At 53.3% G+C, this 124,424-nt stretch overlaps 7 protein-coding genes across 19 annotated transcripts; 6 read left to right on the top strand and 1 right to left on the bottom strand.

The window, feature by feature from the left end:
• The first annotated feature begins 2,140 nt into the window (after positions 1 to 2,140).
• On the top strand, positions 2,141 to 14,786 carry LMBR1L (limb development membrane protein 1 like). Of its 5 annotated transcripts, none has more exons than XM_041736378.1 (17): positions 2,141 to 2,524; positions 5,393 to 5,477; positions 6,419 to 6,593; positions 7,814 to 7,953; positions 8,144 to 8,247; positions 9,112 to 9,238; positions 10,009 to 10,077; positions 10,217 to 10,281; positions 10,612 to 10,684; positions 10,776 to 10,859; positions 10,955 to 11,031; positions 11,804 to 11,881; positions 12,027 to 12,100; positions 12,340 to 12,430; positions 12,531 to 12,597; positions 13,849 to 14,010; positions 14,208 to 14,786. In XM_041736378.1, the coding sequence occupies exons 1-17, from the start codon at positions 2,453 to 2,455 to the stop codon at positions 14,273 to 14,275; spliced, it is 1,611 nt and encodes a 536-aa protein (XP_041592312.1). In that variant the 5' UTR covers positions 2,141 to 2,452; the 3' UTR covers positions 14,276 to 14,786. The 5 variants fall into 5 exon arrangements, with proteins under 5 accessions (XP_041592312.1, XP_041592313.1, XP_041592315.1 ...); XM_041736379.1 differs by having other exon boundaries at positions 2,142 to 2,524; positions 6,560 to 6,593; XM_041736381.1 differs by lacking the exon at positions 6,419 to 6,593 and having other exon boundaries at positions 2,143 to 2,524; positions 5,376 to 5,477.
• Positions 14,787 to 14,929: 143 nt separating this feature from the next.
• On the top strand, positions 14,930 to 24,316 carry DHH (desert hedgehog signaling molecule). Of its 3 annotated transcripts, XR_005984893.1 has the most exons (4): positions 14,930 to 17,102; positions 19,720 to 20,038; positions 20,302 to 22,469; positions 24,285 to 24,316. XR_005984893.1 is itself a non-coding variant. In XM_041736384.1 (3 exons), exons 1-3 carry the CDS (start codon positions 16,800 to 16,802, stop codon positions 20,925 to 20,927), a joined length of 1,191 nt encoding a protein of 396 aa, XP_041592318.1. In that variant the 5' UTR covers positions 14,930 to 16,799; the 3' UTR covers positions 20,928 to 24,264. The 3 variants fall into 3 exon arrangements, 2 of the variants coding, with proteins under 2 accessions (XP_041592318.1, XP_041592317.1); XM_041736384.1 differs by lacking the exon at positions 24,285 to 24,316 and having other exon boundaries at positions 19,777 to 20,038; positions 20,302 to 24,264; XM_041736383.1 differs by lacking the exon at positions 24,285 to 24,316 and having other exon boundaries at positions 20,302 to 24,264.
• An 11,629-nt stretch (positions 24,317 to 35,945) lies between these two features.
• RHEBL1 (RHEB like 1) lies at positions 35,946 to 39,063 on the top strand. Its single transcript, XM_041736684.1, has 8 exons — positions 35,946 to 36,124; positions 36,743 to 36,814; positions 37,160 to 37,227; positions 37,523 to 37,605; positions 37,692 to 37,748; positions 37,938 to 37,985; positions 38,332 to 38,413; positions 38,572 to 39,063. Exons 1-8 carry the CDS (start codon positions 36,073 to 36,075, stop codon positions 38,659 to 38,661), a joined length of 552 nt encoding a protein of 183 aa, XP_041592618.1. The 5' UTR covers positions 35,946 to 36,072; the 3' UTR covers positions 38,662 to 39,063.
• Positions 39,064 to 43,602: 4,539 nt separating this feature from the next.
• Positions 43,603 to 82,925, top strand: KMT2D (lysine methyltransferase 2D). The gene is made up of 55 exons (XM_041736336.1): positions 43,603 to 43,738; positions 48,022 to 48,107; positions 48,359 to 48,485; positions 48,655 to 48,878; positions 49,001 to 49,110; positions 49,279 to 49,441; positions 49,733 to 49,898; positions 49,998 to 50,112; positions 50,251 to 50,408; positions 50,615 to 50,760; positions 50,898 to 52,679; positions 52,773 to 53,881; positions 54,343 to 54,456; positions 54,814 to 54,924; positions 55,551 to 55,655; positions 56,664 to 56,845; positions 57,025 to 57,189; positions 57,281 to 57,390; positions 57,487 to 57,534; positions 58,402 to 58,623; positions 58,854 to 58,973; positions 59,063 to 59,167; positions 59,398 to 59,528; positions 59,610 to 59,757; positions 59,955 to 60,020; positions 60,197 to 60,307; positions 60,485 to 60,622; positions 60,728 to 60,812; positions 61,026 to 61,267; positions 61,367 to 61,440; positions 61,647 to 61,697; positions 61,824 to 63,635; positions 63,753 to 63,935; positions 64,011 to 64,147; positions 64,369 to 66,278; positions 67,682 to 67,805; positions 67,960 to 68,044; positions 68,148 to 68,214; positions 68,328 to 68,560; positions 68,660 to 71,527; positions 71,662 to 71,802; positions 71,926 to 72,093; positions 72,250 to 72,409; positions 73,028 to 73,103; positions 73,274 to 73,449; positions 73,547 to 73,677; positions 74,331 to 74,463; positions 74,542 to 74,669; positions 74,805 to 75,945; positions 77,026 to 77,162; positions 77,257 to 77,387; positions 79,027 to 79,312; positions 79,551 to 79,624; positions 79,751 to 79,859; positions 80,012 to 82,925. Exons 2-55 carry the CDS (start codon positions 48,059 to 48,061, stop codon positions 80,102 to 80,104), a joined length of 16,980 nt encoding a protein of 5,659 aa, XP_041592270.1. The 5' UTR covers positions 43,603 to 43,738; positions 48,022 to 48,058; the 3' UTR covers positions 80,105 to 82,925.
• Positions 82,926 to 83,096: 171 nt separating this feature from the next.
• PRKAG1 (protein kinase AMP-activated non-catalytic subunit gamma 1) lies at positions 83,097 to 97,737 on the top strand. 2 transcript variants are annotated; one of them, XM_041736337.1, is made up of 12 exons: positions 83,097 to 83,206; positions 88,175 to 88,223; positions 94,562 to 94,671; positions 94,872 to 94,953; positions 95,051 to 95,109; positions 95,249 to 95,294; positions 95,401 to 95,455; positions 95,732 to 95,858; positions 96,165 to 96,330; positions 96,488 to 96,525; positions 96,751 to 96,897; positions 97,038 to 97,737. In XM_041736337.1, exons 1-12 carry the CDS (start codon positions 83,198 to 83,200, stop codon positions 97,140 to 97,142), a joined length of 993 nt encoding a protein of 330 aa, XP_041592271.1. In that variant the 5' UTR covers positions 83,097 to 83,197; the 3' UTR covers positions 97,143 to 97,737. The 2 variants fall into 2 exon arrangements, with proteins under 2 accessions (XP_041592271.1, XP_041592272.1); XM_041736338.1 differs by having other exon boundaries at positions 83,108 to 83,206; positions 94,519 to 94,671.
• Positions 97,738 to 98,809: 1,072 nt separating this feature from the next.
• On the top strand, positions 98,810 to 104,821 carry DDN (dendrin). Of its 5 annotated transcripts, none has more exons than XM_041736934.1 (3): positions 98,811 to 98,976; positions 100,823 to 100,894; positions 101,307 to 104,821. In XM_041736934.1, the coding sequence occupies exons 2-3, from the start codon at positions 100,848 to 100,850 to the stop codon at positions 103,210 to 103,212; spliced, it is 1,953 nt and encodes a 650-aa protein (XP_041592868.1). In that variant the 5' UTR covers positions 98,811 to 98,976; positions 100,823 to 100,847; the 3' UTR covers positions 103,213 to 104,821. The 5 variants fall into 5 exon arrangements, with proteins under 5 accessions (XP_041592865.1, XP_041592866.1, XP_041592868.1 ...); XM_041736935.1 differs by lacking the exon at positions 98,811 to 98,976 and adding an exon at positions 98,990 to 99,986; XM_041736931.1 differs by having other exon boundaries at positions 98,810 to 98,976; positions 100,823 to 104,821.
• A 10,384-nt stretch (positions 104,822 to 115,205) lies between these two features.
• On the bottom strand, positions 115,206 to 119,135 carry WNT1 (Wnt family member 1). 2 transcript variants are annotated; one of them, XM_041736521.1, is made up of 4 exons: positions 119,032 to 119,135; positions 118,080 to 118,333; positions 117,142 to 117,407; positions 115,206 to 116,663 (listed from the first exon to the last, which is right to left on the bottom strand). In XM_041736521.1, the coding sequence occupies exons 1-4, from the start codon at positions 119,133 to 119,135 to the stop codon at positions 116,175 to 116,177; spliced, it is 1,113 nt and encodes a 370-aa protein (XP_041592455.1). In that variant the 3' UTR covers positions 115,206 to 116,174. The 2 variants fall into 2 exon arrangements, with proteins under 2 accessions (XP_041592455.1, XP_041592456.1); XM_041736522.1 differs by lacking the exon at positions 119,032 to 119,135 and adding an exon at positions 118,571 to 118,855.
• Between the last annotated feature and the right edge of the window lie 5,289 nt (positions 119,136 to 124,424).

Here is a 124,424-nt window from a genome sequence, read left to right as displayed (position 1 = left end):
AAACAGGCTCCTGACAAGGGGCCCAATATGGGACTGGATCCTGGGTCTCCAGGATCACATCCCGGGCTGAAGGCGGCGCTAAACTGCTGAGCCACCCAGGCTACCCTGGAACTTGTTTAAAAAAAAAAAAAAAAAGGACAAATATGATTCTTTCCCTTTACAAGTCTATGTGGAGGAGGCCAACAAACAGATGCAAGCATATTAAGTTATGGCAACTTGCTATAAATAATACAAAAATTGGTTGCTTTAGATAAGGTAGTGGGGGAAGACTCTGAACAGGTATCATTTAAGCTTAAACCTGAGATTGAAATCAGCCAAAACTGAATTGGGAAGGGAGAGGGGAAGAGTAAATATCAAGTACAGAGCCTTAAGGAAGTAAAGAGATTGGTAGGGTCCACCAGGAACTGACCAAAGGCTGGGGTGAAGATGGTATGAAGTTGAAGCAGTAAGAGGGGTTAGCTCATAGGTCACAACCTCAAATGGACACCTGGGCTGACAATGTCAACAGGAAAACTGGTGGAATCTAAGTGCTTACCCAAGTGATAGAGACTATGGAAGATTGAAACGCATCCTGCCCCATCTACTGGGCCATGAGGACACATGGCTGGATCTTCTATTTAAGAGATGGAAATCTGAATTTTTAAGGTATCCTGTGTTTTAAATGTTTGTTCAGATTTGTTAAAAACACTGTGAGCCGGGCAGCCCCGGTGGCCCAGCGGTTTAGCACCGCCTTTGGCTGGGGGCGTCATCCTGGAGACCCAGGATCGAGTCCTGTGTCGGGCCCCTTGTGGGGAGCCTGCTTCTCCCTCTGCCTGTGTCCCTGCCTCTCTCTCTCTCTCTCTGTATCTGTCATGAATAAATAAAATCTTAAAAAAAAAAAAAAACAAAACACTGTGAGCCAAACAAAACACAATGTGTTTATTCCTAAAACACAATAGGTCCAAGCCACCTCCCTGTGCTCTCCTTTTCTCCCAAGAAGCAGCAGATCCCAGGACCCAGCCTATTAGCTTCTTCTCTTTGTTAACTGCCCACTCTTCCCACTGGAGTTCTGTGCACCCCAAGCTTGGTTGCTAAGGGGGTGGAAATCAGCCCTTTAGCTCCTCTTGTCTTGCGATCACCAAAGACAAATGTGTGTATAGACACATATATATGTGTGTACATATACATATATATAAGTATATGCTTTTTATTTCCCAAGGTTCTGTTGCAAATCAAAAAAAGGGACAAAAATAACTTGCCTGGAAAAAGTTACCAGGGTACAGAATTTAGCAGTTAATTCTGGCCTCTGATTCTTGCTTAGATAATAGCTGGATGCATAGGCCCTTACAATTGGGCTCTTATTCTTCAGTGGGGAAGCTTTGCAAAATTCAGCCTTTCTTTTGAGTCTCCTTTACTTCTCCAATTTAGAGAAAGGATTCAAGTCCACGGAGGGGAGGTGGAACTTCCCAAACAGTACATATTGCAAGGTCGCAGGAAGCATTCCTTAATTGTGTGACCTTGGCATGTGACAACTTGTCACCCATTTTCTAATCTCTAAAATGCTAATCATACCTTCCTCTGTAGGGCTGTCCTGATGTAAAAAGGAGATAAAAGTCTATAAAGTGAGGGGCACAGAGTAATGATCCCCGTGGGTATTTCCTTACAAAGTGTCAGAGAGGTATTTCTGTGGTTGTCTATCCACTTCTCTCCAGTATTTGCTCCCCCACACACTAGGCCTCCCACAAGAGTGACTGAATGAAAACTCCTAGCACTGGAGCACGCCCCCCTCCACCCCCACCCCCCCCCCATAGAAACACACTTTCAGGAAATGCTGCTACAGGCCTTGGATTACTGGGCAGCGGTACCTTCCAGAACCCCCTTGGTGCCCTCACATCCTGCTTGGCTGCCCTGGTCCAGATGGTTCATTTAACCACGGTCAAATTAAAATCTCAGTTGCTGGGAAAACGCAGGAACCGTCCTCTCTCAACCGCAGGAGCTGAAGCGAGCGAGCACCCTCAGGCCCCAGAGATCCCGCCTCCTTCCACGGAGCGAGCCTATCAGCGTCCCTGTAGCGATGAGCGGCAGCTCCCTGGGAGCCAATGAACTCCGCTCGTTGGCAGAAGCCCGCCCATCCCTCGTGTCGTCAGTTGGTCTCCCGTAGATAGAACCCGCACCTGCGCTTCCTCGTCGCCAGCTTGTTGGAGGGTGTTTGCGTTAAAGTTGCCTGAGACCGGACCTTAAAGGGGAGGGAGCAGGACGCGGGGCCGGGGCCCTTTAAATCGAGGCGCGTGGTGCCTGCCCCTTTAAGGCGTCCGGACGGCTGAATCTGAGCTCCCGATTACCCCGAGTTTCCGTCGCAGGCAGCGAGGAGAGGCTCCTCGGCTGGGTCCGGGTGCTTGGCGGCGGCGGCTTCCTCCGCGCTCGTCCTCCCCGGGCCCGGAGACACCCCCGCCCCAGTCATGCTGAGCAGAGTATGGAAGCAGCTGACTACGAAGTGCTATCCGTGCGGGAGCAGCTATTCCACGAGAGGGTTCGCGAGTGCATTGTGAGTACGGCCCCGGGCAGCAAGGGTGATACAGGGGCGAGCGGGGCCGAAGCCCGGGGGTCGCGGGCGGGGGGGGGGTCGGAGTGCGGGGGGCCGGGGCTCCGGGCCTGCGGGGGCCGGGGGCGAGCGGCGGAGGACGGCGCCCGGATCGGTTGGGCAGCTGCGCGGTAAACAAAGCCGCGGGTCGGTTTCCGTTCCTCCCGGCCCCGCCGCCCCGCCCCGCCCCTCCCCTCCCCCCCAGGCCCCCACCCCTCGCGGGGGGTTCGCCGCGCGGCTCCGCGAGTCCGCGGATTTCGACCGTCCTCCGAGAGCCTGAGACGGATGGGTCTGGTTGGGGAGAGACCCCGCAAACTCCGCCGATGTTTGACGAAAGGGAGATTCCAGGAAAGACCTGGGAGGTGTAGGGGTGGCGTGCCAGAGGTACGGGGCACGCTGGTGGGCCTCCCACTTTGGAAGAAAGGACTCTTGTGGGATGGATTCTACTGCGTAGAGATGGAGAGCAACTAAGTTGCCCCCCTTCTTTTCCCCTCATTGGTGCTTGTCGGACGCCCCCCCCCGCCCCCCTCCCCCTCAAGCCGAGGTTCTAGCTCCCCAGCCATTCAGGGATTTCCCCTGTGAGTGGTCCCCCCACCCCGCTCCCCCCCCCCAGTGCTCCAAAGGCAGCAGGCTGTGCCTTAGGCCCTCACTGCCACCCAGGGCAACAGCTGAACCTGCCACACAGAGATGGACTCCTCTCTTCTGGGCCCCTGGGGAACCTTGGGGAACTTAGCTGCATCTGCCTCAGGGCTGCTTCCAATTCTCATCTCCCCCCCTCTGTCTTTCCTCCGAGTTCATCCCCCCCCCCCTCCCCAGAGTAGCCCTCATCCCCAAATGCTAAACGGAAGGCAAAAAAAGGAAAAGTTTGAAAGAATAGAAGTATTAATGAGTAGGGGGACCCACTGATGGAGTCATCCTTTGTTTTTCTCAGTCTGCCCTGGGCCGCTTCCAGGCTGGAGGGAGGGATAAAGTGAGCCATGACATAACTAGGTCTGCTCTTCTGTGTGAGGACTGAAAAGCAGGCACCGTATCAGTCCACGTGTGGAACTCCAGACCAGCTTTCCTTGTGTGAATCTTAGTGGATAGTCGCACATGGTGAGGCTGGGTGTGTTGTGGAGAACACGCCCAGGCCTTGAGACGGTGTAGGGACAGAGCCCACATTCCTAGAGAACAGGGAGGGATGAGACCTTGGACAGAGAAGCAGCCTCCTTGATGTCTCCCCCACTCTTTACTCCTATTAGCTGAGGACACCAGTGCCGGCCAAGGGCAGCCTGAAGCCTTCTGCTGCCTCCCCCACCTGGCTCTAGAGAATGACCTAGCCTCTGCTGGAACTGCGTGGAACTCCAGCCTGACCTTTTGAGCCCTCCCACCTTCCTGGCTATTACGCAAGCCCAAGGACAGAGGGAGCATTAGGCAATTAGAAATCTTCAGTACAATCTGAGTAACTCATTCTACTCGGTTTCCCTAGTGTTAAAAGCTAAAACTTTGTTCTGGACCCATCACTCTTCTTGGGTCTCTTTGACTTCTTCCTTCCATGTATAGATAACTGTGTGCAGATTCCCTATGGGGTCAGCTTCTTTCGGGGACTGGAGGACCCATGAGACTGATCCTGCTCTCTTAGCTTACTTATTTAAATGCAATAACATCTTGGGCTGTCTGGCTGGCTCAGTCGGAAGAGTGTACAACTCTTAATCTCGTAGTTGTGAGTTTGAGCCCCACGTTGGGTGTAGAGATTACTTAAATAATTTAAAAAATAATAAATGCAATAGCATCTCCTCAAGAACCTTTGGCTCTGATTGTAGAGCCAGGCCCACCAGTGTCTCCTCTCTTGGGCAACAGCAGCTTACTTGGGGTAGCGTAGGGATACCTACATATGCAGAGTGACTTGGCCAAGTCCTGCCACAACTATGGAGTGGAGGGCTAGTTGCCCAGAGGGCATGGGACAGCCTGACTCTGGAGTTGGAAGTAGCTTGAATAGGGACATGGAGTTGGTAGCCTTTAAAGAGGCTGATGTGGCTCTAGAAACATTGTGGATTTTATTTATTTATTTTTAAAGATTTTATTTATTTATTCATGAGAGACACCGAGAGAGGCAGAGACACAGGCAGAGGGAGAAGCAGGCTCCATGCAGGGAACCCGACATGGGACTCGATCCTGGGACTCCAGGATCACTCTCTGGGCTGAAGGCAGGGGCTAAACTGCTGAGCCACCTAGGGATCCCAGCATTGTGGATTTTAGATGGGCCCCAACTAAGGTCTACTCTCAGGGCAGGGGATTAAATGAGACTCTGCTTTGGCCAAGAACAGACCTGATCTTTCAGGCCCCTGAATAAACATAGAGTAGACATTCTAACTTAGTCTAAGAACATGATTCCTACTTATTCTCTCCTGGAGCTTGGGTTAAAGTGGCAGCAGGGGCAAGGGGGGAAGGGAGGAGACGAGTGTCAGGACAATGTAAACATCCCCTTCTTCCTGGAACCTGCTTCCCTTTTCAATAACACTAGGAGTAAAGTCCCTTTGGTTCTATGGCCTGTTTCAGGTATGTGTGTATATGTGTCTCTAGTTTTCTCGGCCTCTTTACCAATCAGGGGTCAGCTGAAGCTATTTTCTCCCAGAAAAACCTTCATAGGGCTGGACATATTGCTGTCTGGTCCTTCTTAAGGGGCCCTTGAGGCCCTGACTAGAAGAAAATCCTGGGGAAAAACATGGAACTCCTGGAAGTATGGAGCCTTGTTTTGGGACAGTGACCCCATAGAATTAATAGAGAGGCCACTGGGGCTGTGGAATGTGCTGGTTATTAGAGCTTCTCATCCTAGCTCACACTCTGCCACAGATCTCAACACTTCTGTTTGCGACACTCTACATCCTCTGCCACATTGCCCTGACGCACTTCAAGAAGCCTGCTGAGTTCACCACAGGTACCTGTGACTTCCCTCCCTTTTCCCTGCCCTCTGCCAGTGTTCCTGTTGCCATGGGGCCAGCCTCAGGGGAGTGGGCCCTTGGCGCCTGCTGGGAAAGGAAAAACTGGAGTCTTTGCCTCTTCTGCTTCCCTTTTTCCACAGGCAGGGGCAGGTGGTATAGTGGAAAGCCTAGACAGAAGGGTCTACAACTAATAAAGCCACTGAGAAAGTCATATAACTTTCCTGAGCCTCAGTTCCATCCTCTGGAAAATGGGCCTAAGGGTCTCTATCCAGTTCGTTGACATTGTGTGGACCAAAGGAGATGGTTCATGTGAAAGCCCTCTGTGAATCTAAAATGGACAGCTACAGGGTGAATGTTACCATGGGCACAAGCTCTGTCCTCTCCTCAACAAGGACACTCACACCGACCTGACCTAGGAACAGAGGAACAGAAGACTTGCCTGACCACTGGGCCCCCCAGCACCCGGTGATGGTGGCCTTTCTCTTTATAAAGACCTAAGTGTCCTCAGATTGGAACTTTCCTTCCTGTAGGCATTGTGTGATCTGGGGGGAAACATTTTCCCCAATTCCTAGCCCCAGCCTGTCCATATCATCCTGTCCTGGTCCTAGCCTTTACTCCCCTCCAGAAGGTTTCATGAACCCAAGAAGGGGTATAATTCTCCCAAGGACTTTCTCTGTGAGTCTCCTCACCACCCCACCCCCTCGCTTCATTTCCCTTTGCTGCACCCAGCCACTGATGTAACCAACCTCCCAGACCAGCTGTTTTTTTTATATTTTCAGCTTGCAAAGAGGAACCTGCAATGAGAGAGATGGGGGGGGGGGGGGGAGGAGTAGGAGAATTTCTGGCTCGTACTCTTTCCACCTGGGACCACAGATCTTTAAGCTGCCACCTCAGCCAGAGAATAGGTTTTGGGACTCATAGCATTTAACTCTCCCAGGGCCTCCTTTCCAGCTCTGCTTCTGTGGCCTAGGCCCTTCTTTCACGGGGCAAGAAAGGGGAAGTAGGGCACACTGCAGCACAGATGGCTCCCAGAGCTGCCCACTGATCTCTTGCCTCTTCCCGTGCCTCTCTCTCGTAGTGGATGATGAAGATGCTACAGTCAACAAGATTGCGTAAGTGTTGCCGTCCCAGCTCCTGGCACTAGAACCCTTTAGAAGCTGGGATCTAGTGAGACTCCTAGAGCTCAGGGGAGAGTGGAGTGTCATGCAGTGAAGAGAGGGTTTCTGCTTCCACCCCATTTCTGGCTTGTTCCGGCTTCACCTCACTCTGGGGACGCTTGGAAAAGTTGTTGTTCCTGTATCCCTGGTTAGGCCAGGAGTTTCTGGGAGCCTCTTGGCCAGGAACTGTGTGTGAGCTGGGGCCTGAGTCACCGGAAATGATTCCAGCTTGGCTTCACCTCCCAGTGGTCATCAGGGAAGGAGTGGGGCAGCAATGTAGACCGATGGAATAGAGCAGGGGATGTGGAAAGTGGAACCCTTAAGGGCAGGGTGTGCTTGGTTTTTTTGTTTTTTTGTCTTTTTTTATGATAGTCACACAGAGAGAGAGAGAGAGAGAGAGGCAGAAACACAGGCAGAGGGAGAAGCAGGCTCCATGCACCGGGAGCCTGACATGGGATTCGATCCCAGGTCTCCAGGATCGCGCCCTGGGCCAAAGGCAGGCGCTAAACCGCTGCGCCACCCAGGGATCCCGGGTGTGCTTGGTTTTGAGAAGGCTTTGCTCCAGGCTGTTATTATGCATTAGTACATATAGGGAAAATATAGAGATGGCCCCTCTGATCAACAGATTAAAAGAAGGCAACCTTACCCCCCTTGGTGGACCAACTAGCTAAAAATGTCTCTTCTTTTCACCTGAGGCAGCTCTGGACACAGGCCTCAGCTATGAAGCTGGGTTTCAGGTCCTCCTTTTCCCCCTTTGCCTAGTGCCTTCATGCAGGGCCTAGCTATATGGGGTGACTTTCCTCTTATTTGGGCTAGAGAAGGCAAGCTCAGAAATCCATATCTCTGAGCAGAGAAGACAAGTCTCTTAGCTTGGCATGCCTGCTATACCTGGCAGGCATGTGTAGGAGGACCACATTCCTGGGGATAGTCTGGGCAAGTGTCACGGCCTATGACATGAATGCCTAAGGTGTGTCCATCCCTTGTGCCAAGGCTTCCCTGGAGGGGGAGTTTAGGGGACAGTGGGTAGAGCCCTGGCTGGATGGCTCCTCCCCTGGGTCTGTCACTGCTACAAGTAGTTCTAGGAGAAGCCATCAGTGCCCAGGGAATGAGGAGGGCTTCTTGGGCCGAGGGAAGTGAGTGTCTAAGCAAGGGCACTACCCATTCTCTCTGCCCAGGCTTGAGCTCTGTACCTTTACCCTGGCTGTCGCCCTGGGTGCTGTCCTGCTCCTGCCCTTCTCCATTATCAGCAATGAGGTGCTGCTCTCACTGCCCCGGAACTACTATATCCAGTGGCTCAATGGCTCTCTCATCCATGGTACGTGGCTTCTGGTTCCAACCTGGGGTGGTGAGAGGGAATAGACTAGGTTCAGGCAGACATAGACAGCCTCGGCTAATTAGTTGTGTATCACCCCATCCTTGCCCCTCTCTGCCACCACATGGTCAGTCCCCAGTAGCTTGTTCCCTGCCTCCCGCCAATCACCTCTGCTTTTCCTTTTTTGCTCTAGGCCTCTGGAACCTTGTGTTTCTCTTCTCCAACCTGTCCCTCATCTTCCTCATGCCCTTTGCATACTTCTTCACTGAGTCCGAGGGCTTTGCTGGCTCCAGAAAGGTGAGTAGGGGATATATCAATCATCTAGGCAGGAAACAGAATTCCACTCAGGTGGTTCAGCTGAAGAGATTTCATTTTACTTTATTGTGTTTTTATTTATTTAATTTTAATTTAATTTAGTTTTAATTTAATTTAATTTTTTTTGGAGAAGGGAAGGGCAGAGGGAGAGAGACAATCTTAAGCAGCCTCCATGCCCACATGCAGTCTCACAACACTGAGGTCATGACCTGAGCCGAAATCCAGTTGGCTGCTTAACTGACTGAGACATCCAGGTGCCCCACTGGAAAGATTTTAACAAAGACTATTTGCAGAGGTTTAGTCAGAGTTAAGAGGATCAACAAAGAATTTGAGGTGCTACTGTCAGCAGGAAGTCATTACCATCCCTAGGCCCGTGGGAGCAAAAGGAAGAAATAGTTTCTGGAACCCATTGGTAGTTGAAGCTGGGAGGTGCTTCACAGCTACTGCTAAAACCATAGTGCCAAAGGTTGAAGGAAACTGAAGAAATACCCTGATCCCTCTCTCTTCCTGTCTTCCACCCTCTTGCCTGTCCTTCCCCTTGGGCAAACCGAACCAGAGGGCAAAGAACTTGTGTGATGAAGCCCTTGGGGACCAGCCTCCCATGGCAGGGCAGGATGGGGAAGGGAACTGGGGAGGGGATTTGCAAATGAAAACTATTGGTATGGTATAAGAAATGGCCGTAGATGTAGAGTGGGAGGACAGGGTGATTTAGTGGAATAAGAGGGAGACGCCCTTCCCTGTCTCCTGAATCCAGTCCTTTCTGCTTTCCCAGCCAGGCTGCCATCCCATGTCTCCTTCCTTCCCCTGATGTTGATCCTGCCCCTTTCCTGTTGCCTCCTCCTATAGGGTGTCCTGGGCCGGGTCTACGAGACAGTGGTGATGTTGATGCTGCTCACCCTGCTGGTGCTGGGCATGGTATGGGTGGCATCAGCCATTGTGGACAACAACAAGGCCAGCCGGGAGTCACTCTATGGTGAGAAGGCCAACTTCCTCCCTCCCCCTCCACCCAGGCTGAATGGCTCTGCAGTTGGCTGATATTCTCCTGCATGGAACAACTGTATCCCTCTAAGGTGGAGAAGATTGGGACCATGTTTCTTAGACTGAAATTTCAAACTGATGGATGTCAAGCCAAGTCCAACTTGCAGAAATGATCCATTGGGCCCATGCAATGATTAAAAATATAAATGAGTCAGTTGCTGACATGCAAAAGTTGAGAGATGTCACATTAATATCCAGATTTGTGGCTTTGCCTGACAAGATTGAGGATCCAACCACATCAGATTACAGGGACTAGGCCTAATAACAGTTGTATTCTTTTTTTTGTCCATTTTATTTTTTAAAGATTTTGTTTATTTGTTTGAGAGAGAGAACGAGAGAGAGCATGAGCCTGGAGGGAGGAGCAAAAGGAGAGGGACAAGCAGGCTCCCCGCTGAATAGGTAGCCCAATGTGGTCCTCGATCCCAGGCCTCCAGGGTCATGACCTGAGCTGAAGGCAGACACTTAACCAACTGGGTCATCCAAGCACCCGAGCAGTTGTGTTCTTTAGATACAGCATAGGGCCTCCAGTTTGCTGTAGCCCCCCACTGCTCCCTCTTCTGCTGACACTGGGCCAGCTTTCCTTATTTGCATTACTTGCCTAACCCCTGTAGGCTTATGTGTGGTGTCCTTGCTAGTCTCTGAGGCCCATCAACCCCCGGGAAGCTGGACGAGAGACCAGCTGACATACGTCTTTTTTACCCTTAGACTTCTGGGAGTACTACCTCCCCTACCTCTACTCCTGTATCTCCTTTCTTGGGGTCCTGCTGCTCCTGGGTGAGTGTTGAGGGTCTTGGAGGGAATGGGCGAGGTCTGTGGATCAAAGTAACCAGGGTGGAAGGAGAGGGGATGGAAGGACGGGTAAGGGAAGTGGTAGAGAAAAGGGCTGGCAGGTAACTGGCTCCTGTCCCTACAGTGTGTACTCCACTAGGTCTGGCCCGCATGTTCTCAGTCACCGGGAAGCTACTGGTCAAGCCTCGGGTACGTAGTGCTCCTTGCCCTTTGACTCCTGCAAAGCTGGAGCCAAACAGTGAAGCAACCCTATAGTTGTGCAGCACACGCCTTGCAAAAAGCCACAGCCTTTGTTGGCTCCTGTATCCTTCAACCTCATCATTTGGAGCTGGTCACCAGACATGCAAGGCAGAACAAAGGGCAATTGGGAGGGACTAGACAAAGCTTCTGGCCACAGGGTGGTGAATGAGAGTTGGGGGAAAGAATGAGACTGGAGACTGGGATGAGCAGGGGTCTCCGACAGGGCCCTTGGGATCAGGGAGCCTCTGACAGTCAGTCCTTCCCTTTCCCCTGTCCCAGTTGCTAGAAGACCTGGAGGAGCAGCTGTATTGCTCAGCCTTTGAGGAAGCAGCTATAACCCGCAGGATTTGCAGTAAGTCATGGTTCTCCTCAGCTGGGATGGTGGGTGTGGCTTGGGCAGGGGCCACAGGACTGAGAGGCAGCACCATCTTCTCTGCCCTCAGATCCCACCTCTTGCTGGCTGCATTTGGATATGGAGCTGCTGCACAGACAGGTCCTGGCTCTGCAGACACAGAGAGTCCTGCTGGGTATGTAGGTTGGTAGGGAATGGGATATCTGTGTTTCCCCAAGGAGAGTAGCCCATCATTCTAGGCCCTTGCTAACAGCTTCCATTCCATTCCAGAGAAACGACGGAAGGCTTCAGCCTGGCAGCGGAACCTGGGCTACCCCCTGGCCATGTTGTGCTTGCTGGTACTGACGGTAGGTGTTCCGTTCCTGGTGGGTGTGAGGAATAGCAGGTTCTTGACTGCTTTAGGTCTTCTCAGGGAAGAGAGAAGAGATGCAGGGACCCGATTATCATCAATAACCGTAGTTGCCCCTCACTGATTGCCTGCTCTATGTCCTGCCCTGTACTGAGTATATCGATCCCCATTTTGTAGATGAAGAAACTGAGGAGTGAAGGAGTTTGCCTAAGGTCATACATGGCCGCTGAGTAGTTAACAGGCTTGCTCTGTGGTGAAAATAAGGCTTGAAATCAGTCCCTCCCTGCAACTTGCCATGCTCTAGACTTGGAAATAAGTTGTATTGGTCTAGGGCAAGAGGCACATTTTTTTTTCCTTTTTTTTTTTAAAGATTTTATGTGTTTATTCATGAGAGTCACAGAGAGAAAGGCAGAGACATAGGCAGAGGGAGAAGCAGACTCCCTGCGGGGAGCCCGATATGGAACTCGACCCCGGGACCCTGGGATCACAGGATCACACCCTGAGCCAAAGGCAGACGCTCAACCACTGATCCACCCAGGCACCCCAAGGCACATTTTCTAGTCAAACTTTTTACAATCCTTCCACCCTAAAAGGGTGTGTTTTATAGTACCCTCAAAGGTGCTCTGTTGCTAGCAGTGGCCTTGAACAGGTCCCACACAGCTAATGGAAAACTGAAAATGTTGGACCAGAGTATCTGTTCTTAACATTCAACTCCAAATACAACTGTGGGTTGGGGCAGGAATGGGAGTCCATGATCTTGCTTCACACAGGGCCTCTCTGTGCTCATTGTGGCCATCCACATCCTGGAGCTGCTCATCGATGAGGCTGCCATGCCGCGGGGCATGCAGGTACCAGGCTGCGTATTCCTGGGGGAGGGCTTAAGAAGGCCTGGGGTGAGAGACCGAAGCTGAGGCCAGAGGGAAGGCTGGGTGTGGGTGCTGGGTGGTGCTCCTGGTAGGAAGTACTCCAGAGCGACACTACTCTTTCTCTCAGGATGCCTCCCTGGGCCAAGTCTCCTTCTCCAAGCTGGGTTCCTTTGGTGCCGTCATTCAGGTTGTACTCATCTTGTATCCTTCTGGACACTCACCATTGCCTCACTGGACACCCACCAGTTCGCTGACCCTGTCTCCTGGGACTGTGGTGGGGACGATGGGGAAGGGGGCAAGACTTTACCAACAACCTAGGATTCAGAAAGAAGGAAATTACTTTATTTGAAAGGAGGGTCAAGGGAGAGGTCCATTCCCTTTGAGATGAGGCATTAATCCTTCCTTGGGGGCTAGCCAGTTCTTCCTTAACCCAGTGGCAGTTACCTGATGATATCCTCAGTTGTGGGATTCTACAGCTCTCCATTCTTCCGGAGCCTGCGGCCCAGATGGCATGACACAGCCATGACACAGGTAGCTGGGCAGGAATAGAGGAAGCCTCTGGGGGCATGCATGGGCTCTAGGTGCTGGCAGCTTTGCTACCCTCACCTTTCCTTTCCTTACTTCCACCTAGATAATTGGGAACTGTGTCTGTCTCCTGGTCCTAAGCTCAGCACTTCCGGTCTTTTCTCGAACCCTGGGTAAGTAGCAAAAGGAGGTAAGGGAATTGGCTTTTTCTGAGTACCTACTGGTGCTAAGCATGTACTTTATATATGTGCTATCTCTAATTCCCACAGCAAACCTACAAGGAGGTATTACCCCCATTATACAGATGGAGAAATTGAGGCTCTGTAAAATGCCTGTGCTGAGCTTCAAAATAGTGTTACTTCAAAGCTCACACTTTTCCATTAGCTACATCCCACGGCTTCCCTTTTTACTTCCATTTTTTTGGTGGAGAAGCACCACTTTCCCCCAAATCTTCCAATGCACTGGATCCTCTAATACATATTCTCATTTTATAAAGACAAGAAGCAAAGAAGCTAATTGATTTATGTAGTTATATAACTAGCTTGAAGCAAGGCCAAGTTAGACTAGAACACCTTGTCTCTTAAACCCCAGTCCAGTGCTTTTTCCACACACTGGGACATCAAATAATACACTCCGTCCTTCTCCCATCGTTAGAGCTCTCATCTAGAATTGCCTGGTAAAAGCATGCAAAAGTGTAATAGTTCCCCCCAGGGTAGTATGGGAGTTGCAGAGGTCATCACCCCTCCACCACATCATCAACCATATATCCTAAATGATTTAGTATTCACATCAGTTCTGTTTGGTTCTTTACTTCATATTGTCTCCACTATAGCATTGTACTTATGCCAGGGATTCAGTAGAAAACTAGGCTTGTGGGTCTACTGGTTGGTTCCTTTAGGTTGTATGTAGGTAAGAATATTATTTTAAGTGGGAGATAGCCCTAAAATTTGGACTTGGGATGACATTATGATGATTAAGGGTTCAGGCACTGTTAGAATAGTGCCTGACGCATATAGTACTTTATGTGTGTTGTCTCATTTAATTCTCACAGTCCCATTATTTTCTCTATAGTTAAGGAAACTGAGGCACAGAAATTTAAGGAATCTGCTGCAGATCACAGTTAGGGGTGGGGTTTGGATCTGAACCCAGGCAGCCTCATTAGAGTCGGAGTCTTAGCCTCCACACTGGAGGAGTAGATGCCAAACTCTGGAAGGGAAGGTGGAGCAAGCCTCGCTGCTGACACTTTCTTCAACAGCCATAACTCCCTCTGAGACAGTTGGGAAGAAGGAATAATTAACGCATAGGAAGAGGCCAACCTATCGATTGCAGTGTTGAGATATGGCCACTAGGAGGCAGCAGAAAGCTGGGCTCTGAGCCAGGGAGGAGCTGGGGAGCCCACTCCCACCCTGGCCTCTGTACTTCAGGGCTCACTGACTTTGACCTGCTGGGTGACTTTGGACGCTTCAACTGGCTGGGCAATTTCTACATCGTGTTCCTCTACAACGCAGCCTTCGCGGGCCTCACCACTCTCTGTCTGGTGAAGACCTTTACCGCGGCTGTGCGGGCAGAGCTGATCCGGGCCTTTGGTGAGAGGAGTGGGGGTGTGGGCTAATGGGGTGGCTGTGAGGTGGGGCCCTCTGGAACCATGGTCATCCAGGCAGGAGGGATGGTATGCTCTTTTCTTTGTTTGTAAGGCATCTCATATACCCATTCTATGGCTTGGTTGCCTTATCCCCAAGACTAGACCTGTACCCTGCTTTTGACTGCCCTCCGTCTTCTCCAGGGCTGGACAGATTGCCGTTGCCTGTCTCCGGTTTTCCCCGGGCATCTCGGAAGACCCAGCACCAGTGACTTCCAGCTGGGAGTGGGAGGGAGAAAACTGGACACTGCCATCTGCTGCCCAGGCCTGGAGGGGCGCCCGGGGGTGGGTGGACCTCAGGACCTGGAATCTGAGAGGGTGGTAGAGGGGAGCTGAGCTGTCTGCACTGTTGCATAATCTGAGCCAGAGTTTGGGACCAGGCTCCCCCGCTTTTCCAGATTTAACTGTGGGCCTCAGTATGGGGCAGGGCTGAGTGACTGGGTCTGGCTCCTGGTCCCAAATCTGTTTACACATCAATCTGCCTCACTGCTGTTCAGGGCCATGCCCGTAGCCATGTTTACATGATTTGATGTGCAATAGGGTGGGGTGGGGACAGGGGAGAGACTGAGTTGGGAGCAGACTTGGGAGGCGGATTGTCTCCCTTGCCTCTGGCCCAGCAGAACCTAAGCACTGTGCTATCCTGGAGGGGCTTTGGACCATCAGAGGGACAAGGGCATAGGGAAGAAGCGACCACAACCATGAGCAATAAAGTTGATCCCAGGGTTTGTTTTGGTTTTTTAAAGGGCCTGTCTTTGTGTCTGTTGAACAATTCCCACCAATTCTGAGTCTACCAACTGAGAAAAACGAGAGATCCTACCTACCATCCTTTCCCTTCTCCATCTGCATTCTTAGTATCTTTTAGGAACTTGGGTCTAGTGTTAGTTAGGTCATACAATTAGACAGTAAAAGCTCCTCCTCCCTTAGCCTTGCTTAAAGCTGACTGGTCTCATGATTCTTCCTTATACTCCTGCCTTGTTTTTGTGCCTTGGTTATTGGGGGTAGGTGGGCATGGGTGTAGGGGTAGGATAACTTCCCCCTCTATGCACACAACATCCTCAGCCCTGTCCTCCCTGACGTGGCTTGCATGTAAAATGAAAGAAGACTGACTGACAAGGGTTTGTGGTTTGCAAAGAAGAAGGTAACTGTCTTCCCAGAGGCTATCAGTGCCTAGAACACTAGGCAAGCCCCCCTGCTGTGTGTGGGGGAGGTGGGGACAAAGTCTGCTCCAGGTGACGCAGATTGTGCACTGTGCAATTTCAAGGGGCCACCATTCACCTCATGGTCTTACATATGGTTACTATGACTATTTTCTTGCAAATGGCACGTATCTTAAGGAAGGACCACTTTTTTCTAGTATACACGAAGTTGCTATAAGTGCTAGCCATGGAGCTGAGAGAGCAGTAGTATAGATTACCAAAAAAGTTTAGTTGCCACAAATACTTGCTGGGCGGCCTACTGTAGGCCAGGCACTTAGCCATGGAGATTCATGGTAAACAGTTTTGTATTTAAGAATTGCTTTGTCTAGCAGGGTGACACAATTCTAATACTACAATGGTTGGCAGTTAATTACTGGTTCTCAGGCAAACAGGTGGGCAGTGTCAGGACATCAGGGAGGCCTTCTTAGAGAAAGTGATTTCTAAATGATAATAGATTGGTGGGTGAAGTGTTGCAGGCTCAAAGCCTCTCAGATGAGACTTGAGTGGTCCGAAGTAGAGCCAGTCCCAGGGGGTCCAGAGAGGGAGCAAGCTAAAGAGGTGCCTAGATGGAAGGTAAAGGGAAAAGACCATTAGTCGGTTAGAGACTATGACTTGAAGTACCAACTGCCCTCCAGCAGCTTCTAATTGACAAGTTATGCATTTGAAAAGAAGCAGCCCTTGGGTGTCTGGCAAGGACAAGATGGGACAGAAGTTTGAAGTCCAGAACCAGATTATAACTGATTCTGGGGGAAGCTCTCAGCAGAAAGCTGCAAAGTCACCCTAGAAAATGGTCCCCTGGCACCCACCCCTTCCAGTCCTGGTTAGTACTGCCACAAGGAGGAGAGATGAAAGTGGAGGCGGTTTGGGGAGGACCACGGAGAAGAACGTCTCTGGTTGTATGCCCAAAGAGCTTGGCTGGCCTTGGGCAGAAACTGGAGCCCATACTTCCTGGATGATAGCAGAGGACAATGGGCTGCCAGGATAGGCTTTGGGAGAGTAAAGATCCGATTCAAGTACCAGAGGAGGGTGTTCTGGTGCCAAGCTTAGGCTTGGGAGTAGGATGCTTATCCAGGCAGCTAAGGACTGAAAAGCTACTAGGATTTCTTAAACAGGTGCCTGCCTGGTTTCCAGGATGGGACACGCTTCAGTCGTGAAATGGACCAGCGGTGACCGGCTAGAGCCCCCGCCCCGGTGGGAGGGGGCGGGACGGTCCTGGGAGAAGGGCGGGGGGCGGGGCCAGGGGCCACTTAAGGCGGAGCAGGGCGTTCTGGCAGCGCCGGAGCCGGGCAGCGGAGCCAGGCTGGGCTGGCACTCACCCACGACCCCCCTTCCCTGCTATGATGGCCCGTCAGTAGCAGGTTCCAGACACCCCGGGGGCATGCGGGCAGCGCCGGCGGCGGCCAGGTGCGCAGAGCCACAAGAGCTCTAGGGCACTCGGGGCAGCTCTGCCTGCTGCGCTCTCTGGTGCCGGGGGAGATGCCCAACTGAGGGGCGAGCTGTAGGACAAGAACGTTCCCTCTGGCCCGAGTCCTCTGCATCCATGGCGCTGCCGGCCAGGCTGGTGCCCCTGTGCTGCTTGGCACTCCTGGCGCTGCCCGCCCAGAGCTGCGGGCCGGGCCGGGGGCCGGTGGGCCGGCGCCGCTACGTGCGCAAGCAGCTCGTGCCGCTGCTCTACAAGCAATTTGTGCCCAGCGTGCCCGAGCGGACCCTGGGCGCCAGTGGGCCTGCCGAGGGGAGAGTGGCAAGGGGCTCTGAGCGCTTCCGGGACCTGGTGCCCAACTACAACCCGGACATCATCTTCAAGGATGAGGAGAACAGTGGTGCAGACCGCCTGATGACCGAGGTAAGGTGGACCTCGCCCCACCTGTGCCAGGGCACTGCCAGCTCTGCGGCAGCCCGGGAGGGTGGTGAGCTGGGCTTCATCCACGGGGACCTTAACCTCAAAGGTTGCCTCTCCCTGCCCTTCCACCGCTCCCCTCCCCCTCCCCCCCAAACCCCCTAGCCGTGCTTACTGGGTTCAGTGATCAGGAGGGATCCCAACGGGGGAAGCTGGAATGGGGAGGGGAGGAGGGACTAGTGAGAGTGAAGCCCGGAGAGACAGCGAGGGCGGGGAAAAGAGGATGGCGGCCGGCGAGACGGGAAATGGCTGAGGCGTGGACCGGGGGTCAGCTACCGAGCCAGGCAGGAAGGGCTGGGGTGAGCTGGGGGCCAGGAGCTGGCGAGGCCGCAGCAGAAAGCTCTACCCTTAGCCTGGCTCCTGACCTGATTGTGGAAAAGCTCTGTGGGCTACAGAGACTGAAAGGGGTGGCCAAGGGTTAGGTCACCAGGCCATCTACCTGAGAAGGGACTGGGTGGGAATCATCTTCAGCACCGGGGAGGGCATCCTAGAACCAAGGCAAGACTCTTCTAGAGCCTAAAAGACTGTCTTGGGTGAAGATAGTCCTCAATGGGAAGAACAGATGGGCCCACCTGAGAATCAAGGTGCTCCGGCATCCGTCAAGCTCAGGGGGGTTTACCTCCTGGGGGGTTTACCTCAGGGGGTTTCCTTGGGATTAGAGAATTAAATTCAACTAGCATGTATGGAGCCTCTGCTGCAGGTTGGAACCTAAGCGACCTAGGATGGGAGGTGAGCGATGCCCTGCGAGTGAAGGGCCACCCTCTGGCCAATGATCTCAAATGTCAGACCTGGAAGGAAACTTGGAAGTCATTCTTCCACCTCCTCGCTTCAATTTTGCAGCTGAGAGCTGGGCCCCAAGAGGAAAAGCGATTTAATCAAAGTCTTAAAACTAATTAGTGGCATGGCTGGGACTAGAATTCAGCACTCCTGATTCTAAGTCTATACACTTTCCATTACACCACCTAATTGTGTATGGAGTGGGGAGCTGGAGGGAGAGGGAGTGGCGCGGATTTCCTCCGATTAATTGCCATAGTTTTCCAGGTTACTTTGTTAGGAAAACCTGTCCAGGGGAGAAAGAATTCCTTCTACTACTACTCGGAGATTAGGAAAGGGACACTCCTTCCCTCCTTGGTCATGGAATAGTGTGGCCCTGTCGCCTGGCTGCCACCTGCAGCAGAGGGGCCAGAACAAGGGACAGGCCCAGGAGGGGCTCTGACGAGGCCTGGGAACCCCTCGGTCCTGCTTATCTCCCACACCCTGGCTGCAAAAGGCCTCCATTGAGTTGGCTTTGCACTGGGCTGCTGCCCCCGCAGGTCAAGGCCCCAGGGCCTCCTTGGGGGACAAAACGACAAAAAGTTGGAAGGAGTTACCACTTTTCCTGTCTTCCCCTCCCCTGCTCTCCAACCCTGCGGAGGTGTAGAAAACTCGGGAAGAAGGGAAGGAGGAAAGTGCCCCTTTGGCACTTAGGAGAAAACCAAGTCTGAGGTGAGAGGTCGGAGCGGGGAGAAGAAAAGGAAACTGTCCTCTCTGCGCCTCCTCCCGCCGTCGGTGCCGTGGTGCGCGCCAAGGTCTCCGGCTCCCAGACGAGAGCCGCCCAGATAACGGCGGTCTCACTCCCCCGGGCGCAGGCTTCCAGCCACCGCTGCTCTGCCTCCTCTCCACTCCCACCCTGCAGGGGGCCCCCCAGTTCCGCGCAAGGGCAGCTCCCGCTAATCTCAGGTGCTGCTCCCACGCCTTTCGCGGCTGCATCTGGAGCAGGGATGGAGAGCCGGGGGCTCGCGGCTGGCAGGGCCGGAGCTGGAATTGGGAGGGCCGGTCGCGCTGGGGGAGGGGGCCCGGCGGGCGGGAGCAGGGATGGGGGGCGCGGCTTTCTGCCCTTTCCTCTCCCGGAGCCGGGGCGGCTCAAAAGCGCCTTTGTGGATGGAGCTGCTGAGTCCGCTTCTCCCGGCGCGTCCCCGGCCTCGGCCCGGGATTCTCGCTCGGTTAAGTCATCCGGGAGAATGGCCATTGTACTTCGCGCGGCCCCCGCCACCCAAACCCTTTTTCCAGCAGCCTTGGTCCCGCACGGCTCGGCTCGGGCACCTCTGTGGGGGGCACTCGCACCACGAAGGGGTTAATGCTGGGGGCCGAAAGGAGGAGGAGGAAGGAAGGAAGGAAGCGATGCCCGGTGCCAGGGAAGGCAACGAAACAAAAGATGAATCAGGCGGAGGGAGGGCAGCCGGGGCTTGGGGCGGGGGCCAGCCTCAAACAGGGGCTCCTCTCGGGGCGCCGGGCTGCCCAGCCCCTCCCTGCCCGAGCTGCCACCCGCCCTCTCAGCTCCTGCCCTCTCCCAGGTTGAGCCGAGGTCCCATAATGAGTGAGCAGCGGGCGTCGAAAGTGGGCATGGATAGGCACCCCCTCTCGATCCCGGGGGCGACCCCACCGTCCTCCCACAAACGCTCCGGGAAGGAAGTGCATATTGGCCACTACACCTCTTCGGGTTCTCACTTCCCCAGGACACTCAGAAGCTGGGAGGAAGTGGTGTGGGGCCAGGAAAACAAGGAACCGACCCCCTTCCGTCCAGGTCCCTTCTTGCCCCGGCGGTGGCAGCGAGGAGACTGACTCCTTTATTCCCCGCCAGCGCTGTAAGGAGCGCGTGAACGCCTTGGCCATTGCGGTGATGAACATGTGGCCCGGAGTGCGCCTCCGGGTGACCGAGGGCTGGGACGAGGACGGCCACCACGCGCAGGACTCGCTCCACTACGAGGGTCGTGCCTTGGACATCACCACGTCGGATCGCGACCGCAATAAGTATGGGCTGCTGGCGCGCCTGGCGGTGGAGGCCGGCTTCGACTGGGTCTACTACGAGTCCCGCAACCACGTCCACGTGTCGGTCAAAGCCGGTACAGTAGGGGGTGGGTGGTGAGGTCCGCCCAAAGACCGCTCCTTTCGGGAAACTGAGGCTGCGCAGCTCTGGGGCGATGCTAGGGGAGACCAAGCGGGCGTTAGTGCTGTAAACCCTCCCCCCCCCCGCAAGGTTGGGGCCAGATCCGTGGGAAATTACACGTCCCGGGACTGGCGAGGTCTGCCCCGGGCTTGACCCGCATCTCTCAGAATCTGGAACCGCTGGTCTCGATTCAGTCCTCGCTGTGCTTGTTCCCTGCAGATAACTCGCTGGCGGTCAGGGCCGGCGGCTGCTTTCCGGGAAATGCCACCGTGCGCCTGCGGAGCGGCGAGCGGAAGGGGCTGCGGGAACTGCATCGCGGAGACTGGGTGTTGGCGGCCGACGCGGCCGGCCGGGTGGTGCCCACGCCCGTTCTGCTCTTCCTGGACCGGGACTTGCAGCGCCGGGCCTCCTTCGTGGCCGTGGAGACCGAGCGGCCCCCGCGCAAGCTGTTGCTCACGCCCTGGCACCTGGTGTTCGCGGCTCGGGGGCCGGCGCCCGCGCCCGGCGACTTTGCCCCGGTGTTCGCGCGCCGGCTCCGCGCGGGGGACTCGGTGCTGGCGCCCGGCGGGGACGCGCTGCGGCCGGCGCGCGTGGCCCGGGTGGCAAGGGAGGAAGCCGTGGGCGTGTTCGCGCCGCTCACGGCCCACGGGACGCTGCTGGTCAACGACGTGCTGGCCTCGTGTTACGCGGTTCTGGAGAGTCACCAGTGGGCGCACCGCGCCTTCGCCCCGTTGCGCCTGCTGCACGCGCTCGGGGCGCTGCTTCCGGGCGGGGCGGTGCAGCCCACGGGCATGCACTGGTACTCACGGTTCCTCTACCGCTTGGCGGAGGAGCTACTGGGCTGAGCGCGACGGACACGGAAGCCTCGAGGCGCCTGCTCAAACCCCGGGCGTGCGGGCGGAGATCTGGGGGTGTGGGCAGCAGAGGATGCTGACTCGGGGGTGGGGGAGGAGGGGAGGCGGAGAACCAGAGGCAAGCCTGGACCGCTTGGTGTGGGGGCAGCCTCCACCCGAGAGGAGATCCTGGGTCCTAGGTAGATGGTGGGTACTCCTTGACGAGGACTGTTTCGCCTCTTCCTCCTCAGTGCCTCAGCCCCACCCGATTATTTTATTTTATTTTCTATTTATAAATTGTAATATAATGACCTGCTTGCCCCGCCTGGCAAGGTGAGGGGCCAGGGCACGGCGTTAACCCTGTTTGACACAGCCAGCCAATCTGATGTCTGACATTTTCCTACAGGTGAGCTAATAAAGGGAAGGCTTGCAGGAGCTTATTGGAAAAATCTCTGTCTTCAGGGGGTGATTCACCTCCGGAGGAGGGGAGAAGGGGACCAACCCTGAGTCACTATCCTACATCTGACTCCTCCTTCCTTGCCCAGCAGGTCTTCCTGCCTGCTTCCTCCCCTCAGAGGGGGCATCCCAGTCCATCAGCAACTGGAGACCAGAAGAAGAATCCTCCTCTTTTCTAGGCTGTTGGCCCCTTCTCCCACCCAGGGAGGACCAGAATTCTACCTGCATGACTGCATACTGAACGGAGGGGCCAGGGATGTTGAAGGAGCAAGAGGGTCCACGCATGTCCTTTCTGGTTCATAGTGGCTCCAGCGAGGTCTCAGGCCATTACATTACTGCTACTCAGAGAATTCTGGTCCCTGATTGTTAGGCTGCAGTCCTAGTCCCTCCCTGAAAGCCTAGCTCCCATCCGACCCTGGTGTCAGAGTCTGGATGGGGATGATGTTTTATTCTGGGATGTCACTGGACTAACTGATGGTCCTTGGGAATCCCTAGCTAATTTATAACTGATAGTCCCCATACACTCTTGGTCAAGAGAAAGAATGAGAACAGAGGGCTGGAACCTATCTCTCCTGAAGGAGAGAGAACAGCTTCAAGCCCTGGCGTATGTGTTTAGGGGGAGGAGGGAAGGCTCTCCATGCAAGGGCTTATAGGTATTACAACCTGAGTGCTCTTCTTGATCGCCTCTCCTAGTTGTTTCTCTTGGCTTCCTCCACCATCCCCCTCTTCCTCCTCCCCTTCTCCAGGCTCTGCTTCCCCCACCTGAGTGTTCCTGGAACCTGCAGGTTCCAAGGCAGCCAGAGAGGCAGGAGCTCAGACAGGTGCCCGGACTTAGGAATGGAAGCTCAGAGGAAGATGGACTTCAGTGGAAGGGGAATGAATGTCTGTGCTGGAGGGAATGGAGGGGTTTGGTCACACCACCGGGGAGCCAGCCCTTGCCTGTAGGGAGCAGTGCAACTTCAGTCCACAGGGTCCCTGCTATCCACCGCCCTCTGGTGGCTGTCGGGATCAGTCCTCTTCCAGACCAAAGGAAAGAGATACCTACTTACTGCGGGGATGGGTAGACTGGACCTGTGCGGAGGAGCCTTATCTCAGGAGGTGAGAGACGGTGGGTGGGGCTGGGTAAGATGCCAGGGCTGAGCCACAGGTATCACGCCTCTCCTTGTGAAAACCCTTCCAAGTCTGGCATTTTTGCATCCCCCGTGCCTGGTTTAGCTCTGTGGCTCCCAGAAGCTGGAGGTATAGTTGTAGCCAGATTCCGTGCATGTTCAAGTTGCCACCTCATCTCTCTTACCCTGTGACCCTTGAATTCAATGTCTGGAGGTAAAAAGCATACTTAGGGTTCCAGGAAGTGATCTATAAAGGCAACCTTTGGAAGCAGAATAATTTTTACCTTTAGTGTCCTTCCCCGCACCATTTCCTTCAATCCATACCTGTTACCTGTTAATCAGGTACCTGTTACCACTCCCTCTCCCTTTCCGGATTTCACAATCCAAGCTGTGGATCTTGCCCAGAGCATGGCCTGGAAGTCAGGCAGACCTGCAGATACTCATACCACCCCAAGAAGATTGTTGAGAAGATCAGTGTGTGTGCCCAATGTGGAATAGACACTCTATTTTCTATGCTCTGCTCCGATTTCTCACTGCCTTTGCTGCCTTCTGCTGTTTGTCTGCTTTTCTCCTCACCACTCCACTAGAAGCAGGATTTATCCATGGGTCCCAAATATTTTGGGGGGTCGTGTTGCCCCCATAATTGTTTGACTTCACTACACTCCTTCAGAAGGTGCTGTGTGAAAGATTTGGTCTTGCTTTAGAACTAAGGTATATATATATAAAAAAAAAAGAACTAAGGTATAATTAAAAGTGATCTTGTTTTGAGAATATACAGAGTATTTTGTAATAATCTTGCTTGCCAAGACCTCTCTGCATGCTGGGAAACCAGAGTTGAGAACCACTGCTTCGAGTTTCAGTTGACCTTTTTAAACTCCCCTAGTCCAGACTTTTTTCCCCCTTCCTTTCTTCAGGTGGGGTTTACCGAACATCTACAGTGTAGCACTGTATTAGGCATGAAAAATATATAAAATATTAAGAAGCAGCTTCCTCTATGGAGGAGTAGACTTAAAGGTATAAGATGGTTACCTGCCAAAACAACATTGTTACTTAATCAGGATGAGTTGAATGGGTGAAAAATGTCATATTGGTGCAGAGAGCCTTGTGAAGAAAGTAGGGCCTGAATAGGGTTTGGAAGCATGTAGATGCAGGAGACCAGATAGGGCATTCCAGGCAGAGGTAGCAAGATGAGCAGGGACTTGAAATCTGGAATGAAAATGTGCAGACTGGATAGAGTGGGAGATGGAGGACTGTAACTATATGTAGCTAATGTTTCTTGAGAACTTGCTATATGTCAGGCCCTCTTCTAGCTCTTTACATGCATTCTCATTTCATGCATATGACAACCCTGTGGGATTGTATTACTTTTTTTTTTTTTTATTGGGATTGTATTACTGATGAGGAAACCAAGGCAAGGACAGGTTTAAGTCACTGGGTCAAGTTTTCGCAGCTAGTAAATGGTAGACCTGGAGCAGAAACAACAAGAAGACTACCTTGATGGACGGGGCTATGTCCTTAAAGGCCTTAAGAAGTTTTTGACTCAGTGCCCCTGGGTGGCTCAATCAGTTAAGCATCGGACACTTGGTTTGGAGGCTCAGGTCAGGATCTCACGGTTGTGGGATTGGGCCCTGTGTCAGGATCCGAGCTCAGCTGGTTGTCTGCTGGAGATTCTCTCTTTTCCTCTCCCTCTGCCTCTTACTTTCAAATAAATAAACAAACAAACAAACAAAAAGTTTTTGCTTCTCCTTCACTGAGTCACTAGCAAGTCCTAACTTTTTGATAGTCATTTCTCTTTCCTTTTCAGTGGCTCTTCTTTCCCCTGCCTGGATTGCTGGCTTCCTTAACTAACGTTACCCATCCAGTAAAGGACCATAGATATATATATATTCACACACAGAGTAGAGGTGAGTCTGAGCTTTATCATAGACTGAATATATGTGTCCCCACTCCAAATTAATAGGCTCAAACCCTAAGACCTGTGTGGCTGTTTTCGGAGGTGGGGCCTCTAAGGCTGTAATGAAGGTCAAAGGAAATCATAGGAGTAGGGCTCTGATCTGATAGGATTTCTGCTTTCTAAGAAAAGGTGCCAGAAAGTTGCTTTCTCTCTCTTTGCATGTACCAAGGAAAGGCCATATAAAGACATAGCAAGAAGGCAGCCATCTGCAGGCCAGGAAGAGAATTCTCTCCAGGAACCAAATTGGCCAGAACCTTGATCTTGAACTTCCCCAACCTCCCAAGTAGTGAGAACATAAATGTTTGATGTCTAAGCCACCCAGTCTATGGTATTTTGTTATGGCAGCCCTAGCAGACTAATATGATCTTCCAGAAACACATGAAGTAAGAAGAAGCCAGTGCTAAGATGGAGTGTTTACTTAGTGAAAAGAATGAATTCTGGAGAGTGAGAATTTCTGACCTAGAGCTTTCACATGTTTATCCCAGACAGAGCCTCTAGGTCTCTACTATATTGGAGGAAGTGTTCTTCTCTGGCTGGAAGACAGAAGAAGCTGTCTATGGGAAGAAGGGTATAGCTGGTCAGGCTATTTCCCTGTGGGGGTTGTATGGCCATTTAGCACATTCACACCCCTCTCGCTATATATGAATTGGTTGATGTACACACGTGAACATCTCCCATGGGGGAGGGATATCTTCAGGTTTTACTGAGTGTCTCCCTTGTGCCAAATACCATGCTGTGCCATGGGGAGAGGACAATAAGTCAGGGCTGGCTCTTACAGCTCACTTGGTCAGAGAGCTGGGGAGGAAGAGTAAATTGAGCCCAAGGAGCATTAGTAAGTTCAGTTTAGTCAAAGGGAGGTGTGATAGACTTTAAAGATCGTAAATTTTATCCTGGAGGTGAAAAACAACTATAGGATTTGAGGCAGATGAAAGGAGAAATCAAACCTGTATTTTAAAAAAGGAATTGGGGGATGCCTGGGTGGCTCAGCGGTTAGGCTCCTGCCTTCAATGCAGGGTGTGATCCTGGAATCCCAGGATCAAGTCCCACATTGGGCTCCCTGCTTGGAGCCTGCTTCTCTCTCTGCCTGTGTCTCTGCCTCTCTCTCTCTGTGTGTGTGTGTGTGTGTCTCTCATGAATAAATAAATAAAATCTTAAAAAAATAAAAATGGAATTGGCAATTGGATGGGCTTTTTGGGTCATCTTTAATCTCTAAGTAGGTTGGTCCTCCTCTGCCTGTGTGAGCGTTGCTAGTTTTGATTGCAAGGAGCAAATGCTCCTGTCCACACACAGAGTGTGTTATGGGAGCAGATGGTGGGGGGTTGTGTATGGATATTGGAGCAGGGTAGGATAGGATAGGGACAGACCTGAAGGTGATACCTCCAGCCCTGGCTTTCCTTCTCTCTGAAACCGAAGTCCAAACTGTCTCTCAACCTCTCTCCTTGGGACTACAGAACCTAAGAACACAGTTATTTGACTCCAAACCACATGATGTTCAAACAGGAGTCCTTGGAACTGGCAATTCCTATTCTCTTTTGCTGTCCAGCCATTCTTTCAGCAGAGACAGAGTTTGGCTTAGTGAGTTGCTGATGGCCCTAAACTGAGACAGAGCTGCCACCCGGAGAGCTAGGTCTGGGCTGAACGTTGCAGCTGCCCAGGGAACAGCTGGCTAAGCCCTCAGCAGCTGCAGCAGCTGGGATTCCACCCAACATTTGAGCTGGGATTAATCCCATTTCCTCCATGCACGTCCCTTCCCAGTTCTAGTCCCTGACTAGTCTATAGTACCTCCTAGAATTTTTGAGACTAAATGTCACAAGTCTCGCCCTGAACTAAGCTGGAGCCAAAGTCATCCACCTTCCTCTTAGAGGCAGTGGACCCAAAGCACCTTAGGGCGATCACAAGAAGGAGGGTGTGGGTCTTTCTCCTACACAACCTCCTTTCTCTCATTGTCTCTATCCTTTGATAAACTGGCTAGGATGGATTATTCTTTGAAATGTCCGACTTTCCATAACTGTTAGAATTGTCTCAAGAAGGGGCTTCTTGGGTGGGATGAGGAGGTAAATTTCCTTTATCTTTGAAAAATTGTATACCAAGTCCTGGAAACTTGGTGGGAGTGTTACAGAAGGATCAAGCATCATATGGGTGCTTGTCAGTTTTCAGCCATGATTGCTTCCCACTTAACTGTGATTCTATGGTTGTGAACAATAGGGCAGTATATTCTATTTGGTGCTTAGGCACCAGCTGTGTGACCTTGAGAAAATCGCCTTGTAAAAGGTGCCAGAGGCTATAAGGAGGTGCTTCCAAGAAGCTGGAAAGAAGGAGGTACCCTGAGATTTGAACAAGGCAAATTAACACACAAAAGGACAAGACCCTTCCTCCCAGGCTCAGAGATTTGACTCCCTTCCTTCAACAAATGTTTATTAGGCCCCGGCAAGTACTAATAGGCATTTTGCTCTGCTACGGATTTTTAATATTTTTCTAGAGAAACAGGCAGTCATTGGAATAGATTAGATTAATTTTAATTAGGTTTTAGCTTGGGAGAGTGGCCTGATCAAATTTGGATTTTAAAAAGATCATTCTAGTTGCTGAGTGGGGAATGGGTTAGAAGGGAATTAGTGAGTCTAGGGAGAAGAGCACAAGAAAAAATAGGGTAGTGCCTGGTGCAGATGAGAGATGATGCTGTTGAGATAAAGAGGTGGCAATGGAGACGGAAGAGAAAGGACAGCTGCAGGCAGTATTTATATTTGTGGGATTGATAGGACTTAGTGGTTGATAAGATGAAGTAGGGAGTGAAGAGTAAGTAGGAGGAGAAAAGGATCTCCTTTGGGGCTGCCTGGGTGGCTCAGCGGTTGAGCATCTGGCTTTGGCTCAGGGCATGATCCTGGAGTCCCAGGATCTAGTCCTATAACAGGTTCCCCACAGGGAGCCTGCTTCTCCCTCTGCCTGTGTCTCTGCTCCTCTCTTTGTCTCTCATAAATAAATGAAACCTCTTTTTAAAAAAATTTCTCTCAATTTCAGCTGCAGGATATAATGTATCTAAAATGAAAGAGAAAGGAGTGCCTGGGTGGCTCAGTTGGCTGAATGTCTAACTCTTGATTTTGGCTCAGGTCATGATCTTAGAGTCATGAGAGTGAGCCTCGTCTGTGATTCTACGCATAGCATGAAGCCTGCTTGAGATTCTCTTCCTCTGCCCCTCCTCCTCTTCTCTCTCTCTCTCTCATTCTCTCTCAAAATAAATAACTCTTAAAAATAAAATGAACTGGGATCCCTGGGTGGTGCAGTGGTTTAGCGCCTGTCTTTGGCCCAGGGCACGATCCTGGAGACCCGGGATCGAATCCCACGTCGGGCTTCCGGTGCTTGGAGCCTGCTTCTCCCTCTGCCTGTGTCTCTGCCTCTCTCTCTCTCTCTCTCTCTCTCTCTCTCTCTGTGTGTGTGACTATCATAAATAAATAAAATTTTTAAAAAATAAAAAAATAAAATGAACTGAAAGAGAAAGAATAAGCCAATATCATCCTATTCTTTAAAAGATTTTACTTATTTGAGAGACAGCACAAGCAGAGAGGAAGGGCAGAGGGAGAGAGAGGGAGGAGCAGACTCCCTGCTGAGCAGAGAGTCCCGTTGCAGAACTTGATCCCAAGACCCTGGGATCATGACCTGAGCTAAAGGCAGACTCTCAACTGATTGAGCCACCCAGGCTCCCCCAATATCTATTAATCCAAAATGGAATGTGGCAAAAGGGACAACTAGGTCAATAAGAATTGTTACTTATGCCGAGATTGATCTTGGTGAGAGAGGTGCCCAGTGTTATTAGTGGAGCAGGAAGGGTTCTTTAGGCCTTCAGATGACTGGCTGAAATACCCCATAGAGAGAGTCCTAATGTTCTGCTCATCAGGCAGCAATCGGGTACCTCCCTGGAAAGGGGAGTTCCCTAGATAGAGGATACAGGCATCCTGGGCAGTGGAAAGGGAGTGTGCTGGATACATTAGCATGCATGGTAGGACCCAGACCAGGCACTGAGGAATTACTGCAAGGCTTCCCTAGCATTTAAATATTTGGAGGTGTCCTAAGCAAGTCCAGTTCCCAAATTGGCTAGACTGAGTGTTCTTCCCAGGATCATCTTTCTCAGTGGTGTCCGGGGAGGAAGCCAGACCATCTGCCTTCCTCTGGGCATACCTCTAGCCAAACTGTGAATTCACTCTCAAACTAATGATGATAATGATTACGATGGCTTTAATTCAGTGAGTACCAGCTCTTTCCTAATAGAGTACTCTATTAAGAAATGTATGTCACATTCATTATCGCATTTACTTCTCACAACAGTTTGCAAAAATAAGTATTTGATTCCAGAAGGATTTAAGGAGGTCATAGGGACCACTGGAGACTTGGGTTCTGAGGCTATGCAGCCAGAAACAATGCCTCAGAATCACAGATCCAAGCCAGTGGGGGCACTGTGGCAACTGCCAGTAAACACTCTAAACACTAGACGCTGCAATTTGCAGACCAATGCTGACACTGACATGGATGCTGGAAGGTACTGCTGACCCCACTGCCACGGGCCATCCTGGAACTCGATCTTTCTGCCAGCAACCAGAAAGAATGTCAGACATCTGCTACCATGCTGTTCCAACCATTTTATAGAGGAGAAACTGAGGCTCAGAGCAGTGAAGTAAACTGCTTAGATCACATAGGGAGTAAACTAGGATTTGACACCAGGTCTGGTTGACTGCAAAGTCTATGTTCTTTCCACTATGTTTAGCCACTGTGACTCATTTTACTTCTCCAGGCTGCTGCTTCTCAGCCAATAGTCTGGAGACATTGTGATACCAGGTGATCACCAAGGTCCTCTAGCTCTCATAGGTTATAATTAAATTATTTTGCATATTGCTGGTTATGGTCTCTGGATTGAGAGACCATTTTTTAAAAAATGCATTAATTCAGTACTCTCCCCTTACCCTCACTAGAAAATTTCTGTTCTTCCTCCCTTGTCCTTTTTTTTTTTTTTTTAAAGATTTTATTTACTTACTCATGAGAGACACAGAGAGAGGCAGAGACACAGGCAGAGGGAGAAGCAGGCTTCCTGTGGGGAGCCTGACATGGGACTCAATCCCAGGATCCCAGGATCATGACCTGAGCCAAAGGCAAACACTCAACCACTGAGCTACCCAGGTGCTCCCCTCCCATGTCTTCTAATCCTATTCATGGAATTGCCATCTTCCTTCCCTTTCCTTTATTAAGGCCATCAACTTCACAACTTCTACCTGGAGTGCCCTCTCTTTGAGTTTCGCTATCCTTTGCCTTGTTACCTGGTCCTGGCCATCATCTCCCTTCTGGGTATTGGCCTCCTAATATGACTTCCACCTCCAGCCCCAAACTATCTTGGTACTATGTCCTCTACGGGGCTGCCAGTGTGACCTCATAAAGCAGAGCTCTCCTTGTGGTACTGCCTCTCCCCATCACCCCACCAAATTAACGGCAAAGACTCCATTGCTTACTGCAGCGCTACCTAAGCCTTGTACTGTTTTCATGACAATGTCCATAGTGTCTTTCCACCCATATAAATGTTTAACATTCTTCTCAAATTCTATTGGCTTTTCTTACTACCTACTTTAGCTTCTGTGCAAGAATATTTGTGAAGTCATAGTTTTAGCATTATAGCTATTGTTTTTCCCAGCACACATTAAAAATTACGTAACAAAACAAAATTTTAAAGTGTGTGTGCTATCTGAATCATCTAACATACCACTAGTGGTATATTTTGAGAACCTTGGATACTGAATAAAGGTCAAATTCTTTTTGGTAAACTCTACCCACAACGTGGGGCTTGAGCTCATGATTCCAAGATCAAGAGTTGCACACTCTACCGACTGAGCCAGCCAAGCAACCCAAATCAAATTCTTTTTTTTTTTTTTGAGGGGGGGAAGGGTAGACGGAGAGGGAGAGAGAGCACTTTATTTATTTATTTATTTATTTATTTATTCATTTATTTATTTGAGACACAGACTGAGAGAGAGAGAAGCAGAGACACAGACAGAGGGAGAAGCAGGCTCCTCCCAGGGAGCCCAATGCGGGACTCGATCCTGGATCTCGGGATCACAACACGAGCCGAAGGCAGGTGCCCAACCACTGAACCACCCAGCGTCCCGAGACACAGCATTTTAAGCAGACTCCATGCCCAGCACAGAGCCCCATGTGGGGCTCAATCTCACAACCCTGAGATCACAACCTGAGCAGAAATCAGGAGTCAGGTGCTTAACCAACTGAGCCACCCAGGTACCCGCCAAATCAAATTCTTAACACTGGCATTCAAAACCCTCCCTGATTTGATTGCAGTCTAATTTCCAGCTTTGATTTCCCGACAGCCCACATGCATAGAATGCTGCAGATATAGGGTCCATTCTATATTTCCAGAAATACCGTCTTCCCTGAATTTTTTGCCTTTTTGCCTTTTTCCCTAGGGCCTTTTTGAGATTTAAGTCTGGGCTCAATTATCAAGTACCATGTGAAATCTCTGATCCTTTCAGACAGAATCAACCCCCTCCCTTCCTTCTTTCTTCCTTCCTTCCTTCCGTCCTTCCTTCCTTCCTTCCTTCCCTACTTCCTTTTCTTCCTTCCTTCTTCTCTTCCTTATTTTCTTTTTCTTTAGAATGGTTTCTTCCTCTATGCTTCTAGCTATTCATACTGTGATGTGAGACTTAATATAATTTTGCCTCTAATCTTTTACTTGATAATCTTCCCTCTATAGCATTCAGAGGTATATCATTCAGAGTCCTTGGGGAAAACAGATTGCATCTTTAAATATAATGCAATATAACATTAAGAAATGTAACGAAAGAGCTGTTCATACTTCCATAGAGTGTGGATAGGGTTAAAGAATATCAGCAAGAGAGGTGAAACATTGAGTCTGGCCTCAGTGAGGAACACTAGAAGTAGTAACCCCTAGGCCTGAAGGGGCCAGGGAAGGAAGGGTTACAAGAACCCAGAGAGATCTGTAAGTTGCTGTCATTTAAGGAAAGGGCCACCCAACAGGGTCTGTGGCCTCTGACAACCACATGAGTGAGTCCAGGAGACACAACAGAAGAGTTGCCAGTTCAACCCACGGAGTCAGGAGAAATAATATATATATATATAGATTTAAACCATCAAGGTTTTGTCATCGTTGTTGTTGTTTTTAAGTAACCTCTATGCCCAGCATGGGGCTTAAACTCATGATCCTGAGGTCCAAAGTTGCATGCTCTACAGATTGAGCCAGCCAAGTGTCCCTGGAAGCCATACTTTAAAAAATATATAAATAAATAAATACACAAATACATAATTTGAGGGAGAGAGTGAGAGAGAAACAGAGAGAGAGAGACAGAGAGAGAGAGAGAGAGCATGCATGATAAGAGGGAGGGGCAGAGGGAGACAAAAAGAGAGAAAGAATCTCCAGCAGACTCCTCACTGAGTATGGAGCCTGACATGGGGCTTGATCCCAGGACCTTAAGATCACGACCTGAGGTGATCGTGGGTCCCTTTCTGAGGCCAGAGTAAGTGGCTCTTTGAAACAACTTTTGTAGATCTGGACTTTTTAAAGTATTAGATAGTTCCACAGTATACAAGAGTTGGTCACTTAACTGACTGAGCCACGCAGGCGCCCCAGAACCCATACCTTTGATACAAACATAGTAAAAATGTTTTCACTTCTCAAGGAGATACTTAAAACAGTTTTCTGGGAGTATTTATTTATTTTTTTATTTATGATAGGCACACAGTGAGAGAGAGAGGCAGAGACATAAGCAGGCTCCATGCAGCGGGAGCCCAACGTGGGATTCGATCCCGAGTCTCCAGGATCGCGCCCTGGGCCAAAGGCAGGCGCCAAACCGCTGCGCCACCCAGGGATCCCTTCTGGGAGTATTTAATCTTTATTTTGTCTCAGTTGTTTGAGACATAGCAAAATATATGATGCCATCCCTAGAAATTTTATTCCAAGCCCATGTACCTGCCATTAGGATAGTTTACTTTCCTTAGTTGATTCTATATTCGTGACCTGTGTATATCTGTGATCTTTACAAAGTAACCAATGATGCATTACTCTTTAAGGTGATTGATATTTAATAAACACATATCTTGGTCCTGAGGTGTGCAGGTCTGGTAGATTGGCTCCCTGAACATTTATTCCTAATCACCTTCTCTTAACCTTCCCTTATTATAGAGGGTAGAAAAGAAAACGTTAAAATTTCCAGGCTCTCAGGGATCCCTGGGTGGCTCAGCGGTTAAGCGCCTGCCTTCAGCCCGGGGCATGATCCTGGGGACCCAGGATCGAGTCCCATGTCGGGCTCCCTGTGTGGAGCCTGCTTCTCCCTCTGCCTCTCTCTCTCCATGTTTATCATGAATGAATAAATAAATAAAATCTTAAAAAAAATTTTTTTCCAGGCTCTCTTGCAGCTTGAGATGGCCATATAATAGTTCGGTTTAAGGAAATGTAGGTGAAAATCTGCTGTGAGATCTTCTCTCCTGTATAAAAAGAAAAAGCCACGAGAGGAGGAAGCCCTTTGTCTTAGCCCTTCTTTTTCCTTTCTTCCTGATTGAAAGCAAGAGAATTTGAGGATGATTTAATAAAGAGAATATTTACAAAGGTGTGAACAGGGTGTAGGAAAACCACAGGGGTAAAGTAATACCCTAGGGTGAGTATCAGAGCAGCTGTTACCCATGTAGGCCTGAAGGGGAGGGAGCAACCAGAAAACAGAACAAGAGGGAGTGTGTATGGGTGTGTGTGTATGGGGGGTGATGTGAGGGTGCTAGGACCTTCAGTGGGGGTTACAGATACTCTCCCCACTCCATCTGAGCTTCTGTGAGGGTTTCCCTTAGACTGAATTCTGCTGGGATGCAGGCAGCAAGGTCTGCCTCCTGGAAACCAATCTGGGTGGAAAAGAATAGAGAGTTAATCTGGAAAGACAAACAGCATAAAAGGCATCTCATTTATCTTTATACCCATACTGTGCTAACACGTGGTGAGAGTATCTGGTACAAAGTAGGAGATGAACAAATTTTTGTTGAGTTTATTAAATCCAGTTCTTTGTTCTACCCTGTAGTGCTTAAGACTCAATCTGAAATCTCCACCAAGCTCACTCAAGCCAAATAATTCAACATAAAATTGCTAATCTGCAAGGAACTTCCTTTACCCAGTTGAAAAGGCATTTGGGTCCCTTTCAGAGGCTAGAGTAAGTGGCTCTTTGAAACAATTTTTGTAGATTTGACTTTTTAAAACATTAGATAGTTCCACAGTTATACAAAGCCTGTTCTCTTGGGACGCCTGGGTGGCTCAGTGGTTGAGCGTCTGCCTTCGGCTGATGGCCTGATCCCAGGATCCAGGATCCAGTCCCACATTGGGCTCCCTGCATGGAGCCTGCTTCTCCTTCTGCTTATGTCTCGGCCTCACTCTCTCTGTGTCTCTCATGAATAAATAAATAAATCTTAAAAAAAAAAAAAGCCTCTCCTCTAGTACCATCTAACTTACCTGAGACTTCAACAGCCTCTTTCAGAAGAAATAACTTCTGTGTGCTATCTATATGGCTAAGCCTCAGCTTCCACATCTGTAAAATTAGGGTAGTAATAGCTACCCATCATCAAGTCTCAGGTACAAATGTCACCTCCTCAAGATATCATATAAAAGGAGTACCATACCCCATCACTCTCTAGCCCATTAATACCTTGTTATTCCCCCCTTGCAGTGATTACTTTTCTTTTTTATTATAGCTTATTTATTGTTTATTTGTAGATTATTGGTCTTCTCCCAAAAGAATATTTGCTCCTTATGAGCAAAGACCTTGTCTGTGTTGTTTATTGCTCTATTCCCAGCATCTAGAATGGACATGATTGTTGTTTGATAAATATTTGTTGATGAATGGATAAATAATACCAGTTATCGACTTTAGGGCTGTTATGAATATTAAATGACATAATAATGAAATGCACCTGGCACAAAGTAGAACACCATAAATCTAGCTGTTGTTTTCTTTCTTCTTTTTCGCTCCCTCACCTCCTATATTCAGTCCTTTAGCAAGTCATTTTGACCTCAGCCTCAAAACATACCTGGAATTCTCTATCTACTTCATTCATCTCTACCAGCCTACTCCAGCCCCCTTTCCCTCTCACCTGGACTACAAGTAAGGCTCCTAGCTGATCTCCCAGCTTTTCCTCTTGCTCCCGTCTGCTTCATTCTTCACAGAGAGGTTTTTTTTGTTTTTTTTTTTAACCAGGGAAATCCTTTATTTTTTAAAAGATTTTATTTATTTATTCATGAGAGACACACAGAGAGGGCAGAGACATAGGCCAATGGAGAAGCAGGCTCCCCACGAGAAGCCGGATGTGGGACTTGATCCCCAGACCTGGGATACCACTGAACCACCCAGGAGCTCATAAACCGGGGAAACCTTTCGGAAACACAATTCAGATACTCAAATCATCCGCTGCTTTTTGGATACCCAAACTTTGCATGGCCTGGCCCTCTGCCATCATCTTAGACTTGATCTGCTTTAGGCTGACATAAACTCTTCTCTCCTTCTCTTTCTCCTAGAATTTAACAAATTTATTTTCATCGCAGCACGCATAGCCCTGATGGATTCTTCTGCCAGCTTTTAGTTCTAGCTAGCTCCTTTCTGTCTTTCAGACCTCAGTTTAAATAGGGATTCCTTTGAGAGGAAGTATTACTCAATCTAATGCGGTCATTTCTTATTTTACCACATTTTATAGCGCTCAATACTATCTAATATTTCCTTGTTTATAGGTTTGTCTCTTCTAACTACGTTTTAAGCTTTGTGAGCACAGAGACCTTGTCTGTCGCGTTCGTTGCTCTATCCCCTAAGCTGGAACAATGCCTGCGGCATACAGCACCTGCATGATAAATATTTGTTGAATAAATGAATGCATTGATTATGATGATGGTAACCAAACTTCAGACGACCTGGCCAAACATTCCGACGACTTCCTCACGAATAACAATCGCATTTCCGAAGATCCTGGTAGACTGTGGAAATTGACAATAAAAAAGATCTGGGACCGAAATCTGGGGGAAGCAGAGGTAATAGAGCGGAACTTGGGCCTTTTCCTCCCTCTCCAAGGACTGCAGAGACCTCGCAAAAGGGCAGCCTAGAATCTTCTGACCAGAAATTCCCGCCCCGCCACAACGGGTATTTTTCCATCCATGATTCTTCGCAGCCACTTCTGCGAGGTTGAAAATGCGCAAACACCTCTAGGACCCCGAGTTCCTTTCTGTTTCTTTATGAATGAACCGGCTCTAGTCTGCGCAGGCGCAGCTCCCGGTTCTCCGGCTCCACGTGAGGCCCACCCTTCCCTCCCGCGGGCGGCCCCGCCCTCGTCCTTTCTAACGAGCCAATGGCGAGCGGCCTGGGGGGCGGAGCCCGGAGCGCGCGGCACTGTAGATCCCCCGGCGCCCGGCTCCCTCGCGTTAGTCTTGCTGTGTTGTGATCACGTGGCCAGCTCCGGGCGCGGCGCTTGTTTTGGTTTCCCTCTAGCAGGTCCCTGGCAGCTCCGGAGTGAGCGACTTTCCTGGGCCGGTTGCTGCGCCTGCCTCACCCCCTGATCTCCTCCTCCTGGGGCTCCTTCAGCCCGCAGCTCGGCAAGCCCCTCGGGGCCGGCTCCTGCCATGCCGCTAGTTCGCTACAGGAAGGTGGTCATCCTCGGGTACCGCTCCGTAGGTGAGTCTCCGCCTCGGGGAGAGCGCGGACGCACCGCGGCTTTGTGGCCAGAGGAGGCGCGCTGTCGCGGGAACGCGACCCAGAGAGGAATGGTGGCATCGTTAGAACGGGGTTGTAGGGCGAGGACTGAAAGGATGGAGGAGGAAAGGCTGGGGTGGTGGCGGCGTGTGGAGGGCTGAAGGAAGTAGGAGCGTGCAAGGGTTAACGCGGGCTTGGTTGCAGGAACACAGAGTGACCCCCAGCGTTACCCTGGGAGGGGTGGGGATGGGGTCAGGATTTGATGCGGGGGCGGGGGGGGGCGCGGTCTGTGTGGGGCCCGTCTCAGGTGTCCGGCTGCGGGGCAGACTTGATCCTAGGGGAATCCCGGATCTTCCCGGGGGTGGGGTGGGGAAAGGCGGCAGGAAAGGCTTCCTGCGGCGCTGCTGAATGCATCCGGTGGCTAGGGTGCAGAGACCCAAGGCGAGGAGAGAGTGAGGGTGGGCTAAGGAAAAACATTGCACGGCACCCGCAGGCTGGGGTGCTCCTGTGGACCTCTTTAGTCCTGGGCCACAGCCCGAAAGGGCAGAGGATGTGAATGTGGTTGGATGATTTGGCTACAACTACCGCTGCTTCCCACAGGGAAGACATCTTTGGCACATCAGTTTGTGGAGGGCGAGTTCCTGGAAGGCTATGATCCTACAGTGGAGAACAGTGAGTAGATTTCTCCCCTAGGGGTGGGGCAGGGAGGTCTTTGTTGCCCCACCCAATTCCATAATTTGGGATTTTTCTGGTGCCAAGGGGCTGATTTAATTAGCCATTAGATCTAATCTCTTCTGTAGCAATCCTATTAGTGGAGCTAGAGTATGGATTTTGCAGGATACTGCGTCCAGGATGGTGTAGACTAGACAAAAAGAACCTTAACGTTGTCTCTCCAGCTGCCTGGAGAGCCCCCTGGAGCTGGTCCATCAGTGTCACCCCTAGGGTTCAGAACATATCGGGGCACACATTGCTAGCCCTACAAGGCAACTCACAGTCAAGTTTTCTTTTTCTTTTCAGCTTACAGCAAGATAGTGACTCTTGGCAAAGATGAGTTTCACCTACACCTGGTGGATACAGCAGGGCAGGTACCAGTTTGGGGTAGGGTATCTAAACTTGGGGTAGAGTATCTAAACGGGGCAGTCCAGTTGGGGGAGAGGAAGTCTGGTTGCCTCTGTGGCTCATCTATAAAGTAGTATTAAAAGGAAAGCATCTTAGCAGCTGGTAACGTGCCGTGCACATGGGAGCTACTCTGTTCGTACTTGTCAAACGGAAATGACTGCAGGAGGAAGTGCCCCAGGGAGGGTCCCCAGGACGCAGCCCACCAGCCTTTTGGCATCTGAGCGCTGCGTGGTTAGTGTTGATGTTTGTGTTTCTCGTCAGGACGAATACAGCATCCTGCCCTATTCCTTCATCATTGGGGTCCACGGTTATGTGCTTGTGTACTCTGTTACCTCTCTGCACAGGTAAGTGACCAACATTGAGGGGGGACTTGGGAGGATCTGAGGGCTGTCCCAGAATAAATTTATGGTTCTATTCCTTGTGTTTAAAGCTTCCAAGTCATCGCGAGCCTGTACCAAAAGCTACACGAAGGCCATGGGAAAACGCGGTAAGTGGCCCTGGGAAGCAGACACACAGTGTGGACATGACGGGACGGAAGAGAGTGGAGGGTCCAAGTTACAGAGGCCAGCTCAGAGCCTATCCGGCCTGCTGGGGGAATTGTCCAGCCCTGATGCGAGGGGAGTTGGGTTCCATGTGGAGCGGAGGGTATCCTGTAGTAACCGGTATTTCTTCACAGGCTGCCGGTGGTGCTAGTGGGGAACAAGGCCGATCTCTCTCCAGACAGGTAAGGAGATCTCTATGGCTCAAGGCAAAGGGAAGTGAGATGGACTAGCAGTCAGTCGGGTTCTAGTCCTGGCTCTGCTGCGGACTTGAACAAATTGTCTCACCTCCTTTCGCTTCTAACTTGAAGGTTAAGACAAGATAACCCTTCTATTGCAAAAGCTATACTTTTATATTTAGCCTCAGTCTGAGACTTCTGGGTTCTCTTTTATTTTCTCCTTCCCCAACCCACCTCCCAAACCTTGGAAGTGGGTTGGGTCAGAAGAAGTCTATAGATTCTATATAACGATTTTGTAGAGAACATGGGGACATTGCTATCCTCCATCTTCATATCCCCAATTTGCTTCTAGGGAGGTGCAGGCAGTTGAAGGGAAGAAGCTGGCAGAGTCCTGGGGTGCAACGTTTATGGAGTCATCTGCTCGAGAGAATCAGGTGCTTGGGCTGAAGATTAGGGGCAAGATCAGGGTAGCAGTGTTTTTCTTATGGCACTGCTTGGTGGTGGGGATGGTGGGGGAGTGGGGTTTACACCTCTGAGCTGGGTCGTATTGGCAACAAACTGACTTTTTTGCTCTGAATCTTTGTCCTTGCAGCTTACCCGAGGCATCTTCACCAAAGTCATACAGGAGATTGCCCGGGTAGAGAATTCCTATGGGCAAGAGCGCCGCTGCCGGCTCATGTGAGCCCTCAGGCTTTGGGTAGCTGCCTTGATTCTGCCCCTGGCACTTGCCAGGCTCCAGCGGGTGTAGGCCCTTAGGACTTCACGGGTATGGTTGCCAGCTGTGTCCCCAGTCCTCTGGTCGCACAGTGTGGTACCCTCATGTTTGCACACTTTTCCAGGCTCCAGTGGCCTGGTTGTCAATGTTTACAATGGGGCAAGGATGTCTCATGGGCACTGGCCTCTAGTCCTCTGTTTTTGCTAAATGAATTGTTATAACCTGCAAGATTGGCATATGAGTCCTAAGCATTGTTTATTTAGGACTCAGTCTTCTGTGCAGGTTTTGGGTGTTGGCTGGGTGAAGGGAGCTGGGGACTCCTGAAGTGGAGCTGGCTCCCTAGTGTGACAATGTATATATGCAAATAAACTGAGAAATCTTTTTGTCGTTGACTTCTGTATGTGGGGAATGCTTGGGGCCAGTATCAATTTTTCCAAGGAGTGGTGACTATGACTTTTGGTGGGGAATCAGGGCTCTTGCATTCTACCTCATTCCTATTCCTTACTCCTCATTCATTCAGGAGGACCATTAACCGAAGACTTACTACTTATTTTTTCCCACCTTTTTGCTAGGCTCTCCTATGCAGGTACCAGTTGGCTGCCACTCCCATCCAAGATTGCACACTCAAGATCCCCTTAAGTACAGAAACACCACCCTCTAGTGGCCAGTTTCCACATGCTGACCTAGCTTCCCTCCTGGGGCTTTGGCATTCGCTGGCTGGCACTCAGAGAGGCTAAGGTTTGGGGAGGAAGGAAACTCCTCATCATAGGGATGTAATAACTGAGAAGGAGTGTAGAGGCAGGGACTAAAGTGTTGGTGAGGATTTTGGCTTTCGAAGAGAGTTGAGTAAAATAAGAAATAATGCCCCTGGTGTATATCAATCCTGCTCCCCATGTCCTCAGAGCCTTTCATTAAATGGATATTTGGTCTTTTCCTACCATTGGTGACCTCTTCATACCCTTTACATCTTTGGAATTGTGCCACTTTTTTAGGTGTCAAAGGGTATTGCTTCTCTTTTTTTAAAAGATTTATATTAGAGAGGATGAGAGTATGCCTGAGCCCAGGGAAGGGAGGGGCAGAGAAAGAGAGAAACTCAAGCAGATTCTGGGAGCTCTATCTTATGACCTTGAGGTCATGGCTAAAGCCAAAATTAAGAGCCGGCTGCTCAACTGACTGAGCCACCCAGGCACCCCTACTTCTATTCTTTCTTATTGACCAGCCATCCCAGTAGGAGGATAGACATTTCAGCTAGGAAGGATTGGTCCTATCTGCCTCGCCTTTTCCTGCTCACCCTCCACCCCCACCAGACCTAGGGCCTAACTGGCCTAATACCTCTTCTAAGGACCTATAAGGGTTGCTGGAATAGTGTATCCTTCATAGGGAGACACAGACTTCTCTTGCTACCTGAGGGAGCCTGAGGTGGGAGGATGGGGAGGATGGGCAAAGTCTTAGCTGTGACCTTGCCAGTGCCTGACTCTAGGCTAGTTGGGCTTACAGTTGGGGAGATTGTCATGCCAGTCTTCAAAAGTGCTGCCAGCTGCTTTTCCATATCTAACTAGAATGTAAAAAATAAGAGCTGTTGGAAGGGGCATTATCCAAACAGCAATCTCAGTAGTTTGGGATTCTCTTTAGGGTTGTCACCACCCTCTTTTTTATTATGTTAAAATCGGGTCCTTTTCTACATCTTACCTGAAATACTCATCATAGGCTATCTATTGCCCTGCTGCCATTTCCATGAGGTCTAAGACAGACTTGTTTGAAATTTTCTAAAAGTGTATCAAGCAATCTTAAAGGCCTGATAGAAGAATGAATATTAGTTAATGGCTAGGTTGGAATACTTTTCCACTTAGCTGTGTGACCTTGTATAGTCCCTTACCCTCTCTAAGCCTCAGTTTCTTATTTATGAAGTATAGTTCAACCTTCAGAGTTGAGGTGAGAATTAAATTGAGGTGATATATGAAATGCTTAGAACAGTCAAACATAATAAACCCTAAATGGTGGCTATAGTGCTATTGGAGGTCTTTTTGGTGAAGGTCAGCCTCCTTGTTTCTGGATGTAGAAGGTAGGGAGAGACCTAACATTATCCAACTTTGTAAAAAGGTTTATTTTTGAAGATTTTATTTTAAAGTAATACCTATACCCAACTTGGGACCCAAACTTAACAATCCTGAGATAAACAATCACATGCTCTGACTGAGCCAAGCCAGGTATCCCTATTTTCCAACTCTTGTCTTGGTTAATTAATTAAAATATTTATTCATTCATGAGACACACACAGAGGCAGGGACACAGGCAGCGGGAGAAGCAGGCTCCTCGCAGGGAGCCTGATGCGGGACTTGATCCCAGATCCTGGGATCACGCCCTGAGCTGAAGGCAGATGCTCAACCGCTGAGCCACCCAGGTGTCCCTTGTCTTGGTTATTCAGTATAGCTGAGACAGGTGTGGGGTCACTGCTGGACTTTTTGTTGAAATAAACCTGAATGGTCAGTGCAGGAAGGGTACGTGATGCTAGCATGGGCTAGCATGGGCTATTGCCTATTTCTGATCCCTCCTATGAACCTGGCTGGTAGGGATTTAGGTTTTCTGCACTGTCCAATATGGAGGCCACATATGGCTACTTAAGTTTTAGTATTAACGTTAAAAAGTTCCTCAGTTGCACCATCTACATTTCAAAGTGTTCAACAGCTACATGCAGCTAAGCCAAATTAGACAGTGTAGCTGTAGTGCATTTCCATTATTGCAGAAAATTCTATCGGACAACATTGTAAACCCTTTCCCACAAAGCCAGCCCCCGTCCCTGATTTGCCTGTTTCTCCACATCCTCCTTAAAATAATTTTATTACATATATATATATATATATAAAATCTTAGGAAAAACATGGCCATTGGTTTGAATCATGGATGTCACTCAATGTGGTTCACTGGGAAATTTTACCTATTTCATTTTGCCTCGATCTCACCATCACAGACTTAATTCCACATAGTTCATAAAGAGGGTGAGGAATAACTAAGAATGTATAAAGTATCTAGCACATAGTTAATTTGTCTCCTCCTGTTCGTCCGCGGTTACAGCTGATGCAGAAAAGGCATTCCAGTCCCTTCTCACCCAGACTTTATGGGGGTCGATGGGGGAATGCCTGTAAGTAAGTAGTGTTTTGGGATGTTGGCTAGAGTAACAGCACTCCGGCCAGGTAGCAGGAGGGCTCCAAGGTACGTCCTCTCTGTTTACTAAAAAAGGGGACACAGGCCCTGGAGGTCCCGAGAGAAAGACTGAGGGTGGGGGTGGGGGGAGCGGGAGCACCCGGGAAAGGAAGGAAACTCCACATTTATGTTTTGATGGGGGAGGTGCGTGTGGCGACTGTGGGGGCACTGACTCTCTTCTTTCCCCACGAGGGGGTTGCAGAGCCAGAAGGAACGGCTGGGGACTCGTCCCGCTCTCCTCTGGGCCCCCGAACGTGGCAAGAACCCACCCATTGCAGCGCCAGGCGCCGTGCCTCACTTTCTCCATTTGCGGACTCCAGTTCCCAGGATGCAGAGCAGCGGCCAATCTCCTGGCTCTTCTTCCATCCCCCTCCCGCGAAAGGCTGCCCCTGGCCAAGGCAAGGGGGCAGGTGGCTCCAGGGGCCGAGAACCGCGAGGGAACGGCACTAGAAAGTGGCCGGAGTCCTAGTTCCCGCAGCCGCGCGGAGAGGGAGGCAGGTCCAGGGCCGGGGCGCGGAGGAGGGGGGCTTCGTTCCCACGTGTCTGCCCCGCGGCCGGCCCGGCGCAGTCGGGGTTAACCCGGGGCGGAGGGATCCCGCAGCGTGTGCGTAGAACTGCAGAGTCACAACCTTTCCTCCGAGAGGGCCGTATCCCTCCGCCGCTCCGCTCCAACACAAAATAGGGCCGCGTCTTCTCCTTTCTCCGCTTCTCGAGTGGGGTTCCCCAGGCAAAAGGGCCCCCCGGATCTGGCGCCGGAGGCTTCCTGAATCTCCACGACCGCTGCCGAGATCTTGGGCCAGGAAATAGCCCCTTCGCAGGAACCACCCTACCGGCCGAACAGGAGGCGGAGGGGGGGAGGCGGAGCGGCGCCGCGCTGCACTACTTTCCTCTCCGGTTGCAAATGGCTGCCTCGTTCCCCACTTTCCGCTCAGTTTCCTGACCCCCCGGTGCCGGGAGCCGGGGTTGGGCCATGCACCTCTAGGCCCCCCGCGATCACAGCCAGCCGGGGGTCGAGAGGGTGCCGCCGATCAGAGCCGGCCAGGCCGGGGGCGGGGCAGCTCCCGAGGCCAGAGGGGAAGGGAGGCGAGCGCAGGGCCTGGAGCGGCCGGAGGGGAGCGGGCAGAGGGCTCGCACCGCCCGCCCCTTCCTCTTCCTCGCCCACCTACCCTCCTCCCTTCCCCCGGGGGGAGCAGAAGGTGGGGGGCTCGAAGCCTCAGAGGGCGAGCGCTCGGGGCCGAGGAGCCCGGCGTTGGGTGTGTGTCAGGTTCAGCCCCGCGGCCCCGCCGGCTCCGCGTCGCCGTAGCTCGCGCGGCCCCGGGGCGCCGGCCCGGGCGGGGAGAGGGGCTCGGCGCTCCAGCGAGGGTCTCACGTTCCATCCGGGCCCGGCGCGGGGCGGCGCGGCATTCCTTCCGGGCTGCTGGGGAGGCGCCTCGACGTTCCATCTGGAGAGCCTCGACGTTCCGCCCGAGCCCAGCGCGGGCGGCCGGGGCGCTGGCCCGGCCCTAGGACTGAGAGGCCGCCGGGCGACGCGGATGCGGAGCCTGCTCGCCCAAGATCAAAGCCACCGGTGCTCTCTTTGTGTCCGCTCGGGATTCGCCGCCCTCGGGCTGTCCATGGAAACCTAAACTGCTGGAACCCGAGGCAGAGAACCCTTCTTTGGCTTCTTGCTTTTTTGGGGGGGGGGAGGAGGGTGGCCACTCCGACCTGGATTTACCGTTCTTGGCCCCCTTAAGCCCCCCCGTGCGGGGGGCGGCTGTGATCGCTCTGGCGGTTGGAGGTCGGGGAGCGGCCCGGGCTCTGGCCATGTTCTCGGATGAGGATTTCTGGATCGCCCTGTGAAGAGGTGAGTGAAGTCTGCCCGGCCAGGGCCCAGAAAGGGTTGGACTGGGGGCATAGCCAGATGGACTATCTTGGCCGGAGCTGGCCTTTAGGTTGGAGAAAGGGGTGCCAGAGCTGAGGAGGGTTCCTTTGGCAGGGTCTGTCAAGGGAACCTGAGCCAGTCGCCGGGGCAGAACTGAGGCCTGGTGTCTGGGGTGTGCCTCTTTAAAGACTAGGGGTTCAGGGAACCACGGGAGTTTGGGAACCTGGCCAGATCGCCTTTCTGCCTGTTTATTTTTGTGTTGGGGGGAAGCTCTGCTAAACTAGGACCCAGGCCCCGATGCCAGCACCAATCCCAGTTGGCTGCTTCTCCCTCAGGGTTCCTTGTGGGCCTTGGGAACAGAACAACTTTGGGAGGGACGGTAGAGTGCCACTGCCAGGTCAGACTTACTGCCAGGTTGGACTTTAAGGTTGTTCTGGCCCATCCGGGCACCCAGAGCAGTCACTGGGAGACTCCAGGAACCCTGGATCTTTCACCAGGCCTTGTTTCACTGTGCAAAGGGGGAGAGTGTGTGGAAATTGCCTAGTGTGATGAACTGGGTGGCTGGGGCAAGAAGGAGGCGGGGCTGGGGGCAGCTCTGGCCTTGCTGTTCAACTTTAAACTGCCCCTGCCTGGCAAAGTGACCCCAGCGAGGCCTAGTGCTGTCTTAGCCTGCTTTGCCTCCCCTCCTCTGGGGATGGACATAATCTCTAGAGGATTATAGAGGAGGCCGTTGAGATTTGCTCCCTGCGAATGTGGGCTGCAAAAAATGGCTTTTGTCTCCCGCTTTCTCTGGGCCTAGTGTGGAGAGCTGGTTGCCCATAAGTCCCCGGCCAATCCCACAGGCTCCTCCCAGGCCTCTCCAACCCTTTTCAATCAGGGAATGTTAACTGGTCCTCTGATCCTGCCCCAAGCCTGCAGAATAGGGTGGCCTGTTCCTCTTTGGAGGAGAAATGACCTGATGAGAGCTGTTTCTCCTGAAGCCTGTGTTTCCAACCCTGGCAGGAGGTGTTAGGGAGAAGGGGTGTGTGTGTGAGTGCATGAAGGGTGCAGCATGAGCCTCATGCCTCTGGGCCTTGGGCTGGGACAGCCCCTCTCAACAGCTGTCATGCTGCCCAGCAGGGATTTGGCTGGTGTGTTTCGCTCCCTCACTCCACCCCCTCCAACATACATAGGCTAGATCTCTTCGAGCCTGGTCTTGGAAAGGAAAAAATGGGGATTTTGCTCTTGAACGATTTCTGGGTGGTAACCCTGAGGTGAGAGGTGCTACAGGGGTGGTGGAGTGAGGCTAGCTGTCACCCCCCACTCTCTGCCCCTGCTTCTTCAGGAGGATGCCTCCTGTTGTGTGTCCCCGAAGAACTTCCTTAGGAGAAACCTCTCCTTGTTAGCTGTGGCTAACCCCAGGATGACCCAGAGACAGTCCACAGGGTCGAGAGGCCAGTGTTACCATTTGGATTCTTCCTGGAGGGCCGGCCCAAAATGGGGGTGGGGAGAGGTGTGGTTTGATTCTCAGGCTGGGAACCAGGAAGTCCTGAGTCCTGAAGAAGAGCTGTTCACTCAAGGGCCTGTTTCAGCCTTTCACCTCTCCAAGCCTCCATTTCCCCTTTGGCTGGGAAAATGGAGTTAAACTATTGGTCTGGGATGGAGGCAGCAGGGAGATTGGGTTGAGATGAATCCATGACTTCTTACTTGCTGTTTTGGGCCTGTTAGGCCCAGGACTAAGGGAAGCCAGTGCAGTTTTACTCTCTAGATCTATACTTCTCTGGGATCTCTAGTTCCCCAGAGGAAGCCTGGCTAGGCATTAACCCAGTTTAGATCTAGGGAAAAAGCCCTTGGCGTGTGTGTGTGTGTGTGTGTGTGTGTGTGTGTGTGGTTTCTGGCTGTGAAAGATGGGACAGGGGAACCTATGGTCTTTATTTGTTTAGATCTGTTCAGGGACCTGGGAACTGGGACTCAGCATTAGGGTGCAGTTGCTAGACTGCAGGGCTAGAGAAGAGCCCAGGCTTCTTGGAGGTACCCCTAGATTCTTTCTGGTACAGCTTGGAGGATACTACTCTTTGCTTCTTGGGTCTGTCTTCCATGGCCCCATGAATGAGGCTCTGGCTTTGGAGGATGTTGGTACTCTGTCTTCCAAGGCTGGACGAAGGTGGTTTCTGTACCTCCCTGAGCACTGCCAGCCCTACCAGCTTGAGAGGGCTGCGCTCGGGGGAGGGCAGAGGAATTTGTCCCTCTGGCCTTGTGTGAGGCAGTCCTCCTCCCACCTACTGTATTATCACTGTTGCTTTTTATTTCTTACTGTTTGTGACTCTTTTGGCCTTAACTCTGAGAGCACAGCTGTGGAGGACCTTTGGGGGCATGTAGTGGTAAGATACAGTAGGATGTACACATTTAGGCAACTTTGAAGTCTCTGGGTGTGGTCAGGCCTTGAATGACTGACTAGGAAGAGGGGCCTGCCTGGTGCCCTGACTTCTAACCCCTCTAATTCCCAACTGTGGCTGCTAAGGGCCCCTTGAAGTTCCAGAGCAACTTTTCTGTGGGCTGGCCAGATGACCACCCTGCTTTCCTTTCAGGTGTGATTGTGTGGCAGGTTTGGGAAAGAGATGACCTGGGAATGGAGGTAACATTGTGTCTTTCCCAGTCTAGTGGATTCTGATAACTTGAGGGGGAGAAAAAGTAAAACAAATTTTCTTTTCCTGTGATATGTCACAGAGAGCGCATTGCCCGTCTCTGGAGATGGGAGTGTGAATGCATGGAAAGAGGACTGATAATTGTGGTTCTTAGCTAATTGATTCGCCAATCCTGGACCTTTGAGTTCCCCATCTCATCTGCCCCAGTCACTCAACCCCAGTGGCCAACCACTGGGGTATTCGGTTTGGCAAGAGATAGTTGTCTAAGGTTGGTGTGGTCCCTGTGGTTAAATGAGAGGAGTGGAAAAGGTGGGAGAGATAAATATCTCAAACTTTTATTTAGAGTTCTGTTTTAGGGATTCCCTCCTTCCCATGTATACCTTCCCCCCATCCTTACCAACACTATACTTCTTTTCTCTACTTAAGTCCTTACCCTTTCCCATTAAGAGCTGCTGGCACCTCTTTCTCCCTTCTCCTGTAAGATGTCTTTCTTCTTCCTCACCTCTGTAACTCTTCACTTCTCTCTTTTTTTTTGTACTGTGCTTAGTTCCCTCTAAGGTTTAGGAAAATATGCCCAAAGAGTGGGTCTAAACCCTCTTAGGTATAACTTTAGTGTGTTTCTTTTGGCTGTGGTATAGGCAGGCAGATTGTAGAAGAGGGGACCGTTACCCCCTACCCCCCACCCCCATAGTGTGTGTGGAAACCCTGCTTGACAGAAGAGGAAGGAAGCTACTCTGCTCTGCTGTGTCCTCCTTGGTTTAGAACTCCTCCAAGTGGCAGTGTGCTTCCTGAGACTACAACTCCCAGCATGCCTAGCTTCAAGCCTGGCTACACATGCTCAGTAACTCTTAAGGCCCACTTCTGTTAACTACTAGGGACATCTGAGGAGGAAGGGCAGTTGGCGTTGCTAAGGGCAACGACCTGAGGCCTTCAGGCTGGGTGAGATCCTGAGCTCAGTCTCAGCAGGGGCCTGAGCTGGATTTGGATGGGCAATGGGGGGAAATTGGGAAATTGGGGAGTTTCTTCTGTTATGATTGGGATCTCCTGGTTGAAACCAGTGGAAGTAGGAGCGAGATCCATCCATCACTGGGCTTTAGTTTCAGTAATGTATTCTCTATCCTGCAAGACCTCAGACTCTGACTCTGGGAGAGGGATTTTGACTGTACTCAGACTTCTTGAGTTTTAACTACCCTTGGGTTGGCACTGACATACCTCTAGGATGGTAGCTGACTTGAAATCTGAAGAAAAAGGCCTGGGAATAGGGCCCACCAAGAACCAAGAACTCAGCCATGGGGCAAAGGGTGGTACTAGATATAGATTGGATGTGCTTCTAGTTGGATGCTATTGCCTTGGGAACTCTTACGCAGGAGGTAGGAAGGGGGAAAGAGGAGTGGATCCCCTGGGAATCCAGAGTGGGACAATAGGGTATGTGTTTATCTGGGGAGGGAGTAGGCAGTGGGATAAGGGTTAGGGAGAAAGACTTTCCTTGTCATTAGAACAGGAGTTTGTAGGTATGGCTTTGCTTGGCTTTCTGTAAAGTCTAGTTAGCAATAGCTATTTTATACCTCCTAGGATTCTGGGAAAAGTGTTTAGTTGGGGAGACTTACTAGACATATAGATCTTTCTTTTTGGTCCTGACAGGTCTCCCCGAGAGGGCCCTGCCCAGTCGGAGAGAGGGATGGACAGCCAGAAGCCGCCTGGTGAGGATAAAGATTCAGAACCGGCAGGTGAGTAGGGCAAATTCTGGGTTTGCTGGCAGCCTTCTGCCCTTCCCAGGCAACCTTACATTTCTGGCGCTGGCACAAGGACTGGAGCTAAGTCTGTCTGATAGACAGGTAATTGAAGGACTTTGTTCTTTGGAACAAAAGTCAAATTGCCATCACTCTGAGGGTTTTGGTTAATCTCATGGGTCTGATGAGTGGATTAGTGTTATATAGAGGATGATGGCTGATACATGCTTCTCTGTCTGTTCATTCAGCTGATGGACCTGCAGCCTCTGAGGAGTCAGGCACCACTGAGCCAGACCTTCCCAACCCACATGTGGGGGAGGTCTCTGTGCCCAGTTCTGGAGGTCCTAGGCTTCAGGAGCCTCCCCGGGACTGCAGGTAACTAGTTTGGGGAAAATGAGGATATAAAGGGACACAAAGATTTGATTTGAGAGTCTGGGCTTTCGAGAGGAAGATGAGTGTTTGGGAATCATAGGCATATTATGGGGATGTTAGGCTTGTCTTTGGGCAGGGGCCTGGCATGGTGCTGATGCTTGTATGTCCACAGTGGGGGTCCAGTGCGGCGTTGTGCTCTCTGTAACTGCGGGGAGCCTAGTCTACATGGGCAGCGGGAACTACGGCGCTTTGAGTTGCCATTTGACTGGCCCCAGTGTCCAGTGGTGTCCCCTGGGGGGAACCCAGGGCCCAACGAGGCAGTGCTGCCCAGTGAGGACCTGTCACAGATTGGTTTCCCTGAGGGCCTAACACCTGCCCACCTAGGAGAACCTGGAGGTAAGTGAGGGGAGGTGGGGTAGGTGACTTGGGCCGGAAATGGGGTAAGGGCTGTGTAGTCCTGAGACAGTAGTTACCTTTTTGCTAACTCTGCATTCTGTTTATCCCTCTCCATTTTAAAGGGTCCTGCTGGGCTCACCATTGGTGTGCTGCGTGGTCGGCAGGTGTATGGGGGCAGGAGGGCCCAGAACTATGTGGTGTGGACAAGGCCATCTTCTCAGGGATCTCACAGGTGGGGCTGGGGCCAAGGGATTGCATAGGTAAAGGGCAGAGCGAGCAGAGCTGGGGGCTTCTGAGGGGTAGAATGGAAGGGCAGTGGGTAGACAGAGGCGGAGCTAGTACCTGATCTATTGCTCTGGAGAGAGTGGCTGGTACTGACGCTTTGTCTCTACCCTGGCAGCGCTGCTCCCACTGCACCAGGCTCGGTGCCTCCATCCCTTGCCGCTCACCCGGATGTCCACGGCTTTACCACTTCCCTTGTGCGACTGCCAGCGGTTCCTTCTTATCCATGAAAACACTGCAGCTGCTATGCCCGGAGCACAGTGAGGGGGCTGCACATCTGGGTAAGAAGTCCTCTGGCCAAGTGTGCCCAGGGGGTTTTGTGCTCTGCAGAGCAGTGTGTGTATGCGCCACTAAAATAGACGTGAACTTTGTGAGCACAGGGACTTTGCCTGTGTTGTTTACCATGGTATCTGCAGTGCCTAGAAGAGTGCCTGGCTTATATTAGGCAGATTCTCAGTAACTATTGTTTGTTCATTCTGTGTCTATGGAATGCCTGTTATGTAGAGAGCACTGTGCTGAGTCCTGCGAGGAATCCGTAGCTGACCCGCGTTCTCTGTCTCTTCCCACCATAGAGGAGGCTCGTTGTGCAGTATGCGAGGGGCCAGGGGAGTTGTGTGACCTGTTCTTCTGTACCAGTTGTGGGCATCACTATCACGGGGCCTGCCTGGACACTGCTCTTACCGCCCGCAAGCGTGCTGGCTGGCAGTGCCCTGAATGCAAAGTGTGCCAAGCCTGCAGGTAAGAATAAGGGGCAGGAGAGAAGCCTTAGGTGAAGTGCAGGTTCGGGTTGAAAATGAGGGGAGGAATGACCCTGTTCTGTGCCCTGTGTCCCTGCAGGAAACCTGGGAATGACTCTAAGATGTTGGTCTGTGAGACATGTGACAAAGGATACCATACCTTCTGCCTCAAGCCACCAATGGAGGAATTGCCAGCTCACTCTTGGAAGTGCAAGGTGAACATCCTCCGGGTCTGCCTTCTTCTCCCTCATTCTGCCTCCTATAACATCTTGTTTCTCAGTTGTGGGGAGTCTTTTGCGCTCCTCTGGTCTGTTCTCTGACCAGTGCCTCTTTTGCCCACTTACTTCCCCTAGGCATGCCGGGTATGCCGGGCCTGTGGGGCAGGCTCAGCAGAGCTGAATCCCAACTCTGAGTGGTTTGAAAACTACTCACTCTGTCACCGCTGTCACAAGGCACAGGGAGGACAGCTTATCGGTTCTGTGGCTGAGCAGCATCCCCCTGTCTGTAGCAGGTAAGTAGCATGGCCCGGGAGAGAGAGGGATGGGGGTTTGGAAGTACTGAGACTGGCAGGAGACATGTTAAAGCAAGTTGACTTTGAGAGGAGAGCCCCAAGGTGGGCAGTAGGATCCATAGTATTCATGCCTCGCCCCAGGGTGCTCTCTGGGGGGTTGATAGTTGACGAGAGCCACGGTGCCTGCTTCCCTCTACCCTCTGCAGGTTCTCACCCCTAGAGCCTGGCGATACCCCCACTGACGAGCCCGAAGCTCTGTATGTTGCATGCCAAGGGCAGCCAAAGGGTGGGCACGTGACCTCCATGCAACCCAAGGAACCGGGGCCCCTGCAATGTGAAGCCAAACCACTAGGTGAGTGGGGTTTGAGGGTCCCTGAAAGTAATTCCTGCCGGTTTGCGGCAAGAGACAGTTTCCGCTTTGCCCCAGGCCCTGTACTTTGTATGGAGTAGAGCTGGGCTAGGTGGGAGCCTAGTGTGTTATGTCTGCAGGGAGAGCAGGGGCCCAACTTGAGCCCCGGTTGGAGGTCCCCCTAAACGAGGAGATGCCACTGCTGCCCCCACCTGAGGAGTCGCCCCTCTCCCCACCACCTGAGGAATCGCCCACATCCCCACCACCTGAGGCATCGCGTCTGTCCCCACCACCGGAGGAATCACCCCTCTCTCCGCCGCCTGAGGAGTCTCCTCTGTCTCCTCCACCTGAATCATCACCTTTTTCTCCACTGGAGGAGTCGCCGTTCTCTCCACCAGAGGAGTCACCCCCATCTCCCCCACTTGAGACGCCCCTGTCTCCACCGCCTGAAGCATCACCCCTCTCCCCACCATTTGAAGAGTCTCCCTTATCCCCCCCACCTGAGGAGTTGCCCACTTCCCCGCCGCCTGAAGCATCTCGCCTGTCTCCACCACCTGAGGAGTCACCCATGTCCCCGCCACCTGAAGAGTCACCCATGTCTCCGCCACCTGAAGCATCTCGTCTGTTCCCACCATTTGAAGAATCGCCCCTGTCCCCTCCACCAGAGGAGTCTCCCCTCTCCCCACCACCTGAGGCATCCCGTCTGTCCCCACCTCCTGAGGACTCGCCTATGTCCCCACCACCTGAAGACTCGCCTATGTCCCCCCCACCTGAGGTATCCTGCCTGTCCTCCCTGCCTGAGGTGTCACGCCTGTCCCCACCACCCGAGGAATCTCCCCTGTCCCCACCACCCGAAGAGTCCCCCACATCCCCTCCACCTGAGGCTTCCCGCCTGTTCCCACCGCCTGAGGACTCCCCGACTTCCCCGCCGCCTGAAGACTCACCTGCTTCTCCGCCACCGGAGGACTTACTCGTGACCCTACCGCTAGAGGAGTCATCCCTGTTGCCACTGCCTGAGGAGCCACGACTCTGCCCCCGGCCCGAGGAGCTGCGCCTGTCCCCTCAGCCCGAGGAGCCGCGCCTGTCCCCTCGGCCCGAGGAGCCGCGCCTGTCCCCTCGGCCCGAGGAGCCGCGCCTGTCCCCTCGGCCCGAGGAGCCGCGCCTGTCCCCTCGGCCTGAGGAGCCGCGCCTGTCTCCCTCACTTGAGGAACCGCGCCTGTCCCCCGCGCCTGAGGAGCTGCGCCTGCCCCTTTGGCTTGAGGAGCCACGTCTGTCCCCCCGGCCTGAGAAGCCATGCCTGTCCCCTGCCCCTGAGGAGCTGCACCTGTCCCCCCGGCCTGAGGAGCCCTGTCTGTCCCCCCGGCCTGAGGAGCCGCGCCTGTCCCCCCGGCCTGAGGAGCCGTGCCTGTCCCCCCGGTCTGAGGAGCCGTGCCTGTCCCCACGGCCTGAGGAGCCACGCCTGTCCCCCATGCCTGAGGAGCCGCAGTTGTCCCCCCGGCCTGAGGAGCTGCCCCTGTCCCCCATGCCTGAGGAGCCGCCCCTGTCCCCCGGTCCTGAGGAGCCGCGCCTGTCCCCCCGGCCTGAGGAGCCACGCCCGTCCCCTCAACCTGAGGAACCGCGCCTGTCCCTTGGACCTGAGGAACCGCGCCTGTCCCCTCGACCTGAGGAGCCGCGCCTGTCCCCTCGACCTGAGGAACCGCGCCTGTCCCCTCGACCTGAAGAGCCCCCTGAGGAGCCAGGCCTATGCCCTGCACCTGAGGAATTGCCCTTGTTCCTCCCACCTGGGGAGCCATCTTTATCCCCCTTGCTTGGAGAGCCGGCCCTGTCTGAGCCTGGGGAACCACCTCTGTCCCCTCTACCAGAGGAGTTGCCGTTGTCCCCCTCCGGGGAGCCATCCTTGTCACCTCAGCTGATGCCACCAGGTAAGGGGATATTAATACCCTCTTACCTGGGACAGTCTTAATTCTTTATGGCACGTCTAATCTAAGAGCCTCCCTTTTTCTCTTTCTCTCCAGATCCTCTTCCTCCTCCACTCTCACCCATTATCACAGCTGTGGCCCCACCGGCTCTGTCTCCTTTGGGGGAGTTAGAGTACCCCTTTGGTGCCAAAGGGGACAGTGACCCTGAGTCGCCATTGGCTGCCCCCATCCTTGAGACGCCCATCAGCCCTCCACCAGAAGCTAACTGCACTGACCCTGAGCCTGTGCCCCCTATGATCCTCCCCCCATCTCCAGGCTCCCCAATGGGACCAGCCTCTCCCATCCTGATGGAGCCCCTTCCCTCTCGCTGTTCTCCACTCCTGCAGCCTTCCCTTCCTCCCCAAAACTCCCCTCCTTCCCAATGTTCTCTTCCTGCTCTGCCATTGTCCATTCCCTCCCCACTGAGTCCCATGGAGAAGGCAGTGGAGGTCTCAGATGAGGCTGAGCCGCATGAGATGGAGACTGAGAAAGTCCCAGAACCTGAGTGTCCAGCCTTGGAACCCAGCCCCACTAGTCCTCTCCCCTCGCCCATGGGGAACCTTTCCTGCCCCGCACCCAGCCCTGCCCCAGCTCTGGATGACTTCTCTGGTCTGGGGGAAGACACAGCCCCTCTGGATGGGACTGACACTCCTGGTTCACAGCCAGAGGCTGGACAGACCCCTGGCAGTTTGGCTAGTGAACTTAAGGGTTCCCCTGTGCTCCTGGACCCCGAGGAGCTGGCCCCCGTGACCCCTATGGAGGTCTATGGCCCAGAAGGCAAGCAGGCAGGGCAGGGTTCACCCTGTGAAGAGCAAGAGGAGCCACGTGTACCGGTGGCCCCTACCCCACCCACTCTCATCAAATCCGACATCGTTAATGAGATCTCTAATCTGAGCCAGGGTGATGCCAGTGCCAGTTTTCCTGGCTCAGAGCCCCTGCTAGGCTCTCCCGACCCCGAGGGGGGCGGCTCCTTGTCCATGGAGCTGGGGGTATCTACAGACGTTAGTCCAGCCCGGGATGAGGGCTCCCTGCGGCTCTGTACTGACTCGCTGCCAGAGACTGACGACTCGCTACTATGTGATGCTGGGACAGCAATTGGCGGAGGCAAAGCCGAGGGGGACAAGGGGAGGCGGCGCAGCTCCCCGGCTCGTTCCCGCATCAAACAGGTGAGAAACTATCCAGCCACTGGTTGTGGTCATGATGCCACCCTTGAGGATATTGACCTGTGTCACTGTCTACCTGGCTTTATTGAATCCTAGACTCTCAGAGATTCTTCAGTTCGTCCTCTTACTTCATTAAGGGGAATACTGATACATTAGAGGGGGAAGTGAATTGCACGGGTTCGTGGTTACTCAGTAAGAGTACAGACTGGAAATTCAAGTCTTTCTGGCCAGTGTTTTTCTCATTGTGCCATGTTGGTCACTCTTTCTCCTTGGGACAGGGGAATGGTTTGAACCGGAGCTACCTGCCTGTTGCTGTCCGAGAGCTTGGCTTTTCCCCTGTCCTGGCCGAGACTCCTGGGCCTTAGCACCTATCATGCTCTGTCCGTTTGTTTCTTCTCTCCCCCTACGCTGTAGGATCGCAAGCTCCCGACTTGCTCCTGTAACCATCCTCTTCCCTCACTCAGGGTCGCAGCAGTAGTTTCCCAGGAAGACGCCGGCCACGTGGAGGAGCCCATGGAGGACGTGGGAGAGGACGGGCCCGGCTAAAATCAACTACTTCTTCCATTGAGACTCTGGTAGTAAGGAGAGGCTTCCCATTTCCCAAACATGCTTCAGCTGGTCCCTTCAAGATTAAACACCCTTTAAATCCTGCCAGTCCCCTGCACGCTCACCTACCTACCTACCTGCCTGCTAGCCTAGGGCCTGTCCAGCTATGTCTGTGCTCCTTCTGTCCACCTGGCCCCCAGGCTTCTCTGAAATCTCTGCTGTCGGGCTGAGGCCCAGTTTGGGAGCTGGGGTGTTCTTCTGCTTCTTAGTCCTGGCTCCTGGCCTTCATCTTAGCCAGGGGTTCACTCCTTCCCCCAACACCAAAGAGGAGAGCAGCTTAGTGGGGGCAGATTTAGCTGCCTCACTTGCCACAACTCTCTGCCTGTAAGGTTGCTGATATCGATAGCTCTCCCAGCAAAGAGGAAGAAGACGACGATGACGACACCATGCAAAATACTGTGGTTCTCTTCTCCAACACAGACAAGTTTGTCCTAATGCAGGTACCGTACTTGACTGGTGTAGTCCCATCCTCAGCACTGAGACCTGCCAAACCCAGCATTGGGTGTGCGTATTTTGGTGGGACGGTAAATGGGGAAAACCAGGGACCTACTTCTGGGGATATTCGGCTAATGAGAAAACAGACAGTGAACCAGGATCACGTTTCATTCGTTTGTCCATCTGTCAAATTTCTGTTTAGACTCAGAGGAGTCTGAGCTTGGCACTGAGCTAGAAGCAAGGGGTATAGCAATGAAAAAGGCAAGAAATGCCCTCCACCGCATTGGAGCTTATGGCCTAGGGAAATTAATGTACATTCTCACCCGAATAATCTCAAAGCTGATAGAATTTTGTCAGATACGTTCCTCTCTCATCCTGACCAGTCTTTAACTTTCTTCCCTTTCTTTGACTTCTCTTTCTTTTACCCAGTCGGGATGTACCAGTTCAGTTCCCTGGTCAGATGAGCAAGGCACGCTAGGAAGGACCAGGCCTGTGATGGCTAAGTGTCCTGATGATGGGGGGTGGTTTTTGGTTCCCTGACTCCCTCCTTTCAGATTAGTGTTAGTTGGTCGCTGGGACTGAGTGAGATGAAGAGACCAGGTTGGATATTTAGGTTTCTGTATTTCTCTAGGACATGTGCGTGGTTTGTGGCAGCTTTGGCCGGGGGGCAGAGGGCCACCTCCTTGCCTGTTCCCAGTGTTCCCAGTGCTATCACCCTTACTGTGTCAACAGCAAGGTGAGTTCAAGGGCCAGGAGGCTTGGGCTATGGAATGGGGTCAGTTATTTCTTATCTTAGGCCCTTGTTCTGGTCACTTTTTTTTTTTTAATTTTTAAATTCGAGTATAGTTGACACCTGGTCACACTAGTTAAAATGGCTGTTGGTCATAGAAGTTATTTATTAGTCACTAGTGGTTATCAAACTCATCTTGGAACAAAGTACTCTGGAAATTATGGTGGTCTTTATTAAGTTTCTTTGTGGTAGACAGTGATTTGTTGGTATAACTTAATCTATCATATATGCTGGGAAAACCTGACTAATAGAAAACATGATATGGCTTGGAGATAAAGTATGAAATCAAAATTACAAGCACATGGCTACAAAGAGAAGGCGCTGGTTTTGATCCCCATGTGATCACTTGCTTTGGGGTTTTCATTAATGTTGATTGAACTTTTTTTTTTTTTTTTTTGAACTTTTTTTTTTTAAAGATTTTATTTATTTATTCATGATAGGCATAGAGGAAGAGAGAGGCAGAGACACAGGCAGAAGGAGAAGCAGGCTCCACGCAGGGAGCCTGATGTGGGACTTGATCCCGGGACTCCAGGATTGCGCCCTGGGCCAAAGGCAGGCGCTAAACCGCTGCGCCACCCAGGGATCCCCATGAACTTGTTCACTGCTAACATTCGTGAACTTTAAGCAGTAGCGGTTTCTAAACATTCAAGAAAAGTTGGGGAAAATGCAACCTAATTCTTCCCATAGTCTTTTTGGGGATTTGGCTAGTGAAAGGTTGTAGTGAGGCAATGGCTGGGTGAGGCTGTTCTCTGACCAGTGGAGATCCCTGAGAGCCTTAGTTTTAGAACCACTGCTTTTGGGGGTGAGGGTGCTCTGTATAGCCTTCCTCTGCTCAGATGGAGGTCTGGTCTGGGCACCGAGGTCCTCCAGCTCTGCGCATTGTAAGGCCCACCCTCCCCTAAGAGATCTTTTCCTGTACGTCACACCCTGAGAAGTTGGCATCTCCCACACCAGATCACCAAGGTGATGCTGCTAAAGGGCTGGCGTTGCGTGGAGTGCATCGTGTGTGAGGTGTGTGGCCAAGCCTCGGACCCCTCACGCCTGCTGCTCTGTGATGACTGTGACATTAGCTACCACACATACTGCCTGGACCCGCCACTGCTCACTGTGCCCAAGGGCGGCTGGAAGTGCAAGTGGTAAGGAGACCAGGATCTTGGGGGGCCTGGGCCAGAGATGTTGGAGGGATGTGATGTTGCTAACATGGAAGAGGCTGGATTTAGGAGGCAGGACTGGTTGCTCGCTTCTCAGTGTGAAGGTGCCTCCAGGTGCCTCTGGAAGGTTAGGTACCAAGGGTCTGTCTTTCTGCTTCCACCAGGTGTGTGTCTTGTATGCAGTGTGGGGCCGCCTCCCCTGGCTTCCACTGTGAATGGCAAAATAGTTACACACACTGCGGCCCCTGCGCCAGCCTGGTGACCTGCCCTATCTGTCACGCCCCATACGTGGAAGAGGACCTGCTAATCCAGTGCCGCCACTGTGAACGGTGAGGATGGCCCTTTCCCCTATATAGGCCTTTACCCTGTTCTTCTCCTTGCACTATCTGGGTTTATTTCTTGTGGTCTCTCTTCTTCCAGGTGGATGCATGCTGGCTGCGAGAGCCTCTTCACGGAGGATGATGTGGAGCAGGCGGCCGATGAGGGCTTTGACTGTGTCTCCTGCCAGCCCTATGTAGTAAAGCCTGCTGGTGAGTGCCAAGTGCTGGGGAGAGTGGTGAGGGGTCAGGGCAGGGGGGTCTTGCTTTGGGACTCAAGCTGCCTTGGTTTGTCTGTCTCTTCCATAGCGCCTGTCGCACCTCCAGAGTTGGTGCCTATGAAGGTGAAAGAGCCAGGTGAGTCACAGAAATCCCCAATGCCAAGGCCAGAGGAGACCTAGACACCGTCTAGTCCAGCTCCAGGGGATCCCTGGGTGGCGCAGCGGTTTGGCGCCTGCCTTTGGCCCAGGGCGCCATCCTGGAGACCCGGGATCGACTCCCACATCGGGCTCCCGGTGCATGGAGCCTGCTTCTCCGTCTGCCTATGTCTCTGCCTCTCTCTCTTTCTCTCTCTGTGTGACTATCATAAATAAATAAAAATTAAAAAAAATTTAGTCCAGCTCCAGCCCCTGCCACCCCCCCCAACTTCCTCTACCCATTTTCAGAGGAGGAAACTAAGATCCTTGGAGGTTGAGTGGTCTGCTCAAGGTCATGCCAGTAGGTTAGTGGTAAACCTATGATGAGAACAAAAGCCTACATCTTCCCAGGTAGAGTTCATTTCGCTAGGCAAGCATGACCTTCGCACTTCCAGATTCTCACCTCAGAGAGCACAGAATAGAACTTTTTCTCCTCAGTGAAGGAGGCTGTGGCCATTGCCTCCTCCAGCAGCATGTGGGCCCTGCTCCTGGCATCTGGGACACTGTTTGGTGGCGTTCGGCAGGCCCAGGCAGCTAGAGAGTATATTTGGTGAGCTAGTGTTAGTCATGAGCAAAGTCAGGCTTCTGTAGTAGCGGTCTCCATGAACCCCTCCGGGTCACTGAAAGAGAACTCAGGCCTCAGATAGCACCTGTCAGTGGCCTGTCCTTTCCAACCCTCATGCGCCAGTGTTCACTTTGATCTGTCTTTTGCTGGTTTTGTCCCAGCTGGGGACTTAGGCTGAAACTTAGAGTTCTGGTTTCTCTGGGGCCTCCATCCAGGGGTTACATGCTCTTCCCCTTTGTGCAGAGCCTCAGTACTTTCGCTTCGAGGGCGTGTGGCTGACAGAAACGGGCATGGCCGTGCTGCGTAACCTTACCATGTCACCCCTGCACAAGCGGCGCCAGCGGCGAGGACGGCTTGGCCTCCCAGGCGAGGCAGGGCTGGAGGGTTCTGAGCCCTCAGATGCCCTTGGTCCTGATGACAAGAAGGATGGGGACCTGGACGCTGATGAGCTGCTCAAGGGTGAAGGTCAGGCGGGGGAATCTCAGGAAGTGCCCATGTAGTGGGAGGGTGTCAGTGAGAGTAGGGCATTGGTTGGGGCAGCATTGCCTCTCCCAGTCCCCCTGGAGCCACTGTTGGTCTTGCCACATGGCTTTGTAGCAAGGCACTGGGCACTCTGTTCTTGGGTGGCAGGATGACAAGGTTAAAAGGGCCCATGTCTCTGATCTTTCTCCCTCTCTCTCTGTGCCCGTACACAGGTGGCGTGGAGCACATGGAATGTGAAATGAAACTGGAGGGCCCCGTCAGCCCTGACGTGGAGCCTGGCAGAGAAGAGACTGAGGAAAGCAAGAAACGCAAACGCAAACCCTATCGGCCTGGTGAGGCCCTGGGATGGGGAGGTGCGTGGCAGGGGATAGCTTACCAGGTCCCCCAGCGGCTTCTCAGTCTCGGCTCTGCCTCCTCGTAGGCATCGGTGGTTTCATGGTGCGACAGCGGAAATCCCACACACGTGTGAAAAAGGGGCCTGCTGCACAGGCGGAGGTGTTGAGTGGGGATGGGCAGCCCGACGAGGGTGAGACGGGTGAGGGCTCCAGTGGGGCCTGGGAGAAGGTGGGGAATCACAGGAACTATGGGGCACTGCCAGGGAGGCCTGGGAGGTGAGGGCTCACTTGTAGGGCCAAGAGGGTGGTGGACCCAACTGACATTGGGGAGAAAGCAGCCCAAAAGCCTCCCTCAGGTGCGTTGGGAGCAGCATGCCTGGTGTTCCCTGAGAGGGGCTGACATCTTCCCTTCTGTCCCCAGTGATGCCTGTGGACCTGCCTGTTGAGGGCCCTGTGGACCAGAGCTTAGCTGATGGGGATGAGAAAAAGAAGCAACAGAGGCGAGGGCGCAAGAAGAGCAAACTGGAAGACATGTTTCCTGCTTATTTGCAGGTGGGTCTGAGGCTCTGTGGGGTGAGGGAAGGCCTGCTCTGCAGAGCATGAAGAAGCCCAGTTCTCCTCCTCCTCCCTCAGGAAGCCTTCTTTGGGAAGGAGCTGCTGGACCTGAGCCGGAAGGCCCTTTTTGCAGTTGGGATGGGCCGGCCAACTTTTGGCCTAGGAACCCCAAAAGCCAAAGGGGATGGAGGCTCAGATAGGAAGGAGCTCCCCACCTCACAGAAAGGTCAGTCATGTCGGGGTGAGGTGATCTGAAGGGATCCAACCTCCCTGTGCTTAGGAGCTGGTGAGGGGATTTGGTAGGGAACAGGCTCGTTTCCTGGAATTGAGGGTGGGCCAAGTCCCTGGCCTGTGGAGCTGGGGACCCATTCTGGGCATGAAGCGTAGGGCATCTCTGACTGGAGCGGGGACTGTTGCTCATAGGAGATGATGGTCCGGATGTTGCAGATGAAGAATCCCGTGGCCCTGAGGGCAAGGCTGATACACCAGGTGAGGGCTGCTGGGAAGAATGTGTCCTGTCTTGGTTTTGCCTGTCAACATATTTTGCCCCTGAGCACGATCTGGGTTGGGGGCTGGAAACTGTTTCATGCTCTCTGTGGTTCAGGGTGGCCAGTGTGGTGCCTCTACGCTGTCTGTGGCTGACAGGTGTCTCCTTGCAATTGCAGGACCTGAAGATGGAGGTGTGAAGGCATCCCCAGTGCCCAGTGACCCCGAGAAGCCAGGCACTCCGGGTGAAGGGATGCTTAGCTCTGACTTAGATAGGATTCCCACAGAAGGTGAGGCTATGGCCCACACTCCTTCGGATATAAGCATCCTCTGTGGGAGAAGAAGGTCCTACTTGTGGGACTACCATCTGCACAGCTGCTTTAATGGGGAGTCCCGGGCAACTTTCCTGGGGTGTCCCCTCAAATTCCCAGTCTTCCTCAGCAGCATCCTTCATCAACCCCCCACAGAACTGCCAAAGATGGAATCCAAGGACCTGCAGCAGCTCTTCAAGGATGTTCTGGGTTCTGAACGAGAGCAGCACCTGGGTTGCGGAACCCCTGGCCCAGATGGTAGCCGTACACCGCTGCAGAGGCCCTTTCTCCAAGGTGATGTGGCTGGGAGTGGTGTGAAGACTGGGTGGCCAGGTTTGTCCAGGCTTGCCCCCAGGACGGGTGTCTTGCCCCCTTTCTCTGATCCTCTGCCTCTTGTAGGTGGACTCCCTTTGGGCAATCTCCCCTCCAGCAGCCCAATGGACTCCTACCCAGGCCTCTGCCAGTCCCCATTTCTGGATTCTAGGTTGGTATCTATGCCTAACTTCTGTGGGCAGTCCCTATTGTCCCTTCCCTCCCACTGGGGCCGTGCCAAGGGAGGGGACCTTGGACTCCTGGGTGCTGCTGTAGCAACACTTCCCCCCTGCTCCTTAGTTAGTGACCTGGGGGCTCCAGGCAGTCTGTCTGGGGTGGGGCTTGGCATCCCTGCCCTCTGTGACTCTCTGCCCCTGCGCCCCAGGGAGCGCGGGGGCTTCTTTAGCCCGGAACCCGGTGAGCCAGACAGCCCCTGGACAGGCTCGGGGGGCACCACGCCCTCCACCCCCACCACCCCCACCACGGAGGGTGAGGGCGACGGGCTCTCCTATAACCAGCGGAGCCTTCAGCGCTGGGAGAAGGATGAGGAGTTGGGCCAGCTCTCCACCATCTCGCCTGTGCTCTATGCCAACATTAACTTTCCCAATCTCAAGCAGGATTACCCAGGTACCCATGGGATGGGGGCAAGGGCAACAGCCTGGTAATGCGGTGGCACAGGGTTCGCATGCCAGGTCTCCTCTAACGACATGCAATTTTGCCCTCCAGACTGGTCTAGCCGTTGCAAACAAATCATGAAGCTCTGGAGAAAAGTTCCAGCTGCTGACAAAGCCCCCTACCTGGTGAGATGGCAGGGAGCCTGTGTCTGGGTGGAAACTGGGGCTTGAGGATGTCTTTGGGAAATTCACCTCAGTTCTTTCCATTTCCCACTCCTAAAGCGACTGGGCCAGAAGGGATCTGCTCCTGGGTAGGGAGTGAGTGACATGAGGGATGGGGGCTGGGCACGAAACTGAGTCGTAGGCCTAAGGCTGTGTCCTGTATTCCTCAGCAAAAGGCCAAAGATAACCGGGCGGCTCACCGCATCAACAAGGTGCAAAAGGTGAGTGTAGGCCAGACCGGGCCATGCCATCCAAATCCTGTAGCCGGGGGGCCTCTCTGAGGGTATGGGGGACATAGGGCCTGCCACAGCAGCCTGACTGCTCTGTGCCTGGTCTCCCCCCTATAGCAGGCTGAGAGCCAGATCAACAAGCAGACCAAGGTGGGCGACATGGCCCGTAAGACTGACCGACCAGCCCTACATCTCCGCATTCCCCCCCAGCCAGGGGCACTGGGCAGTCCGCCCCCTGCTGCTGCCCCCACCATTTTCATTGGCAGCCCCACAACCCCCGCCGGCTTGTCTACCTCTGCGGACGGGTTCCTGAAGCCGCCAGTGGGCACAGTGCCCGGCCCCGACTCGCCCGGTGAGCTCTTCCTCAAGCTCCCACCCCAGGTGCCCGCCCAAGTGCCTTCGCAGGACCCCTTTGGACTGGCCCCCGCCTACGCTCTGGAGCCTCGCTTCCCCACGGCACCACCTACCTATCCTCCCTATCCTAGTCCGACTGGGGCCCCCGCGCCGCCTCTGACGCTGGGCGCCTCATCTCGTCCTGGGACTGGCCAGCCAGGGGAATTCCACACTACCCCACCTGGCACCCCCCGACACCAGCCCTCCACACCTGACCCCTTTCTCAAACCCCGCTGCCCCTCACTGGACAACCTGGCTGTGCCTGAGAGCCCAGGGATAGGGGGAGGCAAGGCTGCCGAACCCCTGCTGTCGCCCCCACCTTTTGGCGAGTCTCGGAAGGCCCTAGAGGTGAAGAAGGAAGAGCTTGGGGCATCCTCTCCGAGCTACGGGCCCCCAAACCTAGGCTTTGTTGACTCACCTTCCTCAGGCCCCCACCTGGGCAGCCTGGAGTTAAAGGCACCCGATGTCTTCAAAGCCCCCCTGACCCCTCGGGCATCTCAGGTAGAGCCCCAGAGCCCGGGCTTGGGCCTAAGGCCCCAGGAGCCACCCCCTGCCCAGGCTTTGGCCCCTTCTTCCCCCAGCCACTCGGACATCTTTCGCCCTGGCCCTTACCCTGATCCCTATGCCCAGCCGCCATTGACCCCTCGGCCCCAACCCCCACCTCCCGAGAGCTGCTGTGCCCTGCCTCCTCGCTCATTGCCCTCAGACCCTTTCTCCCGAGTGCCCGCCAGTCCCCAGTCCCAGTCCAGCTCCCAGTCTCCGTTAACACCCCGTCCTTTGTCTGCCGAGGCTTTTTGCCCATCCCCTGTTACCCCTCGCTTCCAGTCCCCTGACCCCTATTCCCGTCCTCCCTCACGCCCTCAGTCCCGTGACCCATTTGCCCCCTTGCATAAGCCACCCCGACCCCAGCCCCCTGAAGTTGCCTTCAAGGCTGGGCCTCTAGCCCACACTCCACTGGGGGCTGGCGGCTTCCCAGCAGCCCTGCCCTCAGGGCCGACAGGTGAGCTCCATGCTAAGGTCCCAAGTGGACAGCCCCCAAATTTCGCCCGGTCCCCTGGGACGGGTGCTTTTGTGGGCACCTCCTCTCCCATGCGTTTCACTTTCCCTCAGGCGGTAGGGGAGCCTTCCCTAAAGCCCCCTGTCCCTCAGCCTGGTCTCCCTCCACCCCATGGGATCAACAGCCATTTTGGGCCTGGCCCTACCTTGGGCAAGCCTCAAAGCACAAACTACGCAGTAGCCACAGGGAATTTCCACCCATCGGGCAGCCCCCTGGGATCCAGCAGCGGGTCCACAGGAGAGGGCTTTGGGCTGTCCCCGCTACGCCCCCCATCAGTCTTACCCACACCTGCACCCGATGGATCCCTCCCCTACCTGTCCCATGGAGCCTCACAGCGGGCAGGCATCACCTCTCCGGTCGATAAGCGAGAAGACCCAGGGGCTGGAATGGGCGGCTCTTTGGTGGCACCTGAACTTCCAGGTACCCAGGACCCAGGCCTGTCCAGCCTCAGCCAAACAGAACTGGAGAAGCAGCGCCAGGTAGGTAGACATCCTGGAGCAAACCTCCCCCACCCCCCACAATACCTTTGCTGTCTCTGTGCCAGCCCTGTGGTTAGAGTAGAATGGACTTACCCCACTTTTCTGTTCTCTGCTCAGCGCCAGCGACTCCGGGAGCTGCTGATTCGGCAGCAGATCCAGCGCAACACCCTGCGGCAGGAGAAGGAGACAGCTGCGGCAGCTGCAGGAGCTGTGGGGCCCCCGGGCAGCTGGGGTGCTGAGCCCAGCAGCCCTGCCTTTGAGCAGCTGAGTCGAGGCCAGACCCCCTTCGCTGGGACCCAGGTAGGTAGAGTGGCAAGGGGTGAGGGGCTCAGGGTCCTGAAGATGGCCCCCCTCATCTATCTCTGTCTCTCCTAGGACAAGAGCAGCCTTGTGGGGCTGCCCCCAAGCAAGTTGGGGGGCCCCATCCTGGGGCCAGGGGCTTTTCCTGGTGATGACCGACTCTCCCGGCCACCTCCACCAGCCACCCCTTCTTCTCTGGATGTGAATAGCCGGTGAGGCTCCAAGGGGTTCCCTTGAAGTAAAGCAAAGGAACAGACCTCCCCACCTGTGTGTGCTCCCCCTGGTTTTCCCATGGCTGATCCTTGTCCCCGTGTCACTTAACTCTTCCCCATTCCCTCTGACTGCAGCAACTCCATCCTTCCCTGCTGCCCTAAGCCTGTTTTCTAGCTCTCCATCCTGATTTCATCGTACTGACTGTTGCATGTTTTTCCAGGCAACTGGTGGGAGGCTCCCAAGCCTTCTATCAGCGAGCGCCCTACCCTGGGTCCCTGCCCTTACAGCAGCAGCAGCAGCAGCAGCAACTGTGGCAGCAGCAGCAGCAGCAGCAGCAGCAACAGCAGCAGGCAACGGCAGCCACTTCCATGCGACTTGCCATGTCTACTCGCTTTCCGTCAACTCCTGGGCCTGAACTGGGCCGCCAAGCCCTGGGTTCCCCCTTGGCGGGACTTCCCACTCGCCTGCCTGGCCCCGGAGAGCCAGTGCCTGGTCCAGCTGGTCCTGCCCAGTTCATTGAGTTGCGGCACAATGTCCAGAAGGGACTAGGACCTGGGGGGGCTCCATTTCCTGGTCAGGGCCCCCCTCAGAGACCCCGTTTTTACCCAGTAAGTGAGGACTCCCACCGAATGGCTCCTGAAGGGCTTCGAGGCCTAGCCGTATCAGGCCTTCCCCCACAGAAACCCTCAGCACCCCCGGCCCCTGAATTGAACAACAGCCTCCATCCAATACCCCACACCAAAGGTCCCTCCCTGCCCGCCAGCTTGGAGCTGGTTAGCCGGCCCCCCTCAAGCACTGAGCTTGGCCGTCCTCCTCCTCTGGCCCTGGAAGCTGGGAAGTTACCCTGCGAGGATCCTGAGCTGGACGATGAGTTTGATGCCCACAAGGCCCTAGAGGATGATGAGGAGCTTGCTCACCTAGGCCTGGGTGTGGATGTGGCCAAGGGAGATGATGAGCTGGGCACCTTGGAAAACCTGGAGACCAATGATCCCCACCTGGATGACCTGCTCAACGGGGATGAGTTTGATCTACTGGCCTACACTGATCCTGAGCTGGACACTGGGGACAAGAAGGACATCTTCAATGAGCACCTAAGGCTGGTGGAATCGGCCAATGAAAAGGCAGAGCGGGAGGCCCTTCTGCGGGGGGTGGAGCCAGTATCCTTGGGCCCTGAGGAACGCCCTCCACCTGCTGCTGATGCCTCTGAGCCCCGTCTGGCATCAGTGCTTCCAGAGGTGAAGCCCAAGGTGGAGGAAGGTGGGCGCCACCCTTCCCCTTGCCAGTTTGCCATTACCACCCCCAAGGTAGAGCCGGCACCTGCTACCACTTCCCTAAGCCTGGGGCTGAAGCCAGGTCAGAGCGTTATGGGCAGCCGGGACACCCGGATGGGCACAGGACCCTTTTCCAGCAGTGGGCACACAACTGAGAAGGGCCCCTTTGGGGCCACGGGAGGACCACCAGCTCACCTGTTGACCCCCAGCCCGCTGAGTGGCCCAGGAGGGTCCTCTCTGCTGGAAAAGTTTGAGCTGGAGAGTGAGGCCTTGACCTTGCCCGGTGGCCATACTGCATCTGGGGATGAGCTGGACAAGATGGAGAGCTCGCTGGTAGCCAGTGAGTTGCCCTTACTCATTGAGGATCTGTTGGAGCATGAGAAGAAGGAGCTGCAGAAGAAGCAGCAGCTTTCCGCACAGCTGCAGCCTGTTCAGCAACAGCAGCAGCAGCAGCAGCAGCAACAACAACAGCAACATTCCTTGCTGTCTGCACCAGGCCCTGCCCAGGCCATGTCTTTGCCACACGAGGGCTCTTCTCCCAGTTTGTCTGGACCCCAACAGCAGCTTGCCCTAGGACTTGGAGGTTCCCGACAGCCAGGCTTGGCGCAACCACTGATGCCCACCCAGCCACCAGCACATGCCCTGCAGCAACGTCTGGCCCCATCCATGGCCATGGTATCCAATCAAGGGCATATGCTAAGTGGGCAGCATGGAGGGCAGGCAGGCTTGGTGCCCCAGCAGAGCTCCCAGCCAGTGCTGGCACAGAAGCCCATGGGTACCATGCCACCTTCTATGTGTATGAAACCTCAGCAGCTGGCCATGCAGCAGCAACTGGCTAACAGCTTCTTCCCGGATACAGGTAACTTCAGCCAGGGGCACTAGCTTAGTTATTTAGGGGTGATCACTGCTACCACCAAGTGGACACTAGTGCTATGGGACCTATAATCATCCCCAGCTAAGGGAAGTGGGATTCAAAGAGCATGGGCTAAATGCCATACTAGCAGTGCAGGCAGAAGTGTTGGAGCTTTTGCGAAGGGAGGAATAGTGCCTGGCATATAGCAGGCATTCAGATGTTGGAATGAATGGAATGAATGCATGAAGCCTGATTAGCAAAGGCTCTGGAGCTGAGGCGAGACCAGCAAATGGGGAGTTGGGAGAGAAGTGGTGCAGGACAAAGCAGTCCAGGTAGGGGCGAGGGCTTGAGTGAGACTGCTGGTGGGAAGCCAGCGGGTACGTTTGGAGACAGCAGTGAAGTGGTTAGGCAGGAGTGGACTCTGTATGGAGGGAAGTGAGTGGGTACTACCCTAATTTTGGACATGTAAGAAGTGGGGCCAGGTTAAGAAAGATCTTAAATTATAGTAGCATTTATTAAATTGTTATTTGCTAAGCAGCCTGCCATGTACTTTGCGCTCGTCATCTGATTGAATTACAACAAATTTATTAAATAGGTACTGCTGTTATCTTCAATTATAGAAAGGGAAGTAGGCTTGGAGGTTAAGTATCTTGCCCAGTTCATACAACTGACAGAGCTAGAGTTTGAATCCTGGCCTTCTGATCCTCTTACCTATTCTCTCAGAGTATGAGGAGAGGGAGTTTGGTTAGTGCTTTAAAAAATTGAGAGTTAACTTTTGTGAGCAGTAGAGAAATACACAATGTGTGAGATTTTAGGAAGATTTTAAGTTTTGGGTGGTTGCTTATTTCTCCTTTTTTACCCAGGACCCTGAGCAGGCAAGAAAGTGGGCTATAGGTGATGTATGTCGTGCCCAAAACAGCTCTGGCATCTAAGACTTTGTCACAGTGCCCACATCTTGGGTTCTTGGGCTGTACTAGTTGCCCTAAGAATATTTTCTTTGAAGAATGTTTTCTGGGTCATACAGTGTACTCATAGTCTGTGTCACATTTGATCCTTTCAGTAGTTCCATGAGATAGGCAGAGTAGGGAATCATGAGCTGTGTCAGATAGAGGAAGAAACTGAGGCTCAGAGAAGTCAAATGACAGTGATGTATTGGCCTCACGAATCCTTACTTAATATCTCTTCTTAGCGCTGTGCAAGTGAAAACAGGACCACATTCCTATGAATTATAAAGCTGAGTCACCCAGGCTGCCTGGCTTCTAGTACAATGGTCTTTCTACCCTTATTTTGCCATTCCGTTGTCCTACTTGGTTCGGCGGAGGCCAAGGTGTTGGGTGTTGGAAGGCACAGCAGACATAGAGGGGAATATTGACTCCAATATCCAGCTTATTCGGCTCTCCCCTCTCCAGATCTGGACAAATTTGCGGCAGAAGATATCATTGATCCCATTGCAAAGGCCAAGATGGTGGCTTTGAAAGGCATCAAGAAGGTGATGGCTCAGGGCAGCATTGGAGTGGCACCTGGTATGAACAGGTAAGACTTGGGAGGTGGGGGGTGATCAGCTCTTTTCCTTTCCTAGTCCTTCCCCTCTCCTTCTTTGTCCCCCTCCCTACTTGTCCTACTTCTCTGCCTTTCAACTTTCTCCATGACCTACACATCCCATCCCCTTTGTTGTGGCGGACTCCAGGCAGCAAGTGTCCCTGCTAGCCCAGAGGCTCTCAGGGGGGCCCGGCAGTGATCTGCAGAACCATGTGACAGCTGGAAGTGGCCAGGTAAGTGATCAGGTGGGATTAGGAACGTGTGTCCTCTCCAGTCAGGCCATGCTTAGGGCCTGCTATGGAACAACGACCCTTCAGCAAGTTTCTCTCACCACAGGAGCGGAGTGCTGGTGACCCCTCCCAGCCTCGTCCCAACCCGCCCACCTTTGCCCAGGGAGTGATCAGTGAGTATGGGGATGGGGAGGAGTGTGCAAGGGAGTGGCTGGGGGCAGATGGTTGAGGAAGAGGGATTCTGAGCTCCCTTTGGCAGGTCCCGACACCCTGTTTCTTTTCTCAGATGAGGCTGACCAGCGGCAGTATGAGGAATGGCTGTTTCATACCCAACAGCTCCTACAGATGCAGCTGAAGGTGCTAGAGGAGCAGATTGGTGTGCACCGCAAGTCTCGGAAGGCTCTGTGCGCCAAGCAGCGCACTGCCAAAAAGGCTGGCCGTGAGTTCCCGGAGGCTGATGCCGAGAAGCTCAAGCTGGTGACGGAGCAGCAGAGCAAGATCCAGAAACAGCTGGATCAGGTACGGAAAGCAGACTTCAGCCTGGCAACCAGGAGCCCAACAAGAGGGAGGGCACGGTTGGGCTGGCTCCAAGCTGACTTCCCAATTCTCCTGTGCTAGGTCCGGAAGCAGCAGAAGGAGCACACCAATCTCATGGCAGAGTATCGGAATAAGCAGCAGCAGCAGCAGCAGCAGCAACAACAGCAGCAGCAGCAACACTCAGCTGTGCTGGCCCTTAGCCCTTCCCAGAGTCCCCGGCTACTCACCAAGCTCCCTGGTCAGCTGCTCCCGGGCCATGGGCTGCAGCCACCACAGGGGCCTCCGGGTGGGCAAGCTGCAGGTCTTCGCCTGCCCCCAGGAGGCATGACACTCCCTGGACAGCCTGGTGGCCCTTTCCTCAACACCTCCCTGGCCCAACAGCAGCAACAGCAACACTCTGGTGGAGCTGGGGCCTTGGGGGGCCCCTCAGGGGGCTTTTTCCCAGGCAACCTGGCTCTTCGAGGCCTAGGACCCGATTCAAGACTTTTACAGGAAAGGCAGCTGCAGCTCCAGCAGCAGCGCATGCAACTAGCCCAGAAACTGCAACAGCAGCAGCAACAGCACCTCTTAGGACAGGTGGCAGTCCAGCAGCAACAGCAGCAGAGCCTGGGTGTACAGGCAAACCAGGCTCTGGGTCCCAAACCCCAGGGGCTTCTGCCTCCCAGCAGCCGTCAGGGCCTCTTGGTCCAACAGCTGTCCCCACAACCACCCCAGGGGCCCCAGGGCATGCTGGGCCCTGCCCAGGTAGCAGTGTTGCAGCAACAGCAGCAGCAGCAACACCCTGGAGCCTTGGGCCCCCAGGGTCCTCACAGACAGGTGCTTCTGACCCAGTCCCGGGTGCTGAGTTCCCCCCAGCTGGCACAGCAGGGTCAGGGCCTCATGGGACACCGGCTGGTCACAGCCCAGCAGCAGCAGCAGCAACAGCAGCAACAGCAGCAACAGCACCAACAGCAGGGATCCATGGCAGGCCTTTCCCATCTGCAGCAGGGCCTGATGCCACACGGTGGGCAGCCCAAACTCAGCACTCAGCCCATGGCCGCCTTGCAGCAGCAGCAGCAGCAGCTCCAGCAGCAGCAGCAGCAGCAGCAGCAGCAGCAGCAGCAGCAGCAACTCCAACAGCAACAGCAGCAGCAGCTCCAACAGCAACAGCAGCAGCAGCTCCAACAGCAACAGCAGCAGCAACTGCAACAGCAGCAATTACAGCAGCAGCAGCAGTTTCAGCAGCAGCAGCAGCAGCTACAGCAACAGCAGCAGCAGCAATTTCAGCAGCAGCAGCAACAGCAGCAGCAGCAGCAACAGCAGCAACAGCAGATGGGCCTCTTGAACCAGAGTCGAACTTTACTGTCTCCACAGCAGCAGCAGCCGCAGCAGCCACAGCAGCAGGTGCCCCTTGGCCCCGGCATGCCCGCCAAGCCCTCACAACACTTTTCTAGCCCTGGAGCCCTGGGCACCACTGTCCTGCTGACGGGCAAGGAGCAGAGCATGGTAGAGACAGCTCTTCCTCCAGAGGCCACGGAGGGGCCATCCACACATCAGGGGGCACCACTAGCCCTAGGGACTGTTCCTGAGTCGGCAGCCACTGAACCTGGGGAGGTGAAGCCCTCACTCTCTGGGGACTCACAGCTCCTGGTTGTCCAGCCGCAGACCCAGCCACAACCCAGCTCTGTGCAGCTGCAGCCACCTCTGAGGCTCCCAGGGCCACAGCAGCAGCAAGTTAACTTGCTCCACACAGCCACTGTGGGAAGCCATGGGCAAGCAGGCAGCGGCTCATCCTCGGAGGCCTCACCCATGCCCCACCTGCTGGCCCAATCCTCTGTTCCTTTAGGGGAGCAGCCTGGGACCATGACCCAGAACCTTCTGGGCTCCCAACAGCCCCTTGGACTAGAGCGGCCAGTGCAGAATAATGCCGGGCCGCAGCCTGCCAAAGCAGGATCTGTCCCCCAGTCCGGACCGGGCCTGCCTGGGCCTGGAGTCATGCCGACAGTGGGTCAGCTTCGAGCGCAGCTCCAAGGAGTCCTGGCCAAAAACCCCCAGTTGCGGCACTTGAGCCCGCAGCAGCAGCAGCAGCTACAGGCACTCCTCATGCAGCGGCAACTGCAGCAGAGTCAGGCAGTGCGCCAGGCCCCACCCTACCAGGAACCCGGGGCCCAGCCCTCTCCCCTCCAGGGCCTCCTGGGCCGCCAGCCCCAACTTGGGGGCTTCCCTGGATCCCAGACAGGCCCCCTCCAGGAGCTAGGGGTGGGGCTTCGACCTCAGGGCCCACCCCGGCTCCCCGCCCCACAAGGAGCCTTAGCCACAGGACCGGTTCTCGGCCCTGTCCATCCCACTCCTCCACCATCCAGCCCCCAAGAGCCAAAGAGACCTTCCTCACAGCCCCCCGGAGCCAGCCCCCTGGTCCCGTCCCAGCTCCCTTCTGAGGCCCAGCTCCCTCCCACCCAGCCAGGGACCCCAAAACCCCAGGGGCCATCCTTGGAGCTGCCTCCTGGGAGGGTCTCACCTGCTGCTGCCCAGCTTGCAGATACGTTCTTCGGCAAGGGGCTGGGACCTTGGGACCCTCCAGACAGCCTAGTAGAAGCCCAGAAGCCAGAGCAGAGCAGCCTGGTACCTGGGCATCTGGAGCAGGTGAATGGGCAGGCGGTGCCTGAGCCACCCCATCTCAGCATCAAGCAGGAGCCTCGGGAAGAGCCATGTGCCCTGGGAGCCCAGGCGGTGAAGAGGGAGGCCAACGGGGAGCCAATAGGGGCACCAGGTACCAGCAACCACCTCCTGCTGGCAGGCCCCCGTTCAGAGGCCGGGCATCTGCTCTTGCAGAAGCTTCTACGGGCAAAGAATGTGCAACTCAGCACTGGGCGGGGGCCCGAGGGGCTGCGAGCTGAGATCAACGGGCACATTGACAGCAAGCTGGCTGGGCTGGAGCAGAAACTACAGGGTACCCCCAGCAACAAGGAGGTGAGTGCTCTAGATAGATTGAGAAGATAGAGTGGGGACTGCAACCGGGGCAGCGTGAGCAGGTCTGGTTCACCCAGGAGAGGTGAGGGCTCCGAGGAAGACAGCAGCCTTCACTGTGGGTTTATCCGGCTTAGGATACAGCAGCAAGGAAGCCTGTGACACCGAAGCCCAAGCGGGTACAGAAGGCAAGCGACAGGTTGGTGAGCTCCCGAAAGAAGCTGCGGAAGGAGGACGGGGTCAGGGCCAGCGAGGCCTTGCTGAAACAGCTGAAACAGGTGACCCCTAGGAGCCAGCCCCCTGGTCCCATCCCAGGATAGGGGGCACCCTGGCCCCCAGCTGTGCAGTGGCAGAGATGTACACACTGCAGGTGTCCAACCTTGTCGTCTTGCCCCTCCTAGGAGCTGTCCCTGCTGCCCCTAACGGAGCCTACCATCACCGCCAATTTTAGCCTCTTTGCTCCCTTCGGCAGTGGCTGCCCAGTCAACGGGCAGTGCCAGCTGAGGGGGGCCTTTGGAAGTGGGGCACTGCCCACTGGCCCTGACTACTATTCCCAGCTGCTTACCAAGGTCAGAAAAACGGCAATACCTTTGGGGGATGACAAGGTTCTTGGGGAGGTGGAGGTGGGAGTGAGAAATGAGGAAATCGCTGATGTCGTGTGGGGCCAGGAGATTACGTCATTCTCCCTCTGCCATCTTGCACACAACACCCCACCCCACCCCCAGAATAACCTGAGTAACCCGCCGACACCACCCTCGTCGCTGCCCCCCACCCCACCCCCATCGGTGCAGCAGAAGATGGTGAATGGTGTCACTCCATCCGAAGAGCTGGGGGAGCACCCCAAGGATGCTGCCTCTGCCCGGGATACTGAAGGGACGCTGAGGGGTAAGTCAGGAGCAGAGTGGGCCTCTCCTTCTCTGGTGGGACTTGGTGGCCGGGGCAGTGTGCCCTCTCGTAGGGTTTGAGACAGGAATGATTGCACGTTGTCCTGTGTGTGCGCGTGACCATGTACCTGAAATAAGGAAGGGCCTTCTCAGGGCTGATTTGTTGGAAGCAAGGAGTCCAGAGCACACGCAACCGAGGAGGCGGTTGGCAGGAAGAGTGTTGATGAGGCCTTTGTCTATGAGGTGCAGCCTTGCTTTAGTGGGTATAGAACTAAAATCTAGATTTGAATTCTCCAATTCCTATATTCATTTAGCTGTTAGCATGGCTAAGTAACATGAACGACTTGTGTGGGCCCCAATTTCCTTACTGTAAATAGGTGTTATAATATTCCTCTGCTGGAGTTGTTAAAGGCTGATAAACAAAGCCCAGTGCCTGGCACATAGGAAAGGCTCGATAAATAAAGCTCACCTGCCCCAGCCTGGTATGTAGGTGGGTGGGCAGGCAGCAGTCATGAGAGCTAAGTTAGATCTTACACTAGTTAGGCCTGAAATATGGGGGAGAAGGCCCCATCAGCTTTGGCCTCCAGCCTGACTTTTCTTCTCCCTTCCCACCCTTCAGATGCTTCAGAGGTGAAGAGTCTAGACCTGCTGGCCGCCTTGCCTACACCCCCTCACAATCAGACTGAGGATGTCAGGTGGGGGTGGCTGCAAATGGGGATAAAGAATGGGATGGGGGGCAGGGTGCCTCACTTTTTCTTTTGGCCAATGGCAGATTTCAGATAAGGCTATGACATCTACTAATTTCTAGATTCGGGAGAGGGAGTCCGAAGGACTGTACCAACAAATGTCTCTTTTTGGCCCCTAGGATGGAAAGTGACGAGGACAGCGATTCTCCTGATAGCATTGTGCCAGCTTCGTCCCCCGAAAGCATCCTAGGGGAGGAGGCACCACGTTTCCCTCAGCTGGGCTCAGGCCGGTGGGAGCAGGAAGACCGGGCTCTCTCCCCTGTTATCCCCATAATTCCTCGGGCCAGTATCCCAGGTAGAGGCTGCTCTGAGCAGGAGCCTGGTGTGGCTGGGTTGTCAGGGCCCAGGGGAGAGAGGCAGCTGGAGCCTACACAGGTCCCTCTCTCGTTCAGTCTTCCCAGATACCAAACCTTATGGGGCCCTGGACCTGGAGACCTCTGGAAAGCTGCCTGCCACAACTTGGGAAAAGGGCAAAGGAAGCGAGGTGTCGGTCATGCTGACGGTCTCTGCTGCTGCGGCCAAGGTATGTCCTGGGGGTACCTTGGAGGCCAAAGGGACCCTGGTCAGAAGGCAGTCCCTGGAGCTTGTGTGGATAAATTCAGTCGCTCAGAACTGTGTACTAGGGCCTACTGTGCGTGAATGCCTGGGCTGGAGGCTGCAGGATTAGGGTAGATAAGGCAGGAGGGGTCGCTGCCCTCAAGGGGCTCACAGTCAAGTGATAGACCCAAGTCAGCAAATAAGGAGAGTGCACATAATGCGACATGCTGCAAGACAGCGTGTCCCCAGTCACGTTTGGTGGAACTCTGTTATTTTTTTAATGTTGACAGGGTTTTGTGGTCAGAAAATTGGAAACCCCAGTTGAAACCACAAAACAAGTTTCTTTAGTACAAGACTCCTCAGATCCTGTAAATTGCTAATGTGTATCATGAGTCTCCGAGTTGTGAATATAGTGTGTGTCCGTCTGAAACTTGGTGGGCATGGGTCCCTTCTTGGGGAGCGCCCACTAATGACCACAGCAGTCCGGGAGAGGTGCTATGAAAGAAATGTGTGAAAGGGCAGGACTGAGTGGCCGCTTGGGGAGTGCGGTTCTGGGTGTTCTTGTCCCCACCACATTGGTGGCAGCGCCCGCTCCACACTGCCGACATGGTCCTCCCGTCCCCTTCCCTGCCCTGGCAGAACCTGAATGGTGTGATGGTGGCAGTGGCAGAGCTGCTAAGCATGAAGATCCCCAACTCCTATGAGGTGCTGTTCCCAGAGAGCCCTGCCCGGGCAGGCATTGAGCCTAAGAAGGGGGAAGCTGAGGGCCCTGGTGAGTTTGGCAGGAAATCTCCTTGGGACCTGCAGGGAGTGATTCTGGTGGGAGGTTCTGACCCCTTCCTTCCTGCAGGAGGGAAAGAAAAGGGTCTGGGAGGCAAGAGCCCGGAAGCTGGCCCTGATTGGCTGAAACAGTTTGATGCAGTGTTGCCTGGCTATACCCTCAAGAGCCAACTAGACATCCTGAGCCTCCTGAAACAGGTGGGTCTGGGGGAGAAAAGAGGGTGGGTGTCGCTAGGGCAAGAAGGCAGAGGGCTTCTGGGAGTGGAATGTGGGTGAGAGGCTAGTGGAACGAGGAGCTGGCACTAACGATACCGGACACATGCCCTCCCTTAGGAGAGCCCTGCCCCAGAGCCCCCCACCCAACACAGCTACACCTACAACGTCTCCAATCTGGATGTGCGACAGCTCTCAGCCCCGCCTCCTGAGGAACCCTCCCCGCCCCCGTCCCCCTTGGCACCCTCTCCTGCCAGCCCCCCTGCTGAGCCCCTGGTTGAACTCCCGGCTGAACCCTCAGCTGAGCCACCAGTCCCATCGCCTCTGCCACTGGCCTCGTCCCCTGAGTCAGCCAGACCCAAGCCCCGAGCCCGGCCCCCTGAAGAAGGTGAAGATTCCCGGCCCCCTCGCCTCAAGAAGTGGAAAGGGGTGCGCTGGAAGCGGCTGCGGCTGCTGCTGACCATCCAGAAGGGCAGTGGGCGGCAGGAGGACGAGCGGGAAGTGGCAGAGTTTATGGAACAGCTCGGCACAGCCCTGCGACCCGACAAGGTGCCTCGTGATATGCGGCGCTGCTGCTTCTGTCATGAGGAGGGTGACGGGGCCACTGATGGGCCGGCGCGCCTGCTGAACCTGGACCTGGACCTGTGGGTGCACCTCAACTGTGCCCTGTGGTCCACAGAGGTGTACGAGACCCAGGGTGGGGCGCTGATGAACGTTGAGGTCGCCCTGCACCGAGGGCTGCTCACTAAGTGCTCCCTGTGCCAGCGCACTGGCGCCACCAGCAGCTGCAATCGAATGCGTTGCCCCAACGTCTACCATTTTGCCTGCGCCATCCGCGCCAAGTGCATGTTCTTCAAGGACAAGACCATGCTGTGTCCAATGCATAAGATCAAGGGGCCCTGTGAACAGGAGCTGAGCTCTTTTGCTGTCTTCCGGCGGGTCTACATTGAGCGGGATGAGGTGAAGCAAATCGCCAGCATCATCCAGCGGGGAGAGCGGCTGCACATGTTCCGCGTGGGGGGCCTTGTGTTCCATGCCATCGGACAGCTGCTCCCTCATCAGATGGCTGACTTCCACAGTGCCACTGCCCTCTATCCCGTTGGCTATGAGGCCACGCGCATCTACTGGAGCCTCCGCACCAACAACCGCCGCTGCTGCTACCGCTGCTCCATTGGCGAGAACAACGGAAGGCCAGAGTTCGTCATCAAAGTCATGGAGCAGGGCCTGGAGGATCTGGTCTTCACGGATGCCTCCCCCCAGGGTGAGCACTGGGCCCTCAAAATGCTAATGTGTTAGTGGAAGGGATCCACAGGGTCCTTGTGAGGGATCTTCCTCCCCTGGCTTCAGGCAGGTGGGGGTTCTTTTATTTTATTTTTTTTTGGGGGGGTTCTTTTAAAAATCCCCAGAGAAAGCATTTCAGCTTCTGTTAGTCACCCTAAATTCCTTTGTGATTGAAGATACTTTGCTTGTCTACTTCACGTATTTTAGCTCCTTTTCCTATCCTCAGTGGAACTAAAGAATACGATTCTGAGACCGCGTCAGCTGGATCACTTACCCTATTCCTAACCATGAGTTCCTTACGGTTGCTTTTCCCCCATCAAAATTCTTTTGCCTGGGATCCCTGGGTGGCGCAGCGGTTTGGCACCTGCCTTTGGCCCAGGGCGCGGTCCTGGAGACCCGGGATCGAATCCCACATCGGGCTCCCGGTGCATGGAGCCTGCTTCTCCCTCCGCCTGTGTCTCTGCCTCTCTCTCTCTCTCTCTGTGACTACCATAAAAAAAAAAAAAAAAAAAAAAAAAAAAAATTCTTTTGCCCTGAGTTTTAGCGTTAAGGATAGAAATAAGTGAGCAAGGACTGTGTGCCACAAACTAAAGTAAGTGATTGACATAGGTTGTTTTGTCCGTGGCAGCCCTGTGAGGTAAGTACTCTTGTTTTGCCCAGTGTACACGTATAGAAAAAGAGCCTTCGAGAGATTGGAGTATTGGCATAAAGGCCCATGGCTGATACTAGAACCCGAACCCACATCTTCCCAGCTCCAAAGCATGCGTGTTGTTGCGGCTCTCGGTCAGGCACTGAGGCCTGTGATGGGTCTCCTGGGCCCTGGGGTCACCCATCTCCTTGTTAGAGGGCTCTCTGCTGCCCCTACAGGGTAGGAAGCCTTCTGGCATATTGAGGGAAAAGGGGACTGGGAGGCCAGCTCGGGGGGCCTTGAAGAACCACACAGCCTCATGGCGGGAGGTAGGCAGGCTCCAGAAAACAACCACGGCTCTGGCTCAGGGTCAGGCTGAGGTCAGGCAACAGAAGTTGCCTCTGAGGGCTACTCTCTTTCCTTGTCCCTTAGCTGTGTGGAACCGCATCATCGAGCCTGTGGCCGCCATGAGAAAAGAGGCTGACATGCTGCGGCTCTTCCCCGAGTACCTGAAGGGCGAGGAGCTCTTCGGGCTGACGGTGCACGCCGTGCTGCGCATAGCTGAATCAGTAAGGAGGGTGCTGGGGGCCACGTGGGCACCGGGAACTCTGGTTCCTGCCCCTGAAATGCTCAGGCTAAGGCAAGCACAACCTGTGTCCACAGCTGCCTGGAGTGGAGAGCTGTCAAAACTATTTATTCCGCTACGGACGCCACCCCCTGATGGAGCTGCCACTCATGATCAATCCCACTGGCTGTGCCCGATCGGAGCCTAAAATCCTCACACACTACAAACGGTGAGCATGTGGGATGGGGGCCGTGGGATCCGGGAGTGGGGGTTGGTAGGAGCCCTCCGGCCGATTATAAAGGTCTAGGGGTTCACCCTAGGCCTCCTGATTAGAGGGGATGCAGGTGTCACTTAGGTTATCCCTTTCTTCTTCCTCCACCCTGCTCAGGTGTCCTGGGTTGACCTGGGGTCTGAGGCAGACTCATCTTGGGCCCCCTGGGAATGGCTGCTGGGGAGGTTCTGGGTAGACAGTGGTGAAATTTTATGAAGTTGATAAGGGAGCCAGTCACCTCCTTCCTCTCTTATTTTGCTTCCAGGGGGCCTGTGATTCTCCCAAACCTGAGACGCCCCATAAAGGCTAGGGTCACCTTCCCTTCCCCAGGCTGAGTTGGTGTCAAAAATAATTAGAAATATAATAGAAAAATAATAAAACCTTACGTTTGTATAGCACTTTATACTTTTTTTTTCAAAGCGTTTTCACATCCATTATCTCATTTGATCCTCACAACAACCTTATGAGGTAGGTAGGGCAGGTGGTATGACCCCCCATTTACAGCTGAGAAAACTGCGACCCAGAAAGGTTAAGTGACTAGACAAAGGTCACACAGCTGGGACCAGAACTTTACCTCCCAACTCGTGGTGCACTGCTCTTTCTGTGTGCCACAGTAGCCTGACTTTGGTCCCTGGGTAGAGGGAGGCACAATCCTTATAGCAGGGTTTTCTCGAAGGCCTCTTGTTGCCTCTTGGGCTGTCGTGGAGCGTCAGGCTCTACTAGCCCAGTCATTCCTAGTCCTTGATGCTCTACAACAGTGGTTTTCAAACTGTGTGTGTTTCAGAAAGTCCTGGAACACATAAACTGAATAAGCAGAACTTGGCCCTCCCCGTGCAGAACTCCCCCTTCCCCAAATTGGATTCAACCGGAGGCATCCTCTTAACATCTACTTCATGTATTGGAATGCCAGTAACATTTTATTAAAGAAAAAAAAGATCTCTACTAAATAAAAAAGAATCAAAAACGTTTGAAAACCACTGCTCTGGGAGGGGCAGGATTTTGGCTGGTGCCCTAGGGTGGTGAAAAGGCGTCGTGCCAGGCAGCAGTCATTCCCCTGCACTGAGCCCAACGTTATATGTCAGAGAAGGGGACAGTCTGAAGAAAGGAAAGGATACCACCTTTTGGCTATGAATTCAGAGCCACTTTTAATTCAAATCCAGCCCAGTGTGGTAGACATGGCCCCCAATTTCAGGGCTTCTGGTATGTGTAGGAGGTAGAAATCAGATGTTTGAGCAAATCATGAGCTTAAATGCCAGGCCTGGGCTGCTTGGGGAAGACCCCCCCAGAAGAGTGTGGCCTTGTGTAATGCTTGGTAGGAGGGTGGTGTAAGGCAGGGAGATGGGAGAGTGGGCTCAGTGTACGGGAATTGGTGCCCCCCCCCCATCTCCCATCCTGGCTCTCTGTGCCACTCAGGGTGTTGGAAGGGTCCCCACAATCAGTGGCTGTCTCATCAAAGCCAAGAGCCACATGCCTCCACTCCCATTTCCAAGATAGCACATGCCCTTAACTGGCATGTTGCACATCCCAGGGAGGAGGCGGGTGTTGTGTGCCTGGTCTGAGGGAGAGCTGTCTTGTCATGGCCTGTGTCACCTCCCAGGCCTCACACCCTGAACAGCACCAGCATGTCCAAGGCATATCAGAGCACCTTCACAGGCGAGACCAACACCCCATACAGTAAGCAGTTTGTGCACTCCAAGTCATCACAGTACCGGCGCCTGCGCACTGAGTGGAAGAACAACGTGTACCTGGCTCGCTCCCGTATCCAGGGCCTGGGGCTCTATGCCGCCAAGGACCTAGAAAAGCACACAATGGTCATCGAATATATTGGCACCATCATTCGCAATGAGGTGGCCAACCGGCGGGAGAAAATCTATGAGGAGCAGGTAAGGGCTGGCAGAGGGGCGGTCTTGGCTCGTGGTCCGTGCTCCTTCGAGGACCAAGGGGCAGAATGGGGTCAGGGGAGCAGGTGGAAAGCTGTGGGAGGGGAGGGGAGAGATGGGATAAAGGCAGAATAAGAAATGAAGACAAGCCCACAGCCCGAGTCTGCTACGGGATCCCCCCCACCAGCACTGCTGCCATGCCCTGATACCCTTCCCACTTCTGCTACTTCTTCCCTTCTAGAATCGCGGCATCTACATGTTCCGAATAAACAACGAACATGTAATTGATGCTACGTTGACCGGAGGCCCTGCCAGGTGAGAGAGGAATGAGAAAGGAGGAATTCAGGGGTCGCTGGGGGTGACGTTCGGGGTGGGCCAAGAAGGAACCAAAACCATCCCGACTCAGTTGCCTGGCATACTCAATTCTGGCCCGCTGCTTAGGTACATTAACCATTCCTGTGCCCCTAACTGTGTGGCGGAAGTTGTGACATTTGACAAGGAGGATAAAATCATCATCATCTCCAGCCGGCGAATCCCCAAAGGAGAGGAGGTGAGGAAGTGTCCTATGTGGGTGACAAAGCAGCCCCCTCTTTGCTATTCCCCAGAGCCAAGTTCCAAGGCCACTGCCATCAGAGGAGATCTCTGGCCTCCCCCCACTCCCTCTGGGGGGCTGGCATCGATTCTACCCTCTTCTCTTTCCAGCTGACCTATGACTATCAGTTTGACTTTGAGGACGATCAGCACAAGATCCCCTGCCACTGTGGAGCCTGGAACTGTCGGAAATGGATGAACTAAGAAGCTTAGAGGCTACCAGGCAGGGGAGTCCCCCCACCCCCAACCTCTTCCCTGAAAGGGATGAGGGGGAAGAGAGGTAGCAGCCAGAGCCAGGACCCAGGGCTGGGGCTGCCGGCTGACCGGAGCCCCTGGAGCAGGAGGCTGGGGCAGAGGGCCCTAGGCCAAGCCCACCCTGGGCACCAGGGACAACCCTCTTCCCCGCCACCGGCCCCCAGGCTGGCATCTCTGCCCCCAGCTCCAGGAGGGGCCAGACAGAAGCAGCCATTGGGCATCTCAGGTTTGAGGGGGATATGGGCCGGGAACTACCCAGAAGCAACTGGGAGGCAGCAGGGAGGGGGGAGGAGGATGTGTGGCCGGGCCTCACAAGCCCTGCTGCTCCCACCGACCTCTCCGGCCCAACTCAAGGCTGCAAAGAGACTTGACTAAGCTTGACAATCCCAAAGGCCGGGTCCCACACCTGGCCCTGCCTGCCGGGTCCTGCCCCCACCCTCACTCCCATCCCCTTCCCTCTCAATCTGTCTCTGTCTCCCTCTTTTCCTCTGTGTTTCTGTCTCTCTATGGGTTGTGTTTCCTTGTTTCCACTCTGACAAATGCAACATGAACGGGAAAGAGGCGCCCAGCTGCCCAGGAGGGCAAGCCAGGCAAGCCGGGCAAGGAGACCCCGCACCCACACCTACCTCATTTAAGTGTTGGATTTTTTGCTGTTTTGAAATGTGAGACCCTCTCCAAGCCCCCTACTGCCCCGACCCTCTCTTCCGCCTCACTGCCCTCTTCTGAGTGGGTGGAAGGGGGGTAGGAAGAGGAAGAAAAACAACAACAAAAAATCCATCTTTGTTTTTAATTATGGGCATGGGATGGTGGTTGAGGCTAATGATGATGAAGATTGGGGATAACTGGCCCCTAGTTGCTCTAGGACTTCCTTCTCCATCTGGACATGGGGGCAGGAGGGGTGTGCTAAACCTAGGACCAGGATATCTCCCTCCTGTTTTCCCAACCCCATCATGAGCCCATTTGCCCTCCAGCCCCTGGATGGGGTGGGTGGGTGGTAGGGTGAGGGCTATCCCTGAGTGGCATGCCCATACCCAGTGAGGCAGGGTGTGGCCCGGAGCTCCCACTTTCCCTCAGTCACCAAACTGCTGCTGGTCTGGTGGGAAGGGGTGGTGATGTGGGGGTGGGGAGCTTAGTGTCAGCGCGGGGAGGGTGGGGGGTATTTATCTATTTATACATGGGATTGTACATAGTCTTGTGGGGAATGGGGGAGCCGGCTGGAGGTGAGAACCCTCCCCTCTCCCCCCACCCCCGGGGAGAGCAAATGTAAAACTACTAATTTTTGTGCTTTATATATTCTATATAAATATATCTATTTTCTTTTTACAAAACCAGTTTATAAATGGTAGGGGGGTGTGGGGCGGACACATGGAGCTCCCCTTGTGGGGGGGCCCCCTCCATTACCCAACCTACCGCCCTTTTCCTCACCCCCTCCTCCCCACCCCCTGGCTGTGACTGCTGTAAGGTGGGGGTATAGAGGCTGGGCAATTCTCACCCCCGTTGTATAGTTGGACTATGTTATAACGCACAAAAGTGAGCTGGCCCCAGGGGGAGCCAGAGGGTGATGGGTTCCCTGCCTCCCTTTCCTTCCCCTTTCTGCCCAAGCTTGTGCTGCAGTTGAACCTCTTCCTGGGGGGGTAGGGGTAGGTCGGGGGTGGGTGAGGCCCCAGACCCCTCTCGAGTAGGGAGCGTGGGGATGAAGATGAAGCTTATATGCAGTTCTCTCCTAGGGGCTGTGGGCAAAGGGCATTTTGTAATTAATATTTTCAAGAATCAAATGTCTGGAGTGTAGGGGTGGGCTTGGTGGCGGTGGATGGGCGGGCCTGCTGGAGGGGGAGCAAGGTCGCTGTTGTGATTTTAGGTTTTTTGTTTTGTTTTGTTTTTGAATTTGGGGGGTTGCGGATTGATGGGGGTAGGGAGATTTTTTTTTTTTAAGCTGCTTCCTCAACTGTTTCAAGCTGCAAATGTTTAAGAGAATAACACCCCCCCACCCCCACAGAAACCGCTGTCATTAAATCAGACAGTGGGGAGACTGGGCTGCTGCCCCCAAAGCCATTGGATATTCCTTTTCCAAGAGCAAAAGGTCTAGGCTACAGGGAGGGGGAGATTGGCTCCTGTGAGCCAGGCTCTGGTTGGGGCTTGGGCCCTGGGATTGGGAAAAGGGGATGGGGCAGACTTTGTAAGCATATGCTAGGTATCCGATAGTCCTGTAGAATTTAGTGAAGAAACCTTATACAGTTTTTAATTTTTATATAAACTAACTCAGACCCAAGCTACAAGGTTGGAATTTTGGTTGTTGGTTTTTTTTTTTTTTTTTTTAAAGTACCCCGCCTGTATAATTGCATCTGAATTCCCTCCTCCTCCCCCCCCCCCGCCCCCCTCCCCCCGTGTTTGTATTTTGGGTTGGTTTACACTTGCACATATTCAATTTTCAGTTTTTCCCTTTTACAGTCTTCTCCCCTCACCTCCAGGACCCTCCCCCCTTTTTAAAAAATAAATCGCTGACAAGTGTGAATCCCGTGAAGACTTTATTTTGTGTTGTGTGTATCCTGTACAGCAAGGTTGGTCCTTCGTAACAACGGATGAAATGATTCCCTTTTTTAAAGCGCCCTCTCTCCCTCCACCCCCGGCGCCCTGTCCTTGGCATGTTTTGTATCGGCGATCATTCTGAACTGTACATAATTTATGTTGCAAGAGGCAAAGGGCAAGTTTTGGATTTTGCTTCTTCCAAGTTTGTTTTTAAACGACAAATAAAAAAAGAACATTTTAAATACAAGCGGCTCCGTCCAGTCACCCTCGCCGTCGGCGGATCCGTAAGGTCCGAGGGGACCCGGGGAGGGCGGTTACTCACGCCAGGCCAGGCCGGAAGAGCGAAGTCCCCGCCTTCCGCCCTTGGCCGGCGTGTGCGTGACGTAGGCGGAAGTGGTGTCGCGGTACCGGATGCGGGGCGGGGCCTGCGCTCCCCCCACCCCCCACCCCCCGCCCCTCCCGCGCGGCTCCCGGAGAGCTTCCTAAAGCGAGCGAACCCTGTCAGCGCCTCTTGAAATGGAGACGGTGAGGAGCGCGGGAGGGCGGCGGGGGGCGCTGTGGAGCCCGAGACCACCGTTAGGGGCCTGGAGGCTGGGCGGGGGCCGGCGCTGCTGCCCAGTGAAGGGGAAGCCGGCGTCTGTCCCATCCCGTGACGCTGCCCCTTCGCGCCTTCGCCGGGCGCATCTCCGAGGGCTGGGCCGCGCGGTGCCTGCCTCGTGTCCGCGGGCCCCCCCGGCCGGAGCCGGCGGGGACTCCTTCCTCTCCGTTGGCAACCCGAGCACAGCCTGGCGGCCTCGGGCCCCCTCTCCCCCCAGCACCGCAGGCCTTCAGAGCTTTGGCAGAGAGAGCGGGGTTGTGACCCGGCTTTCCCGGGGGGCTTCCGAGGGGCTCTGGCGGACACGACCCCCACTGGCCCCGGGTGGCCAGCGCCGTGGCTGGCAGGCGGGAGAGGAGGAGGACTTCGATACTGCTTCAGGGTGTCGAGCGAAGTCACCCCGCCTTAATAAGACCGCAAAGTGGGCTTTCCCCGGAGGAAGGACTCTTTCGGTGCTAGAGGCCGCGGAGGCCTGGGCAAGTTTAGGTTATGCCCTGCCCTGCGATCTTGAGTCCTTCTTGGCCAGCAGGCCTTGACCGATTGCGGCAGGTCCCGGTCAGCCTCCCAGAGATGCTGCAGGTAGCCTGCTACTATGTTTGGATCCCCCCTCACTCTCAGGAGCCCTTTGCAAGCACCCTGGAACCCTATATCCTCTGTCCGGCAGAGTGGCTCCTCCGCGTCTTGGTTTTTAATCATGTTACTGGCAGGCTCCTCTTTCTCTGGGCCAGTCTCATGCCCATAGCAATTCCTTTACCACACCCTTTCTCTGCCTGCAGAGCGGTCATGTCCCTCAACTTATAAAGGAGAAAACAGACGGAAGTGGCAAAGTGACTTGCAGCTGGTCACCCGGCAAGGGGGTCAGCTCTCACAGACGAAGAGAATTTTGAACAAGAATAAAAGGTCTGGGGCACCAGGCTGGCTCAGTCAGTAGAGCGTGTGACTCTTGATCTCAGGGTCGCAAGTTCTGACCCCATACTGGGCATAGAGCCTACCTAAAAATAATCATAATGATGATAAGTGAAGAACAAAAGGTCTGATCCTGTTAAATTCAAAATAACATTATCAATTCGTATTTTACTTACTCATAAAATGTATGAGTAAGGTTTACAAAACACTTTCATATAGGTTTCTCTCATTTAGCACTCATGCTTTATGTATTAGGTTCTTGGGATAGAAATTGTTTTTTTTTTTTTTTAAGATTTTATTTATTCATGAGAGACATACAGAGAGAGAGAGAGAGAGAGGCAGAGACACAGGCAGAGGAAGAAGCAGGCTCCATGCAGGAAGCCCGATGTGGGACTCGACCCCAGGACTCTGGGATCACGCCCTGAGCCAAAGGCAGACGCTCAACCACTGAGCCACCCAGGTGTCCCTAGAAATTGTTTTAAAAAAGAAGAAAAGTCTTGCTTTGGAAATGCTCAGCCTGTCTGGAGTGGGGGTGAGGGCATGGCAATGACAGCTGTTACCAAAGGTAGACTGTAATAAATGCTATCATCAAGATGCAAACACAGAACTGTGGAAGCATAGGGGAGGGAGAAATTGTTACAAACCCAGGAAAGGGCATTGCAGGTTGAGAGAACAGTGTAAGCACAAGCATAGAAATCGGGGTGTGTAGAGACTAATTGGGGGTGAGCCAGTGGCGTGATGTCGCTGGAGCTTTGGATTTTGTTTGCAGTGAGAGAAAAGACTGGAAAAGTAGGCTGAGGTCAGGTTGAAGGTATTCCATACCACACTAAGTTTGAGCTTTGTTTTGTAATAAAGGGAGCCACGGAGGCTCCATATGCCAGGCAGCAAGTGTGCTTTACGAATGTTCTTAACAGCTCCTGCAAATGGGTGGAACTACTTCAGAAAGTAGTGGGCTCCTAGTTGCTGGAGATAACTTTTACAAACCTGAGATGCTTAAAAACTTGGAGACAACATGAAAGATGAAAAGGAGATATATTTAGGGCAGGAAGACCCAATTTAGAGAATGTTGTAGAAGTGACAGGTCAAAGCCTAAGTTAAAAGTATGAAAGTGGAGGATCCCTGGGTGGCTCAGCGGTTTAGCGCCTGCCTTTGGCCCAGAGCGCGATCCTGGACTCCCGGGATCGAGTCTGGCGTCAGGCTCCCGGCACGGAGCCTGCTTCTCCCTCCTCCTGTGTTGCTGCCTCTCTCTCTCTCTCTCTATCATAAATAAATAAATAAATCTTAAAAAAAAAAAACTATGAAAGTGGAAAGGAGAGACATGGATTTGAGACATTTCTAACATATCAGCTTAGTTAACAGATGTTAAAAGACAAATTTAAGTTATGCCCTGCCCTGCGATTCCAAGCAGACATATTGGCATAGCTCATTCTTGGAGGCACCTCTAAGGAGAACAATGCAAAAAACAGATGGGAACCCGAGTAAGACTAATAGGATGAAAGGACAGATGCTGTTTTGTATTGAAGCATCTGAAGAGTCTTTATGACATCTGTGGTTGTCCAGCAAACAATTAGAAATGTGGATCAATGGGCGCCTGGATGGCACAGTCAGTTAAGCATCCAGCTTGACTCGATTACAGCTCAGGTCATAAACTCAGGGTTGTGAGATCGAGCCCTACGTCCACTCTGTGCTTGGTGCCAAGTCTGCTTGAGTTTTTCCCTCTCCCCCAAGTGTGCTTGCGCTCTCTCTCAAACAAACAAACAAATAAATAAATAAATCTTTAAAAAAAATACGGATCACAAGTTCAGAAGAAACTGTGAATCCATGTGTCAGGTCTAGTCTGTGTCTCTATAATAATATTTTGTACTCATGCATTACAGTGGTACTTTCTCAGGTTTCCTATGTTATTAAAAGCAGGGAGAAGTGAACATAATTATGCTCCTGTGTGGAAAAATAGGCAGAAAGGTAAAGTCATATTCAGTTGTGCCTGACTCTTGTGTAGGTTTTTGTATCTTTAGCTGTACATCACTTTTCTCTCTTTAACTTAAACCTAGGTCTCTCTGTTCATAGGAGTGTTCATTGTTGTCATTATCATTTTGAGAGTTAAAAAACAAAACAGGGCAGCCCCGGTAGCTGTACATCACCTTTCTCTCTGTAACTTAAACCTAGGTCTCTCTGTTCACAGGAGTGTTCATTGTTGTCATTATCATTTTGAGAGTTAAAAAACAAAACAGGGCAGCCCCGGTGGCCCAGCGGTTTAGCGCCGCCTTCAGCCCGGGGTGTGATCCTGGAGACCTGGGATTGAGTCCCACATCGGGCTCCCTGCATGGACCCTGGTTCTCCCTCTGCCTGTGTCTCTGCCTCTCTCTCTCTTTCCGTGCCTCTCATGAATAAATAAAATAAAATCTTAAAAAAATTAAAAACAAAACAATTGATATTTATGTGCAGAACCCATGCTAGAAGGTATGGGTGATAGAAAGAAATATAAAATAGTTCTAGTCTTTCAGGAATTTAAAACCTGTTTGGATAGATAATGAACAACAAAAAAAAAACTGTAGCACAGTGCTCTATGTAAGTATTACATGACAGGTACAAATAAACAGCTACACAAGTAGCTGTTTCCATGTCTTTGTATAGATCTTTGTGAGACTGTGTTATCCCCATGTGTGTATCTTTACCACTGAATAGCCCTCTCTACCCCACTTATAAGTGATGAGGCTGTTGTTCCGATAGCTTTGCCAAAATGCCAGGCCAAGCTGATAGTCTTATGCAGCCCAGAGAGAAGAGAGGGAGATTATTCCCTTTCTCTCCTACCACCGCCCTGGCCCATTAGGGGAGGGAAATTTAGGGCTGTCCTGCCAACTTGACCCTGTTTACCACCATCCTACCAGGTTCAAGCCGAGGCCTTTAACTTCATGTTACACCATAGTAGCTATGTAGGTGATGTATGACTTTAACTTAGTTTTGGTATGTTACCCAGAACAAAGGAGGCCAAAACTGTTGATTCCAGTGGATTAAAATTATTGCCCCTCCTGGATTCCTAGATAACAATGAAATTTCCAAGTGTTCCCACTTGAGGGAGCCCAGTGATAGTTCTGAAAGTTTCTCTGTATTCAGAGCACTCTAATGTCAGACTGTTATGGTCAAAGAAACTTGGAAAACTAGGAGCCTTTGACTTAAAAGGATGCTAAGAGGAGTCAGGTTCCCAGTTTCAGAACACTTACTGTCCTCACCCACCCCTCAGTCATTCAAGCTTTAATTCTGTGACAGTCAGCTGCTGGGATCCTCCCCAGATATAGTCCTGTCTCTGTCTTTCTCTCTTTTTTAGAGAGAGAAAGTGTGTGTGCATGCATGAAGGTGGGGTGGTGAGGGAGGGAATCTTAAGCAGGTTCTATGCCCAGCATAGAGCCTGATGTGGGGCTCAGTCTCATGACTCTGAGATCATGACCTGAGCTGAAATCAGGAGTCAGATGGTTAACCCATTGAGCTACCCAGGCACCCCTAATATGGTCCTCTCTTAAAGGGGTATGTCTGTGATTCTAGTGTTGACAAGTAGGTTTAGTATTTGGGGGAAAACAGTATTGTCTCTCTGGCTTCCATGTTTTTATAAAGTAGATCTGTGAGAACCTTGTGGGTTCTCAGGTTTTCTAGTCTCAGCTTTTAAGATCTAATGTTTTATTAGGCAGTGTAATATATAAGGACATAGGCTTTGGAACCACACAGATATGTGTTCAAATTCCTGTTCTACCCCTTACCCGCCATGTGACCTTGGGCAGGCCGTTTAATATTTCTTGAACTTCGGTCTCCTAATCTGTGAAAATAAGGCTAATAATAGTGTTTACCTCAGGGTTCTTATGATTAAATGAGATACTATTTTAAGAGGGCCTTATGGTGCTTTAAATGAAGTCATTAGTTCACCAGCCCTTCTGTTCATGCTAGGCTAAAATGGATGGAGCGTAGGATAGGCTGAATCTTTGTTCCTCTTGTCTCTCCAGGTCACTTCTTCAGATAGCTCCTCAGCTTTGGAAAATGAGCATCCTCAAGGTAAGTTTACTGAAGAAAGGAAACCTGCTCTAAAAGCAATAGTCCAATCCTAACTTGTCCTCAGCAATGCTTTTGAATCTCTCTCAGAATTTTTCTCAGGATGCCCCTGGGAAAATTCAAAACTGGGCCAGATAATGTGTCAAACCATAAAATCAGGAATAATAATTTGGCAGGATCATCCAGGAATAAGTCTTGGGCAGGGTGGGAGTGATTAATACATTCAGTTACCAAACCATTTAAGGGAAATTTTTTTTTTTAAGGGAAATTTTTGAGGAAAAACTTCCATAGGCAACTCTGGGCTGGCTAACCATGTATCAATGGTGCCTGGTATTTTCTGATTATCCCAGAAACAGTGCCACTAGGATTTTATCATCCAGTGAGCTCATTTAAGCCACTGAGTATACACAAGAAATGATAGAAAGGCTTTGAAAGCCCTTAAAAGTAATCTAGAAATAGAGGTACTAAACCCTAAAATCCAGGGCATAGAAGAAGGCAATTGTAGCACCTGCCCAAATAACTGGTTAGAAAGGAATGGTCCAACCCTAGACTATCTAGAAAGAAGCAGAACTTACAGACACCACCTTTAAAGGATTTTACCCAGGAAAACTCCTGCGTCTTCTCAGGACATATTTATGGCATTAGGAGTACACACTTTCTTAGAGAATTGAAATATGGGCTGAGATCTTGGGACATATTATCAAGGGTCTCTGAGTTCTCCAAAACAATTTTTAAATGTTCTGTTTTCACTTTGTTGGTATCCTAAAAAGTTAATATAGTCATATTTGAATTATCTGGGTGATATTCATAATTGAGTACTGCCACATGATATCAGTGCCTATTTTATGTTTATGAGTACATTTGTAGTAGCTCCAAGGCAAGGAGCAAGCAGTGCTGTATGTAATTATGAACCAAGCAGTGCTGTAGGCTGCATAGTACTATAGATTTCATCACATCTAAAAGGAGATAGCCACTATCCAAGTCTTGTTAATTGTCTCTCTTCAGAAATTCCAGCCTAGTTTGGTCAGATCTGATTTTGAAAGAAATTGAGAATTTGGATTTTTGCGTAAATTTCCAGATTTTTACAACTGGAGAACTGGTTTAAATTATTTTTAAAATACTGAGAAAGCCAAATCAAAGATGTTTATAATTCTGTGGCCTAAAATGATAGTATTTAACTATCAGCGTTGCATGTCTTAAATCGGCATCCAACGGCATGTTCTCTTGGGAACTCCTTAGCCTAGCCACCTTGGGCAAGGCAGGGGAGTTCACGGATCAGGGACACTTGGAACACTGGAGTCCCACAGAGGCCAGCAGCACCAGGCCACAAGAGCTTTCCCTTGAAAAACAATAGTGGGCTTTAGTTAAAGATGATGGATTGAATATATGCATCTACTTTTGTTTCTTCACAAAAAACCACTCAACACACCAAAAGAATTTTTTTAAAAGGTACAAACCCAGCAGAATAGAGAGAATAAGAGAGGAGACAATAGCAATTAGAAGCTGGAAAACGGACCCAAGAGTGGTAAATCACTTAGTAGACCCGAGAAAACTGAATTACAAGCTAGCAGTGAGGAAAGCCAAAAGAAGCACTGAAGATCTAAGAAGCAGTTGGATTCAGAGACTCCTACTCCACTGAGTGCAGCTAGGAAACTCCCCCTCCCAACTTTGGCAGACTGGAGGTCTGGAGAGGGGCTCAGGCCCAGTTGAGGGCTGAAGTACTATACTAAACATGGGAGCATGAAGTGAACTACACTGGATGCCGAGATCCCAGTCCTTTCCCCCAGTCTAATTTCCAGAATGCTGACAGAAAAGACTTCACCCTCCAACCGCAAAATTGAATAAATAATCCTCTCCAGAATTCCCTTGAAGGGAAAGCCCTAAAAATATAACTATTGAATGTTCCTCATCTGAACATCTCATAGTAACCATGACTCACATATAAACCTGGGCTGCCAATCAGCTTTAAAGACTGCACTCTTAGAATATGGTTTGAATATTCCTTTAAGCCAAGGATTAGCCAGACATCTAAAGAGAACCTCTAAAAGAAAAAGAGGGGCAGCCCGGGTGGCTCACTGGTTTAGCACCGCCTTCCGCCCAGGGCCTGGTCCTGGAGATCCTGGATTGAGTCCCACATTGGGCTCCCTGTATGGGGCCTGCTTGTCACTCTGCCTGTGTCTCTGTCTCTGTCTCTCTCTTCTCTCATGAATAAATAAATAAAATCTTTTAAAAAATAAATAAAAGACAAAATTTAAAAAGTGATCCAAATTGCCCCCTCTCAAAAGAAACAAAGGGGGGGAAAAGCAACAGAAGGGAAAAATCAATGCATAAAGAAGAAAACTTTAGAAATTAACATTAAGGGGTGCCTGGGTGGCTCAGTCGGTTAAGCATCTGCCTTTGGCTCCAGTCAGGATTTCTGGGTCCCCAGATCGAGCCCCCACATCGGGCTCCTTGCTCTCCAGGGGAATCTGCCTCTCCCTCTGTGGTTGCCCTCTCTCTCTCTGTCTCTCAGATGAATATATTGTTTTAAATATCTGTTTTAAAAAATTTAAAAATCTTTAAAGGATTAACATTAATATATACTCAGATAAAGAACCTATTTCCACTGTGCAACAAATACAGGATGTCATTTTTTTTTAAGATTTTATTTATTTATTCATGAGAGACACAGAGAGTAGAGAGAGAGACAGAGAGAGACAGGCAGAGGGAGAAGCAGGCTCCATGCAAGGAGCCCAACATGGGACTCGATCCCGGGTCTCCAAGATCACGCCCCGGGCTGAAGGTGGCGCTAAACCACTGTGCCACCTGGGCTCCCCACAGGATGTCATGTTTTTTTAAATGAATTTTCAGAAAACAAAGAGGAACTCTGGGACATTAAAAAAGCATAGCAAAAATTTTAAACTAAGTAGAAAGTTTGGAAAATTAAGTTGAGGAAGACTCTGAAAAAGTAGAATTAAAAATCAAAGAAGTAAAAAAAAAAAAAATCAAAGAAGTAGGGTGCCTGGGTGCCTAGTCGGTTAAGCATTCAACTCTTGATTTCAGCTCAGGTCAGGATCTCAGGTCATGAGATGGAGCCCCACACTGGGCTCTGCATTAGGTATGAAGCCTACTTAAGATTCTCTCTTCCTCTCCCTCTGCCCCTCCTGCCCCTTCAAAAAAAAGGGGGGGGTGCCTGACTGGCTCAGTTGGTGGACTGCGTGATTCTTGATCTTAGGGGTTATGGACGTAAGCCCCATGTTGAGTGTAGAGATTATTAAAAAAATAAAATCTTCTTAGAAACCCACAAAATCAAAGAAGTGAAAAAAGAAAAAGAAGCATAACTAGGAGAGATAAGATATTTTAACAATAACAACAACAAAAACAACTCACCAAACAAAACAAAAACAACCTTAAAGGGTCAGTCTAGGAAGTCTGGTACCTAAATAATAGGAATTACAGAAAGAGAAAAAGAACAAACCAGGGGGAAGGAAATGATCAAGGAAATAATTCAAAAACATTTCCTGGAATTAAAGGACATTAGTTTTCATATTGAAAAGACTTATTAAGGGGCACCTGGGTGGCTCAGTGGTTGAACCTCTGCCTTTGGCTCAGGTCATGATCCTCAGGTTCTGGGATTGAGTCCCACATCAGGCTCCCCGGAGGGAAGTCTGCAACTCCCTCCGCCTATGTTCCTGCCTTTCTCTCTGTGTCTCTCATGAATAAATAAATAAAATCTTAAAAAAAGAAAAAAAGAAAGAAAAGACTTACTGAGTATTTAGCACAGTGGATGAAAGCACAACCCAAAGCACAACCATCATAGATTTCAAAGCACTGGAAATGAAGAGAAGATCCTAAGTTTCCAAAGAGAAAAAAAAAAGTTGCATAAAAAGAATCAGATTTATGGGGCATCTGGGTGGCTCAGTTGGTTAATAAGCATGTGCCTTCCACGCAGGTCATGATCTCAGAGTCCTACTCAGTGGAGGAGTCTGTGTGTCCCTCTTACTCCCCCCTCTGTGGTTGCCTTCTTTCTTTCTCTCTCCTCCCTGCCTCTCTCAAATAAATCTTAAAAAAATAAAAAAAAAAAAGAATCAGAATTACCTTGGACTCTCAACACACCAGAAACTAAGAGGTGATGGGGCAGTGCCCTCAACATTCTGCAGGAAAATAAATTCAAACCTAGAATTCTATATCCAGCCAAATTCTACATCAAAGATGAGGGCAAAATAAAGATATCTGCCAGCTGCAAGTCTCAAAAAATTTACCTCCCATGCACCGTTTCTCAAGAAGCTACAGGAAGATCTATACAATCAAAACAAGGAAGTAATCACAGAAGAAGGAGAAGGAAGGAAGGAAGGAAGGAAGGAAGGAAGGAAGGAAGGAAGGAGAAAGAGAGAGAGAGAGAAAGAAAGAAAGAAAGAAAGAAAGAAAGAAAGAAAGAAAGAGAAAAAGAAAGAGAAAGAAGAAAAAGAAAGAAAGAAAGAAAGAAAGAAAGAAAGAAAGAAAGAAAGAAAAAATAAAAGAAAAAAGAAAAAGTACAGGAAACAGGAGTAGGAGTAACAATACAAGAGAGACATCAAAGGGACCTCTGGAGGGGATCCCTGGGTGGCGCAGCGGTTTGGCGCCTGCCTTTGGCCCAGGGCGCGATCCTGGAGACCTGGGATCCCACGTCCGGCTCCCGGTGCATGGAGCCTGCTTCTCCCTCTGCCTGTGTCTCTGCCTCTCTCGCTCTCTCTGTGTGACTATCATAAATAAATTTAAAAAAATTAAAAAAAAAAAAAAAAAAAAGGGACCTCTGGAGGGTGAAGAAGGAAGATCTCAGGAGGACAGCTGTGCACACCAGCAAACCAGCCTACATTTGAGCAGGTCAGAAGACTCCCAAAAGACTTCTTTGGATGGTTTAAATTGATAGACTATCTAAGTGCTTCTGAATTTCTTGAAAGGAGATTTAAACAACTGGTGAAGAGTTTGGGATTGAATTAGTTATAAAAACAAAGAAGACGGTTATTAACTCCAGGGAAGACAAAGTTGTGAAAGAAAGGGGGGAAAAGGTCAAGAGTTTATGATTGGTCTTAGCTCCAAATAATGAATATTCAGTCAAAATTATTTAAATACTAATGTAACCATCATTATAGTTTAACTTCTAGAAGAATGGGGAAATGGGAGGTGCATGTTTGTGTTGGGATCCTGGTAGGAAGGAAAACTAAAAATTCTCATATTCTTTGGATGATAATAGATAATGCCCCAAGGTAGAAAAATTTTTTTAAAAACCAGCAATATAAGGTTATTTATAGACATAGAAATAAGTGCCAAAATAATCAGCCAAAAGAGGTCCCATCTCAAGGGAGGGTTAGTACAATAGGTACCAGGGACTGCAGTTTTTCTTATCAAAATTTGTAGAACTGGTTGACTTTTTATTTTTTAATTAAAAAAATTTTTTTTCTGCTTGACTTTTTAAATTATATACCTGTATAACTGGCAAAAAATTAAAAATTAAAAACTGGCATAGAATTTAAGATCATGAACTTTGGAAGCAGGTCTCTAAGTCTTTCTTGTCACTTACTAATGGTGTGACCTTGAGCGGTTTATCTACTTCCTGTTTTCTCATCTGAAAAATGAGGACAATATTTGCTTTAAAGATTTGTTGTAAGGATTAAATGTGATATTTTTAAAGTCCACATAGCATAGTATATAGCACATTCAGGTTATTATTTTCTGGGTTGGTTGCTTCTCCAAATTAGAGCAAGCAATTAAAATCAGAGGATAGAAAGGTAAACACAGCTAGGTTCTTCCATTTGTCTAGAGTAGGTGGGATGATTTCTGATTCAGAGGGTCATCCCAAGATGGATTCTCAGGGTGTTTAGGGCCAGGTTAATTGAGCACTGGGCTCCAACTGAGTGGTGATCTGAAATGGCCCATTTTGGACCATGACTTTTTCATCTGCAGATCTTAGAAGAGCTTTAAGAAGCTTACTTGAATTTTAAGAAGCTTAATTATATTAATTGAGAAAAGAGAACAAGTGAAAATGTGCTTAAATCCATGAAAAGGAAATTTGAGTTAAAGATGAGAAAAAACTTTTAGATTAGAACAGGATAATGAAAGATATTAATAGATTTTTCTGTTTTAGTAGCTATCTTTTGCCTAAAGGAGCCAGTAGATAGAGTCCTATCTGGATATGGAGGTTGGATGAAATAGTTTCTGAGGGGCTTATCTAGGTTTTCTGGGAATAATAGGAGCAAATCAGAAAACGGGCCTTACAAAAAATCAGGTTCTAAATATTTGAACAACTACACTTTTATTTTCTGCCTCTTTTGATTGTGAGTCGTTGCATGGAAGGAAGCTTCTAACTATCCCACCCTGTGCAGAGACCCCAGAATCCAACAATAGTGTGTATACTTCCTTCATGAAGTCTCATCGCTGCTATGACCTGATTCCCACAAGCTCCAAATTGGTTGTATTTGATACTTCCCTGCAGGTGGGTGAAATCCTCTTCTCCCATCCCCCTTCCTAGGAGCCTCTGGTTCAAAAACTCTCATCCTATCTCATCCCAAGGGTAATATCCTTGTCCTCATATGGGTTTAGTCTCATGTTTTCCCCAACATACCCAGCCCCTCTTCTTTTAAAGTCTTGCACCCTGTGAATTTTCCTTTGTGATGATTACTCTTTTGGCTACAGGTGAAGAAAGCTTTCTTTGCTTTGGTGACTAATGGTGTACGAGCTGCCCCTTTGTGGGATAGTAAGAAGCAAAGTTTTGTGGGTAGGCAAAAGTTTCTGGAACACAGTATTACTGGCATCACGTGTGGGCAGGGAGAGAAGCTTTGAGCAGTGCTGAGGGATCTTGTCTTGGCTTCTAGGCATGCTGACCATCACCGATTTCATCAATATCCTGCATCGTTATTATAAATCAGCCTTGGTAAGACACCGTAGCCCAACGACCAAAACTACTTTGCCCATCCAAAGTCCCTCATTCTTAGTTCTTTTCTTCTAAGCAGACTGTGAGGGGTTACTGAAGCAGAGAGACGAAGGCTCAAGTTCTGTGCTTCTGCTTCCAGGTACAGATCTATGAGCTGGAAGAACACAAAATAGAAACTTGGAGAGGTATGTTGACAATGGGTTGCGGGTCATAAAAGGAAAAAGAAACGGAGAGTTTCCTAGGAAATGGTTTTCCATAGCGGTATTTTGTGAACCTCCCTTTTCCCTTCAGAGGTGTACCTACAAGACTCCTTCAAACCACTTGTCTGCATTTCTCCTAATGCCAGGTGAGTTCCAGCTGCCTGTTCATCCAGAAGGGGGAGAGCCTTGGCACCAGCACAGCTAAAGCCCAAACACCCAGAGATCCAGGGGCAGAAGAGAGACAAGGCTCTCCTTCCAAACACACACACGCGCACTCTGACACACTCTGTAGGTGTGGTTTGAACACTGCTCCCTTCTCCCAACCACCAGTTTTCCCTACTTACAGATACATTCCAAGAAGCTCTTTAGCCAGTTCAGGCTCAGCACTGTGGGCCTTATCATTATCCCCCACCTTCCCACAGCTTGTTTGATGCTGTCTCTTCATTAATCCGAAACAAGATCCACAGGCTGCCAGTTATTGACCCGGAATCGGGCAACACCTTGTACATCCTCACCCACAAGCGCATCCTCAAGTTCCTCAAATTGTTTGTAAGTGTCCTCAGCATGGTTTTTACTACTACTTCTTTTTTCTTTTTTTTTTTAAAGAGAAACAGAGAGCAGGGGTATGAGGGGCAGATGGAAAGGGAGAGAGAAAATCTTAAGCATGCTCCACACCCAGCGCAGAGCCTGATGCAGGGCTCAATCTCATGACCTGGGCTGAAATCAAGAGTTGGATGCTTAACTGGCTGAGCCACCCAGGCGCTGCTAGTTTTTACTTCTTATATACTGGGTTGGAGGGGTGTCCAAGGATGATGTGGGGGGTCTTGAAGATCAAGCTGATGGTTCTCTCCTCAGATCACTGAGTTCCCCAAGCCAGAGTTCATGTCTAAGTCTCTGGAAGAATTACAGATTGGCACCTATGCCAACATTGCTATGGTCCGAACCACCACTCCTGTCTACGTGGCTCTGGGCATCTTTGTACAACACCGAGTCTCAGCACTGCCAGTAGTAGATGAGAAAGGTGAGAGATTGCACAGAAAGAGAGGGAGGGCTCCAGGGAAGCCAGGGTGGTTCTGGGAAAATCTGCTGTCCCTCAGCTCAGCCCGGAGGGCGATGCTACAGGCAAGGGGAGCCTCTGATGCCAGACCCTCCTTGCTGAGCTGCCTCTGCCCCCCTAGGGCGCGTGGTGGACATCTACTCCAAGTTTGATGTTATCGTGAGTGAATTCGGAGGGCCTGGGAGGGAGGGAAAGGGGCGGGCTGTTGAATGTGGAGAGGGAGAAGAGAGTCTCTTCTAATTGGAAAAGGAATTGAACGAGTTGGGTGTGGCTTGTGGGCATGGCTAACAACTGCCCTAAATCCCTCTGGTGCAACTGGGTGGGCTCAGGGTTTGGGGGCTGGCTCCTTTGCTTCCCTGCAAGCACCTTCCTCTCTCTCCCCAGAATCTGGCAGCAGAAAAGACCTACAACAACCTAGATGTGTCTGTGACCAAAGCCCTGCAACATAGATCACATTACTTTGAGGGTGTCCTCAAGTGCTACCTGCATGAGACTCTGGAGACCATCATCAACAGGCTGGTGGAAGCAGAGGTAGGGAGGCCAGTGACCCAGAAGGAGCTAGGGAGAGCAGCTTTGAGTGTGGGATTTGGCACAGAGGGTGGGGGTTGAAGGACTCCTCCTAACTGAGGCCGTCACTAAACATCCCTTTTCTCCCTTGTTGCTCCACACAGGTTCACCGACTTGTAGTGGTAGATGAGAATGATGTGGTCAAGGGGATTGTATCACTGTCTGACATCCTGCAGGCCCTGGTGCTCACAGGAGGAGAGAAGCTCTGAGCTGGGGAAGGGGTCAGGCAGCACAAGGGGATATGCCCCCACTCACTGCCTGACCAAAGTTCTAGGAATCACAGATGAACCCTTGAGAAAATTGTGACTCTGTTCCCTGCTTGGGAGCTGGGGAGGGTGTGGGGGGAGGAAGGAGAATGGATTTTTAGCAGTCCTTATCCTCACACATACAGCCTAGCCCAGCCTAGCCCCTGCCATCGTTGTTGTCTTAGACGTAGCCCCCTTTCTGGGTGAATGATGGGCCGTGTGCCCCTCAGGCAAATTCTGATCTCTAAGAGATCCCCAGACCTCACCCAGTCTTTGCCTCTATCTCTGCCCCTGACTCCACCCAAGATAACAGCACAACAAAACTCTTCCTAAAGATATTTTTATTCATCCTGTTTCATGCTGTATGGAGGAGGCTGAGTCCATTTAGTGACATTTCTTCCCATAATGGGAGTGGGGAGGATTGCGGGGAGGAGGGCCTTTGGATTCTTGTGCTGTGTGCATATGAAGGCAGATGGGGGTTAGGTGGAGGAGGAGGGCAGAGTGATTAGCTGAGGTTATTGCTTTTCATGGCAAACCTAATTAAAATGACAGGAACCTCTTCATGGTATTGCAGTGTTTGATTCTTGTAGTTAACAGACACTACTGCTCCAACCGTCCTACTTCCTATGGCTTCTTCAACTCACTACTAACAACAGGAATAGTGGCACATACATTTACCCACACATATATGTAAAACTGTGTCAGGCACCATTCCCGGTGCTTGATGCATATTAATTAGTTCTCAGAACCATAGTAGATATGATTCCAGTTTTACAGATTAAAAAACAAAACAAAACTAAGGGACAGAGAGGCTAAGTAACCAGCTCAACATCACACAGCTAGTAAAATGTAGAGCTAGGATTTGTGCCCAGAGTCTGGCCCCAGACTCCTGCTCTTTACCACTAACACTAGACTTACTGCCTTTCCATTTCTCCATTCATGACTGTTTCCTAACCTGTTCCCTGCAGTTCTCTTTATTACTCACTTTCCCCTCTGCCTGAACCGTAGCTGGGACCCCAGGAGAATCTCCTAACAGCATTAGGTCTCCAGAGAATAGAGAGACTGAGGGTCTCCCTTAGGCAGAGAGACATGCCACGGCCATCAGCTTTTCTTCATCAGGGAAGGTTTGACTCTGTTTGAATTTTGCTGAGCCGGCACTGTCTTTGAACCTACAAAATGGCTCACCATTCTTCCAAGGTGAGAATGAGCTGGGGGCTGAGGGAGCAGACTCTACCTGTGCTGAAACCAAATAAGCCAAAACAGGTCAACACCAAACACCATAAGGACCACTAGACTGTTGGGCCTGAGCCAAATTTTGGGTACCATTTCACCACTGACTTGCAGGTTTAATACCATTTCCTGTCCAAGACCAGAAGCAATCTCAGAGTACCTCCTTGCCCCTCCCCACACTATACGAAGAACTCTGGTGAACCCTGCCCTACCATACCGGTTCCTCCAAAGTAGGCTTCCTCATGGCGCATGGAGAAACATTTCAAGGCAGCTGTCAGGGCTGCCATCCTGGCTTTGGAGAAAGACCCTGCTTCTGCATTCACCTCTCCACAGCTCACAGCACGTTCTCAGACTTGGGGGAGGGAGGCTTCCAAGTTAATAGAATTAGGGTATGTTTATGTGTGGGGGGGTGAGCGCATGGTGGAAAGGACAGATGTCTCCTTATGTCACATTCCATCATGGAGAATTTGTCTAGGGAGGAGGCAAGGGCTTTAAAAAGCCCTAGGACTCTGGTGGGACCTGGGTAGAAGGAAGCACCTTCAAGCAAAGAGCCACCAGAGTGCAGCTGGTAGGTGTGTAAAGCGGGGGAGGGGGGTTATCAAAAGGATGGAGTAGGGGCTGTTTGGGTTATCTCTAAATCTCTAAAGGTCCACATTAGGGAGCAGGGGGCCTGGGTTTGGTTGCTCTGGTTCTCATTAAGTCAGTCTCTTACTAACAACAACCCTTCTGGCCCCACCTTCTTAAAAGGAAGGGCCTGTACCCAAAGGGCTGCATGATCTTTTGCCTCTCCCATTCTCCCCTAAAACCTAATCAGTCAGTCTCAGAATCTGAGAATGGAGCAGAAGGAAAGACAAGGAACAAAATTAAGGAGTCTCATAGCCTATTCTTACCTGTTCCTCTCAGAAGAGGCAAATTATCCCTTTTCTTCAGGAACCATTGCCATACACACTCTTCTCCCACCTCTCTGCACCCCTCCCCTCCACTGGAGCTGCTGCCATGGTTGCCAGGCATGGTTGCTAAGTCTCTGCATGGAAGGGTTGGCGTGGGCTGTGCTGCCACTAACATTACCATGGTGAATCAGGGGACACCTGGTATAGGCTTGGGGGGGGAGGGATCACGTGGATGTAAGCAACACCCCCTGCCCCTGGGACAGAATGAGCGTAAAAGGTGAGCATCTTGAGCACCACTTCAGGTGGGGGGGCTAAGTGAGCTAGGCATTGTTGTAGTGGTGGTGATGGGGAGCTCCACACTGGGAAATCGGGGCCACTTTTAGCATTTCAGTTGCTAGGGGACTGGTTTTGCCAAGGGAACACACCATTCCTCCTCCATCCCTTCTGAAAGGGTGCAAATGCATAAGTACCTTAGTCTGTCCTCCATAAGGCTGAGCAGAGCTGTGTGGGCACAGAACAGTATGACCCCCAAATCCTGGCTTTTGGATTGCGGGAGAGAGCCTGCTGCGAGGAGAGGGCTCCATGGGTGCCCAAGGACAAACAGCTAGCATAGGAACTTGGGACAGTTTGGATGGCCAAGACAGACTCCTGTGTCCGACCAGCAGCGCTGGGCTGCAACACTGAGAGGGTAAGGAGTTAAGGGTGTGGGGGTCACCCTTTCTGAGCTTGGGGGAGGCAGCTCTCCCCCAGAGCCACATAAAAGCTGTGTGAAAGCCACCGCCTCCTCCCTCCACCGCATGGAAGCTGGTTACTCATCTCTCTGCACCCGAACAGCCACTGCCGCTAAAAATAGACCCCCTGCACCCCAACCCCATGGAAACCAGCAGAGAGTGGCAGGCAGAGACCTTGAGTTCCATTCCCCTCACCTCCCTGTCGGGGAAACTGAAGTCCGAGGCAGGAAGTTGGTGGCAGAACCCTGGTGGTGGGGCACCCCGACCAGCAGAAGAGCTAAGGGTTAAAACGGCAGGAAGGTTGGAGCAACGGGGGTGGGGGAAGGGCACCGTCAGCTTGGCAAGAATAAGAGGTCCCCTGCCCACTGGCGCAGGTCCCAACAGGCTTGGGGGCCATGAGCGGTGGGAAGGGGCGCCCAATCCCGGGCCCCAGGGGGCGGCCGTGCACATGGGGGAGGTAGCAGCGCGGTGCCGTCCGCGCCGCACCGTGTCACATGCGCGCGCACACACACACAGACAGGCACACACGTGTGCCGGGGTATATATAGTCCCCAGTCTCTGGGCCCGTCGCTCTGCAGTGGGCGCCGGCTCCTCGGGCTGGGAGGGGGCTCTCGGGGCGGGTGGGAGGGTGGGGGGCCGGGGTGGGGTGGGGCAGGATGCTGGATGGCCAGCTATTCTCCGAGGGGCCCGACAGCCCCCGGGAGCCCCAGGATGAGGAGTCTGGCAGCTGCCTCTGGGTGCAGAAATCCAAGCTGCTGGTGATCGAAGTGAAGACTATTTCCTGTCATTATAGTCGCCGCGCCCCTCCTCGACAGCCCATGGACTTCCAAGCCAGCCACTGGGCCCGCGGGCCCCAGAGCCGCACGTGAGTGAAGGAGGGGTGACGGGAAGAGAGTGGTGGGGCGGGGAGTGGGGTCCGGACCTCCCCGCAGGCACCAGCCAGTGCTGCTGGACCCCGTTCTCTTTCCCACGCCTCCCCCTACCCCATCCCGAGGGCTGGGGCCTGACTCTTCCCCGCATTGTTTGGGGGGGCAGGAGTGGGTGTGAGAAAGGGCAGGAGGTGAGATGGGGCAGACGCTGTTAAAGTGTGCATGGAGAGATGGCGCGGAGTCCGGCTTCGACTTCAGCCCTAACGTATACGCACGTGCACACACGCACACACTCACACACACCCCTCCACATGGCTGCCCCAAGTGGTCTCCAGTGCTCCCAGCTCCCCGGACCTCGGCTCCCTTCCCCCACAAACTGCTCACCTGGGTTCCTGCTCATTGTCCCAGGTGTGGGCCGCGCCCGGGATCCCCTGAGCCGCCGCCCCGCCGTCCCTGGGCCTCCAGGGTGCTGCAGGAGGCGACCAACTGGCGGGCGGGGCCCCCGGCCGAGGCCCGAGCCCGGGAGCAAGAGAAAAGGAAAGCAGCGTCGCAGGAGCGGGAGGCCAAGGAGACCGAGCGAAAAAGGCGCAAGGCTGGTGGGGCCCGAAGGAGCCCCCCCGGTCGGCCCCGCCCGGAACCTCGGAGCGGCCCTCGGGTGGCCCAGCCAGTAGGGCCCCCAGCTCCTTCTCGACCCGAGCGCCTGGGGCCGGCGGGGCGACCGCCCCGTCCATCCGCGCAGCCGCAGAGCGACCCTGGGGCGGCGTGGGCGGGGCCCTGGGGAGGTAGGCGGCCAGGGCCCCCCAGCTACGAGGCTCACCTGCTGCTGAGAGGCGCAGCCGGGACTGCCCTGCGACGACGCTGGGACCGCCCGCCACCCTACGTGGCTCCACCTTCTTACGAAGGCCCCCACAGGACCTTGGGGTCTAAGCGAGGCCCCGAGCCCCCCCAGGCGCCGGCCCCCGCCGCCTCTGCTCCGACTCCGGCCAGGACAGAGGGAGGGTGCGCCAAGAAGAGGCTGGATCCTCGGATCTACCGGGACGTCCTCGGGGCTTGGGGGCTCCGGCAGGGGCGGGGTCTCCTGGGGGGATCCCCGGGCTGTGGAACGGCCGCGCCGAGGCCGGAGGCCGGCAAGGGCGCCGCCGAGAGAAGCCTGGGGCCGGCGGCCGCTGGCCTGAGTGGTGGTAGCGACGGCCGACCCCAAGCCAGAGCTGCCGGGAGCCCGAGCGCCCAGACGGCTCCTGCGGGGTCGGCCCCCGCCGCGCGCAGCCCCCCGCGGCCCGCCCCCAGGGCCAGGCCCCGTCTCAAGGGCTCGGAGGAAGGGAAAGAAAACAGGGAACAGAGCTGGCTCCCCAAATGCTGGGTTCCCTCCCGTAAAAAGCAGCCGCCCCGACAGAGCCAGACCCTCCCCAGACCCTGGGCTCCAGGGGGCACGGGCTGGAGCGAATCCCCGGGTCTCAGAGCGGGGGCAGGACCCTCAGAGGGTGGGAAGGGGACCCGCCGCGCCCACACCCTGCCCCGCAGCGCCCGCGGCCCTGCGCGCGGAGAAGGCGTCTTTGTCATTGACGCCACGTGCGTGGTGATCCGGTCGCAGTATGTTCCGACCCCTCGAACCCAGCTCGTACGGCTCGTGCCCGCCGGGGTGCCGCGCGCCGCGGGGGATGCCCCCAGTCCACCGGGGCCCAGCCAGGAGGAGGGCGAGGGAGCCGCGGCCCTGCCCTCGCCTGGCCAAAAACTGCTCCCGAGCAGTCGCGCGTCACACCAGCTCGGTGGGGGGCGCGGGTTCGAAGCCGAGGGCGGGAAGCCGGCGGACTCCTCCTTGGAGGAGCGCGCCTCCCGCATCTTGGGGCTCCCGGTGGGCGAGGTGAACCTCCGGGACGCCCCCGCGCAGCCGGGTAGCCCGGAGCGCTCGGCCCTGGGCCCGGCGGCCTCGGGAGGCGCGGCCCCCGCCGAGGGCCCGGAGGGAGTGGCGGCGGCCCCCCGGCGCGCGGGCCGGGGCTGGGCGCGGACCCCGGGGCCGTACGCGGGGGCCCTGCGGGAAGCCGTGTCCCGCATCCGCCGCCACACCGCCCCGGACTCGGACTCGGACGAAGCTGCGGAGCTCAGCGTCCAGAGCGGCTCCTCCGATGGAAGCGACACAGAAGCCTCGGGCGCCTCCTGGCGAAAGGAGCCGCCCCGGCCCGGCGATGGCGGGAAGACCGCTGAGCTGAGCGACAGTATCCGAGATATCCTAGATGTCATCAGCCGAACCGAGGAGGCCCTCTTCGGGCCGAGGGACACTAAGGGGATCCCACAGGGAAACAGGGAGCGGCAGTGACAGGCCCTTTCTTGTATTTGTGTTCCCCACCTTTCCATCCTTGGGGCCACCGGTCCTCTTTCTTCCTCTCTTCCTTGTAACCCTTACACCATAGTCATTCCCATTCTTGAAATAGAAGCCGCCCAAATGAAAGGAAAGGGAGCATATGCCAGTCCATGATTTATTTCTCTTTTCTTGTGTCTTCTTTTCTTTCTTCCTTTCTTTTTCAGGAGAGTGAGGATGAGCAGTAGACTTTAATGCCCGTCCATTCAGGGCACTGGGGTAAGGTCTTCAGCAGAGGCCGCTGCACTAGGCGTGGAGCGGAGCAGAGTGGCCTCCCCGGGTTGAGGCAGGAGGGCGGTGATGGTGTAGTCATAGGGCAACTTTAGGGTAGGGTCTTGGGCCTGGAAGGAGATAGGCTTCTGACTCAGGTGACCAGGTGACATAGAGGCCTCTTCTTGGCAGAAGAGGAAGGGATCCAGAGGCAACCAGCAAAACCAGGAAGAGGGCTCACTTTGGTGTTAAAAGTCTTGGGTTCCGATCCCAATGCTGACCCTGACTTGCTGGGTGACCTTAGGCAAGTCACTTCCCTCCTCCAGGCCTCCTAGTATGTAGGGAGGGTTAAGTTCATCCCTGATGTTTTAGATCCTTGGCGGAGGCTCTCATCTCACTCTCTCCTCCACAGGCCAAGAAAGAAAATTAGGAATAAGTGAACAGACTCTGAGGGTCCCTCAGATGGCTTCACTGTCACCTGCACTCATTCTCAGTATTCAAGACACTGTCCAGGGTTTGCAGAAGATCTGAGCAAGTGGGTAAGGGCTTCTATCCCAATCTCTTTAGGTTTAGGTGAGGGCTCCTCGAGGCAGAACAGGATGGTGGCCTTGTCACTGTCCCTGGCCTGTGGTGGTCCAAGCTGGGGAGGGAAGGCAGCCAGTGAATCAGCTTGGGACCTCCGTGGCCTTCCTCCTTTCCCTCCTCCCCAGTGTTCCTTAGTGATCCTCTGAATCGTTACCACGATTTCCCACCCCGGTGGTATCACTCATCTGAAAGAACCCCGAGAATTTCTTGCATCTCTGCCTCTTCCAGAAACCTTGACCAGGGAAGGAAGGCGGAGATTGAGCCCCCAAAGCCTGTAGGGGTGGGATGTGATACTCGCTGTAGCCACTACGGGGCGCGCGCAGGTCGCGGATTTCCCCGGTAGCTCCTTCCCGAGTCCCCCCTACCCGGGCACCGCTAGTTAACCAGATACCCAGTTACTGCGCGCGGGTCCCCCGCCTTGCCACCTGCTGCCGTGCGAGGTCGGGGGCAGGCCTCTGGCCTCCTGGACCTCTGCAGCGCGCGGAGCCCCTCTTCGTACTCACCCACGCCACCCGGCTTGGGACCCGGACGCTGGAGTCTCTCTTTCTCTCCGGATCTTGGACAGTTCTGTCTCTATTTACTAGCCATGTGAATTTGGCCAAATCACTTCACCTCCCTGAGCCTCAGTTTCCTCATCTGTCAAATGGGGGTTTATAAACACCTACCTCGCAGGGTTGTTGTGAGGATTTTATGCGATAATGTATGTAAAGCGCCTTGTACAGTGCCTGGCACACAGTAGGCGCTCAATAAATCTAAGCTTCCCTTTGTCCAACCCTGGCATCTTTTTCCTCTCGCCGACCCTCTCCCTCCCCCCAGGGCTCCGCTGTCCCCACCCCGCCCGGGATGGGGCTGGGGGTGGGGAACTCACTTCTCTGATGGAAACTCCCAGCTCACTCTGTCACCCCCAGTCGGTCTCTTCCTTCTTTGCCCCCCACCCCACCCCCGCTGGCTCTTCCCACTGCCCCGGCGCACTCCCCCCACCCCGCATTCCGGGCAAGGGCTGAGTCAGCCTGGGTAAATTTAGCCGCCAGTCGGCGGGGGCTTCGCCCAGACTCAGTCGCCAGGCCCCGCCTCTGCCCCCATCCCTAGGAGTCACTGCAGCTCTGGCTCAGCGTCCAGCCCCGATCTCAAGCCACTTAGGAGTTTGGTCTTCAGGTATCTCAGTGTCACTCCCTCCCCGCCCCCGAGAGACCAGGCGGGTCAGGACCGGGGTAGGAGAGCAGGGCAGTTTGGGAGGTCCCTGGGCTGGCCCCTGCACTGAAGCAGGGTGACCTTGGTTCATTGTGTGTGTGTGTGTGGGGGGGTCTCTTTGGACGTCTGAACCTGAGGGGAGAGCACTGATCAGAATTACCCTGGAGAGTCCATCCCAGAACCTGCCCAATGTCGGGTTTCAAGTTAGCTCTTCCTGGAGGGAGGAGGTCAGAGACCAAAGTTCCCTGAGATCTGTCTTTCGCTTGCAAGTCTAACTGTGACCGTTATAACTACTGAGCATTTATTGACCCCCGAAGAGGAAGCAGGCATCGGGCTGGGGTCCAAGAAAGAGATGAGTGAGGCCTGCCTGCAGTGGGGTGTAAACGAAAACACACACAGGGATGCCCGGGTGGCTCAGTGGTTGAGCCTCTGCCTTTGGCTCAGGGCGGGATCCCCACATCGGGCTCCCCGCAGGGAGCCTGCTTCTCCCTCTGCCTATGTCTCTGCCTCTATGTGTCTCTCATGAATAAATAAAATCTTTAAAAGGAAAGAAAGAGAAAGAAAAAGAAAGAAAGAAAGAAAGAAGAAAGAAGAAGAAAGAAAGAAAGAAAGAAAGAAAGAAAGAAAGAAAGAAAGAAAGAAAAAGAAAGAAAGAAAGAACGAACACGCATAATGCCAAGAGTGAGCAGCCAGCAGTATTATAAGGAGTCAAGCAAGGCGACTGTATAGATTTTACAAAATCAGGAAATGCACCATGAAGGAGGTGGCGTCTGCGATAGAATTTGGGGAAAGGAGTTCCAAGTAGAGGGAAGAGCCAAAATAGAGGTATGGATGTGGGGAGACAGGGTATGTGTAGGAAATTGCCAAACGGTCTGGTGAGACAGGAGTTGAGGGCACATTGGGAGGAGTTGTGGAAGATAAAGGCAGGAGTGAAACCCCGGGGGCAGGCTGGGGTGAGCCCAGCCCCCAAAGGAGCGTGTGCCTCGGGCCTCTGGGCTTGGGAAGAGAATGGACTTCAGGCCAGGAGGGAGACTGAGGAAGGCCAGGGCAGTGCTGAGAGCATCTGCCGGGACTTCGCTCCTGCCCGGGGGCTCCAGGCTTGGGGCTGGTAGATGGGGTGAGCCGGTGGGACAGCAGAGGGGCCGGCCCTTGAAGGTAGACTCCACCGCACTGCCAAAGCCTCTTTGAGGCTGAATACACAGGAGGTCAGTTTCTAAGAGCTCGCCCACACTCCTGCCATTATCGGAGAAATAGGGTCGCGTTGTGTTTGCAGCATGGACTCCGGGGCCTGGCAGCAGGGTGGAGATCTTGCTCTGCCTCACACTAGCTGTGTGACCTCCGGGAAGTTACTCAATCTCTCTGTGTCCCGGTGTCCTCAGAGGATGGGTTTGGTTTTTTTAAGATTTTATTTATTTATTCATGAGAGACACTCAGAGAGAGAAAGAGAGAGAGAGAGGCAGAGACACAGGCAGAGGGAGAAGCAGGCTCCATGCAGGGAGCCCGATGTGGGACTCGATCCTGGGACTCGATCCTGGGACTCCAGGATCATGCCCTGGGCCGAAGGCAGGCACTAAACCGCTGAGCCACCCAGGGATCCCCTGGGATGGGGTTTTTAATAATGCTTTTCTTCTTCTTCTTTTTTAAAGATTTTATTTATTTGTTCATGAGAGACAGAGAGAGGCAGAGACAGGCAGGAGAAGCAGGCTCCCTGCGGGGAGCCTGATGTGGGACCTCATCCCAGGACCCCGGGATCATACCCTGAGCCAAAGGCAGACAGACACTCAACGACTGAGCCACCTGGGGAACCCCAAGAGTGCTTTCTTCAGAGGCTTGTTGGGAGGATTAAATGATTCAATATGAAAAGCACTTAGAACAATGCCTGGTACATAATAAGTGATATATGAGTAGTAGAGTCTGATTATTATTTCCCTCTAGAGCTATCTCCTTGGTATTGGGGGTATAAGAACAGGAGGGTGGGGAAGAGAGGAGTAGGTGTTGGGGAAGAGGAGGAACATGCAGCTCAGGCCAGGTCAAGAGGAGAAGGGAGCCCTGGGGTGGAGACACAGTCCCTTGAGTGGGTGAATGATGTACAGGGAGCGTTTGGGTGGTTAGGGTGGCAAGACAACACACCCTGCTTCCCCAGGACTTCCTTCATCTTTGTCTAAGGGTGGAGTGGGCACTGGGTGTTAAAGATCTGGGGAGAAAGACAGAGAGAAGGGAGGAGGGACTGCAGGTCTGGGGGCCAGCCCTTTGGGGAGCCATATCTCAGACTGGCCCCCGCATGGCACTGTGGGTGGGAGGCTGGAAGCTCCCTGCTGTGAAAATGACTTCTAAATCTGGCTGTGTCTGCCAGCTGGCCAGCCTCAAGACGGAGGCCACAACCACCCCCAACCTTGGGACAGCCTCACAGGTCAGGTGTAGGGACAGCAGACACTTGAGGGCGTGGTCAGGTTGGAGCAGCAGCCCTCAGGTTAGCACAGGCGATTACCCTCCCAACAGCCAGGTTCTTCCCAGAGAGGCCCTTTTCTGTCCCAAATGGGGCCCAGTTAATATGGCCTTAGAAGACCTAAGGGCCCCCTCTCCTTTCAGACTCTCAGGACCTCCCCGGGACTTCCCTAGATCTGCTACAAATGGGTAACAAGGAACCAGGCCATAACTCTGGGACTTTAGGGGATTCAGGGTCAAGAGTGTATATATGGGATGTGAGGAGTAGAGGACCAGAAGAGATGGCTGGGCATGAGTACCTAGGGAGTGTGCAAAGTGTGTCTGCAGAGAAGGGTGAGTATTTACTCAGTTATTCATTTGCTCATTCCTTCATTAAACTTGTATGCCAGGCCCTACAGGGAGACTCAGGAGACTTGGGCAGGGTTCCTGTTTCCAGGAGCTTCCAACCTAGGGTGTGTGAGAGACAGGGGAAGGGGTATAGGAAAGGAAACCCACAAAATCATTCAGTGCAGGCTGTAGAACATAGTATATGTTAATGAAGGCATTCCTAAGGATCCAAGCAAGCATGAAAGAAGGAGCAGTTCCCTGGCTGTGACTTCCGGGAGCAGGAGATGAGTCACTGAGGGTGCATTTGTCAGTGAAGGAAGGCTCAGTCTGGATATGCTCTTCCCTCACCTGCATGTCTTGGCATGGAGTGGGCTTCCTCCCCTGAAGCCCCTGACACTACATAGCTTTTGATGAATCCTTCTAAAGGAGAGTTGCTTCATCCATCCATCTATCCATCCATGCACCCATCCTTTTGTTCATCCATGCATGCCTGCATCCACCTATACATCTCACCTGTCCACTTATCCATCCATCTACCAATCCCTCTGTCATGCATCCGTCCATCTATCTGTCCATTCGCTCATCCATTTAAAAACAGGTTTTATTTATTTATTCGTGAGAGACACCAAGAGGCAGAGGCACAGGCAGAGGGAGAAGCAGACTCTCTGCAGGGAGCCTGATGTGGGACTCAATCCCAGGACCCCGGGATCACGAACCGAGCCAAAGGCAGACACTCAACCACCGAGCCACCGAGGTGCCCTCGTCCATCCATTTATTCATCCATCCATCTCTTTCCTCTCTCAATAATGACACAGGATGTGCCTAGCTCGGTGTTGCAAGGAATGCCGAGATGGACACAGCCCAGAGCCCGTGTCCTCAGGAAGGTAGAAGCCTAGTAGGAAGGTAAGTCATGTTCGCAGATAACCCTCCGCGGGACAGCCAGCCTGTGCTGTTAACGAAAGCCCTGCCAAGGAGCTGCTTCAGGAAGCAAGGCCCCTTTGCCAAGGGAAATTACAAGAGCTTAAGGGAGGGAGGGACATTCCAGATGGGTTTCAAGAGGGGAAGATGGGGAAGGGGTGCGTTCCAGGGCGTGGGCAAAGTTAGAGAGGTGGGAAAGCACAAAGCCTTCACAGGGAACAGAGGGCCCGGGGAACCAGAGGTGCAGGGATCCTGGAATGATGTGTGTGAGCCAGATCATGAAGTGGCTCTGGAAAGTGAGGATAAACGCCTGAGCTTTAAAGAAAGGAATTGAGGAGGAGGAGAGGAGCAGAGTTTTTGAGCTGTGAATGTCCCACTTGCCTCCTCAACACCTATATCATCTTTTTCTCTGCTGCTTGGCTGTGACCTTCGGTGGCCTTCTTGGAAGGAACAACAAGGCCACCGTCGTGGAATCCTTTGCTGGACCACGAGCTATTCAAGGGTAGTGCCTTGGGTTTAGCTCTGTATCCCCTACGAGCTTGGCCTGGAGCAGACTCCCAGGGAATGCTGGCAGAAGGTAGGAGCAAATGGTAAAGCCGTGTAACAGGAACACTGGCACAGCAGTTCAGCCCCAAACACATAGGAGGAGAGGGGGTGCTGCCTCGTGCTCTTCCCCCTCCCCACCCCAACAAGGGGAATAACTCCGCTTTCTTCGCTGGAGCCTCTCCAGGAGCTCTTCCAAGACGCACCACAAGGTGGCGCTGTTCCAACTGCAGCGCTGCATTCCGCCAAGGTCCTTAAAATGTTTGCAGTTGGAGGAGTGCCCGTTCAAGAACTGTCCCTGGATGGTCTAGACATTTCCTTCCAGCAAGTGCTGAGACAGAATAAAAAGGCTAAGGGCAGCTATGAAAAAGAAGAGCCGACAGACCCCCAGCTCCAATGTGGGAACTGGCCTCACCTATGCATCCACTCCCTCGGTTGTACCTACTGTGTGTCAGGTACAGTGTTAGGCTCTTGGAAAAACAACAGTCACCAAGATATGGTCCCTGTCCTCCAGGAGTTCAACATCTAGTCTTAATCAAAAACCAAATCTTCTTTTGTTATCTTTCTCTCTTTTTGTTTTACACACACACACACACACACACACACACACACACACAGGTCCTCCAGGCCAATCCCCTTGACCTGGGAAGCCAGCTCCACATGAAACCTACTCTTTGACGCTGCTTATCCCTCCAAGTCCAAGTTTCTTCCTAGGGCTGGGGCATGGCCACATTAGTGTGACCCTTGGATGTTCCTTTCTGGGAGGACTCCCCTCGCCCTTTCTGAGCTCCCTTCCAACCTTCCGCATCATATCCATAGCCACCAGCTCTGGAGGCTCTAGGGACCGCCTGAGAGTGCACCTGGTATGGATGAGGGCTTCCCAATACTCTAGAACTCTGGAGACTACAGGAACATGAAGGTGGATCCACAGAAGGGCCCTATGAGACCCTGGTGTCACCATCCCAGAGATGAGGAATTGGAGAGTCCAGAAAACCAAAATCTCAGAAACATGGCCCTCTGTGGCCTGGGGGCCCTGCCGGCCAAACCTGTCCCCAGACAGGCTACCTTCCTTTTCTCATCTACCAGGCTTCTTCCTAGCTGCAACTCCATAGTGGTGGCTGTGGGAGCCACTGGTCGGGAGGTGAAGCATCGTGGGACATTGTCCACTTTCCCAACATGCTCCAGGGCCCAACTTAGCCCTTGGCGGGTTTGGGAGAAGAGAGGAGGGAGGGTTGGTGCTGAGAGTGGGAGCCAGGCCCATCGAGGTCCCGGGAGTGAATGCCGCATTGTTGGCCAGGCCAGAGTCACAGATAATTACCTCAATTAGTGACAATGGGAGAGTAATAAATACAGGCTTAGTGTCTCCTACCCCACCAGGGCTCCGAAGATTAATCCAGGCTGACGGGCGGGCCCTGAAAGGCGTGATGGACAATTCATTAAACTCCCCAAATGCCGCACAACCTGGGCGTGAAGGCTGAGTTAGCCCCCTGGGGGCTGCGCCTTTGTCCTGATTGTGTGTCTCCGCCGCAGCAGAGCCGGGCAGCCCCCAGAGAGCGGGGAGGTGAGTGGGGCTCCCCCAGCCGGGCCAGGCGGCGGGAGGATTAGGCCTCGGTCCGGCCCTGGTTGCCCTGGCACAGCAGCCCGGCCGGGCTGGAATGTCCGTGGGGGGGAGCAGGCCGAGCGGAGGGGCGGGGCCGACAAGGTGGGGTAAGGGGGGCACACAAAACCGGGGGCAGGAGGAGTTAATTAGACGCCAGCCGAGGAGGGCGAGGGGCCACAATAGGGCCGAGGGGCCGCCAGGGACGGCCCCTTCACTTCCGAGGATTAATAGGGAGGAGGGAGAGGGGAGGGGTTCAGCCCTGGGGGAGGAGAGCTGGAAGCTTCCCAGGGTGGCACTGCCCCCTTTGGCCCAGCTTGGCACCTACTTGGCAAGTGGCTGGGAGGCAGGAGGCTCCGGCAGCCTGGGCAGGTGCCCCCCAGCGTCCCGCAGAGTGGCTCGGTCTTTCTGGCTCGGTGCCTGCGTGGGGAGCTGATTGGGCGGGGAGGAGGAAAAGGACCCTTCGTTTATCTGGGGCATAGCGGGAGCAGGAATGTCCAAGGGCCCTCCCTGTTCTCCACGTCCCCCACCTCCGCCAACCTACTCGGAGGCAGAGCCAGGAGCCTGAAGCTCTACCCTTCCTGATGAGGCTGCCAGGTGAAAGCCAAGAGGTCTGTAGCAGGGCTGGTGCTGATGGGAACACAGGGGCTGCTGGGTGTGCACACGCGCCTACATGTGCAGACACTCGCACGGGCAGGTGTGCTTCTGCCCGGGGCCTGGTGCTCAGCAGGCCCTCAGCAAACACCTGTTGAATGAATGAATGAACTTTGACTTTGCTCAGGATACTTGAGCGTGAGAGAGAGAAGTGGTGCTGAGCCCACCATGACCCGGGGGCCTTGGGCCTTTTCCTTCTGAGGCCCCTGCCGTGGCCCCGGGACGGATGGAACCCCATCTCTGAGCAGAGGAGCCAATGTCCAGGGAAAATGAAGTGGTGGTGGTTCCTTCCCTTTGAAAAGGGCAAAAAAAGTGCAGTGGCCTCTTGGAAGCCCCACTTCCTCCTGGGCCCCAGGAGCAGGGCAGCCCTGGCTCCTCCCTAGGAGCCACCCCACCCTATCCCCTCCCAGGGAATGACAAGGGAGCGAGTTGGCGGCAGTTCCCCGGGCATATTTATAACCTGCTGCTCGCTCACCAGCGTCTGCTTTTAGCCCAGACGGGGGAGGGGGCAGGGGGGTGGTCTGTCTCATGCTGGGCGCCCCGGCTGGGTGTGGAAAGAGTGAGTAAGGGTGAGTGGTGGGCAGCTCTGTATGGATATTCCTGCTCACACCACAGCCAAACAGCTTATTTTCTCCTCATTTTGTTATTTTTCTCCCTCTGGCCTGGAGAGGAGGACTGAGCCAGCCTGAGGTGGGGGGTGGGGGGTGCTAGACCCTGGGGTATTTGCAGCCCCACTGACGGGGTTTTTCCAGGGTGCGTGTGGCAGGGTGTGTGTGGTGCTGGCTCGCTGACCCCCTGGGGACTATGCAGGCCTGCCATCTCGGTCCTCTCAGCTTTTCCGCTCCCCCCCAGGATATTTCAGGACCAGTGCCTCCCTCACTCGCTGAGGCCAACCCTGTGTCCGGGGTCCCTGGCAGCCTCAGATCCCCCTGGGTGTGTGGCACCTGGCACCTAAAGATCAGAGGTGGGCGGAAGGATAACCTGGGAGGATGGGGCAAAGCTGGGGCATCAGGCCCATTCCCGACACCGCTGTCCTGTGGCGACCCCTCTAGGCACAGCCCTTCATCAGGACGTTACATCCAGTTACATCCAAGAATTAGTTTCAGGGGGCCAGGGTGGCTCAGGCAGCTAAGCCTCGGCCTTTGGCTCAGGTCATGATCCCAATGTCCTGGGATGGAGCCCCATGGAGCCCCGAGTCAAGCTCTCTGCTCAGCAGGAAGTTTGCTTCTCCCTCTCCCTTTGCTTCTCCCCCCTGCTCATGTTCCTGCACTCTCTCTCTCTCTCTCTCTCTCATAAATAAATAAATAAATAAATAAATAAATAAATAAATAAATAAATAAATAAAATATTTTTGAAAAAGAACTAGCTTCTATGTAATGCTTTGCAGATCCTATATCCCTTTTCTGCCCCCCCCTTTTGTTAGCACCTGGTCCCTTGAGGGCCCAGCCTTGTTCTGCACCTCCCTACACACTTTGCTGTCCCAGCCCCTGGAAATGAAGGATTTGAGTATGGGAGTCTGTCCTTAAACCCCATGGGTGTGCAGAGGGCTTTACACTCTCCCTCGGTGCAGAGGGAGCCTTCACCGCACTCCCCTATCATTCTGACAATACGTGTTGACGTGCTCGATGCCCTGGCCACACCATGAATTCCTCCAAGTAGGCACTAGGGCTCGTACATCACTGCATCCTCGGCGGCATTTGGCATCGGCCTGGCACAGAAGAGGTGTCAGCAAGTATTCAAATGACCTGAGTTTTCATGTACGTGATCTCCTCTGAACCTCATCACCTTCTGGAAGGAGAGGACGAAGTACTGACAACCATCCCTGTTTAATAGACAGGGCAACTGGGGCTGAGAAAACAACAGGTTTGTTGAAAGTCTAATAGCGGCCAGAATGGGATTCATTGCTTCCCTTTACCCTCTCTCAGCTCCTATGTGTCAGCTCAGCTCAGAGGCCCCAGCTTCTGGGCCTGAAAGTTGATACCAATTCCAGCTTTTGGAGTTAGGAGTTAGGTGACAGTGGTTGGGGACAGCTGCCAACCCTTCAGCTCCACAACCGCTGCTTCTCCCCAACTCTGGGCATTGTCCAGCAGGGCCCCAAGCCCCCTCTCCTGCCTCTGGCAGCCCATTAACTTCTTGCTTTGGGAGCCGGGGGTATATAATAATTCATTGGATTATAGACTGGACATTCTCTGCAGGGGGTTCTTTACTGGAAACCCAAGGCTTATGAGGTGCCTTACACTCTGGATCAATATGTTTTCTATTCCTCCCCCTCCACCGCCCATCAGCGCTGAGCTGATGCTGGCTGGGCGGATGGAGAAGAAGGGAAAGGGATGTTGTTGCCGGGTTGAGCAGTCCGTGGCTCCACTCCCCTACCCCCACACATACCCCAAAGGCCAACAGGGGTCAGAGTTCACATATCCAGGGAGAGGTGGGAGGCAGCAACAAGAGCAAAAGAGTCCTGGGGAGAGTGGGAAATTCTCTAGTCGTCTGGGCTGTTGTTGCCTTTGGGGGGTGGGGTGCTTCATAGCTTCCCCCAGGCCCTTAGGTCCCCCCTGGGGGGAAGTGTTAGGATTAGGGATAGGCATTAGAGTTAAGGAAGGGGTTAGAGTTTGTCTGAAGTTAGGGTTAAGGCTAAGGTTAGATCTAGACCTAGGAAGGGGAGGGGGGAGAGGATTAGGGTTAGAGATAGGTTTAGGGTGTGGGCAGGATTCGTAGTCCTGCCCACTCCCAGGAATGTGCACGTGGAGATATCTGTGTTGTTCATAACAGTCCTCATTCAGGCTCTTAATGGTTTGGATATGGACCAACTTGGGTTTCTTTTTGGTTACATGGGTTTAAGCTGTAGCCTCTATTTGGATTCTGGCCCTCCTGCTCCCTTCTCCCCCACCACCATCTCTGAGTTTTGGGTCCAGGACTAGAGCCCATCATGTCGTGTGGATCCTCCTGAGCCCAAGGTTGGGAGCTGGAGTCCTAAGGAGGTGTTTTCTTCTCCTGGGGAGGGAAGTGCCTTTCCCACTGCCCCATGCCCTGACCACAGCTGAGGCAATAGGCTTCCAGGACCAAAAGCTCTACAGCAGCACCTTCTCTGCTTGGATTTCTCTTTCTTCTTTGGTTTCTTTTCAGAACACAGTCATGGCTATCACTCAGCTATGGCTATTTTCACAACTCCAGATAGGAGAGGCAGGCTCAGAGTTTGTTTGTTTAATTCCTGTTCAACAAGAAACTGAGGCAGTTAAGGACTTGCCCAATATCACATAGCCAGTTGGTGTGAGAACAGGAAGAAGAATCCTACAGGGTCTCTTGGCTCCTGACCAGGTTCTTCTGGAGCCCTGGAGCCCCAGTGGCCTCATTAAGGTCATTCAAGGGTCAGAATCTCAGGGTCCTCTTGCAGGGCCAGGAAACCAGTCCCCCAACAACGCATCCTATTTGTTTAAGAGAGGTAGGCAATGGTGCGTTCTGGATTCAAGGAAAAGCCACCAAGTCATTGATAAAAATAGAGATTTTATTCTGCAGAGGAAGATACTACATTGGTGGGGGCGAGGAGCCACTAATAGCTACACTGGAAGGAAATACTGATTCCGGTAGGCAACAGCATCTTTGAGAAATTGGGGAGAGGAGAAGAGAGATCAAAAAACGCTGGAGAGCAAAAGGAGAAAAGAAGGGAGAGGGATTGGGGTGGGGTGGAAGTGGTCTCTGCAAGCCAGGCTGGAACCCAGCACAATAAATAGTTTTATTTACAACAACCAGACTCGTGGCTTTGTATCCACGATTCAGTGCAAATTATTTACACACTGATGAGGAGGCAGGACAGGAAGGGGTAGGAGGTGGCCGAGGGAGGCATGGCTCACAGCTGTTCAATGGTTCCATGACAGAGGCTGGGAGAATGGGGGTACTTCTGCTGGGTCCCCCAACCTCCTCTTCCACATCACCACAGCTGCCCTTTCACCCTGGAACCTCCCGGTTCAGCTGGAGGGGGGGAGAGGGGGAGTAAAAGGCCCTGGTGCCCAGGTGTGTGTTCAGGGTCTGTGCCCTGGCAGGAGAATGGGAAGAGCGGGAGGAGAGCTGACCATAAAGGGGAGGGAGAGGGGCGAGGAGGTCACTGGCGGGTAGAGCCACGCCGTCAGAAGCTGACCCCACGAGGTTGGGGGTGGGGGGGGGCGGCGAATCCTTCTCTCACCTCCTGGCCAAGCAGGGGGCAGTGCAACAAGGGGTCTCCCGGGAGAGGGAGGGAGGTAGGTCCGGGGCAGGTCCGTCAGGATGGCAAGAGGGTTCATGCCGGCCCAGGCGAGTGGTTTCAGGAGTCCCCAGGTAGGAGGAGGTGGGAGAAACGATCGATCGCGGAGGCAGGAGTCCCGGGGAGTGTGGCCGCAGGGACTGGCTGGGGGCGCAGAGGGGTCTGTTCGGAGGTGGGCGCGAGGAGAACGCCCCGGGGGCGAGTCCGCGCAGCGTGTCACAGACACTCGTGCAGTACGCGCGTGTGCGTGCAGTTGCGGCAGCTGACGTGGCAGCACCAGTGGAAGGTGCAGTTGCAGCGCTCGGTGACGCGCTGTGTGCGCGTGCGGTGGCCCCGGCCGCAGCAGAGCAGCTCGCAGCCGTCCAGCGCGGGCGAGGAGCTGTTGCAGGCGCGCCCCGCCGTGCCCGCCGTCCCCAGGCGTCCGCTGTAGGTGCAGAAATTGGGCGATTTCTCAAAGTAGACGAGGTCGTGGGGGGAGGGCGGCTTGTGCGCGGGGTCTTCGGGCTCCAGGCGCAGCAGCTCCGCCCGGGAGGCTCGGTTGCTGCCGCGGTTGCCGTAGAGGACGCGCGAGGCCCCATCGAAGCGGTCGCGCAGCACGTCGCCCACGGCGCGCAGCGTGGGCAGCCGCATCCAGCACGTGCGCACCGTGCACGAGCCCGACATCCCGTGGCACTTGCACTCCTGGCGCATCTCGGAGAACACCGTCTGGGAGGAAGGGGGAAGAAGCGGTGTCGGTGTCGGGGCACCGGAGCCACCACCCCGATCCCGCCCCCTCCCGGACCCTGCCAGGACCTCAGCCAAGGCGGAAGGGAGGAGGGGACGGGAGGCGCGAAATGTCGCGCCGGGCTTCGGACACCACCAGGCCCAACTGTGCTCCACGCCGGACGGTGGTCCCGGGCCTGCCAGCCTGGTTTTCTGAATCCTTACAGCAGAGGGGCTGCAGGCCATACATCCGCGGGGTGCAGGACTTCTAGCCTCCGCCGTTCACCTGCCCGCGGCCGCTCTCTCCATTCTCTGCCTTCCCTTCCAAATCTGCACCCTCCGGACGTCCTCGCCTACTTCCCGACCCTGACGCCTGGCCTCATCACCGGCCGCTGCTCCCCGATCCGAGGTGCGCCCCCGCCCAGCGGCCCGGAGGCCCCCGCCACTCCGCTTCCAGGAGGAACCCCCGACGCGCGCTCACCGTGCGGCCCGCCTCGTTGTTGTGCAGGTTCATGAGGAAGCGCAGGTCCCGCCCCTTCTCCCCGGAGTCCACAAACTCCCTGCCGAAGAGGCGGCCGAAGTCGATGTTGTCGCTGCAGCCCCCCCAGTGCCAGTCGGGGCCCCCGGGGCCGCGCCGCCGGTAGTCGCACGTGCAGGACTCGATGGAGCCCTCTGAGCAGGAGCGTGCCACTGAGTGGGTAACCCCGGCGGAGGTGATGGCGAAGATAAATGCGGTTTCCCGACAGCCTGTGGGGGAAGGGAGCGGGGGTGAGCGAGGAGGTGTCGCGGGGTGCGGCCAGCAACCTCAACGGAGGGCTCGGGACCCTGGCGTCCGGCGCCCCGACTCCGCCCTTAGAGACCTGAGAGCCCGCGGAGGGTCGCGTCGGGAAGCGGGTCTCCTAGAGAAGGCACGTGCGTGGGCATGCAACCCGGTCCGCGCTGGCAATCGGGGCGCACTTGGCTCCTCGGTGGGAGCGGGGCCGCCCCGGAGAGAAAGACCGAAAAGAGGGGAGCGGAGAACTCCGCGCTGCCAGGACCCCTCCGTGGCCCCAACTTTCGGCCGGTGCCTGCGATGCGAGCCTTGCCGGGCCGGAGCAAGACGCTGTCGCAGAGACCGGCTTCCCAGGCGCCTTCGGGAGAGGCCGGGAAAGCGGTGGCGGCCAGCGGCCCCGAGCAGGAACTCGCCTGTGCTCGGGCAGTGGCGCAGGGAAGTTCAGCTTCGCGCCCGAGGTGCGCGGCTGCAAAGCGCCCGGTAGGACGAGTCCGGCCCGGAGCCGGCGCTGGGCATGAAGCTCTGGGCGGCTCGACCGTGTGACCCTGCGGGCGCCCGGGACCTCTTCCCTGCACTCGCCCGCCCCTGCCCTGCGGGTGACCCTGCGTTGCCCTGGTCCCGGAAGCGTCGCTTTCCTGGGTACCCACCTCGGTTGACGATCTTGCCGAAGAGGTGGGGCCCCGAAGCCGTGGGGCAGTTCCAGCGGCGGTTGCGGAACTGCCACTTGCACTCTCGCACAGCGCTCTGCAGCCCCCCGCTCACGCTGTGCAGGATCCCCGGGTTCTGACGGATCAGCCTCCGCTGTTTGCGGCTCAGCAGCTGAAGACTGGGCTCCAGCACCAGTTGCAGACTCTTGGAGTCGGTCAGCAGGTTCGTGGAGGAGGCGACGTTCACGATGCCCCTGGTGAGATGCATGATAGGGGCTCAGGCTCTGGAAGGGGACCTGCACTCTAAAGCAGAAAGGTCGTGTCTACCCTGTCCTCTTCTTGGGGTTATGTGCCCGAGAAAGCTAAAGGAGATCAGTTATGGGGCAAAGACTCTGCGCTCCCTGGCTCAGTGGTCTGGAAGGGATGGGCGTCCAGAGTTTTGTGGGGACCGGACAGGGGAGGCATGGGAAACCTGCAGACGAGATGTCCACCTTGGCCCTGGGAGACCGCTTCCGGGCAGCTTGGGCGAGGACATCCCGGCCTGGAGTGCATGCCCACCCAAGGCGTGAAATGCTCAGGAGTCCCACCCTCTTCTTGCCTCCTTTCTGGGCGCTGGCCTGGCCCTCGGCTTCCCGAGGCAGGGAAACCTGTGGTGTGGCTACCAGCGTGAGGCTGGGTTTGGGGCTCAGCGAGGAAGGGCGGTGCTAGACGGGAGTGGGCTCCCCGCCTGCAGAATCGTGGGCCGCGGCGGGCGGACCCTTCACCCCACCTCGTCGGAACTAGATTTCCCGGGAGCAGCTCCGCTCCAGAGCGCCCCTCGGCGTCTCGGAGGGAAGTCAGTGCGGTGGAGGGAGCCTGTCTGCGGACGGATCCCGGAGCGTGGGAGCTGGCTGGGGCTGGCCCCTGGCTCTGCGCCCCGGCACCGGCGGCGACCCCGCACCAGCTCACTTACCACCATCGGCCGCTGCTGTTGGCGGCCAGGGCTGCGGGCAGAGCGGCCAGCGCCAGCAAGAGCGCAGCAGAAACCCCGCCGGGCAGCAGCGCCCAGTGCCCCATGGCCTGCCCGGCCTCGCCCGCTCTGCGCTGGAGTGGGGCGGCCTTGGCTGCCGCCCGCGACGGTGGGACGGGACGCGGCGGCGGCGGCGGCGAGAGTTCGCAGTCTGGCTCTACCAGCCCCGGGGGCGGGCGGCGGGCAGCATGGCTCGCGGTCCCAGCTGGTGGGCTGAGGCAGCCACGGCGGGCGGCACCGCCTCTTATAGTTGCGGCGCTGGCTGAAGTGACGCGGGGAGGCCGCCCCGCCGGGCCGCACTGTGGCACCAGGGCGCACCGGTCGGGGGCGCAGACAATGGGCAGCGAGCGGGGCCGTGGCTCCCGCCCGTCTGAGGCGAGAGCTGACGGGCTGGCCGTCGGGGCTCACCCCCGCCCCCTGCCCGGTGGCTCCCGCCTCCGGGCCTGCACTGGCCGCCGACCCCTCCCCTTGGGACGCCCTCCCACGCGCGCCCGCCTCACTCCTCCTCGCGTCCGGAGCCCGTCGGGGACCAGCGTCGTCCGCCAGGGGGCGCGGCGACAGTGTGCCACGGGGAGAGTCGCCGGGAGCGCAGCCGCCTCGCCACCAGCGGCAGTGGGGCTGCCCCCTCGACGTCACCCCGGGGCCCCGCCGGCGTCCCCTCTCCCCCTACTCCTGAGTTCTGGGCAGCGACTCCGGGGAGACGCCTCCTGCCCAGGAACCCCCCACCCCCGACGGCTGGACGGCCCAAGGGTGCGAGTGGGGTCATGAACAACCCCCCCCCCACCACCCCGGGTCTGCTTGGGGAGAAACCGGGAGCAGCGGCAGGCTGTGTTTGTGGGCTGGAAGGAGCGCACGAGTGACTGTGTGTGTGTGTGTGTGTGTGTGTGCATGTGTGTGTACAAGTGGGACAATGCAAATGTGAACGCATATGAGAAGTGGGAGTGTGTTGTGAGGGTGCACATTCAGGTGTGTCCTCATGTAGGGGAGCTCCATGTTTTGAGGAGGAATGCTAGGAACCTTTCCAAAGAATCTTGGAATGCGCTCAGGTCAGAAGGGATCGATCCAGTCATCCTGTCGCAGCCACCACCCGGGACAGTGCATCATCTATGTGTGGGGAAAGGGGTGGCAGCTACCGTCAGGAAAGACCCAGAAGATTGAGGGACAGAGTGTCTGGAACTGTGTGTGGAGGCGGGTGGATGGGTGGATGAGTATGTGTGCGTGGGGAGATTAAATATGCATATATGTGTCACTCTCCCCATGTATACCTTGTGTCATCCTATGGTGCATCACCCATGGGATGTGTCAACCTGTGCCTGTCCCTAGGGGAAGGGCCTGAGTCTGCAACCAAGGCAGCATCAAGATGGACAAGGCCTGGAGTGGGTGAATCCCTGAGGATTAGGCTCAGGAAGGGCAGTGGAGTAGATGACAGGTGTGCGTTTGGGTGCGGGAGGGCTGGGAAGAGAAGAGCTCCTGGCTGACCTGAACCCGGAACAGAGAGCTTGTCCCTCCACGTGTCTGCTCCTTTTTGGACTTTTCTGTCGAGTTTCTTTCTTTCTCCAAAACTCTGGCTCTTTCCACTCTTACTGCATTGAGACACCCAAAATGCTTGCAAGCATCGCCTCCATTGTACGGTTTTCTCTTTTCTCCCAGGGACTCCAGCTCAGCCTCAAGGCTACCCTGACCTCCCATTGAAGATGTGGCAGCTGTTCCCTATATGGGGCATAGGGAGCCCTGCCAGCCTGGTCATAGTGCCCCCCCCCCCACAGATGGCCCCTGGAAGGAGAGATCTCCTCTTTAACATCTCTGCGCTCCCTCTCTGTCTGTCTCTGTCTCTGTCTCTGTTTCTCTCATTTTACAGAGGAAAAAGTAGATTAGGAAGCTGTCAGAGGTCCACATGGCTAATACATGAATAAATGGGGGCATCTAGCTGGCTCAATCAGTGGAGCATGCTGACTCTTGATCTTGGGGTTGTAAGTTGGAACCCCACATTAGGGTAGAGATAACTTAAAAATAAAATCTTTAGAAAACGAATAAATGGGGAGGGGCACCTGGGTGGCTCAGTCGGTTAAGCATCCAACTCTTGATCTCAGCTCAGGTCATGATCTCAGTGAGATTGTGAGATAGAGCCCTCCATCCATCGGGCTAAACTGCGCAGTGGAATGTCTGTTTCTCTCCCTCTCTTTCTCCCTCCCCTTCTGGTCTCTCTCTCCCTGAGTGCACTCGCTCTCTCTCGCTCTCTCTCTCTCTCTCTTTGTCAAATAAATAATATATATATATTTTTTTAAGATAGAGAAAGAGCACAAGAGAGAGCAGAAGCAGGGAGGGGAGGGGAGAGGCAGAGGGAGAGGGTGAAGCAGACTCCTCACTGAATAGGGAGATTCAGGGTTCTATCCTGGGACCCCGAAACCCTGAGATCATCACCTGGGCTAAAGGCAGACACTCAACTGACTGAGCCACCCAGGTGCCCCCAGTGAATCTTAAAATTCAAAACTGAATAAATGGTAGATCCAGGGATCCCTGGGTGGCGCAGCAGTTTGGCGCCTGCCTTGGCCCAGGGCGCGATCCTGGAGTCCTGGGATCGAATCCCACATCGGGCTCCCGGTGCATGGAGCCTGCTTCTCCCTCTGCCTATGTCTCTGCCTCTCTCTCTCTCTCTCAGTGACTGTCATGAATGAATTTTAAAAAATTAAAAAAATAAATGGTAGATCCAGATTAAAACTCAGATCCTTGTGACTCAAAGCGCATGCTCTTTCTACCTTATGAGCTCTTTCTGAGTATGTGGCAGTAGCAGGCTATAGGCCCTTGTCAAACTGACAGATAAATAAAAATGATCTTTAGGATCTTTCTGTCTCTCTCTTTTTCATCTCCTCTGCCTTCAGGGTACCTTCTGAGTATGTACACAGGTCTGATTCTAAAGAATTCCAAGTCTCAGAAATGACCAAGTATCCTCTTCAAGATGGGAAAATCACTCTAAGGAATACCTGTCTGGAAAAAAAAAAAAAAAAAGGAATACCTGTCTGGTAAGCTTAGTCTTCCTGGGGCACTTCCATTTTAAATGAGATGCTGATTAACCCAAATGAAGCCAGATGCAGGTTACTTTTGAGGGCAGCATCCTTTCCAGGCCTATTACCCCATCCACTGTACCTGGCCCCTCCAGGGCTTTGACCCTGAGGGACAAGGTTATACTGGCCCAGCATCCTCCCCAGCTCCAGAAACCAGCAATCTCTCCAGAGGGCACCCAGTACACAAGGCTCAAGTAAATAGACAATGATGGGCAGCTTGTCCTTCGTCCCTTCAGTGTTTATTCCCACTGGGGCCTGGGTCATGTCTTTTGGCCTGTGGACTGATAAAACCCCATGGAGGTTGGAGATGCACTGGAAGACAGGAAGCCCTGTCTGTGGCCATTGGTGACAAGCAGAGGTGGAAAGAAAGAAAAGAAGGAGCCGGTATCTTTTGTTTCACCATTCCACCCACCAGGAGTAGTGGGGAAGAGTGGGAGGGGAGGTCTCTAAGTCTGGGTCACACTGCGCGTGACTGGTCCAAATTTCTACTTAGATCAGATCATCAGTCTGTCTGTTGTCCTGTTTCTTTCCTGCATCTTCAGTACTGGATCATAGCCATCAGCATGCAAAATGCTGTAATATTTCCCATCTAAAATCGCCAAAGCTTCATTTGACCCCACATTACCTCCCAAGATTGCCCCATTTCTCTACTCTCTTTGATGGCAAAGCTCAAAAAGGTTGCTTTAATCACTAGCACCAACATCTTTTCTTTATTCTCTCTTTCCACTCGGATCACATCTTTGAATCTGCTACACATCCTCATCAAGATCATCCATGACCTCTGGGGTGTTCTATAGTCAATTCTTGGTTCTCATCTTAATCCACCATCAAGGAACAGCAGACAGAATTGAACACTTTCTCCTTCTTGAAATACTTTCTCATTTGGTTTATAGAACCCCATTCCTACCTCCCTAGCTGCTCTCCTTCTCATTCTCCTTATCTGGTTCCACCCTGTGTACCCAACTTCTAAGCTTCGGAGTGGACCCCAATTCAATCTAGAGTTTCTTCTCAGTCTACATTCAGTCTCTTGGTGAACTATGTAGTCTCACATTCCTGAATTCATACCTCTGGCCCTGAACTCTGACACTAGAACAAGCATCTCCAAATGTACATGTTCAAAACAATGCCGCATTCTTCCCCATTTTAACCTGCTCTTTCTTTGGTCATCCCATCTCAGTAAAGGGGCACCTCCATCCTTTCAGTTTCTAAGGACAAGAATTTTAGAGTCACCCTTGATCCATCTGTTCTCTTGTACTCTGTGACAAGTCCATCAACAAATCCTGTCCTTCTGTCTTTAAAATATATGCAGACCCAGACCCATTCTTACCCTACTGCTGCTACAGTGTTGGTCATAGCCACCATCCTCTCTCTCTTACTCTCTCTCTCTCTCTCTCTCAATACTGCCAGCTCTCCCTACTCCTACCTTTGCCCCCCAACAGTCTCTTCTCCACATGGCAGCCAGAGCCATGCTTTCTATTTTTTTTTAAGATTTTATTTATTTATTCATGAGAGACACAGATAGAGGCATAGACACAGGCAGAGGGAGAAGCAGGCTCCTTGCAGGGAGCCCCATGTGGGACTTGATCCCGGACCCAGGATCACGCCTTGTACTGAAAGCAGATGCTCAACCACTGAGCCACCCAGGTGTCCCCAGAACCATGCTTTCTAGAACAGAAGTCAGATCATTTCATTCCTCTGCTCCAAGTTTTCCAGTGACTGCCTATCTCACTTCAAGAAAAAGGCAACATCTTTACAGTGGCCTACATGGCCCTGTATGATCAGACCCTCCTCCTTCTTCATCCCCTAACTTCATTGTCTACCACTCTATCCCCTGTGAGTTCCTCCCTTTGTCCACACTGGCCTGTTTGCTAATTTTCTGAACCAAGCAAGTTCCTGTCTCAAGATCCTTGCACCTGCTTTTCTGTGTTCTGGAATGCCCTTCCTTAGATATCTCCATGGGTTTGCTCTCTCACCTTCTTTTTTCATCCCCTTATATAAAATAGAACCCTGCTACCTATGTCCTTTACCTTGCTCTATTTTTCTTTTTCAAAAAATGTTATTTATTCATGAGAGACACACACACAGAGAGGCAGGGATATAGGCAGAGGGAGAAGAAGGCTCCCTGGAGGAGCCCCATGCAGGACTCAATCCCAGGACCCGAGGATCACGACCCGAGCCAAAGGCAGACACTCGACCACTAAGCCACCCAGGCGCCCCTTTCTTTTTCTGTTTTTCTATCGTTTTTGACCACGGATAACTTTAAAGGCTTGGAGT

The sequence above is a fragment of the Vulpes lagopus genome, chromosome 21 (assembly GCF_018345385.1).
Source record: "Vulpes lagopus strain Blue_001 chromosome 21, ASM1834538v1, whole genome shotgun sequence".
Lineage (NCBI taxonomy): Eukaryota > Metazoa > Chordata > Mammalia > Carnivora > Canidae > Vulpes > Vulpes lagopus.
Note: the sequence above shows the minus strand (reverse complement) of the source record. Positions and strands in the feature narration are given on the sequence as shown.

Bases quoted from the DNA above. Each gene is read 5' to 3' on its own strand.
- RHEBL1 (XM_041736684.1), top strand. From the start codon at position 36,073: ATGCCGCTAGTTCGCTACAGGAAGGTGGTCATCCTCGGGTACCGCTCC. The intron at 36,815-37,159 runs GTGAGTAGATTT...TTTTCTTTTCAG, and splicing joins TGATCCTACAGTGGAGAACA to CTTACAGCAAGATAGTGACT. The intron at 37,606-37,691 runs GTAAGTGACCAA...TTGTGTTTAAAG, and splicing joins TCTGTTACCTCTCTGCACAG to CTTCCAAGTCATCGCGAGCC.
- LMBR1L (XM_041736378.1), top strand. From the start codon at position 2,453: ATGGAAGCAGCTGACTACGAAGTGCTATCCGTGCGGGAGCAGCTATTC. The intron at 5,478-6,418 runs GTACCTGTGACT...TAACTCTCCCAG, and splicing joins GCCTGCTGAGTTCACCACAG to GGCCTCCTTTCCAGCTCTGC. The intron at 14,011-14,207 runs GTGAGAGGAGTG...CGTCTTCTCCAG, and splicing joins AGAGCTGATCCGGGCCTTTG to GGCTGGACAGATTGCCGTTG.
- DHH (XM_041736383.1), top strand. From the start codon at position 16,800: ATGGCGCTGCCGGCCAGGCTGGTGCCCCTGTGCTGCTTGGCACTCCTG. The intron at 17,103-19,719 runs GTAAGGTGGACC...CCTTCCGTCCAG, and splicing joins CAGACCGCCTGATGACCGAG to GTCCCTTCTTGCCCCGGCGG. The intron at 20,039-20,301 runs GTACAGTAGGGG...TGTTCCCTGCAG, and splicing joins CCACGTGTCGGTCAAAGCCG to ATAACTCGCTGGCGGTCAGG.
- KMT2D (XM_041736336.1), top strand. From the start codon at position 48,059: ATGGACAGCCAGAAGCCGCCTGGTGAGGATAAAGATTCAGAACCGGCA. The intron at 56,846-57,024 runs GTAAGGAGACCA...TGCTTCCACCAG, and splicing joins GGCGGCTGGAAGTGCAAGTG to GTGTGTGTCTTGTATGCAGT. The intron at 58,974-59,062 runs GTGAGGCCCTGG...GCCTCCTCGTAG, and splicing joins ACGCAAACCCTATCGGCCTG to GCATCGGTGGTTTCATGGTG.
- DDN (XM_041736931.1), top strand. From the start codon at position 101,095: ATGGGGCAGACGCTGTTAAAGTGTGCATGGAGAGATGGCGCGGAGTCC.
- PRKAG1 (XM_041736337.1), top strand. The intron at 94,672-94,871 runs GTGGGTGAAATC...TTTTGGCTACAG, and splicing joins TATTTGATACTTCCCTGCAG to GTGAAGAAAGCTTTCTTTGC. The intron at 96,331-96,487 runs GTGAGAGATTGC...CTGCCCCCCTAG, and splicing joins GCCAGTAGTAGATGAGAAAG to GGCGCGTGGTGGACATCTAC.
- WNT1 (XM_041736521.1), bottom strand. From the start codon at position 119,135: ATGGGGCACTGGGCGCTGCTGCCCGGCGGGGTTTCTGCTGCGCTCTTG. The intron at 118,334-119,031 runs GTAAGTGAGCTG...GCATCTCACCAG, and splicing joins AACAGCAGCGGCCGATGGTG to GGGCATCGTGAACGTCGCCT. The intron at 116,664-117,141 runs GTGAGCGCGCGT...CCTTCCTCCCAG, and splicing joins ACAACGAGGCGGGCCGCACG to ACGGTGTTCTCCGAGATGCG.